Source organism: Diadema antillarum, unplaced genomic scaffold (assembly GCF_040938485.1).
Source record: "Diadema antillarum isolate AM-2024a unplaced genomic scaffold, OU_Dant_1.0 seq00000105_RagTag, whole genome shotgun sequence".
Lineage (NCBI taxonomy): Eukaryota > Metazoa > Echinodermata > Echinoidea > Diadematoida > Diadematidae > Diadema > Diadema antillarum.
This window is the reverse complement of record NW_027271191.1, coordinates 1-121657: the sequence shown is the minus strand read 5'-3', so window position 1 is coordinate 121657 and position 121657 is coordinate 1. Positions and strand designations below refer to the sequence as shown.

The following is a 121657-nucleotide window of genomic DNA, read 5'->3' as shown; positions in this document are numbered from 1 at the left end:
TAATCGGTCATTCTATGTTCTTGCTCTCTCAGCCAGATAGACTCAGGAAGGGTAGTGGTGTTTGTAAATTTTCAAAAGAACATTTAGACCATGGTGATTAAGTTTAGTATAATATAGCTTGCCGGGTGATCACTGTGGGAAGTGAAGGATCTAAGTGTGGGCACAAAGAGTGAAAGGAGACGTGGGTATTATCTTGTCTCTCTTTCTCTCTCTCTCTTTCTTTGTAACTATGTTGCTGTATAACTGTGTAAAATTCAAGAGGTTTTTTGTTTATTTTTGGTTGTCTTCATCAGTAGGGTTGTGTAACAAGGCTAAATTTTAGAACGTAAAGCATTTATGATATGCGTTCTGTATCGGGATCATTTTCCTGCTGCTGCTCCAACAGTTGCTGTAGGCACATTTTTTATCTATTTAAAAAAAAATCTTTTTGAGAGACGTTAGAGATGTATTCATTTCCTATGTAGATCATTGTTCTAAGCTCCTTTTAGTTTTACCCCAGTGTTTGTAACCTTTGGTTATGAACATGACAATGTTGTATTCTGTATAAGTATTTGGTTGTGTTTGTCCTGATTGACGTATAGGCGGAAGGCAAATGAAAAGAGCTTTGTGCTCAAGCAGACACTAGATTGTATCTCTCTCTTTTTAAAAAAGATAAATGTCGGATTTTCTGCGCTGTATGACAAATTATTTATGTGGATTACATATTCTCTGCGAGATGCAATGTACAGCTTATTGCTACCAGCCAATGGCATTGTTCCCTTGTGATAAGAATTGACTGCAGACACCTAGTATATTTATTATTCTCCTTTGTCCCATCACTCAGAGGAAATTTAAATATTTTTTAATGATTTCATATGTGGTGTGTCCTTTTAAAAAAAAAAAAAGAAGTAAGATATTCCTTTAACGTATATTCATGATTTGATATATTTATTTGCATTTTCACATTTTTGAAACTGTATCCATGAAGAGAAGTATCGATGCACTTAAATTATGAAAGCAACACATTGATGTTGAAAAAAAAAAGTGAAGAAATTCAATACTGTTTCCGATATTGTTTAAAGGTGCTCTTATCACCTGCGTGAAACTCTGCTCTCAAGCATCGAGACTTTAATATTAAATGAGAAACCTGTAATGGACACTCAAAGTTCCTATGGGTACGACCTCATGACATATGCTGACCTTGTATAACCTGTCATCACGTGATGTCTTGTGTTAGATTTGGTTCAGATAAAATTGGGGGTGGGCCCTGCACTAAAATATGCCAATCTTGAAATTTTGTTTCAGAATTGGAACAAGTATTTAATGGAGATGTGTTGTTTTTATTCACTAGCTGTCAGAAACCAAATGTTATTTAAAAGTTTCTATTCGAATGCCCATTTGCTTTGTGCTAGTAATGACAGATTTGTACATACGTAGATGGAGACTTTGTTCTCCTGAAAAGTTTTGTAAAAAATCAAAGTTTAAACTTAAAATAACCAGATGACAAGCTTGTACCACTGTAGATGTGGTGGAAAGATGTGTACCAGTTTTCCCTTGTCAACAACCCATTGTGCACTTCTGAATAATGAAACACATCTTGTAACCCTTTCTCTGCCAGTGAGTCACGTCAATTTGAGGCTGGCATCAATTTTTTTTTTTTTTTTTTTTTTTGTAAGTTATTATCACCGTGGTGACATCATTGGACATCAACAGTGATCGCAAATACATTTTAATTTTTCCCCCATTTGGAAGTATTTAGAAATCTTATCTCTCAGATTGTACCAGTGAGGTAATATGCAGTGAAGATTAAAGGACAACAATGTTTGTGATATACAGATGAAATGATGAAGCAACTGGTACAGCTGTCTTGTGGCAGCATGTGGTCCATAATCTCAAGGAAACATTGAAACACCTGATGTAATGGTTTCTGTTCAAAGGGGAATGGATGTGCTCATGCATATTTGAAGGAAAGAAAAGGGAAATGAATGTCCTACCCGTGGCTTCCTACTGAGCATTTTCATTTTTCTTTACCAAAATATGGAAAACTGTTGGCTCAAGGTAGGAAAAGCATTGAAATTAATATCTTCCTGGAAAAAAAAGGGGGGGAGGGGGCTCATATATAGTACCTTTTAAGGCCAAACAAGCTTGCATAATCATGCTTGGCAGAGTGAGGAAAAAAAAAATAATGATGCAATCTTTGTTTGAAGTGTGCTTTGTGCCTGTGCGTTTGCATTACAAGGAAACATGTATTAGTCTGAGTAATGTGTCTTATCTTATGAGATAGCAGTGTCCTTACTGAGTGGATTAGATAAGTTTTTTCTATTGAGTGCTCGCTGCATTTATTGTCTTGTTAAAATGTTTGCAGGCATTCTGTGATACTGTACTTCTATCATTACCACAGAGCATTCATCTCAATTAATGAAATAATGATTAAAATTATTGGACCACGGGGCGCAGCATTGCAGTGACAGTATACACAGTCAGTGGAGCATTTCGCAGGCAGTGCTTTCCTCTGTCATACATTGTATCTCAAAGACTGTTTGTCATTGTAAATATATACGTACACCTTGTACAGATAAAGCACAAAGAGACAATATCATTGTATAACTCTACCGTGACATGTACAGTTACAGGAAGCTCTGACTACAATGTGTGGGGTGTTTTTTTTTCCCCCCAGGTTCTTTCACACTTTTCGGGTACAGAAAGTCTAACCGTGATCTGTTCTGACCATAATGTAAACATCATCTGCTTTGCTATTTTGCGTACTGCTCAGATGTCATTTGGGGGGTTTTCCCCCAGAAGATCTCAAAGTGTACGTATCATATGAAAAGAGGAAGCAGCATTCAATTTTAATGGTCTGCATGAGGGAATACTGTGCAACCAGCAACATTGGCAGTATGTAACTTTTGCGAATTGGAGCTGACAACCTTTTTCCTGGAATGAAACTTTTGTGAATTACCAACCATGCAAAATAATATTACATGTTCTAGTAATACATGTACAGGGATTTTTGAAACACACACTTCTGATCTATATAAAACACAAATATACATGTACTACCAAGCATGTGTAGTTTAAAAAAAAAAGGAAACTAAACAAATGTGCATTACTAGTACATGCACTTTTGGTACTGTGCAGTGTACAGCATCATACTGGTACTAAGTGCATTGTATAATCAACATTTTTCACATTGCATTTTACCTTCACAAATGATCTCCTTACAAAATTTGCAAAAGTTTCATGCATGCAAAAAGTTTCTGGTTTTACAGTACACTTTAGTGTGTAGAATACCACGAGATCATTCCGGAACTGTACGTTCTTTCTTCTTGTGTGCCCGCATTCTGTTACAAGCAGGGAAATCTTGAGAGAAGAGTCGATAATATTTTCTCTCAGGTGAACTGTGCGGTATTCAAACTATCTATGAATGCGGGCATTTTTATGCAAGTTTTCAAGCTCCCATCTAGCACTCTCTGAGCCACGATGCTGCTTTGGCAATGCACATGCGTTTCCCAAGGCGTGTCTTGGCTGTTGAAGAATATGATACATGTTTTTTGTAGTGCCGATGTATTGGAAATGTAGTGAAAAAAAGAAGAAGAAAGAGCCAAGATTCCTGTCTAGAATGATATCAAGAAGGCCTGCTGTAAAGGAAGAACATGTAATTAATCTGCTGTTTCTGTGCAAAGCTGCGCTGCAAGGTTAGGTCACCACAAATGAGTTACATCAGTGAAATTAAGGAGTAAACAACTGATTTTATGTGTGTGTGTTAAGAAGAATGTTACACCTTGTTTCCACTGATGATTGGATTTTATTTATTTCTGGTCAGCTTGTAAGACTGGAAATGGAAATAAATGCATTTATTTGTACATGTGTAAATTGCAAAGCACTCGGTTGACTGGTTTCCTGTGTGTTTGATATCCTGTTCATTTTCTCTGTGTATAAGTTATGTGCATTAGTCAAGTCATAAAGTGGAGTTTCATACCATGTTTATAAAGTTGACCATAATATAATAAAATCGGAGAACAGGATGAAAGAAATAAATCAGACATGATATCAGATAGTTTCACATGTCTTCACAAAGAAGTGATATCAGTCACAACAATGCATGTGAGTGAACATCTTTATCTCCAGATCTCTTCCATTAGTTTATATGTGAATACATTCACACAGACACACACACACACACAAATGCAAAAAAAAAAAAATCAAATGTAATACATTAATGACTGTAAGAACACTACAATGATTGGTTGTAAAGGATATGGCTTATTCATGATTTTGCATTAAAAAATTTTTTTTTAAAAACCCACAAAACTAACATACTGTACTTCTGTTCATCTGATGTTACTTTACTTCTCTAAGCCACCAACTTGAACATGCTGCGGCACTGCACTTTAAAAGGACAGGTTCATCTTGGTATACAGTGCACTCCCGTTACAACGAAACACCGTTATAACGAAGTAACACTTCTGGTCCAAAATTTATCACCATTAAAGTCTATGGTACAAAATTCGCTTATAACGAACACGGTTATAGCGAAATTTTTGTTATAATGAAATTTTTGTTAAAACGAAGTCTTTTCTGAGTGCCACTGACAAAGAAAAACAAAAGAAATGTGCTCCGTTATAACGAAATGCTGATCGCTTCTGAAAATTCATAGCGGAACAAGCATTTATAGCGTCTCTGCCACTGTGGCGAAGGCTTCACATCACTGTGTGTGTGTTCGCTTCGTGTGTCACGCAGTTTCCGAGGGGAACTTGCGTTATTGTAATACAATAATCTGAAATTTAAAAAAAGGTTCCTTTTATTGTTGCGAAGGTTCGTTATTACAAAACACACATATTCTGATACACCTAAATGTCTGTTAGTTCAGAAATTAAATAGTGTTTGTTATTACGAACATTTTGGCGTTATTCCAAAGGTTCGTTAATCCGACAAAGAAATATGGCTCTTGTTACGACGGTTCGTTAGTCTGAAAATTCCAAACATTCATTTACTGGAACATCAAGAAAACATTTCGTTAATCCAATACAGAAAATGAGTCCACTAACAAAACTTAGGAATTGCAAACCTTATAATCGTCTGAAGATAATTGAATCTTCAAAATAACTAACCTTTCTCTTTTTTAAAATTAACGAACCTTCTTCGGAATAACCAACCTTATTTCATTTTCAGATTAAAGAACCTTCGGAACAACGAACTTCGGAATAATGATCCTTCCTCATTTCTTGATTTACAAACCTTTGGAATGACAGACCTCATTTCATTTTCCAATCACCGAACCTTTGGAAAACGAATAATATACAAGTGTATTTATATCTAAATTATGAACTTCCGGAATTCATAACGAATCTTCGGAAGAGTAGAGCTTCAAATGAACAAACCTTTGGAATCCCGGGAATGGCGAAACCTTCGGAATAAGGAGCCTTCGGAGTAACGAACATTAGTAAGAAACGAACTGTTGGAATAGCTGTAACTGTAACCGAATCCTAAACCATCATTTTCTATACATGCGTGACAATACAAAAACTTTATGTTCTCTTTAAAATGTAATATTCAAACGGAACTAAAAAGGTACCATCCCATTTCACATAGCTTTCCAGTGTATGAGTATTCAACAAACAGAATACAATATGATATATGCGTGGTTTCCTTATCATTATATATATATTGTATATGTTCAGTTATAACGAAATTTCGTTATAACGAAAGAAAACTGCCGGTCCCGAGCATTTCGTTATAACGGAAGTGCACTGTACACTATGATTGAGAAAATGCAGCAATATCAGTAGAACACATCAGCAAAAGTTTGAGGAAAATCAGACAATCCGTCAAGAGTTAAACATTTTTTAAGTACTGCCATCGCTGGATGAGGAGACTCCTACAACTTGTGATGTCACATGTGTACAACCATGTGAAGAAAATATAAAGAAAATCCAGCATATTTTCACTTTTCTCGCCTAACAACAGAGCACTTGACCTGCCTCATTCAGAAGACAGGTGGAATGATATTACCCTTAATATCGGGCCGACAGTCAACCTTGCTTGGTCGACCTCGCATAAGTCAAATAATCACCTATGTCGAAGGTCTTTTCAAGTCCTCTTCACTTTATAATCTATTGACTTAATCCCTCATAAGTCATAAGTCAAAGTTATTTTTTCAGTCCAAATAGATTCGACTTACAAGAGGTTGACTGTACTTCAGTGACAAGTTGAGGGAATGTGTATTTTTTTCAAAAAATTAAACTTTGTAGTATTCTCTCATTATATTCCTTATCATCCCATTGAGGACGAGTCCCGAGGATACTCCGGCAAGGGTCTATGGGAAATGTGTGTTGTAGCAAAATTAAACCGCCCTCCACGCACATTTGACATCATAAACTACAATAGTCTTCTCTACCAGCAGTAACTGCGCAGAAACCTTAAAAATTCATAACTTTTCGACAGATTGTCTGATTTTCTTTAAACTTTTACTGATGTTTTCTACTGATATTGCTGCATTCACTAAATCCTTTCAGCACGTTCAGGTGAACTTGTCCTTTAATGTTTTAAGGAGGTGTGCAAGTCATCATAGCAAATGGTTGGTGGTTTCTGTTTGATGAAGGGAACAGTTGTCACTCTGGTGTTGCTTCAACCACACAAGCTGTGAATGGCATTGCCAAATGTCATCTGACAAAATTTCACCTTGCAATGTACACATATCCTTGTATTCCTCTTTTTCTCACTACCCTCAACAACAACAACAAAAAGGCTGTGATTCCACAGCTTCAGCATTCCTTCTTATAAAATAAAATTCCCAGATTTATTGACATAACATTCGTGATATATGCAACTGAGAACAATTCACATGTCACAATCATACCAACATTACATTAGGCCTATCTTGTAGAAACCTGCGCTTTCAACTTGGGAAATAAATAAATCATTCCAGCTTTCAAATAAAACACCTTCAGTAAATGACCATGATGGATGACATAAACAAAGATTCTATGCAGTAGAATCTTTGATACAACTATTTCATTCATGCTAAAGTGGATCTTAATAGATCGCTTATCTTGTTATGAAAACCTACCCATAAAAATGAATAACTTGGCCAGCACTGTAAACGAACATCAATAAAGTTGAGTAACTCTTTGCCATTTATTTAACAAGGCTCTGTTTGTATAAATGCCGCATGATACTGGATTGCACCAAACCCGATTGTCCATTGTAGGCACAACAAACACAAGTAATCAACCCAAGTGTAATCTTAATTTACCCAGGTCACTGGCCAAGGGTAGACAGAGTTGCATGAGCACTAATCATGTCTTTAGAGAGCATATGGTCTACAATACGGCACAAATGAGCAAGTATATTTTGTTATCATATGGTAAATAAAAGTGTATCTATAGCACCAATTGCTTTGCATTTCAGAGAGAATTCTCTATAAATAAATTCTTGCTTGTAACGCATGACTGTGTGCTCACGAATACAGTGAATGTCCTGAAGTGACAGCCCAACAACTCACAAATAATGGTGTAAACGCACAATTCACTTTATAAAATAATTCCAGAATGGGCACACTAATATAACTTTAGTTTGAATGACTCCAACAACTTTCAAAGGGGATGACAACATACAATTAGCCTTCTTCTCCCAACCCTAATCAATTTGTGGGCAAGCTTTCATTCACTCTTGAACACAAGAGGGAGGAAACAAGCTCATGTCTGCTTTATGTATTTGATATCAGCAAATCAAAACTGTTTTTACCAATAGACCAAAATGGTACAGTACTACATGTTTATTTGTTATGCAAGTACCAGTAATATACTAGTAAGCTTCAGCTTAAAGGGTTGTTACACTTACAGTTTCGGCTAAGATGGGGCTTCAGGTTTCCAACTTCTTTCGATGATAATTTTTCACTTTTGAGATATAGAGAAACCTAGTGTTATGAAATACGATATTTGAGCGAATATTTCTAAGAAGAATTAAAAGTTCATTCGACGAAAATTGGTTTTGGAATGACTGAAATATCTAAAACAATGTGATCCTAATACATGTACATGTAAAAGGTGGGACCCACCTTTTATTAGGATTGCTTATTACTTCCACCAAGGGAGGAGGTTACCGGTATGTTTTCGTTACCATTGGTTTGTCTGTTTGTTTGTTTGTTTGTGAGTTAATTTGTTTGTTCTTGTGCAAAATAACTCAAAAAGTAGTTTACGGATTGGATGAAACTTACAGGAAAGGTTGAGAATGACACAAGTAACAAATGATTAAATTTTGGTAGTGATCCAGAAATTTGGGGGAATTTATGAAGGATTTTTGATAGTTTGACAGGTAGGGTCAATGAACTTGGGAGTTCAAGCTGCGCATTTTTGAGGTTTTGAAACGCACACTTAAGTGCGTGCTCCAGTTTCTGCAGCTGGGCGAGGCGCTGAGGGTTTATGACATAACAAAGGCTTCTATATTGGGAAAACGGGCGATTTTTCAGCATGTATACCTATGGGTGTGGAAATCACTGATCTCTATGGAAGAGCCCGAAGAGCTTTTCCCCAGTGGTGGAGAGGAGAAAAATCTCTTTGGGAAGAGCAAGATCATCGGTGGAAAGTATCTACTCGGCGGAGGTCTGCGCTCTCAGAGTGCTTTTGTAGTTTTACTTTGTTTTTCGATATCTAAGTCAAGCTGATTTTCATCAAGTAACAACTTTGAATTCCTCTTAGAATTGTATGCTCTTAAACATTTCATGAAGTGTCTCACAAAAAGTTAAAAGCTGGATCCTAACCTCAACCAATAATATACCACCCCTTTAAAATTGGATTATGTCTATAGTAATTGAGATATATGAATAAAAAATATATATATATTTTCATCAATTATTAAAGGACTAGCCAAATATCAAAAGTATGATCAAATCACTGGCGAGAATACATTGCTGATGCTAAAGGCAACATTTTTAAAATTGCTGTAAATCACAGAAAACTTCATTGAAGGATTGAGCAAATCCACACCACGCCCTACCTACCAAATACCCTGGCTCTCACATGGCTATTTTGAGCCTCATTTAAGTTCAATACCCAACCTCATACAAACTCAGACTGTGATCTGCATTGATATTCACTGCCAGCAAGATGTCATGAAAAATCACGCAAGCTATGTCCACAAAACAAAGGTGATGGCTACTTTCTGGCCTGACCGGTCCTACATCCGAGCAATGTGAGTGGAAGAGCTCCACATTAATATGATGTAATAAAAGGGGCATTCCAGACGATTTTCGTAATTTTGCAATCTGCAGTACATAAATCAACAGCTCCATGTATAGATTTGTGGAATTTATTGTGTTCCTCGAGCAGAAAAATCAATACTCTGAAAAAAACAAACAAAAAATTACACTGACCACAGATGATGACATAGGAGCCTCACATATTTCAGAAATGTAGCATTGCAGTTCCTTCACCTGTGTAGAATCTATGCAGGCTTTCTTCCTTTGCTTTGCTTCCTTAAGCCGCTACTCATGCATTCTTATGGTGAGGCTGCCATGTCATCATCCTTGTTCATTGTGATTTGTTATAAATTTTGAAAACACTCTTAATTCTCATCCCAATCACTACAAATTCTGAGACTCACTACCAAGTATAACCAATTTATAGTTGTCCACAAGTCAAAATCTGAAAATCATCCGGAGGTCTCCTTTATGAGTAACAGCAGTTCTTGTGGCATGTTCACACAACTTGAACCAATCAAATGTGCATTCCAGCGACATTTCTCAAAGCTGTCGTCCTGAATCAAAATTTCCCTTCAAGCCTTCTTGGAGTAAATTGTTGTGATAAAATGCAGTCAAACTCTGGTCCATTACAAATAAATATGTGAAGTTCTGTGAAAACCATAAAAAACAAAAATAACAATAAAATGGTGTCTCTAATCTTGTTGCAGCAAGGGTGAAGTTTTCTTCTGTCTTAAATCATTGCATTTAAAAAATGCTCAATGAAGCTCTGCCTCATTCATAACTTAATGTATCAGTTGCAAAACATAGAATGCAAAATGCCAGATAAACTTCTTGAAGCTTCATCCACAAGTGGAAGGGGAATATGACAGAAAAATGAACACACCCTGTAACATGTATGATTGTCATAGGTTCTTTTTTCATGGACAGTGATCTTGTACAAGTGTGACTACTGTAAAAGTGGAAATTTTTGCGGTGTTCAAATTTTCGCGCATTTCGCGCAACCAGAAACTAGCGCGAAAATAAAAGCACGCGAATATTTTTGCTTGCCATATGTGCCCGTGCGTGATGTCTTGATTCCGCGGAATTAAAAACACACGAAACTCTTCCAACCCGGCCAAGTGCGAAAAATTAGTCACGCGAAAATATCCACTTTTACAGTATTATGATTCATTTTTCATGTGGTGACTGGCAAGTAAGACACAAAGATAATTCATATGAAGAAAATTATAACTTAAAAAAAAAATACTGTTGGCTCAAAAGGGTACATACGCAGAATTTGATATTTTTAGGTAGTACTAGGGTAAGAACTTAATTTCTCAAATCTGTTCAGCTTCGATCAAGTAGTATCGGTACTGTTCCAAGGGCACAGAGAGAAGTCACAAGCATGATTTATGATCATCATGGCTGTGAAACGACAACAACAACACCTTCCATGCCGGGTATTTGTTGCCCTTGATCTGGGTTCGTGACCATGACTGGAATGGTCTGACCACTGAGGTCTCCTGAGGTGAGGTGGATGGCGTTTTGCATAAGGGAGTCTGATGACAAGCTGATGGTCACTCCCGTCTGGTTGGCTAGGGATGTTGCCAAACTCTCCCCAGAGGGGCTCTGGACTCTGTCCAGGTCATCAATATTCATGTGAACACCGGTGCTCGGCGGCAGGCTGTTCTGCGACAGAACGTTCTGGATTATGGCAAGGTCTTCCTCTATTGCAGCAATCGTTGGCGATTTTTCCACCATCATCGTCGGCGGCTGAATATTTGCCGCGCGCTTGAGTCTGTGTGGGGCTCTTGGTTTGCGCATGCGCTTGGGTTTGTTGAGAAAAGCACTGGTTCTCATTCTCACCTGTCTCGTTTTTGTGTGGATGATTTTCACAGGGACACTGTCCTCCTCCTCTTTCTCTTGTTGCAGCGCCTGAAAGGATTTCTTTTTCCTTCCCCTCTTCTTCTTTGTGTTGAGTTCCTTGGGTTTTATTTCATCCACCTCAATTTGCGTTGTATCAATGTTGCAGCCTGCATCAATGAGTCTTGAGGCAAGCTCCACACTAATGCTGGTCCCTTCGATTTCCGACAGGCGCTTTGGGCCTCTTTTGGCGTGGCACCTGTGCGACTTCAGGTACTTTTCCCGCGCGAAGCCCTTGTTGCAGCTCGTGCACCGAAAGGGGAAGTCGTTCGTGTGGAGCTTCATGTGCTCGGCAAGGTTGGGTTTACGGCTGAAAGTTTTCGAGCAGTGGAAGCATTTGTATGGCTTGATACCGCTGTGCGTGATGATGTGTGCCTTCAGCTTGTCGGCACGGTTGAATGCCATTTGGCAGCCTGCAACGGCGTGAAAGGGGCAGCGGAACTTCTTGGTCGGCTCGTGAATCAGCATGTGTCGTTTCAGCTTGTCCTTGCGATTGAAGTCGGTGGAGCAGACAACACAGGTGAAAGGCTTCTGCCCCGTATGGATCAACACGTGTGACCGCAAGTAGTGCTCGCTCTTGAACTTCTTGTTGCAAATATGGCACTCGTGCAAGGATTGGGTGCTGTGCGAGACAAGATGCCGACGCAAGTAGCGCTCACACGGGAACACCTTAGAGCATTCCGGACAGGGATAGGAGTGCGTGGAGGTATTTAGGTGATGGTCCAATGCTTCTGGAGACGAGTACTTGCTGTTGCATTTTTGGCATTTGAAATCTCTGAAAGACAAAAACGACAAAAATATAACATGCACAATGTTTCTTATCAGAGAATTGTAATCTTTGCTGCTCCTCCTGCAAATTCATAAGTTTCACGTGACAGTGATGCTCTTTGCAGTAAGTAAAGCACTATTCTCCTAATAGGTCTGCAGTACATCTTGACAGTGTGAGGTGACAAGTTTCACATGACTGGTAAAAATTGAAGTGACATGTTTATTAATTTTGTGGCACAACCCCAAATGTGTCAAGTGTTAATACATTCTTTGAACCAGATAGCATTTGGATGGATAAAGTGCTTCAGGGGGTAAGAATTCAAGAATTTGAGCATTTTCACTTGATCTCTGATCCATGCCCTTTTGACCCCACAGCCCACATTTTTCTTCAAATAATCCCTAACTGGTAATATCCCAATTTCATGACAATACTTTCAGTTACTTTCAAAACAAGGGAAAATAATAGTTTAACACTTTTACATTATCACTTTTGTTGTAACACTTGACCCCAAGGCCCACTTCCTACAGAATCAGTTTGTGTGGTAATGCATGAATATACCTAGCTTAACCCACTGGAAATGAGTTGCTTGTTGGAGGTCTGCGCTCTCTTGAGTACTTTTCTAGTTGCATTTTCTTGTTAATCTTGTTGAGAAAATTTCCCATCATACCGTCTAATGTATCTCCATACAATTTCTCTCTCCTCTTTTTTTTTTTTTGGGGGGGGGGGGGGGGGGGGAGGGGGGGAGACAAAAAGGAACTACTGGCTGGTAGAAACAGACTGCTTACTTCTGAATAAGCTTGGGCCCTTGATTTGGGTAGAGACTGTGGGAGTACTGGTGGACACCCAGCTCGTTGAGGGAGGAGAACTGTTTGTTGCACAGGTGGCAGCGGTAGGAGAGTTCCTTCTCGTGGGACCGGGTGTGCTCCAAGAACTCATCAAGATCCTTGAAGGTGCTTGCACATGACTTGAGGATACACTTGTACAGCTGGACAGGACAGCACAAGACAAGTGATAGGACACAATATTGACTTGCAAATAATATAACCTCAGAAAAAGCAAGAACAGGCCATTTGGAACTGATGACAGATTGGATTGCAGACTAACACAAATTACCACTTAATGTACGAGCTGAAATTTTCGCGTACAGATATTTTTGCGAATTGCCACTTGGAAGACATCTTCGCGTGTTGTTAATTTCGCGGTTGCAAGGGTCTAACTGAACTTAGTTATTTGCGCATTGTTATTTTCACGGTTCAAAAGCGATTTGTGAAATTCGTGAAAATAAAACCACCGCGAAAATTTCAACTCATACAGTACTATGTCTACTCAAGGAAGAAGCATATAATCTGGGTCATTTTGTTCCGTTTGTTTCAGCTTGAAAAGGAAGTAACATCAACTGGAGATGTGCTGTTTACTAAGATCACTGGTCTCCTGTAGTATGTAATGCATCTTCTTTTTTTATTGATTTCATCTCTACTATCAAATCTAATGCACCCCTTTTTTCCCTAATGCATCAAATTATCCAACCGATGTCTATGTCACAACTTTCCCTTTCACTTATACTCCAACAAAATGACAAAAGACTATCAAGACAATCTCTATTATCAACAGTTTTGAAGGAAGACAGCATCATACATGACATCTTAAGATTACCATCACTGCACTCATGTTTATATCTCGAGTGGTCATAATCAATTCTTCTTACATGAAAACTGAAGATTCATGAAAATAACCCAAACAAAGTGTGCTTCATACCTGCTCATCTTTGTGTTGTCTCATATGTGTTTTCAACTGGTAGTAGTTCTTGAACCGTTCGTTGCAAAAGTTGCACACATAAGAGTTGTCCACCAGCATTTCTTCTCTTGGTATTGGTTCCACTAGGTCCTGACTTCCGCCTATCAGATGACAAAATAACATAGTCATGATTGCACAGATTGTCTCAGCTGTAGCTCTACCTGAACCTCGATCTTGCTTCTTTACAATATGCACCAAGTTTTACAAGCTGAATGGTCGCAATGTTCGTCCTTCATAACAATGTCGTTTTTTTGGAGGGGATTGTTTTCACATTATACGACAATGAAATCACTTATTTTGCAACACACATTTTGAATGCCAAGTTTTATTAGGATACCTCTAACAGTTTTTTAGATACGCTGTCCACAAAATTGATTGTGGACGGAAGGACGGACGGACGGACAGACAACCCGAAAACATAATGCCTCCGGCGACACTTCGTGGCGGAGGCATAAAAATAAATAAATGTTAGAAACCTAAAGTTAGGTCTCAACTGAAACTATACAATCCCTTTAATACCGTAGTCACACTAACATTCCTATCTTTGGACACCATCATGCTTTATTACCTATTATCTGACCATCAATGCTGTGTAATCTCATCCCATCCTGTGACCACATCCCCTCCTCATCCCATGTCAATATATATGATCTCACACATCTGTGGAGTAAAAAACACTTGTCCCTTTGAGATAAACAAAGCAAGCTCTCATGAGCTAGTTTGTCAGGCATATGACAAGTAAAAGTGCCAAGTCTTGTTATCCAGATCGTTTAAATTACTGCTAGCTGTGCTTACTTTTATGTTTATCCACAGTGACACATTATGACAGGCAAGTTTGTAACTTATTTTTACATTTTGTCAATGACAACTCACCTGCATCGAGTCTGATTTTAGCATTCTTTGCAGAATTTTCCTCTCCGAGATTTGTGACCTTCAAAATGGGCTAATAATTGGAAAACAAAGAGAAAAGGTGCATGTTAACAAACAAATTGTCGTTAACTGTCCACACAAAAATTTCATAATATGCAATGTGTGCATCACTTATTCTCAGTTTGCAAAGTAACGGTACCCTTTGCTTTTACGCTTCCCTTTCAAAAACTACTTTTATTCACAGCAGAATAGGATTTTACTCAACACTATCACAGCCATGTATAACAGCTTTACTACAAGACGTTTATATCAGTCCACTAAACATCACAATAATTGTAAGAATATCACAATGACTGTAAGAACAATTGTTGCACATTTATTTAAAAGAAAAAAAGTATTCCCTGTTTAGATGTGAATTCAACAGGCTGAATGAGATTTGCGGACATGAAGAAGCCTGATGTCTGACCAATGGAAATATCCCGTCATCAGTTGCAACCACTGTCACTCAGTCATCTTGCATATGGCATGCAACTGGTGAACACATGTCTTGTTCTACATGTGGTAGTTCACTGCTGCCTGTGTCAACATCTAACAGCAAGGTATGCCTGCATGATACTATCACTGCACATTTCCTACATCCCAGCCGTGACAGTAACTGCTTGACAATATCGACATCCACAACCCCATCATGACCCAATTGCTGTCGTGCGAGTCCTGAGCCCAATCACAGACGTTAGCAAGTGTTATACAACACCTAATTAGAATGTAGCTATCCGATTGGTTGATTGCTCATCATGTGACATTTTTATAAAAGTTCCAACGCACGCTGTGGCCATCAGCCGTGCAATTTTGTTTGAGCAAAAATAGATAGCGCATGGCCGACGTCACCCATTTCCATTTACTCCCGTGTTAAACTCACGATTGACCCTCAAGTTTTTGTTCCATCGCACTGCTCTGATGTCACAATAAACAAACATTTGCCACGCGCACTCAACAATTACAAGCGCGCTTACAAGCGCGTACTTTTGTCACTCATTTTTGTAAACAACTTCGACCGACCGGCTTCAAGTACGTACACTTACATGTAATGGTGACTGTGCGGCTACTCATTCGTCTTTCACAGAGAATGGTTCCATTTCCGTGCTAAATTCAAAAATCTGTGTGGACCACATCTGTTGACGTTCAAGGTGTTGTATGAAACAAATAGTGTATGGTTCTTTACTCATGCAATGGAACAAGATTTCGCACTCGGTGAAAGATGATGCGCACTATTCAACTCAGCTTCGCTTCATTGAATAGAGCGCCTCTATCTTTCACCTCATGCGAAATCTTGTACCAACACACTCGTGACCATTTATACAAATGGTCACAAGTGTGTTGGTACGAGTGTGTTGGTACTCTTATAAGGGTTGAATGCACAATGTGTCACTCACTTTGCTGGGAAGTGTTGCTCCTTTGCCTTCTGGCCACACCTTGTGCGTCTGCATGTGTTTCTTGACATTGGACTTCTGGGCAAAGGCTCGCCCACAGACGATACACTGGAATGGCTTCTCCCCTGTGTGGCTCCTCAGGTGCTGTTGAAGGTCAAAGTTCTTGGCAAAAGTTCGTTCACAGTAGTTGCACCTGTTGTGATTCAGGGATACCACAGAATGGTACATTCTTGAGTGAAATCTACCCATGTCAAGGCCAATTCAATGCTACGATCAATAACAAAATTACAATTAAATATGGTTGTTGTTGTTGTTGTTGCTGTTGTTGTTATTTTATTTTATTTTTTTTGTAGTATCAATTTTAGTTATTACATCAGCAGTGCTTGTACAAATTGTTCCCTTTGGTCTTTTATGGTCTTGTGTCCATAAATTCACCTGCAAGGTACACAGTTTGAATACCGCTGTGCATAGACCTCTCCTATTAAGCAAATTTCATTCACTAAGGACCATCACACTGATAATTACTGTCCTACAAATAGTTATGTTTTCCCTTTTGAACATATACGACACAAAGAAAGGCAATATCTCATGTGTGATGTTGCACTGCACGCATGAGTTAGTGTACGACAGCTTGTATTACACTACTATAATGTTACAAGTGCATTTATCATTTTAGTGAAGTTCCCAACTAAACTGCACAATGAAGTATATACTGACTGACTACTACACACAGCACTGCATATATTTTGCAAGTCTTATCATTCACAATTCAGAACCTGTAACACAATTTCGTGAATCACGGGAACCAAATGACAAAATATCATTATTCCTTTTCAAGAGAAAAGTTAGCGAATTCCTACTTCGGAGTCTATATACAGTACATTTGTGATACAGGGGGCACTATTTTTGCAAGTTACTTTTAAAAACATCAGTCCACTTGCAAAATTCCACTAATATACGTTACAATCAGCACTCTCTAAACTTACAGTAGGACTTTCCTTTTCATACTTATATAACTGGAGAAGCTAACCTTAATTTGCCTGGTTTCTTGCTTCCCGTATCAGTTCGCCTCTGCCGTCGAGCTGTTAGACTGTAGATGTGATCGGGTCTGTTGAGTGACTCACCATCCGACCCCTGGCCTACCTGTACATTGGTCATGGGCGCAATGCGAGTGAGCTCCACAGTGGCGGCATCAGCAGAAGAAGAGCTCTGGGGGCGATGGGGCATGATGGTGGCCGGCTGTACCAGCGTCTGGTGTTGTTGCTGCTGCTGCTGTTGTGGTTGCTGCTGCTGCTGCTGCTGTTGTGGCTGCTGTGACTGCTGCTGTGGCGGCTGCGGTTGCTGGGCTTGCATCATGGGGGCCTGCTGGTCTTGGGGCTGTGAAGGGTTGGGCAGTGTCTGCTGGATGGTGATGTTGCCTGGCTGGACAATGTGTATATTGGTCACCTGCTTGGGGAACAATGAATCAAATTTTAAACGTAAGGTGGCATCTCAACTGCGATCTGATGATTGAAATAAGAATTAAAATCCAAATATCAAACTATTGCATAATGACCATATATTTTGGCTGTCATGATTCAAACACTAACAACATTCATCACCAGCTGTGTCAGTCCTTAATCAACATACCTCTGACGCACATCATGGCATCCTGTCACACTGTTTAGCACTTATACCAAATACCGGGATGTATATTCAGTCCAATTCGCTTATATGAAAAACAAAGGAGCAGAAAATTCAGTCTTATTCAACCTAGAAGAATGCATTATCTGCTATGCTACATGACCATAATCATGCCATGTGGCTATCTTCTGAATCACTATCACTGAATCAGTCAGTTATAATGTTTCCTTATATGAAAATTATTTAATGTTCAACGACATACATGCTTTAAAAAAAATAGGAACACTCTGCACTCAAAAGAAAACTTACAGCCAAAACTTCACTAGTTGCTAACAAAAATGTCTGTGACTGCACTACCTGTCCAATATTGAGAGCTTGCTGCATGGAGCTAGCAGAGCTGGTCGTCCCTGACGACACGGAGGTGGCTGACGTCAGCAGACGGGACCCTGCCTGTGAGGTGAGGAAGGGTGTGGTAGAGAGGGAGCCCCCATTCAGCAGTGTGTTCTGGAGCTGTTGCAGGTTCTGCTCCACGTTGGCATACTGGGAGATCAGCACCTCTTCTCCCAGCACCATGTTGGCCTGGAGCTGGGCCAGCGGAGACGGGGGCACCACGCCCACCCCTCCCAGGGACAGCCCCCTGCCCAGGGAGGACTGGGAGAGGGCAGAGAAGGCGCTGTTGGTGGTGGCCTGGATGGGCTGCGGGCGGGTGATCGTCCCGCCCGCCGAGTTCATGAGGCTCGTCTGAATGGTGGCCACACAGTGCTCCCGCTTGTGATTCATGAATGAGTTGAGGGATGAGAACTGCTTCTTACACTTCCCACACTGGAAGATGTCATCATCATCTGTAGCTGGATTTAAAAAAAAAAAAACAATTATAACACTCCTGTTACTTTGGGTGGACATATCTTCTTTCAGAATTAAATGTGGTAACCCATTAAAGACTAGTCCTGAGTATACTCAAGTAGGTGTCTATAAGAAATGCATTTTATAGCAAAATCAGCTAGTCTTCAATGAGTTAAGACGCTCTTCTCCCCCAGAGACTTTAAAAATGATAAAACCGCTTCAGTACTCAGTGATAACTGCAGAGAACCTACCGTTAGGTCAATTCTACATGTACTCATATAGCAATCAACTAGAGATCTCTACCATTCAAGTTTACCAAATTCCTGGCCTTAATTTTCAGGGAAACAAGACAGCTTATGAGAGAAGTTTATTCACATCATTCACATTTGAGCAAACTCTAAGTGTGGTTTGTGACACAATTCAAAAAGGTATTTGAAAAACTACAAGAATAATCATACTCAATCCAGAAAATGCCCTTTGTTAATACATCAACACTCTACAAAAGCCATCACTGTTTAAAATAGGGAGTTAAAATAGACAGTTCTAAGTAAAAGGCCCTTGTTTTGTTTGTCAGATTTGATAATGTGTTCGGCATTTTCAGTCAGTCAGTGTCATATCTCTACAGCTAGAGTGCCAGTGTCATATCTCTCCAGCTTAAGTGCCATGATTCATACATTGCTTTAGATCAAGGTAAACTCAAATATACCTGTAGTCCAATGAGCTTTGTGCTTTTGATTGAATTCTGTTACAATGCTATCGCATTCAGAGCATGAGAGATTAGAAACTGGGCCTCAATTTTTGTAACCACAACCGTTTACATATGGGCAGTTCCGTAAAGTCGGACGTACATTTCGGACACTTTGAAGGCCTGGATTTTTATTGTCAAAGGGGGCATCTATGTTTCTAAGTGTGCAAGATGTGTAAAGGTGGTAGTACTATAAACTCACTTATTATTATGGTGGTACCTCATTTCATTATGGAGTTATGTGTTAAAAATACCATGGTGTCGGACGTACGCGCACGAAATGACTTTTTCAACATTGAAGATTCGTGTTCAAAAGTCTGTGATGTGTGAGGGCTTACAGTAAAACTGATACTAGTTTTGATTGCACGAAGGATTGAGCTTTATAACATATACCAGCATTATATATAAATCTGTTCCAAAAGTTGTGTAAATCATCAAAGTATGTCGGTGTCGGACGTACATTTTACGGTGTTGGACGTACTCGTGTGAAATTTTCAGAGAGTACGTCCGACACCGCTTTGGCACTCCCTATTTTCAGAAGTACAAAGAATATTCAAGTAATGATTCATATTTCAGACACATAAGGTAATACTCCATGCAGACATATATATTGAACATTCACTGGAATTTACTATCTTCATTTCAACCAGTGCACAAAATTGAGAAAATCAGAAACGTACGTCCAACACCAGATTGTAATTTCTTATTTTGAAGAAAAAATGGTCAAATTTGCCTTGTATCAAAAGCATTTGTACTCATAACAAATGGAATTCATTCAAAAGCAATGATGAACTCTTTTATTTTTTGATTCTTACTTCTTTTTCCAAATGCACATTGATGTAAATTACCCCCCAAAAAGTTTGAAAAATCCACAATTTTGAAAATTTCTTTGCATTATCAAAGATTAACAATGGTCAAAACATAATAGAACAAGAGATCAGTCTAATTTGATATCAAGCCAATTTCAAAATCTTTGAAAAAAAAATCACAGCTCAACATTCAAAATAAAACTTGTGACCTTTGTGTTTTAAATGCCAAATTACAACAATCAAACTATTAGTTATTTGTGATCAATGTAACTGAACTTAATAGGCCTACTATGTACATAATGTACTATACATATTATACAGCCCTTGTAAAGACCCTAAATCATAAACTCCATGAACAGATAAATTCTACTTATCCATGCTTCAGAAAATGTTTTATATTATATACTGGATGCTAGAAAATGTAAATTCAACAAGTTGCAATGTAATACTCTCCAATGTATTTTGAGAGACACTGCATGATCAATGTAATGTTGCAATTTTAGTAGTTTTATACAAATTGTAGCTGCCTACATGTATGTAGCTGTAGGAGAGATTAACAAACACTTCCCTATCATTCCAGTAATTGATAAAACTCAGTTTATTTGAATTGCAACCATATCACTTAAGTGTGTGTAGATAGGTGCATCATTATGTACGCATAAGATTTCAAATGTTATATTTTTGACCAACCGTAAATGAATAACGCCTCAATATTTGTTCAAATTTAAGCATAGTAAAGCTAAAAGAATTTCCAAAATATCATATATGCAATTATTGCATTACACCTACAATTTGTATACTACTTAAGGTTACATGTGACTTACACAGAATATCATGAAGAATGATTTGAACAAGGCTGCTTTTAATACCCCATATGGCATATTGCATGCACATGTACCCAGATTCTACAGTGATTAAATATTAAAAAAAAGAGTGTCAATCTTTAACACATTGCACACATCCTTTTCTTTCCACCAATTCTGAAAAAAAAAAAAAAATATATATATATATATATATATAATATATATTATGATATACACCGTACTTAATAGTGGATCATGCCCCTTTCTTTCCTAACCAGCAACATTCATGTACATATGTGCTGAATTTCAAGAGAAGAAAGTTTAACAATACAACTTACTAACCTACTTTGTCAGTCTGTGTTTCTAGGGCACCAGTTAGGTTCGGCACTATCAAAAGGCAAGTTCACCTTCATGTGAATTGAGAAAATGTGGCAATATCAATAGAACACTGCAGTGAAAGTTTGAGGAAAATCGGACAATCTATTGAAAAGTTAGGAATTTTTGAAGTTTCAGTACTGCTACTGCTGGATGGGAAGACCACTACAGTTTATGATGTGTTAAACAAGAAAATATGAAGAAAATTGAACATGTTTTCATCTTTCTCGCATAATAAAAAAGAGCGCTTGACTTGTCTCTCTATTAAAAAGAAGGAAGAGGGAATAATATTACGCTTGAAGGGATGATATACACTTAGTTTTCGTTGAGATGAGGTTCAGGTTTCCAACTTTTTTGAGAGATAACGAGAAACCTTTAATGAAATATTAAATAGCATTCAATTCTACGAAGAATTAAAGTTTGTTTGATGGAAATTGGCTTTGAAATGGCAGAGATATCCAAAAACAAAAATGTCCTTTTGATAGTAAAAGGTGCATGGTCCCACCTTTTATTAGTCTGACTAATTTGCTTTTCTTGGTTTTTTGATATCTAAGCCATTTCAAAAAAAAACAATTTTCATCAAAAAAAATTGAATTTCTCTTAGAATTATTATATGCTCTTTAATATTTCATACACTGGAAGTGGTTTCTAATTATCTCACAAATAGTTGAAATCTGAATCCCCAATGTCAACCAAAACTATACCATCCCCTTCACATTCATCAGCACTGACAGGTTGGGAGAATGTGTACTGATAAAAAAAAAAAAAAAAAAAAAAAATTGAGAATTCTCTTTGTATTTTCTTTATATCCTTCTATGCATGTGACATCATAAAGTAGTCTTCTCATCCAGCAGTGACTGCATAGAAACTTCAAAAATCCATACATTTTGAACGGATTGTCCAATTTTCCTCAAACTTTCACTAATGCCCATGCATGGAGGTGAACTTGTCCTTTAAAGAACACAGCGATGCAATCAATAACTTTCAAATACGAAATGCTGGATTCAAGCAGGGAAGTGAGACTAAATTTTCTCTCACCTCCTGATTCAAGGGGCTAGCCATGCAGTAAAAATTTTTGTGTAAAATATTTTAAAGATTGTTTGTAAATACAGAAAAAAAAATCTTCAGCAGTTCAAGCTTTTCTGCTAATCAGGTGCTGAATTCTACTTTCTGTTGAATACTGGTACCCTTAATTGGGGTACAATTTAAAAAAGCAAAGTACCTAGTTCAGATTGATCTATTTTTAGTGACACAGACCCTTGTTGCCAGGCATGCTGTAACTGTATTGAACTGCATGCTCCAAATCTCTTTTATAACTTGACTGTTCAAAAATTCCTCATAAAATACGTATAGTGCGATTATTTGCTTTGATTTTACAATGAATTCATTTGCAGAATACTCTATAATGAAGAAAGGTGTAAACTTAGCTGTGCCATGTCTGATAAAATTGAAATTGTAGGAGTTACTGGAGTGACAACATGGTGTCGGACGTACACAGTGTCGGACGTACATTCAAAGTGTACGTCCAACACCATGATATCTCAGTTTTGACAAAGCATACAAGTGACCTTTGATGTTGGTTACACTGCCTATGACAAACTTACTTTGCATCCTAAGTGATATGTTTTATCTCGCTTCAGATTAATGTGAATATTAGAAAATGTATGTTCACGGTGTCGGACGTACATCAGCAAAGTGGTCAAACCTGGGAAAATTGTTACTAAAAAACAAAAAGACTTGGGGTTTTCTTTGATTTATAATTGAAAAGTGTACCTTTCAATCTTATTGGCAAGATATAAGAGTTGTGTAGTTTTGAATTCTTCAAGAGATAAATCAAAAGTATATTTTGGTTATTTTTTTTACTAAAAATGAGAGGAAAATTAGCCTCTGACTTCAATACCCATAATTCTTAAAATACACGTAACAAATTGAAATCAACAAAAGTCCATGAAAATATAATCTATGACGCTTGATATGGTATCTTACTTGCAGTGATTTGACGATTTTGAAATTTTGACGTTGAGGTTTACTATTTTACGGAATTGCCCATATATTAGAGTAAAATACATCTGAAGAGATGACGACTGTATTTGATTGAATAAAATTAAACACTCAGAATGGCTGCATAATCATTAAGATATTAGACAATAATATGACAGCTGGAACTCACGTGTTTTCATGAAAGATACTGTTTACAATTGGGAGCAGTGATTTAAAAAATGTTTGAGATATTACATTTGATGCATCATTTATATGTGTATGTCAGTTGTAGCACAAAACATTCTACCACATAAAGATTTCGTAATAAAGCTTAAAATATAAGAAGATATCACTATTTTCCCCACTAAACCATAACTGTAGACGGTTTAGTATAAAAACATTTTTACTATTACTATTGTTCACATTTTGTATTTAACAATACTTACCATTGATTATACTGATTCAAATTTTTATATTGATTGTTTCTATCCCTAATTCATGTTTCAGAACTATTTTGAAGCACTAAAGCTGGGTTTTTTGTTTCATGTGCACATGGTAAATGCCTTTAAATAGTGATATTGGTCACAAATGCATGTGAAAATTACAAGAGATACTGATGTCATTACCTATAAATAAACAAAGCTCCCTCTGACCAGCACACAAACTTTCTAGAAACTTCCTTTGTTTAGATGTAATGGAATGAAATGAATCATATCCAAAGCATCTAATGGCTGTATACTTGCCACTTTGACAACGATGACCTTTTCAGAAGAGGGCATAGAGGTTGATGAACTATTGACCAAAATCATAATCTTCATTTGTTTTAATATATAAATTTGTATAGTGAAACAACTTAATACACCCATCTAATTTACACTTCAATTGGTTATGATCAATAGGACTGTTTGGTGAAAACTAGTACAACTTTGGAACATTCACAACCCCTCTTACATTATTTCATTCAAATGGAACTTTCACTGCAAAGTTACTGTTATTGATCTTTTGTTACCTGCCAAGGTAAATTAAGATAATAAAAAAAAAACAGCTGCACACGCTGAGTCATGTCTCGTTAACCACACTGTAATAATCAACTCTGCGTGAACACCACAAATCAACTTGATATTTTGATCTTGACATCTGACACCATCTTTTCTGCTTTCAAGTGACCACAATGTCCCAGGAATATAGGCAACTGTAATTCTAGTCCCAAGAATATAATTCTACTCCCACAAGAATTTGGGATATTGCCTGATCTCGGATTTACCGGTTCTACTTGATGCAAACAAATTTACACAAATTTATATTCGTTCATAACTACTCTCTCCACTGTTCTTACAATGCAACTTGTCGTAATGGTAAAAAATCTAGGTTAAAACTCCAGTCTATGAGAGACATATACCCAGAACATTGTAAATGCTGCAAAGAGGTTGAATCAGCCAATTTTCAATAGATCATATTCTTCTTCTCCCTCCTTTCCTTAAAATTTTTCTGCTTCTTCTGATTCTCTTTAACCTTTTTTTCCGTCTTTTTCTTCTACTACGTCACCTTCTTTTTCTTTTCCTTCTGTACAGGAGCAGCTATAGTTAACAAGTAGGCACTGGTCAGCATTATTCACTCATTTTTCAAGAATGTCTGTCACACACTTTAGATGACACACCAGAAGTTGGCAAACCCAATATAGCAAATAAATGGCTAAAACAACACAAAACAAAAGCAAAAACAAACAAAACAAAATCAAAATCAAAAGGCAAGCTAAGAATAGGTCCCTTACCAGCAGTGGGGTCTTGGACTGCATTGGTGATGGTGCTGGTGGAAGTGGTTTCCAGGAGACTCTGCATCCCCAGGCCACTCCCATCAATGCCTGTCACAAAACAGTGAGGCGAGTAGAATACATTTAATGAAGGAAAGGCAATAGAATGACATTGTGCAAATTTGTAGATTAACATGATGTGGTTTGGACTTTAGGTTTTGCACTCTCTAGTATGATACTCACTCTATCAACTCGGCTTCCACTCAGAAGTCTGTGAAGTTAAATCTTTAAATTGATCTAACAAATACTCTTTCCATCGATTACAACCGGGAGTTATCGTGTTGAGCGACAGCACCACATATCAAGGCTGAAAATGATGCTATCAACAATCTCATGTGATTGAAGATCATGTAAGTGATGTATGCTATCATACATGTGGGATATATTTTGTGCCATTTTGACAAAGCTTGCTCAGACTGTACTGAAGATATTAGCTTGAACATGAAACTGCATGAACGTCCCACATTTGATGATAAAATCCCAACAAACTGGCAAATGTTCCCCCTTTTTCTCTTCTTTTTTTCTTTTTTGTACAAAGCTTTGCATGCATAAGTTGAGAGCTCCATTTCATATTTAGAAAATGGGCAACTTTACACTGGTCTTTCACACTGATGCCCATGAACCTTTGCTTGGCAGTAAAAAAGTAAGTACTAAAGGAAAAAGGTAGGTTTTCATGGCACTCAATTTCCACAGTACAGATTCTATATTGAATGTGAAGCACAATAGTACATGAGTCAAAAACCAGTACCAAGGACAAAGGTTCAGCCTCCCATACCAAAATTTGACCACGTGCAAAGGCCACCATTGATGTAGCCAGCGGTCATTTCGTTTATATGGTGAAATTATGGACAGCTTGCTTGCTTGCTTTACTTACCCGCAAGAGCATCAAAGAGTGCTTGCGTCATGGTGCACGGTGTGCTGATCGAGCGAGAGGATGGTTCCTGCAGATTTAACGATGCTGAAGGCAAAAAGAGAAGGAGCGGACTTTAAAGCGCACTGTGTTGTCGTGTCGATGGATGTACTGACTGGCTCATCAGTCTTCCTATCCTTATTATTTTAATATTAAATGGGGACAGACAGAGACTCCAACTCTCCCGTTTTCGACGGAGATATCCCGCCGAAAGCCCATTTTTGCAAAATCTCCCGTTCTCCCGTTTGAGATTTGATTTCTCCCGCCCTGGCTCTGTGTCTCCCGGTGGAAAGGATTTCTTACTTTTTGCTATCGTATGTTGAAAAAATAAGCCTTAGATAGCACCAGAGAACATCTAGAACCCTAGGAACTTCGCGCTTCGCACACATCAACTTGGAGTCTCCCGTTTACTAGGTGTTTCGGGTGGGAGAATCTCCAGATCAGAAGGTGCTGGGGTTGGAGTCTCTGGACAGATGCAGAGTAGACCTTAGGTAGGAAGCATGCAGAACTTAAATTCTTGTTCGTTGAAGATTTCGACCATGCAGGACAAACATTGCACATCGTAACATCCCACATCGTAACATCCCACATCGTCAGCTTGTTGAAAAGTTGGTGAATGAAGAATTCACACTGTCACTGACTGACTGGATTTCAGCTGGAGCCTTGTTCATCTAACAATAACATTCTACATCTCAGACACGTGCTTGCCTGGTCCAAATAAAGGAAGACAGACAGTCTACACCCTGAAGATGCTTCATAAAGTCAAGACTCTACGCTTATTCCCACATTCACGATTCTGTACTGTAGCTGTAATCTGTACAAATCTATAATGGCACTGCCCACTGGCACTGCACTGCAGAAGCTGCACAAGCCACCACACAGGCACTGCTCTGTCTCTATAATGGTATCTGTGCTGTGGAGACGACAAGACAGTAGGGCCTACAACGATTATCTCGACTGACTCTGTCTAACGTTAGATTCTCTAAACTAAAAGGGGTTCTTATCATGTTCACAAACGAAACAGGTCGCTATGTGTCCTCTTGCTGACTGTTTATGCACGGTCAGCAAGCTTAGAACTCAAATGAGGATTCCTATTACAGTCACTTACCGACAGAATATGAGTAACTTGTTTGTAATTCCGAGAGAGATTACCCTTGTCGTTGCAGAATCTTCCCGCTGAGGACAAGGCTACGCGTGCAACAAGGCGACCGACGAAGACAGCACCCTAGGAGAATCCAAATACACACACAACACACACACACCTGCAAGCCAATGCTAAGCTGCGTTTACACTGCGATACCAGTGCCGTATTATTTTTATGTGCCCGATACCCGTGCGGAACGCACCCATAACGAGCTGTTGGATTTTTGCAAGGCAGATGCAATGGTAGAGACCACGGAAGCATTTGGATTCTGGACAGCTCATTGGCCCGTACCGTTCACTCTCGCTGTAAACACGGCGTACCTTAGGGGCGCGGCGAAGAATGCGGTAAGATGGCGGCTGAATGACTTCAAACTGGTTGACCAATAAGATATCCAAATACATGTGTACTTCCATAGAGGTCAGTAGTTAGAGGCCCGTGGTGAACTGTGCGAAGATGGACAACGTATCAGAGATGGCGCTAAGCTACAATAACAAAATTCACAATATTGGGGGAATGACCTGAGAAAAGGTTCCAACTTCATGCCGATACAAGTGATGAAAGTGCTGACGATTTGGATTTTGTGTACTCAATATGTGGTTTGTGTTTCTATAGAGAAGTTCTATATCTTAGTTTTATTGAGAGCTTGGCGTGTTTTCCTCCTTACTTTTTTGTTTGTTCTTGAAGACTCAAGTTGAAATGTAGTGATATAGGCCTACATGTAGTTCAATCTAACATGCTTTGAAGCATCCGTAGGCCTATAGTCGCTTGATCTACTTCAAGTACTAGTACCATTCCTTGACATATAATATGTATTTTTTTATTCTTCCTTCAATTAAATCAAGCGAAAAGTGACGGAACAACATATCAGAAAGAAGTCCATCAGACTGACCTACTACATACATTAAAAAAAAAACATTCTTATGGTTGGCAAATCATATTTTTGCTGTGAATAACAAATCATAAATGGTAATGTTTTCCCCCCTTTACCACTATGTCACATGATTCCATCCATGTCACTGCGACCTTTGAGTGTATATCTTGGTGCAAAAAGAAAGGTTGAAGATATTCAAGATGCAACCATAATCACAATCTTTCTGTGTTAAAAATGTGCCAATGATACTGAAGCAAAATATAGAAATGGATATTGAATGAGACATTGGAGGTTCCAGGAAAATGTTAAGATTATTTTGCCTCCTTGTCCAATTCTCTGTTGAAGTCATAAAACCCAGACACATTTCTCAATCCAGGCCAATTAAATGACCCCAATAATTGTTTGTTGGTTGATCTACCCAGGGGGTCCTTAAAATATGAAGGTTATAAACTTCAGTAACTAGTGTTCTTTCATTCTGCCGTGCATGCTGTATTGAAAAAAAAAATAAAACAGGAAATGCTCACTTATCCAGTGTGTTTACAGTAAACGTTTGAAGTGTCTTCTGACTTGTATGATTGTGTACTTCCTCGCTGTTGATTATTGTATGTCAAGGGAGAATGGTTAGTCATTGTGTTATGGCATTGTCTATGCAACAATGTACTTCTGTGATATTATTCTCTCGTAATATATAGGCCTATAATTCTCTCTCTCCCCTCCCTTCTCTGTCTCTTGCTCACACACACTCTCTTTCTCTATCACTACCTTGTCTTTATCTTTATCTACAGACATATCTACCTACATACACACCAGTAAGCATCCGCTTATCTCAAAACAGCTTTTAAGGTTAAAATGTTTCTGAGGAAATCCATCCCCCCCCCCCCCAAAAAAAAAAAATGACTCCAAAAGAAAGAGAGAAAAAATCCCTACAGGACAATCTAAAAATGACAAAAATCAAATATGAAGGAATAAGGAAGATATGACATTTGGAAATTTCAAATGTTGTGCAGAAAACATTTCTTGACCAGTTCTTTTGAATATTCAAATGAGCGAGTTGATGATGTCATGCATGCTTTCACATTTTTTTTGGCATGTATGTTATACAATGTATATGAAATTTGAAAAAAAAAACACACAATATTTTAGCTAGTACAGGTAAAAGCCTATTTGCATACCCAGATATATCAGAGGTTAATATTTGTTCTTTTTATCTTGGGTAGTATTAACCCTATAAAGCGCAAGCTATTTTGACCCCTTCCAGACCCAAGGGGGGGGGGGGGGGGGGGGGGGGGCACATTCTTTATTATATGATGTATGACCGTCATATTTGGTACATGACTAGAGCAACCCATACTCTACATGGCGCAATATTTGAAATTTCTCAAGGTCATCCACTGAGGGCGCTATTCACCAAAATATAAAGAAATACATAGAAAATTCGCTAAAATCAGGTTTTTTCGTTATATTTCTTTATCCCCAGTATATATGCGGTTTTTTATATCATTTTCATATTTACCACAATGGAAAAGCAAGTCAACCTTCACTGTTTGTTATGGTTGAACTTTCTTAAGGTCAACATGTGGGGCGCTATTCATTGCAATATAAGGAAATATATGAAACCTCTATGATGTATTGCTTGGAATGGGTACATATATTGGTATCATGTGTCATATTTCCAAAATATTGAAATTTTGAGTTTGTAGATTGATGATATGATAAATAAATGATTTTACCGGCAAAGCTTGTGTGAAGATAACACAAAATAAAAGGGAAGTCTTTGGAAAATGCTATATTTTCGATTATTTCTATTATATCTATTGTTTGATGCCTATAATATATAAAAAATAAAGGAAATAATAAGAAGACCATTTCAGTGTAATTCACAACCATAATCACTTCATATTTTTGTCCTTCAGCAAATTACAGCCTAGAAAACCGCTCTTTCATCCATTATTATATTTGTTAACTGAAATTGGAACAGAAAATCATGCAAAATCTGATGAACATGGTTGTCAGTTAACGGTTGCCATGGCAACCAGCAATATCGTACATTGTTAAATTATATATCAAAATGTTTGCAATATGATTTTAGGAAAATTCACCAAATTTCGTTGAAATCGGGTAAAGGGTGTAGGAGTGGCAAATGAAAATATGGTATTGGTAGGGGGGGGGGGGGCACAATGTCCCCCCCCCCCCCCTTGGGCTTTAAAGTTTTATATTTATACAGCTGAAATATATTCTGTATAAAGATTATGAAATGGATTAAGAAATTGTGAGAGCATGACATCAACTGGCTGATTTGAATTTTCATAATGACTGGTCACAAAGTATTTATGAAAAAAAAAGTAAATTTCAGAATGTCACAGTTTCCTTATTCTTATCTGATTTTGATAGTTTTTGCATTGTTCTGCAGGGATTTCTTTTCTCTCTTATGAAATTGATAACATTTTGGGAGTGGAATTCTTCTGTATAAAAAGCTAAAAATTGGTGGGATACCAGTACAACACATTCCATTTATTATCTCATCTATGCACATTCTGCATAAACACATACACACACTAATAGGTGTATACATACACACAAATGGACACACAGACAACATACAAGAAAAACATGGACACATTCATTTAATGTCCTGATCTCTTTTTTATACTTTCGAACTGTAACAGTCAAACACTTTACAGGACACTGCAGACCTTACAAAATTTCAGCTGTATTGGCTGCTGTACATTTACACCAAGTACCTACCCAAGCAGTCTTTGTGAGGTATGTGACCTAACAGTGCACTCCCATTATAACGAACATGGTTATAATGAAATTCCGGTTACAATGAAATAGCAATTCAGGCCCAAGCATCATCTGCTCTATATTTTCTTATTGTTTATTTATTCGGATATAATGAAATTTCAATATAACGAAAGAAAACTGCCAGTCGCGAGGATTTTGTTATAATGAGAGTCCACTGTAGCTCCTATTTAGCATCTGGGGAAACCCCCAGATATTATGTGTCCAAGGTTAGATGGTGTGTGGTGTCTCCATTATGAGGCAACTTCATGCTTGTTGAAAGTATTGGGAAGACATGTACAAAGTTAGGAATACTGTATATGTAATAGAAGTTTCAGTGTCACCATTGCTGAATAAGAAGGCCACAACTGTTTGCAATGTCACTGTAGGACCATGCACTGTAAAATTATATATATGTATATATATATATATATATATATATATATATATATATATATATATATATTATATGAATTCCACAAAATTGAATTTTTAATAACTAGTACACATTCCTTTTACTTGTTACTGACACATTAACAGTAATACCATTCTCCGTCTTATGAAAAAGGGTGCCAAGTGCTCTTTTATCACGTGAGAAAAAGAAATTATGTTGGATTCTGTTATATCTTCTTCAAATCATTGTCCTACTGTGACATCACAATCGTAGTCTTTTTATCCAGCAACAATAGCACGTGGATGCAATCCAAATTCAACATTGCATAACTTTTGAAAAGACCGTTTGGTTTTCTCAAACTTCACTGATGTGTACATCTACTTACAGTGTAACAGGGTATCTGCATTGACTGAATCCACACATATTTAGGTAAAGTTGGTGTAAATTGCACTTCATACGACTAGCTCTCTACTAAACCTTCCAGCAGTCAAAACCATTTCAATGGGGTGTGTCGAAAAAGGTATCAACAGCATAATACAGCTTATAAAGACACACACACACACACACACACACACACACACACACACACACACACACACACACACACACACACACACACACACAAAGGCATTACAGCACCCATATGCAACATACTCTTGGAATAGCAAATGTTTGACTTGAGCAAAAAAGTCACGAATAATGTTTCTCGGGGGTTGATTACATTGTGACATTGCACTTTGAGTAATCTTTTATTTCATTTTCCATATGATGATACTTTTTGCAATACAACATTCATATACATCACTGTAAAAATGTTGATGGTGCATACGAACTGACTCCAGCATGAAAAAATAGCACTTGCAAGTATTCATTTATACAATCATTCAGGGCATGCTACTGCACATACCATACATAATCATCTCTTGTTGCAAGATATACTCTCTTTGATGAAATCTGGCATATGCTTGAATGTGATAAATATGAAATTAAATATTGATATCCCATGTGGTACATACAGACGTCGTAGTTATCATGTGTGTTTCATTTCCTTTGTTCTTTAATAATATGCTAACATGCTTAATTCAATTCATCCACTCCAATAGGAAACATGGTGAAATATTTACAGTCCGCTCCCATTATAATGAAACTCTTGTTTCAATGAATTGATAATTCAGCCGCTAAAATTATTATCTATATGTCTTTATATACTTGAATGTTCAGCTATGATGACATTTTCTATACAAAAGTACAATGAAAGAAAACTGCCAGTTGCAAGGACTTCATTATAATGGGAGTTTCCCGTACCACATTTCATTCAGTATGGTCTTTTTGGGTGAGTAGCCTTTAAGCAAGAATAAACATCATGTCAAGACTGTTTCGGATGATGTGAATTACTTTGGACCTGATGTGTTTCCTTGCTATCAACTCTGGAAACCAATGTAGTTCTTCCTTCAGACTTCAGACCGGTTTTGTACTTGCAGCAATCTCACAAAATCTACATTCACATTACGAAAAGGACATGTAATATGAAATATGACCCCATTCCCCTTCCCTTTTCCTATTTCTAAATACAATGTAACTTTAATAACTAGGTGAATATGTAGCCCTTTTCAATCATCCCAGAGTTCTCACACAATATACTGTACAGGATATCCTAATCTCTGTGACATGCTGACGTACCTGGGTATTTGACATATGAATGCACGATATAAACCTTGAAACTACCTCAATTTGAAATTTGTACACACAACCTAAGTCAGAGCTGTTTGTATACAGGTAGCTCATTTCATCAATATATAATTCTGATGTGCAGTGAATATAATATCTTCATTACACTCTCTGATGCCTCTATCGCATGAAAACAGTTTAGATTTATCTTTCAACATCAGAAATACTTAACCATACTCGTGGTGCACACACACCTGCATGATTTCATGTTAAGCTGAGGAAGGTCTAATGATCACAGGTAGGCATCCATTTTTTCCAGGCTGAACAAACATTTCACTCAGCTACAAATGGGGTTGCATTCACAGCCATGCAAACTTAACATTACAGAAGGGGTAATCTTGACATGTAAACAGCATGACACATTGGCCGAAGTTGAATATCGTAGCTATGGATTGTCACATCTTAAGGGGGAAAAAAAAGAACTTGGGGCCAGTAAAATGTTTTGCACACAACATTCACATTAGGAACTTCATTAGCCTCCAACTGACAACTAAATTTCTCTGATATGATGGCATTTTAACTTACCTGCAGTCATTTATTGATTTTGCAGAAAATAAGCAATCTGGTGCTTGTAAGGTGCCATTGCACATGGCAATGTCACATTTGGGGGACTGCTGTATGAAGACAGTCATGCATAAAATTCAAACAGTTATTAACAGCAGAAGAAACTAGGCAAATTAACACATTAACACACAATCATCCAGCTAAAGTTAAACACTTCATTTGGCACACCATAGCCCAGGGTAGTGTCATACCTCGAGTTATGGCATTATGTAGCACCATCTCTCAGTAGCCCAAGGTACAGCACTAAAAGAAATTAAACAATGCAAAAACAATTCAAACAATATGACAAAATTTAGTTGGAACCCCGTGGAACCAAACAATATACCAAAACACTTGTTCAAATCTGTGAAAGTTACAAATTGCTAACAACCAAGTAACATGCTGACAGATAATTTGCTTTGTCTGAAAAAAAGAATGTAGAATACTTATTCAAAGAACATTACAAAGGACATTAAAATGTGACTTCTCTCAATTATCCCTTTAATAATTCAAAAGCCAATCTCCATCACTAGCCAGTTTGTATTTCTTGCAATAGTCGATTGCAGGCTCTTTAAAATGCCACAAAAGCCTGACATATTATCAATTGGCAAAAAAAAAAAAATTATATATATACAACGTATATATATATATATATTCTTGATCCTTTTTTTTTTTGTGGGTGGGATACTGGGCTCATGAATTAATACTTATGTGCTAGTTAAACAACAACAACAACCCTATATTGAGGTCATCATGGCTGGTAGTTTTCGTATATCAAACCAAAACCCAGATGTTCTGGAATGCAGATGAGAGTACAAAAATTACACATTTTCATGCTACGCATGTGTCAACAGCTGAGTCAACACAGAATGTCAAAACAGATATGATTCTTTCTTCACTTTCATCAAAGTTATCATTATAATCAGCATCTTACCATTTTTTTTTTTCATTTGTAGACGGTTTTATTTTCTGTTTCAAAACATCACCTAATATAATTCAGCAACATCTCCAATCCACAGTTGGCACTCTGGATCTACATTTTGGATTGAATTACACAAACTTTTCATCTCTTTCAAAGTAGCTGATTCTATCAACATAAACAAATTAAAAGAGACAGTCATTTGTTGTCCCTTTATGCTTGAGTTGAGGCTAATCCTGAAGGGAAGAAATCCATCCATTTGTTATAGATCCCTCCAATAACCTTCTCAAGCCACGAGAATAGAGTATCCACACTATCCTGGAAAAAAAGGATGAGCAGGAAAACGAAAAATAACCCCTTGTCAAACAAATTTACAAAGGAGCTTCATCTCTTTCAAATGCACTGTGTCCTCAACACAATCATAATGTAATAACAAACCGTTTTAGACACAGAGGGGACAATGTTAGTAAAGATGACAGCATAATGATAACAATACTAATGATGATAACAAAATAGCATTACTGACATGAATGAAATAATAATCATCATTATCATCATTATGATACTACTTCAATTATCATTGAATAATAATGTGTACTACAGTTCATAATTCTATTTCTGATGTAGCTCTTTATAGAGAGCACTGTGGCATAGTGGACAAGACTCATGACTCCCAATCAGAGGATTTGAGTCTGAATCCAGTCCCATGCTAAAGTCCTTGGACAAGATGTTTCACCCACAATGTCCCTCTTCACCCAGGTGTATAAATGTGTACCTGGCAGCACTAGGGTAATAATAATGGCACGGCCCTCTGGGAGAACAGTACTAATACTATTGAGGCTAACCCTGGAAAGAAAGGTCATATGATTATCATCATCATATAATTCCATGGACATATGCACACAAAACAGTGAAAAAAACCCCAAAACAAACAAGCTTGATGATATATCAGAGGTTTTACTTCACAGGTGACATGTTACTTACAAACTTTGTGAAGACAATTACCAGATTTTTAGCACAGTTTAGCATGCTTTTCACATGGTATCATCAAGTTTGAATTCACGATAGTTTCCAGTATTCTGTCGTCTGAGTTCAGTGCTTGGAATATCCACACTAGTGGTTGGACAAACTTAGAAACAAATTCAATAGAAGAACATTTTCTCTTACCATGAAAGTGAAAGTATGTACAGCGTTTCTCAAAACCATCATGACTCCGATGAACCAGATCCATTACCTTTCTCCTCCTTTTTTTCATACTTTTTCGCAGTTTCCTTCAAAGTGCCAAACAAGTTTCCAACATCAGGAATCTGTGAGAAAAAAAAATACATGATAAAGAACTAAACTGAACTGAACTGAGCTAAACATGTTTAGCAAAATTAATACAGATATGGTTTGGTTTTATGGTCTATTTGAGAATCATGACTCATGCCAAGTAGGGCTGTATTGCTGATTACTTTGCAATAAATGGTGCAGTACATGGTGAAACTCAAGTAATTATGAATGTTTGCTAGGTACTGCATACGCTGAATATATCGCAAGTCGAATGCTATACGCAAATTTAAAAACATGCAAATGCATTAAGGTTGATCCTGAAATGAATGTGACATGCACACAGACACTCCCATGCTCAATACTCCACAATTGCTAATTTATCTGTTCGCAAAATTACCGGGAAATCCCAATTCGAGAAAAATCAGGCTCACTAAATATGTGGCGTATACAGTACTTTCAAACATCATGTGCCTACATTTTTGTTTGGAGACCTTTTTTGTCATAAGAAGTCAAAAATGACTTTACCACCTGCATGCAAACTCCATCTATGTACTTACTACTAGGAAGTACCGGTAACACAAAATAATTTGAGACATGCTTGTCTGTATTACAGCAAAATGGATGCATGGACACCAGATTGTTCTTACATTATAATGCTGTGAAAGATACACGCCAAACACAGTTCCTGATGCGAACCCAACCTGAAAGATTAAAGAAAAATCAAGAGAGAAAAGACAAATTGTCATATGTTATGCATTACAAGTAGACTAGAAAGGAAGAGAGCTAAATGTAGTTATAGAGAACATACAAAATGTAACTCAAAGCTGCTGCATATAGCATTTTTGTCACAACATAACACAAACATCCATACCAACTGAAGTTAAAGCACACAACTAGCAAACAGTTAGAGGATCTACGCTTGACACTCCCAGGTTACTTGCTATTACAATCTTGTAACTTTGGTGTGAATGTTGGTTAATTATCTGCTTATTCAACTTGAAAGAAATTGAAGATTGAGATATGATGAAACTATCAAAATTAGAAAAATGACAAAGTTTGTATATTAACTTTAAAGGCACATGGTCCCGGTGGTTTAGTCGAATGCGTACGTGGGCGCACGGCGCTAGATTCCTATAGAGACCGACACTATCGACTCCTTATTAGCGCTTACGCTGTGACCCATTTCCCCGAGTCTGAAGAAGTCTGATCCACTGTAACTGTTAGTCAGTGGTCCGATCACAGTTCACCTCATGATTCGGCTGAGGGGGATGACAGCAGTAGCAAACTTCTTTTGTGATGTCATATAAGTACATACGATGTATGCATGCACCCTGGCATTACTACAGACTGCATGATGCACAGAGAAGACAACGAAGGCAACGTTACCTAGCAACATCTACACGCTTTTACTATTGATGACAGCTCAACTTCGGCAATCTTCATATCAATGCTAATGGTGATCGGCAGTAACTACACTACCGGGACTGTGCGCCTTTCTAAGATCAGTGGCGGATCTAGGGGGTTTAGGGGTCCTCCCCCCCCCCCCCCCCTTGGGCTCTTTATTGTTTTGTTGTTCTTTGTTTTTATTTTGGGTGCATGGCCCAGGGGGCTTACCCCTCTCCACGACACAGACGCAATTTAAGCTCCGTGAGTGTGAGTGTGTATTACCGTTAGATTCTAACTTTTAAAGACAGAATAAACTGACCAGAAAGAATATATTTATTATTAGTGGAAAAATGAGCAATGAAAATGGGATTCCATCAGGATTCGAACTTGAGACCTCCGGAATGCTACCCCGGTGCTCTTCCGACTGAGCTATTGAAAGCCCTAGTTCAGTGTTCGTCCCAGAAACCCTTAATTCTCAATGCTCGGATGGTCAGAAGCTATAGCAGTGTGTTTGTGTGTGACACACACGTGCACACTTAAACCTGGCATAAACCCGAAGGATAATTCAACTTGGGGATAAATGCGAGGGATCACCGAAGTGATGCAGCTTTTTGAGTATGTAACAAATAAAGACAGAATAGAATTAACTTAAGGGTTTCTGGGACGAACACTGAACTAGGGCTTTCTATGACTATAGCTCAGTCTGTAGAACGCCGGGCTAGCATTCCGGAGGTCTCGGGTTCGAATACCGATGGAATCCCATTTTCTTTGCTCATTTTTCCACTAATAATCTAGATTCTAACTTTAACGTAAGATGCCATCAGATCAGGGTGGCATCACTATTACTACTGTACTTGTGTTGTGAGAATTGTAAATGTGAGACTGAGTTAAGAGCATACAAAAAGACATTGGGGGTAAGGGTATCAGTATTCAGTCAGCTACCGGTATTCGGTCACTTATCACTTGTCACCAGCCAGTGAGTAAGTTCAACTGTCTCAGCACACACAGATCACATCAATTCACATACTTGCACACCCATTCACAACAGGAAACTCCCTTAGCCCCTCCAAAAATCCATCCAAAATCCCAAATTTTACTGTCAAAAGTGCAGAATCAGCGCTACTTTCCAAATGCGCGCGCGAATTGAGCCCAGTTTTGATAGTACGGGTCGCCGAAAAAGCGCTCAAAATCGACAAAATACGCTGTTCTCTTGTGCGATTTTTTGCTTATCGCAAGCTTGGAGTGTGATGGTATCCTCACAAACGCAAAAGAAAAACAAAATTTTCGTACGTGCAGATACACAGTGTCTCAATGTAAAATTACAAGCTATTAAGGGTTGAATGCAATTGCTGATTCCCCAGTATTCAGTCACCAACGCAACAGGTGCCGTAACGTCACCGATGCAATTTTGCGCCAACGAGGTAGCGCGCAGCACATTTTTCAGCTGCCTAGAACACGCATTGACTTTGAACACGCATATGGAGTGACCGAATACTGGTTGCGGTGACCGTATTCGGGGGAATTTTCAAGGTGATAATCTGATATAATTGGGGATTTTGTGAAATTCTGTGTGATATTTAACAAAATGAAAATTGAGATTAAAGAAATTTGATATATTTCACATACATTGCTGTAGATATGATGTATGTATGAATTATTTTGATTTGAAAAATATTGCAAAAAAGCTCAAGACAAGTGACCGAATACTGCTGGGGTTGTTACACTGTAGTATACTTGGGTGACCCGCACCTCGTCATAGTTAATGCTTGTGCATGTTTGAATCACATTTCGCCACTGAAATTCTTTGAAATCCAACTTACATACAGGAAAAATGCTGAAAATTCCAATGGAATCACAAGTTCACTGATCGATATCGAAAATTTGCTGCAATTGTCGTCAAACGCGAACGATGCGAAAAAGTTGCGCGCTAAGGAAGGGGCCCGCAACTCGTCACCCGCGCTCCCATAGACAAAGCACGTAAAAGACATGTGCGGGTGACCGTGATGCTCCCATAGACATACATGTAAAAGATGCGTGCGGGGACAGTGGTGATACTTATAACACGTATTCCGATTAAATTTCAGATTTTCGCGAAAAACTGTTCGGTTTTCACCACAATTTGCTTGGTTGTGGTAGCCCTGCCAAGTTTCAAGTGTACTGAACACAGTCCCGGGCATAAATTTTTGTTTAGTGCGCTTAAAACAATTTTAAGCGGGGTGACGGTATTCGGGCCCCTGACGAGGTGCGGGCACTTCACTAGGCTGTAGCTGTACGTAAACAGCTGTAGCGTCGTATGCATAATGTAGCTTTCGGGATTAAATCTAGAGTAACTGCGTCAGTAAGCGGCCATGCAGCCGTTCGCGGCAGGTACAACATACACGGTAATATACCGCTAAACACAGCATTGCACTGTTACATGCACACTACACATACACTAACACACTAGCAATCAACAAAAACCAACCGATAAAATGGGCACGATCTCTGACGACAGTGAAATTTTCTCACCTAAATGACAACATATCGCATCCAAAATAAAATTTTCGGTACTTCTTAACATAACAATTAAAGGTGCATGGTCCCCGTGTTTTAGTCAAATGCGTACGCGGGCGCACGGCGCAAGTTTCCTATAGAGACCTACGCTATCGACTTCTCTTTGGCGCTTACGCTTTGGCCCACTTTCCCGAGTCCGAAGAAGTCCGATTCACTGTAGTCAGTGGTCCGATCACAGTTCGGCTCATGATTCGGCCGAGGGGGATGACAGCTTTAGCAAACTTCTTTTGTGATGTCATGATAACAAGCACACATGCACGCACCCTGGCATTACTACAGACTGCGCGATGCGCAGAGAAGACAACAAAGGCAACGTTACTTAGCAACACCTACGCACTTTACTCTTGATGACAGCTCTACTTCGGTAATCTTCGTATAAATGCTAACGGTGATCGGCAGTATCATCAACAGCGCCATCTACACTACCGGGACTATGCCCCTTTAAGAAATAATGGTCCAAGAAACTTGATTTTTTGTCGTTTTCCCGATGCTCATGGATATTGAAAACATATCCTCACATAAAATAGAACTTTCGCGAGCCGATGTGGGTCGCCATTTTTGTTCGGAAAGTGGATGTTACCATCGAAAAAATTCAGAAAAACACGAGAAAGACATCAACAACACCGCCAGAATTGCGATCTTGTTTGCGGCCAATGTATGTGCGCCCGCTATTTTCACGTGCTTTCGCGATGGGAATTGGCGCTTACGCAATGTTCGGGAGACATGTGAAAGCGTTCAGCTAAAGATCGCGGAGCACGCATGTATTGCATAGGGATTGTACATCGTGCCGCAAGCAGAAATACTACGTCGCATATTGCCCTTATCGGCGAAAATTGTGCTGGGTTTTGCCCTGGTAAATCATGAAAACTGCGTTGGTCAATGGTAAATTTCTTTTATGAAAACAATTGCGTTAATGAATAATCTTGTCTATGATATATGAAATGGTTGAAAATAATTTGCCTGATTTGTTTACAAGTTGGAAAAACCCTTAACAATGCTTAAAGGGGAAGGCTAGTAACTGATCAGTGGGAATCAGTGGAAATGCTGGGAGATGATTGTTCCAATCCTTATGGGATTCATTCAAGAGTTCATTGTATATCTATTGTTGTGTGAAAATGATTTGCTTCAGAATGGTCTCATATTCAAGTAATGTGCAGTTTAATGCTTCCAGGTAAGCGTCCCTGGTCAGTGACGGAGCATTAATCTGCACATTACTTGAATATGAGACCGTTCTGAAGCAAATCATTTTCACACAACAATAGATATACAATGAACTCTTGAATGAATCCCATAAGCACGATAAGGATTGGAACAATCATCTCCCAGCATTTCCACTGATTCCCACTGATCAGTTACTAGCCTTCCCCTTTAAAGGGGATGGCTACTGTAGTAACTGATCAGTGGGAATCAGTGGGAATGCTGGAGGATGATTGTTCCAATCCTTGTGGGATTCATTTAAGAGTACACTATATATCTATTCTTGTGTGAACATTATTTGCTTCAGAATGGTCTCATATTCAAGTAATGTGCAGTTTAATGTTTCCAGGTAAGCGTCCCTGGTCAGTGACGGGGCATTAATCTGCACATTACTTGAATATGAGACCGTTCTGAAGCAAACAATTTTCACACAACAGTAGATATATAATGTACTCTTAAATAAATCCCACAAGGATTGGAACAATCATCCCTCAGCATTCCCACTGCACTGATTCCCACTGATCGGTTACTAGCCACCCCCTCTAAACTGCCGCAAACGGGATATTTTACTCTACTCGTCTTTTATTTTCTCATTTTCTTTCAGTTAATTCCGAGTCGTGTATATGGTTTTCGTCCCCCAAATCCTCAAATAAGTGGAAATGTAGGCCTTCTCCCCGAGGGCCCTGCGCCCCGAGTACCAACCCCAAACGGCCCAATCAATCGACAATCCAGTCCCACACAATAATATTTGTGTTACTTATTTAAATTTACCATGTTGAACAGACTGTCTGTAGATGTGTTATGCAGGAATCTAGGACCTACTAGTACCGGTACGTATCTAGAAGAAGAGAAGAAGAGAAGACAGATATTACCAAAAACCCGAATGCCATGGCTGAACGTCACGATACAGAGAGTTGGTAGTGTATATTCTAGTTGTCCACGGTGCTTTCTGTCCTAAAATCCCCGCTGTTGTTCCAGATCCCTGGCTGTTGCATAATACCACCGCGTACAGTTTGTACGTACAAAGTGTGAACTAGGTGCGGTGAGCAGTGCACAACACAGACGAATGCGTGCGATCGTGATCTGTGTGGATTGTTGAACTTGCAGAATATTTTCTGGATATCAATCGTGGCATTGCCAATTTGATAAACAGAGTACATCATAGGTAACACTGAAAGTACTTAGTATTATGTAGATTATATTAGTATTATTGTGACTATCTCTGATATAGGGTGATAATTAATTTGACCACTTTCATTGACAGATCTCATCCATTCAGTGAGACATTCATCGCTCCTTCACGAAAACACTCAAACTTGGAAAATAAATCTCATTGTTCATGTGCTCAGTCATGCATGATATTTGTCAAAATAATTACGTATCGATTGAAAGAAGAAGAGTCCCCTTTCCTCACACAAGCAACATTGACAATTATGAAATAGTAGCCCTGCAAATACCTTTTTGATACACTCACAGAGACATCTCGACCTATCCCCCCCACCCCATTGCCCCCCCCCCCCCAATTCAGGTGGTTATCACTTGTGGCACATTATGCGCGTTCCTTTTTTTGTGGGGGGGGGGGGGGGAGGGGTATATGACACTCGGTATAGAAGGGGCTTCATTCGGGGGGATCCATATTTAGATTGGAGTCTACTAAGGATTTTTTTCCAAGATGTATTTTTGATTTTGGATAGTTTTAAAATGTTCCCCCAACAACCCAGTGTATGAATAGGGTCTTGAATAGGGTGAGTTACCCCCCCCCCCCGAAAAATCCCTAAATTGGGGTTGTGCCGCGGCTTACTATGCATTTTGCTGCAAAGCATGTCAGCTGGCCTTCTTTTCGTAGGGAAGTATTTTCTCTGGTATTATTCAGCACGAGAAAGTCCCTGAATAATATTCCTCTCCATATTCATGAGTGCTGACATTGTTTACAAAGTGACTTTTGCACCTTGGCACTCTTCCCTAGCTAATTTCAGGGGGTAATTTTGTTAGCTTCCAAAAACCTCTTCCAAAATCCTGCGATGTAAGGGGTTCAAAATCAACACATTGCCATCCTTAAAGGGGGTGTCTTAAGATAATGGAACAAGCATATCTATATGTGTATAGTAGTTAACCTCTTTCAATGGGGCTATATAACCATGATTAGTGTAATGTAGGAGTGTTGTTGCTACAAACCCGAGCTTCAACCACTACAGACTTGAGGGAAAACTCCTCAGTGCTATTCTCAGAATTTTGTCCAACCCGACTGGTCATCACATCCTGTGGTCAGTCCACACACCCTACCTCCCTAGGAGCCTAACCTCTCCCATAAACATTTCTGGATAACCTGTCTCCTCATTGTCTACCAGTGCTATAAAGTTCCCCCCCCCCCATCATCCCCATCATGTAATATGTGAGTCACTGGTGTCAGTGACCCATGGATTGACAGTGGTCATTATTAACTTACACCTTTGTTTTATTATAATCTGAATCCCTCTGTTTTGAATATTTTAATATTATCTAGATTAAGCCCCTCCTTCTAGTACACATTGTATTATAAAAGTGACCATGTGCTCTCTCTTTCACCCTCTTCGGGTAAAGACACATAGCGTTGGTCTCCCTTGTCATCCCTCTGTAGGGGCGAGTATGGCCGTTTGATGGGGAGCACCTATTACACTTATTACATCAAATACTGTATCTGTTAAATCTGGCATATTCCATCGTCGCCTAGGATATCATCACCGTTATCATAATTGCTGTCATATTCCGAAGCGAACATTTCTTCGAATAAATAAAGAGCCTGGATTGCACATGTACATGAAGTGGTCTCTTGGTCCTTTCTTTGGAGCGTCGAGAAAACTTAATACCAATGTAACACCGATTATACGGCATCGAATAACATCAACACTAAAACAAAGGTGTTACATTAGTATACGAGTTGTACTCAGTTATACCTATAGTATACTCATGTTATTAATACAACTGAAGGTATACCCACTTTGGTATAGCGATCGGGAACAGGCTTGTAATAGGGCCTATGACACTCCCGAGGGTGTTTGGATTGTTTTGAAGGTATCAAATGCGAGTGTTGGTAATTATAAATGCCTGAACAAAATAATGTGCATTATTTGTTTTTGTAAACTGATGAGCCAGATCCTTGTAGTTTGATAAGATTATATTATATAGCAGCAATTTTGCAAGTAACGAAACAGCAGGCCCAGTGTTATTCACTTGCAACGAAAAGTGCTATAAATGAACCATTATTATACTTTACTGTTATCTGTCAAGAACAATAATGTAAGCAATGAAAAGAATGTATTAGATATCAAAACTGGCCACATGATATATATATACACACACACACATATATAAATATATATATATATATATATATATATATATATATATATATATATATATATATGTATGTTAATGCATAAAGTCACACACTACTTCACAGTTGATAAAGTGTTTGGAAATTATTACTATCAGGCCTATGGCTACCACCAACAGTTACTAATATAGACAGAAAACTCTGTCTGTTCGATGGAGTCTTTTAACATTTTCTACTTTGATGGATGGATAGATCCCTGGAAGCCAGTTTTACAATCTTCGTGGGACAGAATTATCCTGGCGATAATGCAGACTGAAATTTCTTTCTGTCATTATTCATAGCCGTGGTATATAGGCTATATACCCATGGCCGGCGCAGCCGTGGGTGCCGTGGGGGCCCGGGCCCCCACACTTTTTGTGCACCATACAAAGGAATACGGTGTCACCACTTTGGGCCCCACACTTTTTTTAACCCGGAAGTAGGTAAGTGGCACTAAAATAGAAATAGGGGTCTTGAAGCATGGCGGCGGTATGTGTTTTCTCTGAAGACCTTTTTTTTTCTTTTTTCTTTTTTCTTTTTTTTTCTTTTTTGCTTGTTAGCTCATGAAACCCGGAAGTGGGCCCCCACACTTTTGAAAACCGCTGCGCCGCCCCTGAACTACTCAAAGGTGATAATGAATTTTACCATTCCAGTAGGTGCCAAAGATTGATCATAGGCCGACCTGCAACACTGTTACAGGTAATCATTCCAGGCAAAGAAACTGAAATAAAACACATAACACACAATCTCTGCCTTGAATGAATATAAATGATAACCTTGGCATCTGTATGGATTTTTGAAGTACATGTATAATGTTTATACTTGTTTGAAAAAAAATATAGTGAAGCTGAATCATATAGGCTCAATGTATGGGTTGATGAGATCAGGGCCCCGTATGAGATACTTTTATATCTCTTATGAAAAGGTTAGTCTTACATTTATGTATTTTCAAGTTAATCCCCAATGCCTTGTAAAGTGACTTGGGACAATGAGTATAATAATTAACACTATGACTATCTGTACGTCTATACATGGGAACCATTTATTGCGATCACTATAAACAGCAATGCGTTGTGTCTCATCAGTTTCTCCGCCTGGAGTTGTGCCGTTTACTTCAATCGTTCTCGCCGACAGGTCAGTTTTGTTTTCACACAGTGGATAGGCATTCATCAGTGTCGCCATACGGACCCTTGATAGTGTACGAGAAAAATATTGGATTGCGGTCCATAGCGACAGAACATGGCGACCAGTGCCCTTATTGAGGTGAATGCGACTTGATCCTTCTCCAACGTACGTGCCCTTCTCGAACCCCAGACGTAATATATGGGCAAGTATATGTCTGGTAAGTTTAATTTGCATTTAGGCTGATGAATTTATGCTTTACAGGAAGCAAGAAGATCTCATAAATGTGGTACAGTATCAACAAACGTTGCGTCTTCTATTCCAACTCAACAGAGACGAACGTTTGTATACGGCGCGGCGTGGCGGGCCCACTGCATTGCACTGCACCGCCATGAATAAGGCACTGCATCGATCTGCATCTGCACTCACTCCCCTGGCCCTGCACTGTCTGGCACTGATACTCTTCTTCTTCTTCTGATTAAGTCTGCCTCCTTCAATAGACTGAAGATTCTTGCAGACTGGTGCTATTTACATTATAATACAATTTATTTACAGATATTTACAAGCACATAGAAAATTTGACGAAAATACTAGCCACTGTGATCAACCGTTACTAGGCGTTAGACGGTTTCGAAATGATCCCACAGATGGCGCTGAAACAATTTCTGACGACAGGGAATTCCAGTTCCTTACAGTTCTTGGGAAGAACGAATGGCGATGCGATTCAGTTCTCGAATATGGTACCTGGTAGGAGTGTGGTTGCGAGGCTCTTGTTAACTGAGTAGCCTGTTTGATGATATAGTCCTGTGCTGAAAGAGGAGTGAGATTATTGTGTATTTTGTACATCATAATTAGCCTGTCATTTTCTCTGCGCTGTTCCAGAGTGGTCCAATTAAGTTCTTGTAGCATTTTGGTGACACTCGAGGTGTTATGGTAGCGATTTTTCGACACCCTAATAATGTTTTTCTATCAATAGATAGATTACTTTGTTGGCCAAATCGTGATATCGTTTCCCTCTCGTTCTTCGTCGTGTGCATCTCCACTATTAATGTTAGTTAATGACTGTGCAAAGACAAACTCGATGCCGGTCCATGGCATGGAGGTTGAAAGAAGTCCCCGGCTATCCCTATGACGAAATAAATGACGGTGAATGGAGTGGGGACCTATTTCGCGATAATGGCGATACTTAAGTTAGATATCTCACAATTTGCCTGAAATTTTACTCACATGTAAAGAAAATAGTTTCTAGGGCCTAGAATTCATAAATTAGCTCGCATTAAAAATGTGCTTTGCGGTAGAATACATAACGTTACATGCTTCAAGATAACAGCTTTGAAAAGAGGTGTCCACTGTCGAACGTGTGGGGTTTTTTTTTTATGCACTCAGCTCAGTTGCGCTGTAATTTTGAAACCAATGCCCCTACTCTGGATTGACAGTACGTGGGAAATGCACTTGATGCTTTTCCAATGAAATGGTGCATTTATAATCTACGATGGATTGTTGTTGATCTTGTTTACTGCTATCGGGTTTTTCAGTAAATATTTGGGCATCTTCAAATCCCCAGTGAAGAATGCAAAACCATCCCCATCGCCCATAGTGTCATGCGTGAAAGTTTGTTCTCTATGCCCAATGCTATATAGTGTCAAGAGCTGATATTAGAGGGGTGCCAGTTTCAATGCATACAGTTTCGATTATGTGCTGATATGTAGTCCAGTTGTATGATTTTCTATTTTACACAAATGTCGCTCAAACTTACACCAATCTTTTGGTTGTGTCTAGATCATATTGCAACTTTTTAATGGTTATCTTTCACCTCATAAATATTTCACTTTTCATTCTGATTACAACATGTTCAAAGATGTCTTAAAAAAAAAAAGAATTCTAAATTGGAATGTGCATGATTTGTATCTTTTCAGTTTCTTCCTGTATATGTGTTTACCTTACAGAGTTTCCCTGTGTGACGGCTTCAAAATGGACACAAAACTTTGGAGGGAAATCATAGAAATGAGATGCAAGCAGCTAGATGAGAAAATATCAAGCCTATAAGCTTCCTCCCAACATTTTCACATTCCAAAAGAGACAGTGACTGTTGTGATCTAAACAAGAGCAATGTCTGATGTTGTTGCGCGAATCCTGAAGGAGCGCCAGCGAAGGCCGGGCCAGCTGGAGACGGAGACAAAGGGCCAGTTCTTTTGGCGAGTTCTCCGCGAATCGATCCGTGACACCACCAAGTTAGTCAACAATGCAGACAACAAAAACATACACATAGGCCATGGAGTGCACCATACGCGGAAGATCAACCATCTGGAGCCGATCACGGATGTTATCTTCAATCCACAGACAGAGGTAATTCTGTTCTTCATCTCAACTCAATATGTGTGCTTTACAAGTTTACCTTGGACACAATTAATTTTTGTAAAAGTCTCCTAGAGATCTTGATTGATCTCTCAAAGATCTCAGCCTGGAGTATGTCAGATGATCGCTTAGTAGTCATGATTGGGCTCATTGGGAACATTCGGCAATCTCCAAAGTCCCACAGACGTTGATGAGAAATTTGCTGGAAAATTAATTTTTGGTCTTTCAATGATCTTTCAAATGTTTGTATTAGCCATTCCACATAGACACTATATTCATGTTGTCTCAGGGGTCTTGCTAATTTGTGGTCTCTTAGTGGTCTTTTAAAGGTCTCCATTATGTGGAATGGGGGCTATGTGGCATGTGATGGGTGATGAACACTGAGTGAAGGCCATGAGTGTCTTGAGGTAAACTGTGTCTGCATCAGCAGCTTACAGGTTTTCTAGGAATAGCCTAATGAGCATATACTAGACACTAGAAAAATTTTCTCTGCTTGTCATTGTTTATCAACTTTGTGAGCATAGAGGGTCAATGTCATTGCATTTGTTGTTGCTTTTTTTAATTGATGTTTTGAAAGGAGAAAGGTGTTTTTATTGATTGATCAACCAAACTTTTCTTCACTTGTATAAAATGCATGTTGATGTGACAATTTCTTATGACTTGATAGATCTACCACTCACTCATCAGACTCATATTTGAAGAGTCTTTAACCAAAAGGCACTAAATCCATTGAAAAACAATAGATTTAGCACCTTTTGCAAGCAAGCTCTTCATTTATTGGAATTAGTGATATATCATCTTTTTTCAAAGCTTGTAGGAGAATTCCTTTTTGTAGCCCCATTCCTTTGCCAAGTAATGTGACATGTGAATTTATGTTGATTCAGGAGTATCTGACTTTGACCACAAGAGGCATCAACATCTTCTATTCTGATGGGCGTTTCAAAGACCTGTTTGAACCAGAAGAGTACATTGAAAGGCTGTCTTACTGCAGAGGCTCCAAACGATATGTGGGCTGGACACCTTCAGATAAATTCATTAAGGTAAGTTGTGTCTTGGTGCAAGAATACAGAATCTAATTATTCTTTTAGGAAAAACAAAACAAAAGTTCTTGATTTAAGAAACAGCGTCATAAAAGCAATAGGTGACCAGTGATTTTACAGAAAGCATGTCGGTGATAAAGTAGAGGCAGTTTGACTATCTTGTTAAAAATGCTTTTTAAATGTTTGGAGCATTTTCTTCTTCTTTTTTCACACAGTAGGGTATTCATTCTGCAAGTGAACGATATGTCTTGGTTGTTCATTTGTGTTTTTGTTTGTTTGCTATCTTAACCTGGAAATATAGTCCAACCCAAATTACAATACTTTCCTGTCACTATCTGTGTACAGATCTTTGCACCTGATTATGAGCTGATCTCAGAAGCCAAGTCCCCTCACCCCATCACCTGTGTTCTCTACAACGAGCCACAAAATGAAGTCATCAGTGCAGGGGTGGGCCACATCATGGTAAGCTGGCCATCAGAAAATGGTCGTCAAAGCAAGTCGTGATATAGGTCCACCATCAGGGGAAGGGGTTTGAAGTGTGCAAAGATTTTTGAAATAAACTCCACACTGCACCTGTTTTTTTTTTTAATACTGTTCAGTGGTAGATGCCTATGTTGCGATGTGAAATAGCAAATGAAGTATCAGTCCAAAAAAAAAGGATGGTGTTGGGCATATTGAATGGTGCTTGAAGTGAACCTATCAGTGAAACATGTTGAGAGAAAATACTGTTTAGTCTTCATGCCTGTACTGTCAAAATTTTGAGTTTGCTACCCCTACTTGTATCAAAGTTTTCCAAGGTAACTTCTTTAAAAGAATGTCACATGAACTGTGCTAAAGCTTCTCCAGCTGTATGTAAAATTTCTAACATGTCAACTTTTGTACTCATGGAACCACACATAATCTGATGCAATGGAAAACTTGATGTCAAAGGTAGCATGGAACAACTCTTTTGAAAATTAAGATTTACGGTGTGCTGTTTTTGGTATCATGTCACTTGCAATCTGTTTTCTGTACCATTTTTTTTTTAAGGACACATCAGTGGATTGTGAAAAGAATCCAGTTTTCTGTAGAATAGAATCCTCTTGTGCAATGTTCTCTCTCTCAATCTGCTTCTTCAATAAGTCCTGGTGCTTCCGATATGGTGCAAAGCATCTTATCCCAAAGAAGACAGTCCAGGAACACCTGTTTGCTCAGGATACTTTCACCATGCTGGCCGTGGAGAACACCGCCAGCCGAGCTCAGCGCTGCTTTGCTGTCTGTGAATCCAACATTGCAGTGTTCAACCTGCACGAGGGCACCCTGGTCGAATACAAGCGCAACTTGCATGTCAGGAAAATCACAAGGTAGAATTGCAGCCCGTTGTGTTTCTCTTTAATCTTGGATCTAAAGAAATACATTATACGAGTGACTGAAGGTCATCATTTACTTCATGAGAAGTACCAACAATTTCTTTAAATGTCCTTTCCTGTACACAGTCTTAATTGTTAAAATTCATTTATGTGTCAAATATATTTGAAGATTATTTACAGAGATTTCCCTTAGGGATATCCAGTTATAAGCTCTTTCCATGCTGCTATGAAGAAATTTAGAATCGTATGTATCTCAGACAAATATTGGAAGCTCATTCTGCAGTATTAGTATGAGTGCTATCAAAGTCATGTGAATCACATCACCTTGTTAAACAAGTCATGGAGATACATTTGCCCAAATGTTTGTGGGATTAGAAGCAGAATTCATAGTTGCATTCTTTTTCTTTTCTTTAGTTTTATCAGGTTTTATGAAGCAATTTACTCTTGTATTTTGAATTTATCTTCTATTTCTAAAATGTCTTGTCCTCTGAAAACTTGACTGCATGTGAACTTCAGCACAGATTTTCTCAAGGCTTTGTTCATCTGGTGGCAAGAATTCCTTATTGTTTGCTTGATAGGTATTTAGAGAGGAAGTGGAACTAGCTTTATACAATGGAAAAGCCTAGAATCTGTGGAATTTAATTATACCTCAATCAGAAAGTCACTAATTTGTCATTTTATCAGACCTTCCTGGCAAAAAGTCACATTTTTAGGAATGGAATTAAGCTTGATGCAACATGTTCCCTTCTCCATTTCTTCCACATTTTGTCCCCTTCCAGCGTGCTGTTCTTCAACCCGCTGAAGTATCTGATCACAGGGGCACGAGATGGCTCTATCAAGGTGTGGGACAGTGACTGGCACCTCAAACTGGTGTTTGTGGGTCACCAGGGGTCAGTGACAGCCCTTAGCATCTACCCGTACGGACCCTACATCATGTCCGGCTCGGAGGACGCCACCATGCGGGTCTGGAGCCTCGAAACTTGCGATGAAGTGGACTTGTAAGTTGTTATTTGAGATCCATGTCTCTTTACTGTACTGCCGTCTTTTTCAACCCCAGTCAAGATGACTCTGTGGTGACTAATGATTATTCTTTTCTTCTTGTATTGACTTTCTAATATGAGCCAATTCCTGCGAGCTTAAATGCAATCTGTGTGCTGCTTCACAGTACCTGTTGCATCTTCAATTATGCTTGAAGTATAGATTATATTCAAATGTCGTCGGCTGAGAACCAGAAGGGCATTATCACAATTTTAGGGGATATTGAGTTAATGGTGTAACAGTGTAGAGCTTGATCTCCTCTATATTATGGTGTCACTTTTAAATTGTTCGTTTTCAGTAAAATGTTAAAAAATAAAACCACAAGGGCACTATTTTACCCAATATTTGGAACAGCGCTTATATATCTACCCTCTTTTGATTTTAACTAAACTTTTTATTACATGAAAATTTATTGTCTTGTTTTCATTTATGCTCAAATCTTAGAATATGATAGCGCCCTTCTGGTTCTCAGCTGATGATGTGTCAGGGGCTGGAACTGTTCAAAATTCTGCATTTGACCTCCCATCTGACAGTTGCTTTGAACGATTTTAGGATGTTTGATGTCATGTAGAATTCATTTTACAGGGGGACATATGTGGTCTGATGCACATATTACCAGAGTTACATTACCAGTCATAGTATTGAATGAATGCCAACATGTTGTAAATTACAATCAATATAAGAGAGTGGAGACTGGTGTAAACAAATTGGTTGATCGATCACTTGCATATCATGTAATGTTCTCATCAAAACAGAATAGAGACTGGTGTTCCAGTGGAGGGACTTGGGACCCAGCTGAGGAGTGATGACATCTTCTCCTTTGCCGGAACTACTGTTGACCTCTGGAAACTCCGCCACATACACAACCTCTTCACAACCATAGGGTGAGGATATTGACAAAGTCTATTGTGGCAAAAGCTTACCACATACAGTATTTTGTTCTGCAGTAGCTGGTGCTGTTTCAAGTTTAATACATATTTAAACTGTTCAAAACTTGTGTGGTAAGAAAGAATGTATACACTTGGCCTTGGTATTTGTCCTCTGGAATATTTTCATAGATTTGGCGTAAATATTTGTTGATGAAATGCTCTTTCTCCTGTTCTTTTCACGCTTGGTGAAGTAGATTTATAACACACATATTGTACAGTTCATCATTTTGCACAGAAGGAAAATTTACTGTGTTTACTTTCCATTAACGGTAGTTGCAGACAAGTGCATCGATGCTGTGCACATTCATGACTGAATAATCATATAAAAATGAATGTGATTTAGTCATTTTGTACCTGTTTTCTGTATTGATTCATTTCTATATTTGCTAATATTTACTTTAAAGCAGCGTATATGGAGATGCAGCGTACAGTTTAGTTAACAGTTCTGCTGATTTCCTCTTCAATCATTCCCTGATGCCTGACAGTAAGACTTTCATGTTGGTTGCTTATCTATCATGATAATCCTAATGTGTTTTGATTTCAGGAGTAAAGTCAACAAAATCCATTTGACAACACACCCAGATGTAAGTACAATGACTTTTCCTTTAGATCTCTGACACAATATCCATCACAGCTTAAATGACTCAAACTGTCAAGAATTTGAACCATAAATCAATGCAGCAAAAATGAACACTTTAGGATATGTTAAAGAGTAAGGGTGCATGAAATTATTGTACAGTTTACCAGTTAAAACCTCATAGCATCATGATTTTATTCATTTTACTGGTGATATGATTTATAAGTTAATTATATATGAATCCATACATGCTAGGCAACTTAAGAAATTATGTTAGAAGTGAAGTACAGTTGTCAAATCCAAAAAACTTTTACTGAAAATTCTGTTTGATTAGATTTATTGGTCTCTCTTTTTTCATGCAAGTATCACTTGCAAAGTGACCAAATGACAAGGAATTCCAGAATCAAATTTAAGTTCAGTCAGTTGACACTTGCTTGTTTGTGTGTATGTTGCATGATACAGGTGGTGTCACGTGCTATGTGCGTCTGTCGGGATGGCACTGTTCGGATCATCACGCCTGGTAGTGGAGATGTCCTGACAACGTTCTTGGCAGAGGATGCCCAGAACGGAGTTGTCGACGCGGCCTATGCTGGCAAGGAGAGTGAGTCGAAATATTTCACTTGTTTTTCAAAATTTGCCTGTATGTGGTTTTTATGACTTCGCTTCTAAGGGTGCCAAGAGCATTACATCTTTTGGTTGTCTGTTTGTTGGTCAGTCTGTCCATCCCACATATTATTGTGATTTAAGAAAAAATGCATTAAAACATGTAATGAAATTTCTTTGTACCTGGAACAGCTAAACTGCATGAGATGTGAATGCACTGATTGAAATATGGGGGCAAACTCCCTCCAGGTCAGAGGTCCACAGGTATTGTAATTTTAGCTAAAATTTACATTTTTAAGCTGAAACTTTATCTAGGAATGTGCAACGGTAAAGGTGGTAGGAAAGGTAAAAAGAAATAGACAATAGTTACCATGACATGATACCGACGAAAGGTCAAAGGTTGCTGTAGTCTTATTATGTGATTGTAGATGGAAAGAGTTGAACATACTAGAAAATCTCGTGTATGTCAAACATTTCCAGTGTGAAGTGTACAAGCAGTAAGTGTTTCCACTGCTCAATTTTCTGATCGGTTTAACATCTTTTGACTCAACAGATATCCTGTTTGCCATCCTGAAGTCTGGCAAGGTGATAAAGGCAGACACGTCCACCAATCCTTGCAAGATGATAAAAACCTGGAGCCCGCCCACGGCCAATCCTGCCGACCGGAACGGCCTGAACTGCATCTGTCTGTATGAATACGTCGTCCAGTCCACCATGCAGAACGACACGTGGAAGGGCATCCTGAAGTCGCTGACCGCCAGCAAGACCCTGGACGCGGACACACAGCTGAAGAGCACGGACCGCACGCTGCTCATCGGCGGACGGAAAGATGGGCACGTGGCTGTTCTGGATTGGAAGACCATGAAGGTGGTGTTCAAGACAGATGTAAGTCAAAATGCTTACTCTACTATTGTCAATTCCTGGATGTTAAAAGAGGGTTCATTGAACAGAAGTTTTGTTGATTTCATATTTTCTATCTAGGAGACTTTTCCTTTGTAACTCTGCTGTGATACAACAGGATTGCACATTTGAGATCCCTGCAAGCTAGGCACAGCATCAGACACTGTAACATACTAACATCCAAATAGGTGACAGTTTATCACGCTTGATTCAGGCTACTTAACAGTATTGATTCAATCACATGTGCAGACAAAAATGTACAAATTTGGAATGTACATTGTATCGTTAAACATTGCACCACTTTTGTGTTGTTTTACTCCACATACAAGAGCCACCTCACACAACAAATATTTGGTCAAGTGTCATGTACAATTTCAATGAATCATATAAAGAAATGGGCAAGCATCTTGTGTCACTGGAAGATGAGCATAATATATTGGTTACCGTACTCTCATTACTCTGAAGTTTTGTTTCAAAATCCAAGAGGGAAAGTGAATACTGAAAAAAGCTCACTGATTATCGTGATGTGCATTGTCTATTATATTCTCTAACTCCATGCTCTTGATACACCCCATCTCTGCTAGGCCCATGGCTACAAGGGTGTCCTAGGACTTGCAACCAATGCCAAGAATGATCAGCTTATAACAGCTGGACTAGGTAAGAGTGTGACCTTTGTTCAGTGTCTGTTGTATTAGCCCTTCTTAGCTTTTCATCTTACCTCTGTTCATACGTACGGAAGCCTAAACATGCAGCAAGAAGGCAGCTTGTTGAAACTCACCAAGGCCTCTACTGTAGGACTAGAAGATTAGAAGATGACTTGAAACAAGGTACCTTGATGAGTTTAAAGAAGTCCCTGGCCATGTTCATGCACTCAAAAGCAAACCAAAGCAAATCGTTCCAGTGCTACCATATCATACCATGCCAGATTTGGAGTGTTCAAGTGCTCTGTTGAGAAAGCGCAACTCATGGGTTATTTGGGTTACACATTTTGTAGCAACAGGGTCATTCACTTGGCAGGCTAAAGCTACTTACAGATGTCCCAAACAAAGGAATAAACTCTTTGCTTTATGACATATGTGTGTATTAAGTGCATTCTTCTCATACCAACTTCTGGTATGGTTATGGTACGATTTTGGAGCACATCAGAAAGTGGTCCACTTTTGGCTCGCTATAGTACGGTACGGTACACTTTGGGAGCGTTTGAGCGCTACTCTGGTGCAGGAACGGTACTCTTTAACAGAGCGCTCAAACTCACCCCCTGTTTTCACTTTCTCATCTAAACGGAGCATCTTGGCAGGTTTTAGCAAGATGCTCTCGATCTCTCAGCTTCGTGTTCTAAACAAGGCTTCTCAGTAAAGTTTTAACAAGTCACTCTCTGATCTTTTGGGCCTGAAGAATTTTTCATGCAAGTTTCATCAAATTGCCTGTTTTTGCTGCACATTTAAACTTCAGTACTGACTCTGCCCTTTAGACAGCTTTCTGACGTCAAAATAATCTTCTCATTTCTAAAGTAGATATTGATGTATTTTATAGTATGCTCTTGCAGAAAGTAGCTCAACACCCTTTATTAGTATTAGTGAAATAATCCAGTATGCTCTTTGTGATATATGTTGATCTTTTAAACTCACAAAAGATAAGTGTTTAGTTAGTCTAGTTTAGTATAGTAGTAGATTCAAAACTAACCCAAATTATAGTCCTGTCATCAAGACTGTAGGTTTTAAAGGGTGTGTACAGTTGTGGTTGAGGTGAGGATTTAGCTTTTAACGTTTTGCGAGATATTCAGAAACCACTCTATGATATGTCAAAGAGTATGCAATTCTCAGGGGTATGAAAAGTTTACTTGATGAAAATTGGTTTTGAAATGGCGGAGATATCCAAAAACAAGGCGAAGCAAAAAGATCCTAATAAAAGGCGTAGCCTGTCGCCTTTTATTATTGTCACTTTTTCGATATCTCAGCCATTCAAAAACCGATTTCCATCAAATAAATGTTGAATCCTTCTTAAAATTACATGCTCTTTCATATTTCATAAGAGGTTTCTCATTATCTCATGTTGGAATGTTCAAAACATGAATCCCCACCTCAACCACTACTGTACAGTCCCTTTAAATTAAGATTTCACACATTTGCAATAGCATCAAAATTAACATACCAAAATGATATGACCTTGCCTTGAGAGAGATTGGACAGTTATTAGCCAAGCAGTTTCCTAATGAAATTTTTTAAATGTTATTTCAGAAGTAAAGGATATGATGACTACTTATAGAAAATGGCAAAGTTGACATGTAGTCATAATTTGAAAGCTGTGTAATGATTCTATTAACTCACTGTGAACTCATGCCTGTCTTTAGATTGTGGAATGATCAAAGACGGTAAGTTGGAAGATTGCACCAGATGAAGTGCTTTGCTGTGATATTGACCAAAACAGTTGCTTTGAGTCCTCTAACTTTTGTTACACATGCCATGCGTCCTCTTTGTCATGAATTGATATTTGTTGTGGACGCAAATGGCATGATGCATCGTGTTTATTTTTGTTGTGGAAACAGATGGTTTAATATGCAGCATTATTATATTGATGTTTCAATGCATGAAATATTGTACTTGGATGTATTGCCAGTAAAGTGATGGCACGTATAAATACAAGTAAATGTGCACACAAACATGCACACTAGCCCTTAATAAGCTTGCGTGCTAAAGACTTTTCCCACTCTGCCAAACACAAACACAAAGTGTAATACACGGTAATCAGTTGTGTGATGTGTGAGACATCAGTCCAGATGTGCGTCCTTCCCTGTTCTACCCACAAACCCTTGTCACAATCTGCATAGCACAAAAATGAAAGCACCTGAAAATATTTGTCCTTTTTGGGCCCAAACCCCCCAAAATTAAGGAATCTGTAAAAATCTTCTTCTCTAGAACCAGAAGTGATAGAGCTAAGTTAATACTATGAGTTAGTACATTGATGACTGTAGTTTCAAGTTTGTTCATGGCAGAATCAGGGGTGCCCCCCTTGGGACCCAGGGGAGGGGGGTGGGGAAGGGTTCTAATGGGGCCTAAATTGTACATTTTCATCTTCTTCTTGAGAACTCCATGACCCATTTTCACCAAACTTGGCAGGTAGCATCCCTAGGGGGTTAGGAACTCCATTTGTTAAAATGGGCACCATGACCCACCCAGGGGGCCCCCAGGGGGCCCAAACCCCCCAAAATTAAGGAATCCGCAAAAATCTTCTTCTCTAGAACCAGAAGTGATAGAGCTAGGTTAATACTATGAGTTAGCACATTGATGACTGTAGTTTCAAGTTTGTTCATGGCAGAATCAGGGGTGCCCCCCTTGGGACCCAGGGGGGGGGGGGGGGGGTGAGGAGGGGTCCTAATGGGGCCTAAATTGTACATTTTTATCTTCTTCTTGAGAACCCCATGACCCATTTTCACCAAACTTGGCAGGTAGCATCCCTAGGGGGTTAGGATCTCAATTTGTTAAAATGGGCACCATGCCCCGCCCAGGGGGCCCCCAGGGGGCCCAAACCCCCCAAATGAAGGAATCTGTAAAAATCTTCTTCTCTAGAACCAGAAGTGATAGAGCTAAGTTAATACTATGAGTTAGTACATTGATGACTGTAGTTTCAAGTTTGTTCATGGCAGAATCAGGAGTGCCCCCCTTGGGACCCAGGGGAGGGGGGTGGGGAAGGGTTCTAATGGGGCCTAAATTGTACATTTTCATCTTCTTCTTGAGAACTCCATGACCCATTTTCACCAAACTTGGCAGGTAGCATCCCTAGGGGGTTAGGAACTCCATTTGTTAAAATGGGCACCATGACCCACCCAGGGGGCCCCCAGGGGGCCCAAACCCCCCAAAATTAAGGAATCCGCAAAAATCTTCTTCTCTAGAACCAGAAGTGATAGAGCTAGGTTAATACTATGAGTTAGCACATTGATGACTGTAGTTTCAAGTTTGTTCATGGCAGAATCAGGGGTGCCCCCCTTGGGACCCGGGGGGGGGGGGGGGGGGGGGGGGTGAGGAGGGGTCCTAATGGGGCCTAAATTGTACATTTTTATCTTCTTCTTGAGAACCCCATGACCCATTTTCACCAAACTTGGCAGGTAGCATCCCTAGGGGGTTAGGATCTCAATTTGTTAAAATGGGCACCATGCCCCAGGGGGCCCCCAGGGGGCCCAAACCCCCCAAATGAAGGAATCTTTAAAAATCTTCTCTAGAATCAGAAGTTATAGAGCTGAGATAATACTACTGTATGAGTGAGTACATTAATGACTGTAGTTTCAAGTTTGTTCATAGGAGATCCAGGGGTGCCCCTCTTGGGGGTAGGGGGGGGGGATGGTTGGAAGGGTCCAAATGGGGGCCTGAATTGTACATTTTCATCTTCTTCCTGAAAACCTCATGATGGATTTTTGTCAAACTTGGCAGGTAGCATCCCTAGGTGGTCAGGATCTCAATTTATCAAACTGGGCACCATGCCCCACCCAGAGGGCCCCAGGGGGCCCCAATTCCCCCAAATTAAGGAATCTTGAAAAAATTGGGCCCTTATTGTACATTTTCATCTTCCACTTGAGAATGCCTCATCAAATTTTGGTAGAGCTGTGAATAATTTAGATTAGTGACTGCGTGAAAGGTGAACTTGCGATACTCAGGTGAGCGCTAGACCCACGGGTCTCTTGTTTATGATATGTGCATCATCTAAGATCGAGGAACATGTGCTTCAATTGTTGGACAGAGCATGGAACTTTGTCTATTTGCTGGTAGTGCATTATGAACCACTAGGACTGTAAGGATGAATTTACCCTTGATTTATAGTGTGGGGTCAGCTACACAAAACGTCTCATATTAGAGAATCTCTACAATTTTATGTTTGCTGATTTGGGTTATGATTTATGTTATGATTTACTATCACTGCCACTGAAATATGCAGAGCAATTGATAGTGTTTATTCATCAGCAGGCCTTTAAGAAATGTCACAGTAGAATGGGTTTGCATATTCTCTCAGCAGTTGCTCAATTGCATGGGAGTAGACACATGTGTCCAAGCTTGATGCATTGTCATGTATTTCAAAACTTTAGTGCTCTAGGATGTGAGGACAGAAAATATGTCACTTAGGTGGATGTTTTATTTCATTTTTTTTATTTGCAAGAAGAATGTCTGCTCACTCGCAATTCAACCTCCCTTCCACTGCCAAATCCCTTTCCCAAGTCACCACCATCGCCACCACCAGAGCAATCTCACATTCCCAACCTACCCACTCATTTTACACCACCACTTCACCCGTTATAATCCTTGCTATATCAAATTAGAAAAAAAAAATAAGCAAACAGATGAATGGATCAATTGATGAATAGCTGGTACAATGCATATTTGTAATAATATTATATGATATCTAATATGATATGATATGATACGATATGGTATGATACGATGTATTATGATATAATGGTATAGAAAAATGGCTGAATAATTGAAATAAAGTATGCTAAAGCCTCAGAAACAAGAATTAGTTCTCACTCAACATTCACTTCATATACACCTTGAAACACATTCTTTGACACTGGCACTCCCAGTCATATTTGGAGTTGGCACTGCACATGACATGCAAAGTGTCCATATGTCTGGTTTTCACACCTCTATTCCTTCTTTCTGGCAAAGTTATGATTGGGTAAGAGGTTGAAAGCTTGGGTTGAATGCACATGTTGACATGCATTTCTTTAGTGGATATCTGTTGGGTAGGAGATGATTCCCAGGCATTCACAAGTCAAAATCTGCATTGCATATAATTGCTTGTACAGCTGTATATATATGAATGTATGTGTTTGTAATTTAAGTATATTCATGTATCATAATTGTTTAATTTTTGCTTGCAGTATTCAAAGTGATATTGAGGGAGTGTACTACAGAGTGTTAAATATATATGATGGTATATTGTGGTGTACGTTCCTCTGGGAGAGATGTACTGTAAGAGTGGAAGTTGTGCTTGCAGTATGGAATGTTTAATCTCTTTGATTTTGTGGAATTAAAAATATGTGAAATTTATTTTTTCTCGACTCGAGTGAAAAACTACTCACACAAAAGTTCTGCTTTTATGGTGTACTCTTGTATGCAGTGAGGTAGAAAAAATATTAAAGTCCATATTTTAGACATATGCAAAATCTTGCAAATATCAAAAAGGTTGTGCCTGTTGGAACATTCTTAGGTCATCTATTTTCTCTTTTAATGAAGACAGTTGTTACTATTGAGTTTGGAGGGCATGCAGTGTTCATTGTCCTACACCTTCTCCTTAAATGCTGCTTCTACATCTGAGTTTGACATTGCAGTTCTGATAGTGAATCCAAACACCAATCAGTTACCTCTCCACAATAATGACACATACAGACCTAATGACTTCTTATCATTTTAAAGGGCACTCTTGTCAATCCAGAATACATTCAAATTCAACTTTTGACATCTCACACAGACAACGTGATCAAGGTGTGGCGTGTCTTCCCATTTGCTGAGGAGGCGCTGACGCCACTCATGTCCATCTACTGCGCCCACACACCCCTCCACATGACGGTCATGAAGACGACGCTCTGCGTGGCATTCCAGGATCCTAACACGGCGACGTACAGTCTGGTGCACTACAACCTCGTCAACAAAAGTGAGCAAAGTGCTTTAGAGTCACAGCTGGCTAGAGATGATGATGATGTCTTTCATGTCTTGCAATGATAGTAGAGCCACACTGTTACACAGCTACTGAGTACCTCCACTAATTACTAACCCCTAGCTGTACTATAAGCAATGACTTACTGAAAGTATAAATCTGTAAATGATTACGCGGTTATTTCACAAGGGGTATGTGTGACCTTTGTTGGACTTGGGTTAATGGCTGGCTATTCATACCCCTGTGGGTAGCCACTTGTACCATTTGTATTTTAAGGCGGTTTACCAATTCCGTATGGGCAGTGATGGCCATCCATAGGTTGAATGTAATTCAAGTCTAACATGAATTTGAGTGTATTTTTGTGAAATACTCCCTGAGCTAATAGCCCATATCCAAAGGACCCTAGAATTGAGCCACCTTAACCTTTTTTTGGTGTTGTTGTGGAGCCTAATGATGCATAGCTATTTCAATTATCACTTCATAAAGGTTGAAAGTGATGCTTAGAGTATCTGAGAATCTAACCCACTATTTGAAAGTACACTCACACCTTTTACATTCTGCATCATTGACATACGGTACATTTAGGTACTGAGATTGTTGATGGAGTGATAAGACCACCAGGTACGATGTCTTCCTTTTTCCCTGTAATAATTTTCTTTGTTTTGTTTTTTCCATTGTGATAGGTCGTAATGATCACAGTCCTGATGAAGACCACATTGACAACATCACAGGGCTCGCGTGCAACTCCCGCATGAAGATCTTTGCATCCTCCAGCACAGATGGCACCATCAAAATATGGGATGACTACAATAGGCTCATCAGGTAAAAAATTTTTACTGTCACTATCTTCAGCACATTCAATTCTTACAAAGTGGGGAGGAGAGTAAGCAAACAAAGAATTGAGATATCAGGGGTGCAAGGGTTTGTGATTTTTCCGTCTTATGATAATAGACTCTTGAAAAGAAGATACAGGTGAATGCTGTAAGTGGTACGTAGTCAAATGATGATGTTGTAGAGTAATGTATATTTTAAACCCTTACATTGGGATCAGAAAATCCCTTGGAGGTAATGATAATTTCATTTATAACACCCAAATAGATCCTTGTCATTTGATTGGTCATTTGACATTGATCATTTGCCCCATTTTACGATTACATTATTATTTATGCAGTTGTTGCTCTATTTACTGTGCAATCTGGGATCCATACGATTTGCTCCATTGCACGCACGCCATGAGCCCGGCACACTACGTATGTAAAACACTTGCATTTGCAGTGTGCATGCGATATTGACGGACAGTGTGCTAGCGTATAGCACTCAGCACTCTCATGATCTCATATCTCGCACATTCTCTCTTGTTTCTAAATTCATCAAACATGAAATGACAAGGATCTATTTTTAGGTGTTATATACAACAAATAATAAATGTTTTTCATTCTTGCAATGGACAGAATATTTCAATCAGTGAAAGACTAAATTATTGATCCATTCAACGAGGTGCAGCGAAGTTGAATCGATCATTTCATCTTTCACCTCATGAAATATTCTGTCCATTGCACGTGCAAACATTCATTATTTGTACAATGTAAACAGCACAGACCTCACAATGTGAACTAAATGTCTCCTCTCTGTTTTTATGCCTCCGCCACGAAGTGGTGCCGGAGGCATTATGTTTTCGGGTTGCCCGTCCGTCCGTCCGTCCGTCCATCCGTCCGTCCGTCCCGAAAGGTCAAGGTCAAATACATGAAATTTTACTATTTCCACCATATCTATGCAATGCCAGAAGATATTTTCATGAAACTTATTGTATACATGTATTACCCAATTCAGATTCTCTGGTGAAAGTTTGGGTCATGAGGTCGAAGGTCAAAAGGTCAAGTAAAAATATTAAAACTTCTCCTTTTTTTTCCTGTACCTTGGAAATTGTTCAAAGTATCTTCATGGAACATAGTATATATACATGTACTGACTGGCAGTGATTATCCAGAGAATGTAGGATTCATGTGGTCAAAGGTCAGGGGTCAAAGGTCAAGGGCAACACTTCAAAATTTTATTATTTCCTTCATGTTTATGCAACACTTGGTGTATGCATGTATAACCTAATAGAGATTCTCTGGAAAGTTTTTTTTTTCTTTTGTTTCTGCCTCAAAGGTCAAAAGGTCAAAGATCAAGTGAAAGTGCTGAACTGATTTTTTCCTCCATATCTCGGAAGTGGCTCAAGTTATCTTGAAACGTACTACATCTATTGTATTTATGTTTGTTCTGCCTGACAGTGATTATCTTATGAATTTTAGGGTCAAAGGCCAGATGAAACTGGTAATAATTTACTATTCAATACAGAAATTGCACTTTTTGTCCATACCTTGAAAATTACTAAATGCATAAACATATGAATTTGTCAAAGTCAAGTTAAAGTCCTTAAATCCCAAATACATGCTCTCCTATTCATCCAATTAAACCTAGGTCAAGGAAGGTGAACATTCAACACATTTGTGACAAACTGGTCATTTTAATATTTTGCCAATTTTGTGAAAATGTAATCACACATTGTCCACATGTACTATCTAGACCTATTAGGAGAATCATGCATTATGGTGGAGGCATACCAGTCGCCATAGCGACATTTCTAGTTGTTTTTACTTCTCCTGTTACATTTGTAGGAGCATCAAGTTGAACGCTGAGCCACTTGGTATCGATTTCTGTAGTCAGCGGGGAGATCTTCTCGTTGGCATCGGCAACCACATCCACAAGATCAGCCATGACAGCTGTGAGTATCTTGATGGGCGTGGCTAGACTTAATGTGATGAAGCTGATGACAGCAAAACAAAGAGTGTTGTCCAATGACATTTCTCTGTATCCCTCTAGAAGCCACATAAAAATGTTAAAGAAGTTTCTGTACAAAAACCATCTAGGTTTGACGGTGTTTGTGCCACATTCAAGTGGAGTGCAAATTGTTTTGTAGTTAGAGTTAATCTATGTAATCCCCTTTTCCACTGCATAATTTTCTATAAAGACACAACAGCAGTCACTGGACTAGGACTTGCTTATCTATAGCACTGCTAAAATCATATGCTTGTTATCCAAGAATGATTGCCATTTATTGCATCCTCTTTAGTCTGTTGACCTTGAATATTTGATTGATCTTCACCAGTAACAACAATATTCATGTGTGTATGATGTGCTAAGCTATTACAAAAATTACATACATGTTGCAACTTTACAATGAGATGTAAATTTTGCCTGTTGATTTCAACCTGCAGACATGCCACGGGTCTACCTGCGCAAGATGGTGTCAATGGTCTTTCCTGAGGTCCCCACTGAGACCCCCCTGGCCTATGAAGAGGAAGGCCTGAGGGCCCTGTCGCCTCTCAGTCACAAGAGACTCAGAGCGGCTCACTCCTCGCTCTTCAAGTGAGTATGTGTTTCTACCTTTAGAGAATACAGTGATATAACATTCGCTGTAGAGAATAGACAGCCAAACAGCCATCACAAAGAGGGTCACTATTCAGAGGGTATGATGTTTAAAATCCAAAACATCACAGCTGCAAAGCTCATCTCTCATCATTTTTTAAATGCGTTTTTCTGAGAACTGCAAGTTTCACAAAGAAATGGCGTGAAATATCACTGCAACAACCAACAAAGAATGTTCCGAGTGTAATTTGTTTCACCTTCCAACAATATTTTTTGCTATTTTTTTCCTGCAGGTTTGAACGCTTCCTTGACACACTGACAGAGGAGGAGTCTGAGCAGATAACAAGGGAACGGGAAGAAAAAGAGGAGGTAAGCGAATTGTATCCTCTCAAAAACAAACAACAAGCAAGGGAGATCACTGAAGTTCTGTACCTGGTACACAATAGGGGAGGGGAGGAGGCGAACATGATTTCATTTTATAGTCAGGAGCTGCTGTTTAAGAGAACAATAACTATGCTAGCTGGATTAGTTTGTTGCACAAAATATAGAGGAGTGATAATTGCCGTGAGGCATAAGACCCTTAGGTGTACTATAAATTCTGTAAAAACAAATTTTTGCATGCATTAAACTTTTGTGAAGTGCACGTGAAGCTGAGATTCATGAAAATAAAACGCACGCAAAAGTTTTTGTCCACAAAATGCATTGAACACCAGTGGCCAATTTGCAAAAGAAAAGGTATTTCGGTTCCAATTTGCAAAAGTTTGATGCTGTGAATATTTCTGGCTTTACAAGTATAACATTTAAGTAAAGTACAGTTTGTGGGATGGCCACAACTCTATGTATATGTGTGTATGTGCAAGATCACACTCATTGCTTTGAGCGCTGTGTACACCTGGTATAAACATTTTGCATAAGTCATGTATTTGAACAGGGCAGATATTGAGGATCCATATCTGATCATCACAAAGTGCATATCATACTTTTACCCATTGTCATTGTTTTCTCCCCCCCCCCCCCCGCCCTCTGTCATCAGGCATATGCCTTGCTTGCAGCCAGAGAGGAGGAGCTACGCAAGCTGCGAGACGGTGAGTTTGAGTTCACCAAGCTCCACGCCATCCAGAAGGGCTCTTCTGCCGCCAACCGGGTGAAGGTCTCGGCGTTCCGCGGCTACTGGGACAAGGTCCACCTGGAGACGGAGAGGCCCAGCATTCCAGACTATGATGACTGGGATCTGGACCGGCCCGTGGTGGACTACGACCCCCAGAAAGTGTGGATGAAGGAGCGCGAGCCCGTCGGCTTCTTTCCAGATCCCAAGCTGGCCAGGAAGCCACACCGGCGGCACAGAGTGCTGGACCCACTCTACGTGAGATTATCTCAGATCCTCTTCCCCCCAATCTTCTCAGTCTCTCCTTCTTTTTCTCTTCTTGTTCTGGTCCCACTGCTTGTTTTAATCCTGAAGATTATTTCAGATTTTTATCATGACCCCCCTCTCCTCCTCCCTCCCCTCCTCTTCGCCCTCTCCCTTGCCCCTCCTCACATTTTCCTCCACCCTTCCGCCTCGTCCTCTCCCGTCCCTCTCCTTCTTCCCCTTCCATCCCTTCCATCTTTTCCATTGTGCTCCAGCACATGTAGAGAGAGGATGCACTTGGAAATACAGTTAGCTCTGCTTAAGTCAAATCTCTTTGGACTGAAGAAAAAAAAAAATTAACCTATAATAGAAAATTTCATTTATTCAGGATGAAAAATAAGAGGAAATAAAAGAATTGGTGCTGAAAAACCTGTTCGACTTTAATAGGAGATACTGTACTTCTGTGACTTCGACTTATACAGAGTCTACTGTATACGTGGTACAATTCCTGATGAAGTATGTTTGATGTTGGCTTATGCTTGCTAATGTTGTGTGTTGTAGTAAGCAACCTGCTTCATAGAAAAGAAAAGACAAGCTCGTAAATTTCAGCTGAAGGAGGTATTCAATAAAATGTATCATTAATTCCTTTTTCCTTTATATGATGAGCCACTAATGGAATATCATGGGAATATTGAATTATATGCTTAGTACAGGAAAATTCACATTGAGTGTTCATTCTGATATTAACTCCTGTGTCCAGAGTCAGTTTATAGACTGATTCTGTGACGCGCTATGTGTATTTTTGGCATGGGCAGCGACATTAACGAGGTGTCTCAGCCGAACCCCCCCCCTCTCTCCCCCACCCCCTTCTGCGCGCGGAATGAAAAACTGATGCATGGTTGCTTCAGCCAATGGGCGTCTCGTACTGAGTGCGCGAATGCTTGCTTAGTGCGCGAACCTTTGTTACATGTGCGCGATAAACATGTTGACCGTGGGGTGGGGGAGAGGAGGGGGGTCGGCTAAGACACCTCATGGCTGCGCCCAGTGCCACAAAATGTCTGCTGCCCTCAACGAACCCGAATCGGTCTATACAGATACTATGCATTTTGTAAGTTTTCAATATCATTTTCTTTTTAAGATCTATATTTACATTTACATCACTCAGATGGGCAAATTGGAAATGGGCACCAACACCATCGATGATGAAGGTGATGAAGATGAGACAAAGGATGAACGTGAGGAGAAGCCAGAGAAGGAGGCAGACAAAAAGCCAGCTGAAGTGGCCGAGGTGGATGGAGGTACAGGAGACCAAGGGGAAGTTAAAACAGATGGGGACAGCAAACTGGTCAGCGATGGACAAGACACTGAGGATGAGAAGGAAGAAGCGAAGAGGGAACAGAAGAGCAGAGTGCTGCCGGAGGACAAGGAATTCCCCCTGCCCATCCACCCCAGGGGCTTCATCCCCAACTCTGTCCTGGTCCGTCTCATCTGGCCCCCTGAGGAGACTGCCAAGATGACAGAGGACAGATACCGCCCCCCTCAGCTCGATGAAGACCAGCTGGCTCAGATTGAACTCCACAGACAGGTGAGATTCCTAGGTGTCGACTGCAGGGCAGTGGGGGCATTGTCCTTGTTGTGCTTCCATCAATTTTTATGTAGCTTGTAGGCTAGGAATTACACCCTGTGGAACAAGGGCTTCTATGAAGACTATGGAACACTAACATTTGGCTACATTTGTAAATTCTGTACAAAACTTCTCTCACATGTTCTGATAAAGAGCATGTTGTCCACTGAAAGCTGTATTAATTTTGTCTCTAAACAAATGATTGTGTACAACATGGTCACATGCAAACAGACTTTATTTATCCTCGTCAAGATTGTATTTTGTGCTATACTGTGTAAAAGAACATGCACAAAATGTAACCTCTAGAGTTTGTGATATTTCATGTACATATATTTTGGTTGTGTGTGGACTTGTCTTCAACAGTTTACCTTTTTCTTAATGTTTGTAATTTGTAAGTCTATAACACATTTAGACATGACATGAATTAGTAATGTGTACTTCTAAACATTAACAACAATGATTTTTTTTATATGCTTTACAACTAGCTCATTTAATCTGTATGATTTAAGTTTGCATAAGTTTGAAGTGATAGATTTACCAACTGATTGATTTCAGGGTATATGTGGCATTACAAGAATATGTTGTTTGATCCTTTGTGATCTTGACTGACAGGAGTAGTGTGATTTGTTATATAACCAACTCTTCCTATCTTGTCTTTGCCAAATGTCACTGTCGTTTCTTCAGATGACGATGGAATCCCCAGAGGTGAAAAAAACAACTGCACAAAAAACTGTTGCATCATTCTTGCAGTTTTAATTTCCACTGTTTCCCTGTCGTTCTGGCACGGTTTATGCATGCACATCACCTAAATCTGCATTTCTTTCTCTTTGCATTGAGCCTATTGTTGTTTTTTTCTGTTTTTTGTTTCTTTTGTTTGTCTTTTTTTAAAACATTTCCTTTGATTATGATGGTCTTGCATGGAAATCTGCACACTGACAGCATGGAGCTAGCCACCTACTTGTTTGTAGGCCACACATTCAATTTTGTCTGTACATAATTTGTAAATCAGGGCTTTGGTAAGAAGGTGAAATTGGGTCCAGTGAAGTGTCAAGTCAAGTAAACTTTTACTTCATTCTGTGTAAGTGGGATACAGTAATAACCTTTGGTAAGTCAGTAAAGAGGCAGAATCTGTACTTCCATTCTGCATTGAAAAGATAAACATTAACTTTTTCGCTGCATAGGCCTACCAGTTTGTTTTCACTTGAAGAGGAAGGTTTACACCGCTGTCATTTTATTTTATAGTAGGTACCCTTTGCACAGCCCCACACAAACTTGCATTTTCAATACCAATTCAGGCTAATGAAATTGTTTATTTTCAGTATGGTGCTCTGACAAGAAATTATATTTGATTTGACGAAAAGAATAAGAAAGCATATATTTTTTTTTTAAATGTTTCTAGGGCAAAGCAATGAAAACTTTTTTTTAAATTATGTATTTCAACATTAATACCAATATGAAATGCTGCAAGAAAATCATTTCCTTCAGGTGCAATTATATTTCAGTTGGTTTTCTTCTACCCGCTGCCTTTGAGAGTGCATGGGGCCCACAATCATGGCACTAAGTTTTCAGTCACTACAGAATACGCTTTGCAGTGGTTTGGCGGCACTCTTCCCTAGCTGCCTCTTCACACTCCTCCCTCTGTCTGTCTGTCTGTCTGTCTGTCTGTATTCAGAAGAAGCTCAGATCCAAAACCGCACTGCTTTTCAGCGCGAGATACGGGCTGAGAAAATATGAGAGGAGCGATCAGTACTCCCGGTTTTGGAGGGGATCTGCCCGTAACGTATGTTCAAAGTCGAACCAGAATTTGTGTACCATCGCCAACATGGTGTTCCACTCATGTATTCTCCATTGGTTTCATGCCATGACAATTAGGGTGATGATGTGCTTGCTCATGAATTATTCATCAACAGAAACCAGATCCAAGACTGTCAAATTCTATTGAGTCATTTATTTACAAAACAGAGACACAGTCTTTCCTTGTCAAAAGAAAGATCTCACTGAAACATCACATGTTCAGTGGTCGGGTCTCCCACAGCATGTTAATTTCACTTGATGTTGGATATTTCACAATATCATGATTTCTTATTTCAGGTATTTTACAAAAATCAAAATATCTGTCGACATGATCAAAACATTGACAAGAAAAACAAAAGAAGCAAAAGTACCTACAGTATGTCAAACAGAAATGTAATTCATCGATCAGATATGGATAGCAAGTGCAGAGTCTGGATGTATTTGATTTTGACTATTGCTCTTATTGATATTGAAAATCAAGATTTACCAGCGAAAGTTTCAGCAGCCTTATTTCTAATATTCTGTAAGTTCCATCACTGGATACATCTACTCACCTTTCAAACGATGCCATTAGAAAAAAAAAAGTGAAAATATTTTGAGCTGCATCACCGAGTCCTGTGTCACATCTTTCATCTGTGCAAGACATCATAAGAAGTATTGCTTGTGAAGATGTAAAAAAGTGGTAAAATGACTGTCCCATTGAGTGTTTCGTCCATCAGGCTTGATGTGAACATTGCACCTCACACACAGCACATGGGCACATCATCATGCACACTGCATGTTTCTCCCCCAAAGCACTCTTCCACAATCCCACACATACAATATGGTGTAATGGCTGATGTCTTTGTCACAAGTCCATCACCAAACAAAAAATAGAATGTGTGTTTGTCATGCACTGTCCTACAGTTATGCATACAGGGTGTGTTTTGTCATGTAAAATTTGAGTCGGAAATTTGGAAACTGCAGAGCTGTCATGTTTCATTTTCCAGCAGAGTTTCTGTGCAACTGAGCAGTCTGCAGTTAAAGGTTTTGTACATTCCATGATGTGTTGTGGATTCAGCAAGTGTGAGGATGATAATGAATCATATTTGTTTATGATTATTAAAAAGAGAAAAGAAAGAAAAAAATAAAATAAAATCAGCACTTGCAGTCCATGGAAAACTTTCCACCACCTCTTAGCAATCTTTCCATCTCAAAATTCACTTGTGCACCTGGGGCATTTGACTAAGAATACAGCATTTCTCATAAGAGTTTCAGGCAAGAGTGCCAGCATTGAGGGGTGAACCAGATTAAGTTGAATGCTTCTACACCAAGGATGCCATAGTGCCTTTATCTTTCCTTCATTGTTGTTGTTTTTTTTTTAGCTTCTGAGAAGTTGAGAACTTATGTCTTTTAAATCCAGTATGTTGCAACTACAATGAGATATAGTTCTTTCAGAGCTCTCTTGTGATAACATGAAAACTATCAAAGTTGCCCCAAGGATGAGGTTTATTACAAAAGTACTTGCATAATCTGTACAGACAACGTTAGGTATAAATCACTTATTCTCAAATGCCCAATGTGGATCCTGGAAATCTCGAAAGATTTGTATCCCCCCCACCCCCTCTATTTCCTATTTCTTAAAATGAATGATATTTCTCTACAAAGCATGCATCTTTTGGGTGACTTTGGTGCGGTATCTCTTTCTGATGTTGTTCTCATCCTTTCATAATACTTTACGTACACTGTATATTGGAGGTTGTCTTTCTCTGAAGAGGTCATATGTAACATTTTCTCTAACTTTTGATCCAACATTTTGCGTCAATTGATGCTACATTGCAAATCCCAGATTTCGTCTGGATATTAGTACTTCTTAACAAAAACCTGAAGTAGATCAATGTGAAATATGAAGAAAGCCAAGAAGTTTCATTTGAAATTTTTTATTGCCAAATTCCTTATTACAAGGGGAAAAAGACGTGGAAATGATTATTTTATCCCACTTTATTAAGAGGTTCACTCAAAGATAGTAGAATAATACAGAGGGTGGGCAACTGTGTTTGTTTTGTTTGTTTGTTGGCTTGTTTTCTGGTGACATCACTTTTTGGACCAAGCAAGTCGAAATAAGAAACACTAGTTTTTTGTTTTTTGTTTGTTTCTGTTTACCGCTTCCGATTACTTCACAAATATGCCATGGTACCAAAATGTAGGTTTGATTTATCCAATTTATTCCAAAATTGATAGTGCTGTCAATCTTCATATTCATCACTGCAAAAACTGCTCTGTTTGTTTGTTTTTTCATCAAAACATTACAATGTTATTGTTTATTGCATGTTATTTTGTCAAGATGTCAGGTCAGTTACTAAAAGCACATACCCAATTCACCGTGAATGCTGAGTGCATATCTGTTGGTGGGAATACAGCATCTGATTAGAGTTCATAATCCAGTCTATTGAGTGATGTCACAAACTGAAAAATGTACAGACTCTTCCAGTCCGTGGAGAGTGAATGTTTCCACCCTCAATCACTTTTTTTTTTTGTCTCTCCTTAATCCCATTGTGTCATCCAATTTGTAAATATGTGTGATTGTATTCAGTTAAATCCCGCTCATCCTGTTTGTATATCCATGCAAACAAGTGGTGAAGTGAGAATAAGTTCAGCCGCAGTGTGATGCTGCTTTCATACTGTGCATTTACTGTGTAGAATCTGCTCATTACGTTTTTCTTCCTCCATTTTTTTTTTCCTCTTACTTTTTCACAAAATTGCTTTCATTGGATCAGCGAGTCATTGTCTGGTCTGAAGAAGATGAGGTATACTGTTTTGAATTTTTGATTCTCCTGATTTTTAGATGATAACGTCTCTGCCCTCTATGATTTGTAAATGATGATTGAATATTTCAGTTGTGCCCTACAGCTGTAACGCAAGGTTGCATGCTGCTCGACTAATATACATATCTCTGAATACAAAATTGATCATCACATTTAAAATCTGAGATGAAATAGAGCTAGAGACTGGTGATAGGAGATTGAAGGAACACTACTGTTATGTAAATGAATACATGCATGCAATATTTAATGAATATATATGTAATGCTTTGTAGTCATACTTAAACGCAAATATTTGGCAGTTTTCTTCAGATGAATAATAAGTAAAATGATTATTATCCTCAGTTTGCATAATATAAACTGTGCTTTGTTTGATCTTTGGACTTTAGAGGACAAATGGCTATAATTTGATAGTTGTGTTAATGGAATTTGTACTGACTCAACAGCTTGGCTGTATGATGTCTCAATGCAAATCCACTTTCTGCAGTGGGTTTGATGTTAATTCTTTTATCTGATTCTTTAATTGACCAAGCATTTGCAAATGATTTGTGACGATAATTGACATTTGATAGAGTCTAGAGTGCCTGGCTATTTTTAATGAGCTAATATTTTGCTTAATTTATAGCATAAAATAGCAGATTAATTATTAATGCTTGTTCTTACCTTTGGAGTGTTTTAACATGTCCTAACACAATCCTAATTACAGGTACTTTAATGTAGATATTAAACATGTTGAGAAATTGTGATAAATGAAACCATATTTCATTTAGGTCATAAATGTTCAGCTGATTTCCATGGTAAACAAAATCACATGCACACAATTCAAAGAATGGCACATACACAATAGTGTTTGAGTGTGTGTACACATACTTTGTGTATTCATGTAGCATGCATGTATGTCAATTTTGACCTTTCCCACCTCATGTGAGTAAAAAAAAGAATTGTCAAAAGTCAGGATTTTCTTCTCCAGCAGAAGACGAAAATTGTGAGCAGAGAGGGCAAATTTCGCGTAAGTCAAAGAGCTTTGGTTCGGTGGTCCCAATGGTTTGGACTTACATGGGAGTTTACTGTCTGGGAAAAGAAGAAATCAACTTCCTTCAAATACTTTTCAGAGGGTTATCTATGCTAATGAGGGACAGGTGCTCTTTGCTCGTGTTTGGTGAGGGTCTTTGTATTTTTCTTGCTTCAAACAGATTTTCCAGTAATGGATGTTTAATTCTGACAAGTAAAAAGTTTTTTTTTTTCTTGTTTCAGAGGATAAGTCGATAATTGTGCAGGTCATCCATTATCATCAAAGTAGAAATCCAGTAATGACCTACTAAATGTCTTTAGGAAAGTCTAGTGCAGTGGATTTGATTTAAAATGGCTGTCTCAGTACACCAAGGTTTTGCATTGTGGTGTGTTAACCTGTTGAAAAAAAAAAAAAAAAATTTTTAATGACACACTTTTGCCGTAGAACCCTAGCACGAGTACACTAAGCTCTAAATTGGTTGGAATTAACTTACAAATGAGATTTTAATTAATCAACTTGATTGAAATCAATGTAGTTCTAATCATTAAATTCTTTTTTTTAGTACAAGTCAGAGTGAGACAAATAATAGTTTCTACTCTTAAACTGAACTGAATCACCCTTTCCTCGTCAGTTTGAAATGTGTCACCCACACAGTTTCCAGTGTCCTTCAAACCTGCACTTTTTCCTCGCCTAGTCAAATGTTAACTGATATATAACACCTCTTTCTTTTTTTAACTTCCTCACTTCCACATCCTACCCCCCCCCCCCCAGTATAACAGCTGCTAAGTTCCACTTTTCTTGTGTGCATGAGCATGAAGAATGCAATCTCTAAAAATCGTTTTGCCTGATGAGCTCACATACACAATAACCGTTAAGCGGTAATGGCATGGCGTGAATAGCACGCAGGCATGAATTATACTGACACCAGTGTTACTTTATTGGTTTATTGGCCGCTACTCTGAGATCATAGTTTTGGATTTTTCCGATGTCCTTGTATGCAACCAGGATTTGCCCACGGCCGATGGTGATCAGGCAGAGGTAAAATATATAACTCACCGGTTGAAAAATTTGTCTTTCCATGTACAGCACTAAACTATATTGTCACTCACAGATGAACACAATCCTACTTGCATGGAGAGCATTGTAATACTGAAAAGAACACTTAGCTTTATAGTCTTGATAACTGTCTGCACAGCTTTGCTGCTTAGTATTGATCTTTTTATTTGTGAAGCATGAAGAAAGCCCAAGATGTGCCCTCTATCAAAAGCCATGCTTGTGACCCACAGTGTAAGTCATTTATTCATGCTTCACCCACATCAGGAAAGATTGGGAATTGGTTCGTTTAAATCTTGTTTATCACCTCAAGGCAGTTAAAAAAAATCAACAAACTTATTTCTCGGAAATTGACTTTTGTAAGGTTTTAATACAATGAGTAATTATAATACAAGGTTGATTTTGCTGAAGTGCATTAATGCTGAAGTGCCACGTCAACTCAATTTTTCTATAAATCATTCAAATCTATAGATCGACTTCATAAGAAGTACATCTGTATACATGGTTTAATGAACTGACATTCTTCAGAGACAATATACTTGAATGTTTGATATTCATCTTGACAACCCGATAATCACCCAGTATTGGATGCTTTCTATCAAAATCCACTTTTACACATTACAGACAACTGATATCTCATGTGATTAAGTGTCCAGCAGGCAAACAAATTCCATTTTTTTCTATTAAATTGAAATGTAAATAACATTTGAATGCTCTATGAGTGTGGCATATTCCAAGAGATACTATTGTGAAGTCATGTGTTGCTGCAGTAACCTGTAGGCCTACTAAAGAAAATATTGCATGGAATTCAATCTGAATACATGAGAACGACAATGAGTCAACTTTGTATGACATTCGAGGTGAAGTCGAATTTGTTAAATGGCTAAATATTACCTATCATCAAGTTCATAGTTACACAATATTGCTATAAGTTATATTCCTAACATATTACTCCTCGCTGCTGCTTTTTATACGTGCATGTTCTAAAATCTCAGTTATTACCAAAGAGGTACCTGTACCCCCTTGCTATAACCAGTTAGATAACAGAGATATATGTATACACCTGCACAAGATTGATAAATTCCAGTAACTGAAGGTTGTGTTACAAGGTTCATGACCCTATTGTGTAATTAACAGTTTACCGATGTTAATGAAAACAAAAATCAATGTACATGCATGTATATCTCTTAATTTTTTCCTTCCACCACTATACTGCTTTAGACAGAGCCATCAGTACTAAATATGTGACACTGTGCGCTTCTTTTCGAAGATTGACTTGCCATGGATTTTACATTTAGGAGAAGCCCTTAAAAAAAGTCTATTATTCTCAGAGCAAGGGAGCAAGGGTAGAGATATGCTAGATTATCTCAACAGTTAGAGATGTTTGGTATGATCAAAATTGTGATTCAAGATTAGAATGCTAATGATCCTATTTTATATCTAAACTAGCAAATTATTAGAATTCAATCTCATTGCTGAGAAAGAAAAACTCCTGTAGAAATTCAGAGCAGCAAGTTCTCAATCATCATTATAAAAAAAGAAAGAAATCTGTCAATAAAATGTTGTAGGCATGTATTCCCATGACTAGAAAAAATAAACTGACTAGATTTGTGTCCTAAAGTCACCAAAGATCATTATGAGAAATAACTGCAAAGAAATTTATTTCTCAGTTAGTTTCATTCCATAATGAACAAGTGTTTAGAAAAAAAACACCAAATTTACAGCTCATTTAATATGTGTATTTTTTTTTTTTTTTTTTTTTTGGGGGGGGGGGGGAATAAAACATCTGAGGTATGAAACATCATTTGTTTCAAATTATAGATCTGTAAACCTTTGTCCTGAATGAATGTGGTAAATTTTATGTGGTCTTGTCTTTTGAGTGACAATTCTTGTGTTATTTGTTTGAATTGCTCATTCTTGCAAAGTGCCCATGAACATGCCTGTGTACAGAGTGGTTTTCTGTCTTCATTTGTGTTTTGTCAATTTCCAAATCCACTTGCTCCATTGTTCATGGAATATGCGCATCCCAGGTATAATCTGATGTTGTACAATAATCAGTCAAGCCACTGAGTGTGCCATGTTCATGGAATTCACCAATGTATACCAATGAAAGTGAAATAATTTTAATGATGTGATTATCTTTGATAAATTGAATCCTTTCCCTTACCAACATGGAATCATGTACAGATTACCGGTGTGCCTTTGGGAGCACAAGGGAAAATGTTTGTACAATGACTATTTGATTAGGCCAGTGATAAGGTCTGGAAAAAAAAATATCTGTAAAGATCAGCTGCCATCATGAGAAATACTTTCTTGATGATTCACCAAAGTGTCTGCATAGAACAAACCGTAAAACTTTGCGGTTAGTTTGTGCTAATCCAAAGATGCTGAAATTCTGAAAGACAGTGATTATTTCATCAATTTAGGTGTTTTCTTATTTTTTTCCCCTCATTATTTCATTTATTTTTACAGTCAAAACTAAAGACGCAATCATTGTATGTCATAATGACATAACGCTTTCCATTGTTTTGGGAAGTACAGACGGGATGTAGTTTACCCATGATAATTTCACTTACTAATTCATTCAGATGTGATATATCCACATGAAATGCACTCTCTCAGTGTTTGTGATTTCTTCGATTATGACAAAGAAAATATGAGGTAGAAAGAACCAGATTTTGTATTTCCTCTCCCTTCCCATATTCAACTGAAATACAAGGATGTCCTAATATGCTCACATATGGACTCGCATTCAAATTGCATAGATTTCTTCCAAGCAGTGACATATAATTGGAGTGTGTTATGCAGCGCAATGAAACTGATTCATGCTGTTTGCCCTTGGCACTTTATTTCAAAGGAATTGGAGAAGAGGAAGAAATCTGTGGAGGAGCTGGAGTTTGGGCCTCCATCCACATCCCACCTCGCCAAGAGGCTAGGCATCAACATCGAGAAGCCGACCTCGCCCAAGGAGATCGAGGTGGAGGAGAAGGACCCCACCCCGACACCGCCCCCTACTCCTCCACCAGAGGAGCCCAAGGAGGAGCCGAAGGCCCCGCCCAAGGTGGCCACCAAGATGAAGGTGGAGAAGCTGATCACCAAGCCGAAGCCGCCTCCCCCCAAGGAGAAGACCCCGACCCCGCCCCCCTTGCCCACCCCCTCCCCGCCCCGCCCGCCGACACCCCTGCCACAGTTCATCACCCAGTTCAAGGGAACTGAGTGGTTTGAGCAGTACTTTCCCAATGCCACCAACAGGGTGAGCGGCCAATTGATATCAGGCAAATTTTCTCACTCACATAAATTCTGATCTCTCAGAGCTGATGACAAGGAACCATTCAGCACTTGTTTACTCTACCAATTTGATTTTTTAGCATCTGGATCGTATGGCGTATTTCTAGAGCAATTTTTGCTGTCATGGTTTACTTCTTATAAGAATTCAGTTTAATTTTGGTTGGGTTTTGACAAGGACTAAAACCAACCAATCATTAGTAATCACATTGACTTGTCAGCTTGGATTGATATCTTAACAGACAGAAGTATCTCAAGCCTTGTTCAGTGCTCTTTCCCCCTTCCCCCATGTAAACTTACCTTGCTCCCTCCCCCTCCCCCCTCTAGACTTTCCCCAAGCCGTGGACGGTGACGGCCTTTGTGACCATGCTCCTGCGACTGATCAAGATCGCTGACTACGGTATGAAGACGCCCATCCTGTACTCCATCATCACTCTCCACCAGCAGGACCCCATCGCCAACGCCGACAGCGTCCTGGACATCATTCTCGCCATCCTCAACAAGAACAACGGACCCACATGCCACGACGAGGACCAGAAGGTTAGACTATTTACGTCATGATAACCTTGGAAACCAAAGTTAACAAACTAGTGGCTAAGGAAGCTATATCAAGAAATTACTAGCCAGAGCTCAAAGTTTACCATTCATTGCTTCTTATAATGTCATTGTGTGAGGTTTTTTTTTTTCTTTGTGCTCTCTTCTTCCTTTCCTTTTTTTTTCAACATTTACCTATTTCTCAAATGCAAGCAAGTGCAATGAACTTTATAGGTAGCTGGAGTTGGAGAGTTAGAAAGTTTTGTCAAGTGGGTTGAAATAAATTTAGCTGCCGTTTGGGTACATGCACTGGTGGTATTTTTCCATCAAGATGACCTTAAAGTTCCTATTAAACCTGCCTCTTGTCTTAAAGTTTAGCCTTATTACCTATGTTATATACCTATGTTAGTAATATCTCTATTGATTTCTTTAATTTTATTTGATTATGCAATCAACAATGTATACTGTAATTACCAAAGTACATGATAAGGTAGGTATGCTATTTGTATGATTTCATTTGTCAGTGTATAATGAAAATGCCATGTTTTCTGGGAAGGATGTGCTAAATGCATGTTGTACACATGTATATGCATGAATGTATTGTATGTACATATGATACTCGGCAACAGTATCCAGAAAAATGCAAGCCAGAATTTACTTGCTATACAAAAGCAAAATTCAGTTTGTTGTGACAGAAAATGAAGGTCCAACATGACTGTGGTCAATAATGTGATTCATGACGTATTCATTATCTCTACCTCCCTCTTACTCAGGATTTCATTGTTGCATGCCTCCATTTCATCAAAGCGTATGGAGTCTTCAACAAGAAAGTTGTCATAGAGATCATGGTGGAGTTTGTTGATGGTGATAAAATGGTCAGGTATGTATTTCAGTACCAAAGCTGAAAGAAGGGCAGTTATCAAATTCCCATACTTAAGTTATCTTGATGGTTTCCTCTGGCATGATGACTTGATGAATGTTATATTTCAATGAAATTTGGGAAGATATTTGAGGTTGTGTTGTGTTGTTTATTTTTGTTTCTGTTTTTTTTTTTCCAGGGGCTTTAAAGGGACTCTGTTAATTGCAGCATTTAGTCATTATGATATGTTTTTGGGATCCCTTTTTTTTTCAATTTTCAGACGTAATCTTTTCAAATATTCTCAGATAATGCCAGCAAACTTGACCCAATGACAAAATAAAATCATTGTCTGTCTAATGGTAAAAAATGTGCAGTAATTATTGTTAAGATATCATTTTCTGGTAGCTACTATACAAATGCCATAAATTCTTATCCGGGGTAATATTAAAAAAATGATAATAATATCATAAAAAGTGTTTGCCATTTAAAATCATATTTCCTTAAAGATCTGTGTCTCTTCTGCAAATGAAAGATGAACAGAATTCAGACAAAGTGATGATGTCTTTCATTTTTGAGACTGAGAGCAACTTGAGCCACAGAAATAAATGTCATATGACAGTACGAAATTTTTAATAACCAATGACGTAGATTGACAGAGAAAAGTTGCATCCTCTACAGGGAGATGGCCCACGACCTTTTCCTCCACATGGGACTGGAGGACGTCCACAACTACTTCTTTAAGGAGCTAGACAGCTGGGATGTGTGGAGCATGGAGGAGGAGAGCCGTAAGAAGGAGGTCAAGGAGATGGCCCAGATGTGGCTGGACCAGTGGATGGCCCTCTTCAAGGTATGTTTAATATTAAACCCTTAATGCTACTTCCCACCCCCAAGAAAGTGTGCACCTTCTTCCCGCCTTGCCTTGTTATAAAATAGTCTTCTTTACATCAGGGCTTAATGACAGGCAAGTTCCATTATGAGAGCCAAGAGACATCACGCATTCCTTAACCTGTTGAAGATTAGTCCCAAGTATACCCGTTACTCAAGCGGGTGTGTGTGGGTAAAGTGTGTTAAGTGAAATCAACTCGTCGTCAATGGTCATCAAAGTGTTTCTCGCCTGGAAGCTGGAAGTGTTACAGTACAACAATGTGTATATCTAAGCGTAGGGTTTCAAACATACACACTGCACCTGTCATGCCTTATATGGCTCTTGTTTTGAATATGTCCATGCATCAATGAGCACTGGGCAAATTTCTTTTTTGAAAAAAAAAAAAAGTTGAAAAAAAAAAACTTACAAGGAACAATGGACCTTTATAAACACTTCGTGACAGCTAAAGGTTAAAAGCCAAAATTACAATTTTTATTGAAACAGTTATTCAATAGGGACACTACTGCACATTTACATTTATTCCTCGGCCATAATCGAGCCCGACAATGGGCCACCAGAGAAAAGACTAAAACTCTTTTTGCACTCACTTTCCTTTACCCTCTCCCAGGGCCACCTGAAGCGCTCCATCGAGCAGCTACAGAAGGGGAAACTGACAGGCAAAATCTCCAGGAAGAAGAGCATTGACAAGGGCAGCAAGGCCACTGGCTCCCCCACCAAGAGGATTCTCAAACCATCTGGGGAGGTGAGATTGATTTCGCTTCTCCAATGTCTCGATCATCATCCAATAGTGTCACATACGTATGAATAATTTTATCACAAAAATAGCTAACTCCATTCTTGTTCATTTAAGATATTTGCTATTCAAAATGCTAAAAAAAAACAAAACATGAAAATACAGGATATCTTTCATCATAACTTCAAGAATATTCCTTGTTATGTTACAACTGAGGTACACTGTACCACTGGAAAGGTTTTATTTTACTCTATCTGATGATGGACTTTTTTCAAGATGATTTCATATGGCACTTCACCTGTGTGTGATCAAACTCTTCATACAATTTGCCTACAGAATGCCACAGTAAGCTACAATGCCATGATAGTCTACTGTAATCACATCCAAACACAACATGATTTCACCGGGATATCAAATGCAGAACCGTGTGTTTAGAAATGACAGCATTTGGAGAAGTAATGAAAGATGACCAAAGGAAAGCAGATGTTTGTTAAACGATTCAAGTGGTTATCTGGCATTTAACAACAGCTTGAGTACTGCACCTGCAGAGTGAATGATTTAACTCTTTGATTGCCAAGCCACCATCTTTAATCTGTCTGTTCTTTCTTCCTTGCCATGCATCAGAGTTCATTGCCCTCCATCTCTGAGCCAGGTTCCTCCTCCCATGAGTCAGACAAGCACTCCGAGGGCGGGGTGTCCGAGACCAAGACAACATCAGCCACCTCTCCTGACCATGCCCCCGAGGAGACCTCCTCACTGCAGCCACAACCTCCCCAGCAACAGAAGTCCCTCACAGGTATTCATATAGGTATCCAGTTGGATGCCTATATATTCACAATATTTAGTGTGTCCAGGAATTTGTTGTTTTTTATTTTTAAATGAAACTGTTTCTGAAATTTTGTTAAGAATGCCTCATGTGTCTTCAAGATTAGAAATGACTGTGGGCAAAGTTTTGAGGATAGTCTTTGCAGATGCAAGGAATGTATAACTGACAAATTGAGTGTGATTTACATATGAATTAACAAATATAAAACTTAATTATCAAATACTAGTTATACATACAATAGGTCGATATGATTGTATGACAAATTTATTGAGACTCATGGTTGACTTTTGCAATGTTTTTGTTTGTAAATTGAGGCTTACTTCATTTTTTTTTCGTTGAACTGTACTCCACTTTTGCGAATTTAACCACTTGCAAAGTTGTTGAGAAGTCCCAATTCTCGAAAAATTAGACTTGCTAAATATATAGCCCATACAGTATATAGTTTAGTGAATCCAGAACTCTCCGCCATGTCTTCACACCACCACAGTGACCTTCAATGTCCCGCCGGACATGTCGGCCCTGGACAACATCCAGCCGATCGAGGCCATCAACTACTTTGTGGAGATGGAGGTGGAGCGGCACCTAGAGCGCCTCAAGATGGCCGCCGTCAAGGAGCAGCGGCAGAAGGAGGAGGAGAAGAAGAACACTGTCCTTGTTCTGCCAAAGATCAGGAGGTGGGTCTTTACTTTGTTGAGAAAACAAATGACTAAACAAAAGAAGAACACTGTCCTCGTCCTGCCAAAGATCAGGAGGTGGGTGTTTACTTTGTTGACAAGAAAACAAATGAATAAACAAAAGAAGAACACTGTCCTTGTCCTACCAAACATCAGGAGTTGGATGTTTACTTTGGTGATGAGAAAGCAAACAAACAAGAGAAAAATACGTCTGAAGAAGCTTTACAGTTTGCCAGTGATGATTGTTTGCGTGGCTGTGTGGGTAAGTCTGCTGTTTTATAAATGCACAGAAACTCCTCTTTTGAAGTTACCAGGAGGGTCTGTGGATGTGCATCTATGCATCAGTATGTCTCTGATTGTGTCCATAATGAATGTATGGCATGTATGTGTTGCGTGTCAAATCATGTGTATGTCATGACACAGCAATGTTTATAGATGCCTGGAATGTACATTTCTCCTTTCTTGTTTCAGCTATTGTCAAGGATTACCTATAATGAAATGTGTACTATACATCTCTACCTCTGCTGCCTCTATGTCTATGTGCAGCTTACATGCTCTGTATGCCAGTATCAAAGGCTGATTTTATCCCCCTCTCCCAGTGAGGCTCATCATCCCAAGTAATTAACAGCCATTTTTTACTCTCCAAAATGCTGTCAATCTCAGCGGATCAGGATCAACGGTGGTAGGAAGGTAAACTAAGAGTCCCCAGTCATAAGAGGGACCCCAAGCTTGCTGTGCCGGAGAACTTTTATATGAAATATTATACAGTGAAATACATTTTAGTTTGTTCTTTTTTATATATAAATTGGTAAATGTCTCTACAAAAAAAAAGAGACACAAAAATACAAGAGTACTTTAAAACTGCAATACATCTTCGTTATCATGTTTTTCTTATGTATGTAGGGTGATGGAAGGAGAAGAAGACAAGTCATACATGTGATGTAGATGGAATAGAAAAATAAAGCATTGACACAGATTTACTGTTCCGTCCATCACACCTGCTGATTTTAGTTTACAAATGAAACGAAGCTTTGTAAATAACATGCACTAATTGGCACAATGATTGATAAAGCTTTGATTATGCAACTTGGCTTTGGGACTATGCACCAGATGGGCATAAATTGGGCAAAAATTTGAAATATTGCATGGCTCACTTTAAAAGAGAAAGGAGGAGCATATCCTAAGACAATCGCAACAAGACATTGAGGCTTTCTAAACTATATGAACTTTTACTGGGAGAGTCCAGTATGCTTCGTCCTTCCATCCTCCAATTCGCTTTAAAGTTGAACAATTTTCAGCTGTGAAATGCAGGTTCAATGATATTCTAAGTATAAAACAGTAATAAGTTTGAAAAAATAAAACTGTGTGTTTGAAAATGCCATAATATGCGTGCAGTGTGATTTGCAGTGATATCTCACAGTGAGTGTTATGCACCAATCGTTAACCTTTGCTGGAGCTGACTCCACACAAGTCAAAAGCATCACCAAGTTGAAAATCATTTTGATCATTCTAATGGATTTCCTCTTCCTTCCTTGGAAGACAAATGAAGAATAATTTATATGGAGGCTGAATTTGTGTGAAGTAGATATTCTATCTCCAGTGTCACTGAGTTCAACTTGTGTGAGGTTGGCTGCCATTCACCAAGTATGCAACTTGACTCTTTGTACATATCAAGCAGAAGCTATATCATCTCAGCTATTATTTGCAAAATTGAAAGGATTACCATATTTCTGCTACTTTCTCTCAAATTACAGCATGCAATTCCTTTATGAATTATAAAGAAACTGTCCATTTTCCGACAGTTTTGATACAAAAGAGCAACAACAACAAAAAATGTTTAGTGTGCTCACATTTGCTGTTTCACTCTCTCTTGCCAAATGCTTGTGTTTTGTTAGTTTCTTTAAATTCTGTATATCTTACTATTTCACAATTAAAATACCTGTTGCAAAGAAGGGCATGTTTTGGGATTCAGAATCTTGTCTCTATTTGGGCATCTCCACCTGACACACATTCGTGTGTGGCGGCATTTTACTATGATACAAGTATGGGCTTTCCCAGTTAAGTCTTCTTCTTTAAAATGGTTTGTTGTGCACATTTTCCAACTGCTGCTAAGCACTGCTTTTAAGAGCACAGAGGTTTACGCACATTCAGAGAGAGAGAGAGAGAGTGTGTGTGTGTGTGTGTGTGTGCAGTGGATTAGAATGAAAAGTAAACTGAACTTCAAAGCATCCACAGACGAAATTTTGATAAGGTGCATTGGTCCCCCCCCCCCCCCCTTGTCATGAGTAACAGTGGTTTGCTTCTTTTACTAATGACTGAGCAACATAATTGTATGAAGGTGATTTAAGCATGTCCTTTTTTTGCGTGTTCATTTGTGCAATCAACTGAAGGGAGGAGTCCGATGAAGATGACTTCATGTCAAGGTTTGTTCATGTTTTTGCCAGTAATGAGTTATCATCCTATCAAAGAACCATGACAGCTGTTGTTTATCATAATTTTAGGGATTTGCCTTTGGAGGGGTTATTTGTTTGCTGCAGAACTGATGAGATTCTATGAAATATATATTGTAGGGTTTATTCATCATGTGATTGCCTTAAAAAGTCATCACTTCAACTTCATGCTCCTTCCATGAGAAAGGCACAGTAATATGTGGAAATATAAAAATTGTACATTTCTCTGTTAGGTATGTACTCCTGTTTTAAGAATATGAAATGCCCTTAAAATTGCACATGATCAATTTAATCAGTATCGCATTCTCACTATGAGATGCCCAAGGGTTGTTAAAAAAAAAATAGTTTATATTTCCTCCTACTTCAATATGCCATTCGTTATGCTCATGTCACAGCCATAGGCACTTGCATTGCCTATTTTGGTGTTCTGAATTACTTTGTTTGAGAGGTTGTCGTCAACCATTTTTGTTTTTGGTCACTTTCTTTTTTATGCCTCCGCCACGAAGTGGTGCCGGAGGCATTATGTTTTCGGGTTGTCCGTCCGTCCGTCCGTCCGTCCGTCCGTCCGTCCGTCCGTCCGTCCGTCCGTCCGTCCGTCTTTCCGTCCATCCGTCCGTCCTTCCGTCCGTCCGTCCGTCCTTCCGTCCGTCCGTAATGAATTTTGTGGACAGGGTAACTACCAAAACCTTTTGAGGTATCCTAATGAAACTTGGCATGTATGTGTATTAGGGGGTGAAGTTGTGCCTATCAACTTTTGGGTGCACATGCTCAAGGTCAAAGGTCAAAAGGTCAAGGTCAAATGCTTAAAATTTTACTATTTCCCCCATATCTATGCAATGCCTGAAGATATTTTCTGGAAACTTAGTGTATACATGTACTGCCCAATTAAGATTCTCTGGTGAAAGTTTGGGGTCATGAGGTCAAAAGGTCAAAGGTCAAAAGGTCAAATAAAATGTTAAATTTTCACTTTTTTCTCTGTATCTTGGAAATTGTTCAAGGTATCTTCATGGAACATAGTATATATATGCATCTACTGACTGGCAGTGGTTATCTAGGGAATTTAGGGTTCATGGGGTCAAAGGTCAGGGGTCAAAGGTCAAGGGCAATACTTCAAAATTTTACTATTTTCCTTATGTTTATGCAATGCCAGCAGGGCTTTTTTTTTTTAAAACTTGATGTATGCATGTATAACCCAATAGAGATTCTCTGGGATTTTTTTTTTGCCAAGAAGGTCAAAGGTCAAAAGGTCAAAGATCAAGTGAAAGTGCTGAACTTAATTCTTTCTCCATATCTCGGAAGTGGCTCAAGTTATCTTGAAACTTAGAACATGCTGAATTTATGTACATGTTCTGCCTGACAGTGATTCTCTTATAAATCAAAGGCCAGATGAAAATGATAACAATTTACTGTTCAATACAGAAATTGCGCTTTTTCTCCATACCTTGAAAATTACTCAGTGCATAAACTTATGAAATGGTCAAAGTCAAGTTAAAGTTCTTAAATCCCCAAATACATGCTCTCCTATTCATCCAATAAACATCTAGGTCAAGGAAGGTAAACATTCAATACATTTGTGACAAACATGTCATTTTAATATTTTGCCAATTTTGTGAAAATGTAATTACACATTGTCCACATGTACTATAGACCTATTAGGAGAATCATGCATTATGGCGGAGGCATACCAGTCGCCATAGCGACATTTCTAGTTCTGTAACGTTTTGAGGTCAGCATCAAGTAGCCTGTGTGCTGAATCTACACTCAATATCAAATTTGATAAAGTTATCGTATAATTGGTTTGCTACAGAAGGCAAATAACATGTAACTCCTGGTTGTTGAATGGCTTTTACTGACCTGTGTTGCTCTTGATTTCCTTTGCAAATATCATAGAGATTTCTCTGATGAAGAGCTGCGAAAGAGGTAAAGACGTATCACTGAATGTTTGACTGCAGTGCTAATACTCGGGTGTATTGGAGTGTAGTATTGCTTCTTTACGAAATCTTTCTCACAAGGCTTAATCATTTGTTTATGTAGAGTGTTTTTATCTCGAGAACACAAGATATGTTGCTTCAAACAAGTACCAGTGCTGTTTTTGACTGAACTTGACCGCTGTGAATGATCATATGTTACAGTGATACTCTTATCCCACAATGTCAATCAATCAATTACTCAAGTCGGGTAGTACTCCCAAGATCCATGGATATTAAAAAGTTAATTCCAGCGGACTTAGTCTTTCATGATCTCAGCAATGTCTTGCATCTTTTGAGACCAAGTGTCCATCCTTAATGTACATACTAGAGCCAACAGAGCTTCAATCAGTTACTTACCATCAAAACTCATGCAGGAGCAGAAGTCTCCTTGCTGTCTCTAATTTTATATACCAGTATATATACTGTATACGCTGAATATTTCGCGAGGTTTTTATTTTCGGAAATTTCGTGAGTCGCGTGCTATTCCCGAATTTAAAGACACACGAAGATATGTATTGACTCTGATCCTGATATGAATGTGATGTGCACGTATACATTTCTCCATTCACTACTGTACTCCACGATCATGAATTTAACCACTCGTGAAATCATCGGGAAGCCCCGATTAGCGGAAATTTACTAAATATGATGTATGGCTTATACAGTATCTAAGCTCATGAAGATGCCCACTCTATGCTTTTCTGTAGCAGAATTGTGTCTTCATGTATTTGTTTATTGAGGCAATGTAGAGATAGATTTTACCAATTGACAACTACTGTAGCAAATTAAAGCATAGTGTCTCATAAGGATTTGGCATGATCTAATCAAGGTATAGAGAGACAATATATTCAGCCGTGGATAAGTTTAAGGTATGCCATCATTATGAGCAGTTGGCTCTTTACATACATACATATATTAAGCTACACTTGTTCCTATCCTTACTGGCCAAATTTGACAGAAATCCATCTCGCCATTGCCATCTTTTTTCTTCTTTTTTGTTCTGTCCTTGTAAAGGCTTGGGATCTTGTCAGTCTGGATGTTACTAACATAAACTGTGTGTGACAATGTCATTGAATTTGAAATTTATGCGATTAGAGCAAGTGAGGATTGTATAATGTGTGTGTTTGATGTGAGTACCACCATTTTGTGAACATATAGCACAGAAGCTGCACCTAGTTTGTGTTTGTTGCACAACTGAAGTCTACTGCCCAGATGGCTACCAGTAGCACATAGCAAAGAGCCTGCATACAAGTCAATGCTCTCTGCAAGGAACCTTATAGGCAAGAGAGACTTCTTTCACAGACAGTTTGACTTGTTGGTGTTATAGACAGAATTCTTCAATGTGGGATATTATGCAGCCTCATACTGCATTGTGTGGTATTGCTGTGGTGATTAAGTTACCTTGTGTTAATAGTTAAGTAGATAGGTCATACATTCACAATTCTAAGTGCTGTAATGTGTCATCTGAGCTGCTAGTGAGAACAAACAATATTTTGTACGGAAATGAGTGAGTATTATTTTGTATGAGTTTTCAGACAGTACCATATAAAGAAACATAAATGTCAGTTTTTCCTTACATGCAGCTGTGGATGTAATGAAATGATACAAATGTGATAGCATTTTTTATATATTCCATACGATTTTTTGTGTTTTTTCTAATGTTTAGAGGTCATGATGTCATGCATACAAGTAATTTGATTTGGGGCTCAAGTCCAACTGTGGAGCTGTAAGAAACAAAATATTTATACCCCCGCCAAACGAAGTTTGAAGGGGGTATATAGGAATCAGCGGACGGTCGGGCGGTCGGGCGGTCGGTCGGGCGGTCGGGCTGTCGGGCGGGCGGTCGGGCGGGCGGTCCGTTGCAAATCTTGCGTCGCGAACTACTTCCTCAGTTTTCAACCGATTCCCATAAAACTTGGCACAGATGTGTGCCTTGGGTTGTAGATGTGCAAGACGTATTTTTTGACAGTACCCAAAAGTACGTTGCCATGGTAACGGCATATTATGGGCAAAAATGGGTACAAATCTTGCGTCGCGAACTCCTCCCACAGTTTTTGATCAATTTTTATGAAATTAGGTACAGATGTTCATCTGAATATGTTAATGTGCAAGACACATATTTCCGCAGTGGCAAAAAGTGCGTTGCCATGGTAACGGCATGTTATTGGTAAAATGTAGGGCAAAATGCTTCATGGCAAAACTGCTTCATCAGTGTTCTTCCAATTCTCATGGAATTCATATTGAGTGTTTGTCTTAGGATATAGGTCAGCATGACACATTTCTTGACAGTGACAAAAAGTATGTTGCCATGGTAACAGCTCACATATTATGAGCCAAAATGATGGAAAATTTTGTGTTGCAAACTACTTCCTCAGTTTTTGCCCAATTTCCATGAAACTTGGTACAGATGTGTGCCTTTGGTTGTAGATGTGCAAGACGCATTTTTTGACAGTACCCGAAAGTACGTTGCCATGGTAACGGCATATTAATGGCAGAAGATCAAGGAAAGATCTTGCGGATTTAACTACTTCCTCAGTTTTTTGACCAAAGCTTATGAAATGTGGCACACACCTTGATCTTGGTGGGAAGATGTGGAAGACATATTTTTCGGACGTGTCGGAAGCTGCGTTGCCATGGTAACGGCATATAAATGGCAGAAGATCAAGGAAAGATCTTGCCGATTGAACTACTTCCTCTGTATTCGACTGAAGCTCATGAAATGTGGCACACACATTTGTCTTGGTGGGAAGATGTGCAAGACATATTTTTTGGACGTGTCGGAAGCTGCGTTGCCATGGTAACGGCATATTAATGGCGGAAGATCAAGGAAAGATCTTGTGGATTGAACTACTTCCTCAGTTTTTGACAAAAGCTTATGAAATGTGGCACACACAATAGTCTTGGTGGGAAGATGTGCAAGACATATTTTTCGGACGTGTTGGAAGCTGCGTTGCCATGGTAACGGCATTTAAATGGCAGAAGATCAAGGAAAGATCATTCCTTGGGTAAGACTGTCGTCACGGGGTGGGGGTATTAATCACCTTCAGTGATATTTCTAGTCATGGTGTGCATTGCTCAGCCACTAGCAGTTTTGATAATCTAGCGTAATTTCATTAGTCAGCAGTCGGCACTGCTCTCCATGAAAATTTTAACTCTGAAAAGCAATTGTAGTACCATTATTTTATATACTCTCTAAGGTATTAACTCATGATGCATTGCACTGTGATTAGATTCTTGAAAGATTGGTTTGAATGATATGTCATTTTATTGACAGTCACCAGCATATATATTATATCTCTTAGTCAATGCCTTACCTTGGCTTGGAAATATTGACTTCTTTTTTTTATTTTTTTTTATTTTTTTGGTAAAAACTTGTCTTCACAATTAGTAAAATGTTATTATTACAACAATCATGATATACCTTTCTACCCACAATGCTAATAACATTCAGTGAAGGAGGTTCATCAACTGACTTCAAAGCAGCAAGGTAAATAAACATTCACAAGTTTTTGCTGTCTAATCACAGTTGCTTTAAAAAAAAATGAGGAATGTGCCTTAAGTTTATTTGCAAGGTTAAGCATCTTATGCTTAAATTTGATATGTGCAATTTGATAGTACAATAATCAGACATGACATTTACTGTATTTTTTTTATCTATGTGGATAAGGAGTCTGCAGAAAGTATGTGATTATGGATTATTTCCCCCAGTTACTCATGTTAATGAGATCAGCACTTTTGTGATATAATTTATAACAAGTCATGCAATATGAGATGGAATATTAAATCGAAATGCATTCATTAATGTAATATTTTCACAAGTCGGTACATGTACATACATTGTATCATATGTACAGTAAATAGAGATAGAGAGAAAGAAAGAAGAGGGAGAGAAGGAAGAGAGAGAGAGAGAGATGGTAAAAAATATGTATAAGATGTTGAACATGACATTACTTTGCTTGGATTGCAAATTGGTGTGCATATGCATAAGCACATAGGTTACATATATTGAAAGAAGACCTGCACATGTTTACGGATTGCAATTCAATAGATGCTCAAATTAAAGTTTTTTCCATCCTCGGCAATAGTACCAGTTTCCCTAATCTTTGATCCATTGTTGATACGTAAGATCATAGATTTATTTATTGGCTGTGTGTAAGGTAATTGGTAGTACCTTGTTCAAAGAGCATTGTCTATTGAGTGAAGTAGAATTACATGAAAACAGAGTCCTTTCATAGACCAGTGAAATCACTTTGTTATATCAAAAGTTTGTTATAGCAGTGTTTGAAAAACAATGTGACATACAAGGAACACTGAAATCTGGGACAAGAGAACTTACTATTAGAGTCTGTTGTAATCATTTTTCTTTATAATTAGAGTTCACTGTACTATATATGATTTTATTGACAATCGTCCATGATATCTTTCCGTGTTTACTTTTTGCATTATTTTTTGTTGTTGTTCATGCTTCCATGTTGGTGGTTTTTTTTTGTGATGTCCTCTTATAGAGAATGGTGGGAAGAGATGAAGAGGTATGACATGTCTTTCTCGTCATTTCTATTTCAAGAGAAGCATTTTAAGATCAAATAATATAACTTTCGAAATCAGTGTAAAGATCCTAAACATTCATTTCTTTTCTTTTATAATGCAGCTGAGATAGTTTCAACTCAGAATCACTGTTTATGTATTCTTCAGTGCTACAAGCTGTGCTTTATGAACCATGAAAATGGTCTAGCAGATCAATTTTGAAATTCTTTAAAGCTAAGTGTACTAAGTAATTCGACCAAAATTATAAACTGAAATGTTCAGCAAGTTTCTGATTTGCAAATAATTTGGTTCGTTATGCACAAGATATTTCAGTAGAACACCGTGAGAGAAACCAGTCTCTACCCTGAGGGGTGAATATACTGAAACACATTCATTTTTTTTAAATGTGTTTTTTCGTTTTGATCAGAAATTTTGAAGAAATCAACATGACATTATGTGTTGTTAATCATATTCCTGTATGTATCAAGGTTCTGCTTTAGTTAGTACAGAAACATTTGTGAGGTTCAACAGAATTATATCTACAATGTGTGCCAAATAAAACAACAACAATACAACTTTCTGTGTTCTCATAGGGTAATAGTTCAAGTAAAACTTAGAACTTAAAACTTCAGACTTCAAGAAACGGTCAGTATGCAATTGTTGTTATTAGATGGTACAGCTCTCGCTTGCATCTTTGAAATAAATCTTATCATCTAAATTCTAAATTCTATGTCTATGATGTTGGAATTTTGAAATCACCTTTTTCTGTTATAACTTACTATTATATGTGTATTCCACTGATGACATGCAATCATTAGAGCGAAAAAGAAAAAGAAGAAGCAGAAAGAAGAGAGGTATTGTGTGACGTGTCTTAGCACATCAATAACATCGTTTTCTTCATTTTCACCTTGCACTCTGTTTTCTATTAAACAGAATTGCTAATTTTGTAACTTGTTGAGGGTGTTGACCAGAAATTGATGATTTGTAGAACTTTTGAATGATGACCAAGAAGGTGAATATAGGTGTACCATAGTACAAGATCCTTCTGGTGGTCATAGTTCAAACTGTTTTGTAGAAAATGAATATCAAATGGTTTGTGTGTGTGTCCCTTGACAATCTGACCTTGGAGTATTACGTTAAAAAAAAAAAAAAGTTTAAGGGATATTCTTCTTTCTCACTAGTGTATTCATTTATCATTTTTACTGACCCGAGGCATGTTTTTTCTTTCAGCAAATGCCATCTTCAAATAAATTTGATATGATAATGAGAGTTTATGAAAGAAGGGTTTCCTTCAATATTTATGGAATCTCTGAATCACACCAATAAGAGCTAAGAACTTGGTGAATGATTGTTGTCAACAAGGTGAGATTGAGAACATGTTAGTTATAGTTTTCCCTAATTTTAAATCCATTAGTCATTGAATTCAAGATAGAAATCATGCCAATCCTGGTCAGTTGTGAAATTAATAAATAGTGCCATTGAAGAGAATGGAATTAGGAGAGTAAGATGCTGAATTCTATGTGTTAAAAGGGAAATGCTGTGCAGAGAGAAGAAAGATTATGGATAATTGTGCAGGTACTAATATTTCTGTCACGTTCTTGACATAATAATCTCCTTGAATTATGATTCGTACATGTCATTCATGAATGATTGTTGTCATATCTATTGTGTGTGTGTGTGTGTGTGTGTGTGGATGTGTTTGTGTGTGTGTGTGTGTGTGTGTGTTTAATTCCTTATGCTTTTTTAATTCTTTTTCTTATGCACTAAGAGCAAGAAAGTAGACCTTACATTTGCACCAGATCACATTCTATTCACAAAGTGTGATTTAACCATTTATTCGTCTTGCAAAAATATATACATATATTTTTGAAGTGAAAGGGGCACTCATCTGCAGTGTTGCATACTTGTTACGATGGTGTGCTATGTTCTCATGCACAGAAATTTAGGGATGAAAAAGCAGTCTTATAACCAAGTCTGCAAGAGATATCTGTCAATGAGTCATGTTCGTGAGTTATGTTCACATTTGCATTGTCATAAATTGTCTGTCCTAGTTGGAACAATATCACTACAGGTTGACCTAGTAGAACTTTGTAACAATTGTCTAACAAAGTCACGAATGTTATCACTTTGATTAATTTCATTTGCGTTCATGTATTACAGTAATGTGACATGCTTTGTGAGAAGTTTATAATTGATTGAACATGCAATATATTTACATTGAGAGCAGCTGTATAAAAAAAAAAGTTGTTTTCTGACTGCATATTGGAGGGCACAGTGTGAGTATTCACTGTTACTTACTTTTGCTGTGTGCACCATACATTTCAATGATGGATGGAGGTAAGGAATGAAATAGACCAGTTGATTATGTATTCAGATATTGATCATGTCTAATTCATATCTCTGTCAATCAATGTAACACCACAAATCTGATTGTGATCTGCCTGAGGCTTGTGTATTCTCAAAAACAACATTTAAAAAAAAATATCAGCTATTGAAATAGAACTTAGAGAAAGCACATGAAGTGAATATAGAGCTTGTCATTTTCTATCTAATTAAAAAAAGGTCAGAAAAAAGTGGGAAGGGTGATATTATGACTGCATTGGTTAACTGGTCTATTTGTTCAAACCTTGGATCTCCTATATGGTTCCCTGTTGCATTCTCTCCTATCCCATGCCATCATATTCTAGGACAAGGAAAAGGTAATTGAACTGCTGGAAGGGCAGTGTGTGATGCAAAAGCAGTAAACTGAATGTGATGGTAGTGTGTGAATGAGGACTGTATAGTAAGTGAATGAAGAAATAGGTGGCCAGATGTGAGTTGTCTAATGTTGAATTTGCCGGAATTGTTGTGGACGCTATCAGTTTAAGGTTTCACATCTGTTGAATTCTGATCACCTTCGTTTACCGGTACAGTGCACTCCTGTTATAATGAACATGGTTATAACAAAATTTCAGTTACAGTGAAATAAAAATTCTGGAGGATACATTATCCGGTTAGAAAAAAATTTCGATATAACGCAAGAAAGGTGCCGGTCTCAAGGACTTCGTTATAACAGGGGTCCACTGTATAGTTGATTTACTGTAAAACTTTGAACAGCATGTACTATGCAATACTCAGAGTGGGTACATGCTTGCAATACTCAAAGTAGGTGCATGCTTGTACAGGGGTTACACATGGTCAAATCTTTGTCCAAGCTGTTAATGTCTTTATCCAAGAATGCTGATGGAGGGCCTGATTTAATTTCCTCCTTTGTGTGTGTGTGTGTGTGTGTGTGTGCACGGATCTGTCGAATGGTTCAGATGAGAGCAACTATAACTTTTTGTCCTTCCTGCTTTTATTTGAATTTTATTTAGACATGAATATATCTATTATACGACAGCAAAGTGTAAAATCTTATTCACGGTAACTTGCTTCCTACTTTTGTGGATGAAACAAGAACTGATATACAGTGATTTTTTTTTTTTTCATTTCCTCACAATGACTGCATCAAAGTTAAAACTCATGCTGTTATATAAAGTTATTGTTGTTTTGGTTTTTCTTTTTGTCAGTGCTCAGTAAATTTAGCTAGTGATCTATTGCTATATGTTTCTTAAGATGACATATCCTAATATTTATCAATCAAAGAAATGAAGAAATTTGCCCATGCAGTTGACCTTACTTCATCCCCAAAAAAAAAAAAAAAAAAAAGGACAAAGTTGATGTGTGTATTAGCATTGACACATCTTTCACTCCAGCCATGGTGGCAGTGAATGAAAGGATGGCATTCCCGCATTTAGATTCTACTAGAGGCTTCTGCTCGATATGCTTTGCAAGACATTTTATGTTGTTAACTCAAATCAGACAAAACACAACAATATGATTAGTTCTGTTATGTCACATTTCTATTTCCTTTTGTCTTTATGTGTGTTGTGTGTGTAATCCACAGTAAGCCCAGTCTAGTTCGTCTCGGTGAAACCCACACCAGTACCTGCAAGGACAAGCGAGAGACAGTTTTCCAAACAGGTTAGTGTCAGTAATCTCTTTAAAAAAAATATATATATATATTCTGTTTTCAGATACACCCTGCAGTTCAACTGGCATGAGTATTCAGAGTGCTGGAGGAGCTTACATATTATTCATTGTTTACGAAATCTTCAAGAATTTGTCATGTTTTGTTCAATTCTTTATGCATTGATATGAAAATTATTACTCATATTCATGTCACAGAAACATCTTCTATATTTTAAAGTACTAGATGCCAAACTGTATTTTGACATTAGGAATTGACTTTAAGATTGAATAGATGATACAGCAGATAAAAAATACTGAAAACATTTAAACTGACCTAAAAGAGCTGTCTAATTACACTGAGCAGCCTTGTTACACTCAGCAAATCAGTGGATACCATTTTTGAATTGACACATTAAAAGATTCATCAGGGAAATCATTTATCTAGAACTGTAAGTACATTTTCATTGCTTCCAAAAGGCATGTAAAAAAAAAAAAGATCCCTGGATCCTTTTTCCTGCAGAAGATAATGCGGTGAAACTCAAGAGATAAAAGCAAACCTGCAGTAATAATGTTAAGAGGATTGGGGTAAACAAACAAACTCTTGTAATGATGCATTCTGGTTGCGAATGAGAAGAGGTTCTGACAGATACTCTCAAATGAAAGAATACTGTCCGAAAGTACAGACAGAAAAAGTAGTCAGATCCATGTTGTAACAACCAACAGTTTAAAGGGCAACAAAGCCATCTGTCGCCTTGCTGATGACTTCCCCCACCCCTTCCCCCCATACAGAGTTGAGGTTACCGCCCCTCCCACACCAGCTGCGCAAGAAGATGGAGGCAGATGGCTTGTACAGCTTCACCAGCAAGATAGACTTCCCTCTGAAGACCTATGTGCTGAACCCGTTCCCATCACCAATCGACCTGTACGACCAGCTACACCAACCAATTCTCCTCACGCTGCGGTCCTCCCAGAAGTACTTTGTTCCCGGCCAGTCGGTGGTGCCATCAGAGAACTACAGATGATTTTGAGATGCGGACGAGATCGAAGGGGTAGCGCTCGATGGCATCAGTCATTGCTGCTGATTTGTCTATGGGATATCTGCTTGTGGCACCCTTTTGATGAGCACTTGCTATGAACATTATAAGAGTATTTATTTAGCTTTATTGTACATATTACATCAGTTGTAATATATTCGACCCCCTCACAATGTAGAGGCCATCAGTGATCAATCATTTAGATTATGGATCAAATTTTCAAAATGACAACTGCCAAATGATGTGTAGTCAATCTTTGGTAATTTCAGAGCTGCCAGAGCGGGAAAAAAAGAGATATGAGATACTGCGGATATATATGTTGCGACCTTTTCTAAAAGGTTTGATGCTAATGACGTAAGTACGAGTGGTCTTTGAATAGTGCAAATTTGGTATCAATAATTCAAGTTTAAGCATTGTCACAAAATTAATAATTTCCATGCCACTGCAAATGGCAATCTTCAAAAGGGATAAAGTGGTGGGGAAGAAATGTTTGAGTTACTCTTTTTTTTTTTTTTTTTTTTGGGGGGGGGGGGTATCTTAAGGTTGCTTGTTGGTTGGTTTTTGTGTTTGCAGTTTTCTTGATTCTCTGACAAATGGCCTGACTCTTGCCTCTAATGTGTAGAGGTCTCTCGGTCCATTTATATTCTGACCATGAACCAGCGTAATTCTCCATTTGACATACTGTAGTAGTCATAGCAAATCTTCCCATAAGGACATCTTTGTTTTGTGAAGGAAAGAAAGAAGTGTATGACCTTTGTTTGATGAAAAAGGGGGCATGACAAAATGCATTGTCCTATGCATGGACTTCTGTAGACGTGTATGAATTGCATTCTCCTCATCTTCATAATTTTTTTTTTGATAGTTTGTGTCCGCCAGACCATGCTAAAGTTTACACTTCCGCACAATCAACCACTGAGAGCCAATTAAAGACCTTTATTTTAACAGTATACTACTACTGTGCTTTTCCACTGAATTTCTGCAGTGATTTTGAATATAAGATATCTATCTTATGATATATCTTTATATCAGAGATGTAAAATCGACAGGATTTTTTCCTTTTTTTTATGACTGCAAGAACAAGAAGAATACATCTGAAATATTGTGAAATACAGCATTCCAAGGTTTGCACCAATAATTTCAAAATATATATACCTTGAGCATGAAACACATTATTTGACATCAGTGATCTTTTGCAGTGATTATATGTGGATACCAAAGCATTTCTGCCAAAAAAAAAAACAAAAAAAAGTTATGTTTACGTTCCTGACATTATTGTTAAATAAAGGGAAAACCTAACCACAGGTCAGCAGATATTGTGCGATGCTATGTGTGTGTTTTGCAGCAGAAATGTCATTATGCAATGAAATAATAGCATTTTCCTCATGATAGTTGTAACTACAGTATGCACTCACCCCTACAAATGACCATTAAAAAATGCCAGCTAAAGATTTCTTTCATGCAAGTTATGGAACAGCTTGACTTTCGTTTGGCAACTAGAAAATTCACCATGCCACTCATGCATCAAGTTCTCTCCAGTATGCGTGTCTGCTGATATCACTGCATGGAAGTGTGACACAAGATATTTGTGCAACTTACAGTAATGCTGTGCTCAGAGTTTGTTTGTGTCATAGTGTGTCTTATTTTGATGCCTTTTTATATCTTCATGTCACATATTTATGATTCTACCCTCGGCATACAGCATCATTACCCAGTATTCATGTATGTACACCCAGGCAGAAAGTATGTCAGCTCAGCAATTGGTGTGTTTGGGGGTTTGTGTCCTGCCAACAGCCTGTTGATTCCAAGGTCTTTCTATCTCAAGAGTCTCAGAAATTGTATGTGGCTATCAATCACACTCAATTCTCATGCCCATGTTCAGTATGAAGTGGAGAATTGCAAAAGTGAAGAAACTCTAGCTAAACTCTAGCCAGCTATCTATGCATTTCCTGAGAATGCAAAAGAAATGTATCACATAAAGTTTGGGAATATGTGATTATCCAGTGAAAGTAGGTTTTTGTTTAGCGTGGTACTTGGTTTTTTTTCTTCGGAATTGATCAGTTATTTCATTCCCCCCCCCCCCTCTCATTTACATCATACTCTGTGATGTCACAAATGAGCAGATTCTTATGTAGTATGCACTTCACTTTTTATCTGTCAAGTGATATCGAGTAAAAGCAATATCGTCATTCGTTTTTACCAAGCAGTGTTACAGCATAAGAGATTCAAGGTGCATTTCTGCAAAAATCATGTTCCCTTGTCCAGAGTAAAAGAATATAAGAATTCTAAGAAAATTATAATCTTTATTCAAAGTCAGTGAAGACATACTCTTATCTTGAAAGCATTCCGTGAACAAGCCGTCCATGACTAATCTTGATGACACATGAACTGTAACGCAAGATCATCATTTGGAGAGAAATTAGTCAAACTTCATACCAGGTTGAATGTGCGGCAGAAAGTACATGTATTCATAGGAACCCAAAGTATCAGTAACATAAAGGTACCAATTGCCTTTTTCTACTCATGTTTGAGATATACATAGTGCTCCCTGCTGCCTTACAGAAAATCTTTTTAAAAGTAGGATCACATATTAATTTTGCTTTGTTTGTTTTTGGCAAAATATTATTTTCATTCTTTTGTTGTTGTGTGTTTGTTTGTTTATTTTGGTCACAAGAGTAACTCATTCCAACTGCAGTCCTTCAGTGCGACATGTAGGGGCATTTCCAGTCTATTTGTTTCATATTGGAAAATTGTGTATGTGATGTTTTGATGATAATGTATACATGATGATGGTGGTGGTGGTGGTGATGATGGTGATGATGATGATGATGATGATGATGATGATGATGATGATTATGATTATTATTATTATTATTATTATTATTATTATTATGATAATTGTGATCAATTATGAAGCATCTGTGGTGTCAAACTTCTGTCCGTTGCTGCACAAAAGTATTATGAGCTGATGCAACTTGTACCTGTACAAAATGTATTAAATGAAATATACCTTTGGCCTTTGCTACTAAAGTGGCCTTTTGAAAATCTACCCGTCCATTCTATGATCCACCCCATATCCGTCCAATGGAAGAAATCCACCTATATCTGTATTCATATTTTGTATCACACTTTGCTATGTGTATATATTATTGTACAGTATTAAAAAATGCCTTCAGTATAATAATGAAGAACAATGTGTGAAGTCTGATTGTATATACTTTGCAAGCAGGTTGTCATATATATATCCATAGGCTGAGTGTTGTAGAGTGTAGAGAGAGAGAGGACCTGGTGTACTGTCCAGAGAAACAGTGCAATATATGGTTTTCATATATTAGGAGTGCTTTACTTTGGCTTGGTAGTACGTCATTACCTTGAGATGAACAGGTTTGATTGGGATAACGAAGCTTGACATGGAAATCAGGATCAGTTTTTAAAATATCTTTTGGTTTCAAAGAATTTTCAGTCATTGCAACTGTCACCTAGATTTATAAAGCTTCTTCATGCTGTGCTTTGAAAAGTTACCATAAACATTACCCTTATCATTTCCAAAGAGTTCTCTATTTACCACCCTTTTATATGTATATGTATGTATATATATATATATATATATATATATATATATATATATATATATATATAAAGATAAGTAACAAAGCTGCAAGAAAAGTTCATGCTGTATTCACCAACGGTTTATTTCTTCACACAAATTTTCGAGCGTCTCGCCGCCCTTTCTCAAGCGTATCAACACTTGAGAAAGGGCAGCGAGACGCTCGAAAATTTGTGTGAAGAAATAAACCGTTGGTGAATACAGCATGAACTTTTCTTGCAGCTTTGTTACTTATCTTTTTATCTTGCCAACACGTGGACTACCTTATCAACATATATATATATATATATATATATATATATATATATATATATATATATATCCCAAGTGCGAGAGATCGTTCCCTTCCCAAACGTGCGTGGTGCCTCAATGTTGGTTGCATATATACTGAAAGAAATTAGACTGAATTATACAGAAAGAATATATATATATATATATATATATATATATATTTTTTTTTTTTAATGTATATTTATATCATCATCATCATCCTTGTTTAATGTCCATTTTTCTTATCACTGGGTTGGACAGGTCATTTCCTTAATGGCTCCAGTCTATCAGGTTAATATGGGTGATTTCGACACCTTTTGTCCTCTTTGATGGTTTCTTCCCATGTCTTCTGGGGTCTCCCATGTGGCTTTCTCCCAGCAACTGGGAAAGTGTAATACAGTAGATTATGCCAGGATCAAGCAAGCAAGCAAGCTAAATAATGTATCTAGTTAAAGAAAATGTTTATCCAAGCATGTGTTTGTAATTCATAGTACATCACTGTTTTTGAAATAGGGCCTTATATTTGTACACTATAGCACTCCCAGATTTATTCCAGAAAATAAAGATCAAAGACAAAGAATTTGAACCGCAAGTGACAAACTTGATGATCTTCAATAGATTTTAATTTCCTTATTCTCCTCATCAGTATAGTGGGGGAGGTAGAAGTAGTTTTGTATGGTGTACATACAATATTACTAAATGGAAATGTTATATGCTTAATTGTTGATGCTGTCCCAAGATATGAAGAGTTTGTTCGCAAAAACCGATAAGTCCATATTTGCCAAATGGAGATATTTACGATTAAAGGTCAAGAAAAATAAAGTGAATAATAAGAAAATTTTTGCTTCTTTTGACCATGACTTCAAAAATGTACCTTTATATGTAGTGACCAATATTTCATTTAAAAGGTATTATTTTGTACTTTATGACAGAGACCATTACTTCAAAATCTTCAAAAATGGACTTATCGCTTTTTGCGAACAAACTCTTCATATATAAATAAGATAAAGATTTGACTTTTCTTGTGTGACATATCTTTACAGAAATCTGCTCAAAATGAGTGAATGTACACTTGAAGAGTTTGTTTGCAAAAACCGATAAGTCCATTTTTGAAGATTTTGAAGTACGGTCTCTGTCATAAAGTACAAAATAATATCTTTTAAATGATATATTGGTCACTACATATAAAGGTATATTTTTGAAGTTACTGTAAAACGAGGAATTTTCGCGTGCATTTTAATTTCGCGAATTTCGCGAGCGCCAAAATTTGCGAAATTAAAATGCACGCGAAAGTTTTTGTCTACACTGCATGCATTGAACGTCAGTGGCAATTCATGAAAATTTCATGCTATGAAAAAGGCTGTCGGCTCCAATTCGCGAAAATTTCATGCCACGAATTTATCATGTTTTACAGTATGGTCAAAAGAAGCAAAAATTTTCTTACTATTCTCTTTATTTTTCGTGACCTTTAATCGCAGATATCTCCATTTGAAAAATATGGACTTATTGGTTTTTGCAAACAAACTCTTCACTTCCTTCCAGTCACATTACGTGAAAGATTTTGAAGAATAAATAATACATGAGAATAACACAAATGGTGAGTAGACTTACACCTGCTCTTTTTTGACAACACCATATGATCAGAGTAGAGAAATATAGAGGCAATTAAAACAGGAAGTTATCATGCCTGATGATTACAGATTCTAAATTTGAATGTGAATTCAGAATCTTGATACCCACAATAGGTTTATAATCACATCATTACAAATAAAGCATAACCATTGAGCTCATGGTTATTATATTTCTTTTACTCATTATAGGCCGGGTCTTTTCTAGCTACCAGGTAGGCCCTATGTTAGTCTAGTTGTTATACTTTTTCCTCCGATTTTTTTTTTTCAATCACTAGTCTTCTGCTGTTCATCATACAGAGCTAATAAGGTATTTTGTGCAGGTCACTTGGATCTTGATTTGTATTCCTTTTTTTCTCTCTTCTTATTCTTGTTCTTTTGTGTTTCCTTTCTTTTAGGTGGGAAGAAAAGTTACGATAAACGAGGAACGAAAATAAAAGGCCAATCAATAGAGGGCGCCGTCTGAATTCATGTTATTCAATAGTTGTACCCTTTTCGTAAACCATCGAATCAAAAGGAAATTACCCATGAGCCTCATTTGCGTAACTTTCGTACTGGCTTTTCTACACGTTTGAGTCTTAAAGATAAGATATATTTATATGTCTGGTATTTGCACATGATTCTATTCATTTTAAATAATATATATATAAAAAATAATTATTTAATATGATTTGATTTATTTCAGAATGAATTGTTCTAAACTATACATATTATTTATGACTGTAACTGAGGCATATCAGAATCGGGTTCAGGTCACGTACTTCCGTGCAATGAAATCGTGGTAACAGCTAGAATCGCAGTGCATACATGTGTAGAACTTTACCTTGTACTCGACTGTACTTTAGTCTCGTCGGACGTTACGAAAATCATGGCTGCAGCTCTCAGGAAAACAGCGGGTCTCTTGCGGGTAAAATCGGGGCTTCTTAGTCCCAAGGCAAGTATCATTTTTTTCTGAAATTACGATTACGCTGAAGGGCAATATCCGCAATATCGACTCGTTTAAATTATACTAAACCAGGCCAGGAGAGCAACTTGATACCAATTCACTGTCACTCACTGCGGCAGTGTCAGGAGTGAGGAGCAGAGGAGTCGTTGAGTTTTATCATTTTTTACTTTATCGGCTCTCCTCTGCGGTAGACAGAGTCACAGTTCAGAAACGTGCCGGTAGATGTGTCGTGTCCGGACACGGCAACTTAACTGATTAGTTGAGTTTACGAGGCGATCATGGCTCCTAAATAGTCTATATCTGCTACAGTTATCTAAATTTTTATCTGATTTATGGTATGGAGTAATTTATGGTAGGAATACAAATGCCGGCCGGCGTTCCTGTGATGACCGGCGAGTTTGCAGCTAACAATCCAAACATGGTAGGCCCTACTGAATTTCGAATACCACTATGGTTGGTCCTACTAAGTACTAGTACTACAGCCATGGACAACCTAATTTTTATCTGCCTGATAAGAATATTTAAGACTGAAATTCACATAAAATCTTGACTTACGTGATTGAGAAAATCCAGCACTATCAAATGCTGTTGTCCCCTTTTCAATTCGAAGTTTCAGTGCAAAAATATCGCCGTCGAACTTGAGTGCCCTCTTTTCAGCTCCCGCGGTGTCACTCCTTTGTTAGATCGACCACTTTATTTGTGTTGACAAAGCACACAAACCGAGTTGTACTGAACGCCGTGTTGTACGAAGCTTTTTAGAATGCGTTGACATTACATTACAATTCAGTTAAAATATTCTTTTGAAATTTTGTCCTCGATTTACACCGTTAATGAACAGTGAATTTTTGTTTTCCCGCACAAACTCATTGACAGGCAAAGCCAATACATTTTATGTGCTCTGAGCGCAGTGCAGTGCACAGTAAGCGTTCTGTGCACCAAAATTAGTTGGTCGGTTTCAAAAAGGGTGGTCGATGTGTAGTAGAGTTACCATACTGCTCTGCACACTCACAAGTAGACTCCACACTAGAGTAAACCACCAGCTTTTGGACACTTAAGCTTTTCTGCAATATTTGTTCAACTCAAATAATACATACAAGATTATATCTAACAATGTATGCTAGATATATCGAACTACTTCTTTTCGATATTGATTTTGTTAAATACATCAAAAAATTTCACAAAATCCCCAAATATTATCACCTTGTCAATCCCTCAGAATTTGGACGGCCTCTCCAGAATTCGGGCACGTGCTATGCAAGTTCAATGTCAATATGCATACAAGGCTGCTGAAAAATGAGCACGCGCCATACCTTGTTGGCGCAAGGTTGCATCGGGGACGTTGCGGCGCCTGTTCATGTCCGAATTCTGGTCACTCGGTAGCTCGGCACTTGCATTCAGCCCCTGTAGTAAGCTGTACATTTATTCACTGTAATCACCACGTACAGAGATTTTGTTTTTCTTTTTTGTTTTTGAGGATACCATCACACTCTGAACTTGCGAAAATCTTATAAGTGAAATATCTCGCAACAGAACGGCATAATTTTTCAATTTTTAGCGCTTTTTCGGCAATCCTGACTCTCAACACGGGACCTAATTCGCGCGTGCTTTGGAAAAGTTGCGCTTATTCTACATATTTGACAGCGAAATTTGGGATTTTAGATGGATTTTTGGAGGTGTCTCGGGCACTTTCCTGTGATGAACGAGTGTGCCAGTATGTGAAACGATGTGATAACTGATATGCGTGTGTTGTGACAGTAGAATTTGCTGGCTTGTGATAAGTGTCTGGATTCTGGACGCTGGCCGAAAACTGAGGGTTTTACTCAAGCTAGACAAACAGCTTGATTCATCTCTAATTTTATTATGGTATTCAATAATTGCTTTTTTCTTCAATCTTTCTTTTTTTATGCCTCCGCCACGAAGTGTCGCCGGAGGCATTATGTTTTCGGGTTGTCCGTCCTTCGGTCCTTCCGTCCGTCTGTCCGTCCGTCTGTAATGAATTTGTGGACAGCGTAACTAAAAAACCGTTTGAGGTATCCTAATGAGACTTGGCATGTATATGCATGAGTGGACGAAGTTGTGCCTATTAACTTATGGGTGCTCATGCTCGAGGTCAAAGGTCAAAAGGTCGAGGTCAAATGCTAAAAATTTCACTATTTTCCCCGTATCTTTACAACGCCTGAAGATTTTTTCTTGAAACTTGGTGTATACATGTAATACCAAATAAAGATTCTCCAGAGAAAGTTTCGAGTCATGAGGATAAAGGTCAAAGGTCAGAGGTCAAGTTAAAATTTTAAAATTGCACTTTTTTCTCCATATCTTGGAAATAATACAAGGTATTTTTCATGGAACTTAGTACATATGCATATACTGACTAACAGTGATTATCTAGGGAATGTAGGGATCATGGGTCAAAGGTCATGGGTCAAAGGTCGAGGTCAACTCCTCAAAATGCCATTTTTCCCTCATATTTCTGCAGTACTTGCCAGATTTGTCTTGAAACTTGATATACAGTATACATGTATTACCCAATGGAGATTCTCTGGGAAGTTTGTTGCCCAAAGGTCAAAGATCAAGTGAAAGTGATAAATTTCCCTTCTTTTTTCCATATCTTGAAAGTGACTCAAGGTATCATCATGAGACTTAGTACAGCCATGTATTTATGCATGTTCTACCTGACAGTGATTCTCTTGGGAATTTTAGGGTCATTAGATCAAAGGTCCAGGGTCAAAGGCCAAGTTAAAATGCAATTATTTTACTATTTGATACTGAAATTACACTTTTTCTCCATACCTTGAAAGTTACCCAATGCATCATAGACTTATAAAAGGGTCAAAAGTCAAGTAAAGATCGTCAAATCCCCAAATACCTGCGCTCTTAGGCAGTATACCCATCCATCCAATTAAACCGATTTCAAGGAAAGTGAATATTCAACACATTTGTGGCAAACCTGTCATTCTAATACTTTGCCAATTAAGCCTATGTGAAAGTGTCATCACACATTGTCAAGACATTGTACTATAGACCTATTAGGAGAACCATGCATTATGGCGGAGGCATACCAGTCGTCATAGCAACATTTCTAATTCTTTTTTATTTTCTTTTTCCAATTTTGAAATTTTTTTGTTTTATTTTTCCCAGGTTAGCCTTTTTAGTATCTTTTCATTCATTTCCCACTTTCAGCTGATAAGCCACTCTTAACAGCCACTCTAGCTCTTACTCTCTCACTTCAACTCAAATTGACCTCCAAAACAGAATATATTCATTTTAAATTGATAGAAATTTAGATATGTCCACATGCCGTATTTTTCCCTATTGGTACCTTGCAAATTTGCCTGCTTGAGAGGCTCCCTGTGGAATTTCCAGTTATTTTTCAGCTAAAGAGTGTCGAATGTGCCCGAGTCCCACTTACAAAGAACAAAAGCAGGAGTTACTTGCACGTGTTATTGGAAGTGAGAGTACTCTCGCACCTGATTAGGCAGTTTCATCAATGAATGAAACTACCCCTGTTCCAAATAGGCACCTGCTTCAAGCCTAGATAAATGGTTGTGATCTATGTGACCATGTAAAACACTATTTACACTTATTCAAGTCCATTCTTTTTGTACCTTTCACATTTAGTGGCCAAGGCGAGGATTTTTGCAAGACAGTGTAGTTATGGTAGTGCACTTGGCTTACAAACTGTAGCAAAACAGAAGTTTACATGGTTTTCTTTTTCTATACATGTATCTACCCCAGAGGATTTCAATTTTACAAATGAATGACCTAATCAACTGTGGATACTTGCTGGAGCAAAGGAATGTATAAAATGAAATATTAGGATAACAGCATCATCTCAAACTTCATCCTTGTCTATCTTAATTCCAGGCCCAGCTGAGTGGATTTTCACATATGTCAAGGACTAAAAGAGTGGTAAGTTGATGTGTATCATTTGCATTTTGATAGTAAAAGAGTATCACCAACTTTGCTTTAAATGATGAAATTGCCCCTAATTTTTATATTTTCGTGTGTTATTAACTTTGCAGCCCAACCGTAAACCACCAAATTGTGAAAATTATAATCATCCTGAAAATAACAGCATTTAAAGCAATAACGATGCACTTATTATCAGTGTGCCAATATACTTTTTGATGTGCATCAATCTTGTTTTCTGTTATTTGATTTTCAAACTATGTGTAATGCTCTTATTTATATGCTTGGAAATCAGTTTTTATACTTAGGCATGACAATAAATTATTGAATTGAATTGAATTGAATTGAATTGATTTGAATTGAATTGAATTGAACTGGATGAATGAGTGTGTTATGTTTTATATCTCCCTGACACCCTGTCAACCAGGCTCTTGCAACACTCGGCACACTAGCAGCTTACATTGGCCCCACAATGGCATCTTCAGCACCTTTGACCATGCAAGGTAAAACAGTCAGGATGACACACTAGCATCAATTTTTTTTTCCGCTTAAACTCTCCATTTTCTGTACTGTTCATTTAATGCTGCTGTTGTGGTTGGTTAGTTTTGTATGCTGCCTGTTCTTGATCAAATTTGTGGATGATGTAATGCAAGAACCATTAGAGGTATCCAAGTGTACCTTAGCATATGTTTGTATTAGTAGACAAAACTGCTCCTTTCAAGTTGTGAGCATGCATGCTCGAGGTCAAAGGTCATAGGTCAAGTTCAGAAAATGGTTCAAAGAATGCTATAATTACTTAACACATTTGGGGGTAGTGCCATCAAACTTTCAAACATATCATTTCAATATCTTGCCAATCATGTGAAACTGTTGTCTTACATTGTCAAGATGTACTGTAGACCTATTATCAGAATAATGCAATATGGCAGAGGCATACTACTTCCCATAGCAATGTTTCTATTTTTTCTGTTCAAAGAAAATGATTATATGGCTGCATGCATTGATGGAAAGAAAGGTGAATACAGTCTTCATGATTTCAATTTTTTGTAATTTTTGTTTCCATTATTCTTCTTTCAGTTTGAGACGAGGCTACCAGGTGTATAAGGAAGTGTGCTCAGCCTGCCACAGCATGCAATATCTGGCTTTCCGCAACCTAGTTGGTGTCACCCACACAGAGGCAGAGGCCAAGGCAATAGCTGAAGAGGTGAAGCAGTGAAATACATTTTTTTTTTCTTTTTGGAGGGGGGGGGGGGGGTTCATGCCCGAAGCCTTGATGGAAACCTCAGCCATGTGAATTTTGTGGCTTCACAGCTCTATATTAGTGTGAGGAACAAGTAGAAATTCAAATCACAAATGGTCCTGATAAGGCAGTGTAAGAATCGTGGTCACTTGGTAGATATATTTGTAAAGTTTAGAGTCAGAATACTGCCAAGCATGGATATCTATGAGGATGTCTCTATTCATGTTTTACTTTTGCTTGGGCTTCCCTTCTCCCCTTCCCTTCTCTTTGATATATATATTCTTCTCTGAGTTAGTGCAAGGTTGGACACTCCTAACCCTTTTTTATTTGTTATTTGCATCCTCGCCAGTGCATAGTTTTCTTGTCCTCTGTGTAGCACACAATGTGTTCAAAGAAAGATGATAAGAAGACGTAGTAAATGTTATAGAAATTAAGGATGGTAGGAAGAGAAAAACAAGTTAACATGAAAAGAAAAAGAAAATAAGAGAGGTGTAAAAGGAAGAATGGCTTTATAGTCCCATGCAGTCCAGTAGTTCACTTTCAAATGCAGCTTGAAAAAGATGGGTATGAAGATAAGGAAAGTGCTTGAATTAGTAGAAGGTAAAATGTAGAAAATGGTATTGAATCGTGCTCCTTGTGATATTCTTTTTGATAGTACCAAATTGTGGATGGACCTGATGAAGAAGGAGAGATGTTTGAGAGGCCAGGAAAGCTCTCGGACTACTTCCCCAATCCATACCCCAATGACGAGGCTGCCCGTGCCGCAAATGCTGGTATGTGCCATTATGACAGACTGTTGTGTGTACTGGATTTAAATCTTTGGCAATGATGTTCCACAATGTCATAATTTCAAATGTCAAGTCAAGTTATTTTGTTTAGCCTAGTTGATTTCTGTGCAAAAACTTGGTGAAATATGCATGGTTTGGGTGTTTAATCATAGGGTTTAAACATAGAGAGGAGTATTTATCTTAATTCTTGCTACATTGTTTATGATTCATCCAGTTATTGAATTGTTAAATCAAAGTATGTTCGAGACTGAACCTGACCAAGTTATTAACCTCAAGCGTGACATCACCAGGTGTGATACAATATTGTTCGGTATGTACAAGACCCTATATAGAGCATGATAAAGTTTTTTTTCTTTCTGAATCAGCTGTTCTTATTCATTCATTGACACTCGGGTCATTACAGTCAATAGAAATATGGTTAAACCATACCAAATTCTGATTGTTCTTTATCATAGTATATCTCTTTTGATTACCAAACTAATCGTAAAGCGATGCCTGCAACACCCTTCTATGTTTACAGGTGCACTTCCGCCTGACATGAGCTACGTCTGCCTCGCTCGCCATGGCAACGAAGACTACATCTTTGCCCTCTTGACTGGCTACTGTGATCCACCTGCCGGTGTAGAGATCAGGGAGGGGCTCTACTTCAACCCCTACTTCCCTGGCCAGGCCATTGGCATGGCCCCACCCATCTACAATGAAATCATTGAATATGAGGACGGTAAGTGATGAAATAGCCAGCTCTGCATTGTACATTTGCACCTTCCCTCAGTGTTGGGTGATTGTATGACTGTTATCATTGAAATCATCTGTCCTTCTGTCTTTTAATGGGCTCTTGCTTATTTGAATAAAGTTTGATCCTTTGCAGTTCACAGAATACTCTTCGAGGGCATGTATAATAAATTTATGAGTGGATCTTGAAGCAAAATTAGTGATTGGTCAGTAGAATGCGGTCAGAAGAAGAATAAACATATGAAGCAAGCCTAGTTTCGTGTAGTGTCATCCGATAGCATTTTCTGTGTTTGATGTTTATGATGATATAACAAGATGTATGTTTATGGAGATAGATGGCTCAATGAACTCTTGTATTGAGGGATACTGAATGTATATCTTTGGACAACAAAGCTGATTGCATTATGCGTTGTCTTCATTTCGTGTGTATGGTCTCTGTAGGCACACCAGCATCAATGGGACAGATTGCTAAGGATGTGAGCACCTTCCTTCGCTGGGCCTCTGAACCGGAACATGACCAGCGCAAGAGAATGGGACTGAAGGTATGTTGTCACTAATTCTTTGTAAGCTATGGGATATTCTCCAGAATTTGGATTGCTTGTCTTACACACACACACACTCTCTCTCTCCCATTTTTTTTCCTCTATTTTTTTCTGCTGATTTTGCACAGTTTGTGAGGAAGTGGCCAGGAGAATCATATCAGATTTATATGTCTGCATAATGTGAAGCAAGTTTAGGGAAATGAAGAATACACAGAATGTATGGGGTTGTGTGCATGTACTATTTACGACTCAAGCAAGGTTTTCTCGTATAAGACTTTTAAGGATGACCTGCATTGGTTTTAAGGATGACCTGTTTTGGTTTTAAGGATGACAAGTTTTAAGGATGACCTGCATTGGTTACCAAACTGCCGCCTCTGATGTTAAATAGAAGTAAGGATATAAGTGATTAACTACGTATAAAACCAGTTGAAAATTTCAAAGAAGATACTGACTGTAGAGATCTAAGCTGCATTTTGTTTTTTATCATCACTTCATAAGACTTTTCATATTAGTTATATTTCATTATGAATGATAGAAAAGTTTGACTCATGCACAAGGTATATTTCATGAATTGTGTAATGATAAGGCATCAAGCTTAAAGAGGAAATGCTGTAAGCTAAAGGCAAAATTGCTGTGCATTTTCTTATGTAACACCTGTAGAATGTAATGCATAGAACTTATAAAGAGAAGTTTGTGTGAATATTGACCGATTCTGTGAGGTGGTTTGTGTATTATCGGCATGGGCAGCGCCATTACTGCTGTGTCCCGGCCGACCCCCCTCCCACTCCCCCACCCCTCTCCCTACATTAGCACGCGCACGGAGTGAAAAACTGATGCATGGTTGTTTTAGCCAATAGGCACCTCGTACTGAGTGCACGAATGCTTGCTTAATGCGCGAACCTTTGTAACAAGTGTGCGTACTCCTGCTACAAGTGCGCGATAAACATGTTGCCTGGGGGGTGGGGGAGAGGAGGGGGGGTCGGCTGGGACACCGCAATTTGAGCTAATGGCTGCGCCCAGTGCTACAAATTGTCTGCTGCCCTCAACGAACCCGAATCGGTCAATACGTGTAGTATGATGCAGACCATTCATGAACATTGTGAGGATGAAAAGATGAAATCTAAGCTGTGGTTGAGCTGCAGTGAGAGAGCAAGAGAGAGATAATGTAGAGTGACATGTAGGAGCACTTCTATTCATGTGTGTATTTCTTCTCTTTCTCTGAACACCTCCAGGCTCTCTTGATCCTCAGCTTGCTACTTGGCGTCTCCTACTACACCAAGAGACACAAGTGGTCTGTTCTCAAGTCAAGGAAGCTTGCATATCGCCCGCCGACAGCGTGATTGGTCTCTGGCTTTCATCCTTACATCATTCTTGAAAGTTGAAAGATCCTTCCAGTCTTTATAGGATATCCAGACCCAAAAAACAAATCAGGAAGAGCAGACTGTACCAATACTCAACCTACCCCTCTCCACAGAGCTTTTAAAAGGAAAATGGGAACACCAAATGCTCTCAGTATATTTATATATATATATATATGTCCATGGATAGGTGTGTGAACATCATTTTAAACAGCTACTTAACCAAATTTGGTCAAGCATGGTTTAGTGCAAAAGGATGTCGACCTATAACATGAGCTATTCCTGCCAAGCATTTAAAGTTTGTGCTCTGTACTGTAATAGTATGCTTGTCTAAATATATGACATTGACCTTCAAATAGGCTCACTCGCAGACTCTGTTGTTAACATTGCATTAACACGTTGATGGATACAGAATTGAGCAATATGCAAGGGAGAAGACTGTAATTAGAGTTATTTGACCCTTTTTATGGAGTAAATTCTGCTGTAGAATATTCCTCTCAACTTTGTGAATCGCTGAGTGAGTGTAATTATGGCATCACTGAATATTTGTAAATACTGATGTATGCTCCCTAACATAGAAGTAGGAATAACTGACTTTGATTATGACATAACAGACACTCACCCCATACAGTAAATTAAGCTTGACATTTTGTTGGAAGGTGAAATGTTTGCTGATATTGTGCTAGAAGAGGTAAATGGATGACAAATGCAATGTGTTATTATTCTGTCAATGGAAAACATATCTGTTGATGACAAAATCAAGTTCTTGCACACACTCTGATGCAGGGATTTCCAACTTACCAGCATTTTTACCCCCTTGAAGCACACTTGCATTGTACATAAAATGAATTTATTTAAATCATCCAGATACCTCTATCCTATAGATTTGCACATCTTTTTACAGTTGATGTTGGGATCACATATTCCTTGTTCTGTTAAAGAGTGGAAGTTGAATTGAAGGAGTGAACTGTTCCACTTTGGGTGGAAACTTGGGCAGGAGCTCTTTTTCCTGTTGTGGACTTGCTAGTATAATAAATGAGTATGTTCATTGACATATTTGTATGAAATCTGGCCTTTCATTTGACTGTATCTTTGTCTTATCATTTTTCCTTCAGTTTCCTATTACACGTGTATTTGAACATGTACTTGAGTTGTTGCTGAATTTGAAAGTTTACTAATTGTAGCCAAAATTTTTGCAATTACATGTATGATGCATGCATTTGTTGCAGAACATGAATACCCAGTGTTTTATTTCAGTACATCACTCGTAGCATGTCTGCTTCATGAGAAAAAGAGAGAAGAAAGGGGGCGGGGCGGCGGAGGAGATTGAAAGAGAAAAAATAATAGTATTCTTTGTACTTGTACTTTCTACCCTTTGGCTGTGGAGGGTGTCCAGTGCCTTGGCATTTAGCAATACATTTTGATAAGGTAACCTGTACTATGTATTGTTAATACTATAAATTGAGTGCAAAGATACTTAAGTGTGTAACAAAAATAACAGCTACAGTACACACCTCCATGAAAGTGGAATACTAGTAGCTTGGAATAGAAATAAAGGCTTTGACACCTAGATATTCAGCTTGTTCCAAAAGAGATACACCTTCACCATAACAAAATTGAACTACACTAGACAAAACAAGCAGGATGTTCAAGACAAAGTGTAGTGAAAATTATTCCTTGCTCTTTCCAAATGTAAATTTTGAACTCTTAATCAGCTGCACTATCAACATGAACAAAAGAGCAGACCCATTTTATGTCAATTTGCTGATTGCGTGTTGTGTTCTGAATTCATCTTTGTACAGCATAGCTTACGAATTTTAGGTATCATGTACCTAAATGTAATACAGTGTACCGGTAAATACCAGTTTAACACTGCACACAAGGTTGAGAGTAGAGGGGTTTAGAGCTCGGCTGATTCCTCAAATATGCATGCGGGAGAAATCAGAATGCAGTTGATTCACCCTTAGGCAATTTAATTCACAAGTTTGTGGTAGATTGACAAAGTTGGATACATTATCACAACTATATCAACACAATCTGAGAAATGATGTTGCCACATGCATGATATTTATTGCAATGTGATTCACATGAATAATAAGAAAAATTGAACAGACTTCATTGTCACACCTTGATGGAAATAAAGATATTGTAATTTATATAGCAGCGGCGGATCCAGAGGATGTCATGCTCCCCTCTTAATTTTTGGTTAAAACAAAAGAAATAAAAAGAAAAAAGTGTGGGAGGGGTGCGTGCATCCCCTCTAATTTTGCAAAGGCACCTCCCCTTTACGGAATTCCTGGATCCACCCCTGTATAGGTAGCTTCAACAGAAGTCCACTACACATACACCATGGCCGCCAATCTTCAAGTAGGGCCCTGGCCAGCCAATATTCCTTTTTTTTTTTTTTTTTTTTTTTTTTTTTTTTTTTTTTTTGGGGGGGGGGGGTAATTTGTTGTTGTTGTTTGTTTTGTTTTCTTTTTGTTTTTTTTCAGAGGGAAATTTTATTCAAACAAAAATATTCAGACACAAATAGAAGCCATTCTACATGATATAGCACAAAACATACAAGATGACTGATAATCACAAATGCTTTAGATTTGAATTAGATTTCAGCTGATAAATGGGATTAAAAAAAAAAAAAACCTTCAGGTTTTTCCTGACATGTATTCGTCCATCTTTTTTTTGTGTGTGTGTGTGATTTTGTAATTGACAAATTGAGGAAGAGTGTAATTTTGTTGTTATGGCAGAAAATATGAAATATTTTGCTTACCAAAAAAAAAAAAAAGAACACACACACACAAAAAAAGGACAATGTGCCATTTCTTATTTTCTATGGAGCCATATATGAACATACTTTTAGTAATTTTAATCATATTCTATAATATAATTTCGTGTTTATGAGGAAAAAAAAACATCCATGTAACATTACATTCCCAAAACAAACGAGAAATTGTTTCTATATATGAATTGTCAGGGATGCCCATAGTAAAAAGTACTTTATTAATCCTGGCAATTCCATGTAAGATTTGAAAGTGAGAATAACAGTCTTGTTATCAGAGAAGATTTATAGGGAATACTGTATATTTTTCACTAGTCTAAACTTTAATTAGATATTTCTACCCATATTCAGATTTAGGTGGTTGAAATATCTTTGCCCTTAGTTTTTTATTCATATATCAACATACTTTTGGTGATTTTTAACAAATTAGCTATTGCATCTTTATTTCATTATCAGTCACTGTTTTGTTTCTTGTTTGTTTGTTTTGTTTTTTTTCAATTTGCCTTTTCCACCCAGAGGGGACTGCATGAATGACAGAAAAATATTATGAAGATTACAACAGGCACCATTTGGCTCTAAGTTGTTCAAAAACTTATGATGCTCCTCCATGCTCCTTAGAATATAATTTAACTTCAAAATGCTCTTTTCCAGACATTACCTTTAAAAAAAAATCTCATTCACACGAATCAATACATTGAACTAAATTTGATACATGTACCATGGGCCTATGCACATCACGATGATCGAGAAAAAGTGAGCTCGCACGTACACAGAGCGCAGCTAGCTAGCTAGCTAGCTCACCAAGAGTTCTGTGAGCTAGCTAGCTAGATATAGAGAGACCATGACCGCGCATGCGCATTTCGCAATTTCGGCGCTGAATATGAATTTGACATGAAGCGTTACATCGGCTACCGCGACTGAAAACAAAACGTTTTGCCAGTGTTTGCGAAGGTTAGTAATTCGATTTTTAGTCGCATTTTTGGTTGAATTTAATTCTGTAACTACTTTTAGTCCGTAATCAAGCTTTATGCTTCTCCTTGATGTCGGTATCGGTATTTTTTGATGGCATTATTCTGTAACCTGCGGTGCATGTTAATAGTAGTCTAGACCCTACGAGAACGTTGTTACAGTCCCAGACATGAGATTTCATGATGGGAATTGATAATATGATGCAAACGTCGTGCGAAGCTTCTATTTATACAGCGACTGGGCTGTGTATCTATAGTAAATACGCATAACACATGACACACCCCACCCCCTGTGGGCATGGCCGTGGTGATTTGTGGATGTCTAGGGTCTAGTTTACTTTAAATATAGAACCCACATTAAATTAATTTACTGCGGATTCTTCTTCTACCACCCCAGTCCACGGATCGGATCCACTATCTGTGCAGTAAAATTAATTCTGTCTTGTTGTTGATGCTGGTATGGCGTATAGCAGAATTTTGCATGTGAGGCGAGGGTTGTAACTTGTATTTGTACAGAATAATATTTCTAATTTAATTATTCTTGGAGGCACGTACTGTGCTGTGGGAAATCTACTTTTTTTTTCACTTGACAGGAAAAGGCAAATTTCCTATTTGAAAGTAAATTGCAGAGCAAATGGGGTGCGCTCATGTATGACATCTCAATCTTTGCAAATTTATGTTTGATTGATCACAACTTCCAAAAAAAAAAAAAAATCGTAACTTTCTCAGTTTTCACTGGAATTTGCTCAAACTCTCCCTGTCCTGTTCCTCCAACGTTATATTTCGTGCTTTTAGTCACTCAAAGTCAAACTAACTTTCATTACAGGTGGCATATCTAACAATTAAGTATACACCCACTCTCTCTCACACGTGCAGAGACTCCAACTCTCCCGTTTTCGACAGGGAGATCTCCCGCCGAAAGCCCATTTTTGCAAAATCTCCCGTTCTCCCGCTAGAGATTTTATTTCTCCCGCCCTGGCTCTGTGTCTCCCGGTGGAAGGGATTTCTTCCTTATTGCTATCGTATGTTGGAAAAATAAGCCTTAGATAGCACCAGAGAACGTCTAGAACCCTAGGAACTTCGCGTTTCGCACACATCAACTTGGAGTCTCCCGTTTGCTAGGGGTTTCAGGCGGGAGAATCTCCAGATCAGAAGGTGCTTGGGGTTGGAGTCTCTGCACGTGTATAACCGGTCAACACATGAATACATTGCTTTGCCTTTGTTAACAAATCAGATGTACAACTTTTGACTGCACATGTTCATCTCAAACATAAATGAAAAAGGGTAGAATTGCATAATTTTTTTTTTCAGTTTGAAACTGTATTTAATACTCACTTGAAACATTTGATTGCGTGCATCTAATTTCTTGATGCTCTTATTCCGATTCAGGCCCTTGAATGATTAAAGTGAGACCATCATCATCATGGCAGCATATCTCTTTCCCGTGCTCAGTTCAGCTGAGCTGGTGGCATGTCTCCATGACATTATGGGAGAATCGTTTTCTGATGAAGATTTCAAGAGTCCTCAGGTTAGTCTTTGAATTTGAATTCACAGCCATTAGTTAGATGGATACAGTATACTCTGTAAATGTGGCATAGTGGAATTCAATCTTTCTAATTAGACAGAACACAGTAGTGATGAAATTCCGGTAAATTTGGTAATGTTTTCAAGTTAGCTTTGAGTAATTTATAATCAAATATGACTTGACAGCTTTGATGGTAAATGACAAAGACATACATTTGTAGTATTTTTCTTTAATGTGCACTGAAAAAGCATGCATTCCATCAAAAGAAATTGGTGGGAGAAGGTGCTGTTTTCAGGCTTACTGGACATCAGCCTAGTCAGGGCTGCACACTCACCCTGGTGCGACCTATCTGTCGGACCAGTAGGTACCCAGTTTTTCCATCTTTTACTGAAGTCCTTTCTTGAAAAAGTTACTGGTCCAACAGTGATTTTTACTGTTCAGGGACCGTCGGACCAGTGCCAGTGTGTGGCGTTGGCCTAGGGATTATGTCTGGTCCATTTCTACAATACATTGCCCTCCCATTATAATGAAGTCTTCGAGACCTGCAGTTTTCTTTTGTCATATCAAAATTTTGTTATAGCAGTAAATTACATGAAAATGTATAGATGGTAATTTTGGGACCTGAATTTCTACTTCATTGTAAAGATTATTTTGTTTTGTCTGTGTTCATTAGAATTGGAGTGCACTGTATCATCTTCTTCTTTTTTTTCTATAGTGGAACAGAATACTTTTACCCAGCTTACTTCTGAAATGGAAAAAAAAAGATGCATACACTAGGCTGTATATCATTTCTTGAAAAAAAAAAAATACGGTGCTAGGAAGAAGATGTGCATGTGTTTGAGTTCACTTTTCTGTGGTATCCCAAGATGACCGCAAGGATTACAAGGACATGTTGTTGCTACTAGTGTTCCTATCATTTACCATGACCGATAACCAGCCAACCAGAATACAGAATCTGTATGCTGCCTTCCTGGAGACCATTGTCAACACACAGCTGGACAGAATCAACCAGCCGCAGTGGACGGCATCCCAGGTTGTCATGCACCCAGAGCTCTACGACGGCATTTTTCCCATCATGAACCTCGCTATTGCCATGTGAGTAGCAGTCCCGGAGATTGCATGTAACAGTAGGAAATTTGTCCCTGGTTAAAGTGGACTTCTTGATAAATAGAATCAAATCAAGCAAACAAAACTGTGAAAGTTATCCATGAAGGAAGCCTCAGGTTACCAAAATGAGAATTTCACCTTTCACCACAAAGGAATATCAGCTACTATATCTTTGCAAATTTGATGAGGTCATGGATGATGTCATCCCATCACTGATGTCCCTTTCACTGGTACACAAATCTTAACTAGGTTACCCTTTTTCCTCAAAATTAGACAAAATACAACATATCTTCTGAATCAAATTATTCCTGAGGTTGAAAGATAATGTATAAACAAAGTTTTCAGTGTACTTCAAGGTTGACATGAAAGGAGTGCAAAGAAAAAAAAAAAAGATCAGCAATACAAGTCAATCATAAAATGAAAAATTGTATTTTTCTTAAGCAAAATTCAAAAAATTATTCTTTTCACTTTCAGTCACTGGTCTTATTGCATTTTCAACATCAATTATTTTTGTCTCCTATTTGTATCATACAGGCAACGGTTAATGGTAGCGTGTCAAGTGACAGACTTTAAACTGACTGATCTTCTCAATCCAAGTAAGTCAATAAAGGTTCCAACATTGTTAATAACATTTTTGCATAACAAGAATCTTTTCTTCTGGTTAAAGTATGTGTAGTAAACCCAAAATTTGACCATGCATGCTTGCATGACCAAAATGGATTATTCCACCAGTAGCGTTTAGGTAAAATTTAGATGCCATGGTAGTTTAAACAGAGTTTGTTTGTCTGTTTCTTCTTTCTTGTAAGGGCATCCTTTTTCCTTTTTGATATAATTATCATCCAACAAGTTCTTTTGTGGTGTAATTAATATGTATTTTTTAATCTTTTGGTTGCTTTTTTTTTTTAGATGCAGAAGTTTTGTAGTCCTTTACTATTGTGTTTATTCTCATTTACAAGTAGAAAGGAACATACACACTTGACTGGGGAGTGTGAAATACAATGAGAATGATTGGGATTTTACTGAGTGATGTTGTATAGTAGTTATTTTTCTAATGCTGCTCTGGCCCATTTCATGTCTTATGCAGAGCCCAAGAGGACAAGACGCTTTGTGAGTGCCTTGATCAACTTCTGGAGGTTCAGCGTGGAGAGAGAGGAGGCATACAACAATATTCGTCAGGAAATTGTATGTCCCTTCTTACAAAGTCAACTTGCATTTCTAATCCGTAACATGACTAGGTGACAATGGTTTTGCCGTTGTTTTTGTTAGGATCGAAGATTCAAGTTTCGAGTTCATTATCATTTTTTGTCTGTTGTATTCACAGAATTTGGGATATATATCACTGAATATATTATGTTCATTCAATACCCATGTGTTTCTAAATGTTGCACCTGACTTTGCACATGGTAAGACAGGGTTTACATACATCAGGCTTGATTTTCCACTGCCAATATTTTCTTGTACCCATTCTACTGAAAATGCATCGCCAACTTTTTATATTTTCCATGATGCATAGAGGTGTGCCACTGATATGGGAAACCTAACCATACTTTCCTTTCTGAATTCACACATACTTTGGGGTCTGTCAGAACTTTACCTATCTTCTGCTCTGACATGATGCATAATATTTCTCACATTACAGCAAGGGTCCATTGCAGAGCGAAATCAGCTGAAGGAGAAAATCAACGAACTGAAGGAGAAGATCAATTTGATGAAGATGACACGGGCAGAGGAGGAGGTGAAAGTCAATCAGGTAATCAGACTTGGGTTAGTTTGCATGCTAGTATATTACACTGTGTAATCATTTACCCCATTCCTTCAGTGAGGTACAAGTCAAATACATAGGACTATTATTCATTTAAATCTCAGACAATGTGTGGATTCTGTCATTCAGCCATGCTTTCTTTTTCCTTTAAGCTGGAGGCTGTCAAATAATTGTAGCAGTACAATCAGAGCTACTGAAGCATCTATGCCAGTTTTGAAGGCTCATTTATTTACAAAGTACAATTACATACAATGCACACATAGCCATGTGCATTGTTATCATTTCTGTAGCGATGTCTGCTTCTAGGTAGTTTTGTCCCCTTTGAAGGATAAAACATAAATTCTTTAGCCCTTGCAGGTTTCTAATCCTCCATACTGAACGATGAAAATATCATTTCAAATTATCAAATTCCCCCCCCCCCAAAAAAAAAAAAACAACAACAACAACACATACTAAATAACACATGATGTACAGTTCCTTACCTAATCTTTACAACACTTTGGCAATTTAGCTTCCCATAGTGAGATATCGCTTGTAAATGTTGAATACTTGACTGACCTGTCTCTGTCCGACTCTTAGCTCCTGGGCATCATTGACGAGCTGGACGGCAAGATGATGCCACAGCAGCAGGAGCAGGCGTCCATCCAGAGGGAACTGACCAGGCTCAAGGCTGCCCTGGCAGAGAAGGTCGCTCTCCTGGTGAGTGGCTTCATAAACCCCCTCCTCTCACCCTGATCTATTCACTGACCAGACAAGAACCTCTTTTAACGTCCACTGCTGTGATGACTGGACATGTATGCTTCAACAGCTACATTGCTTTGCTATTCTTATTGAACTGCAGTTATTAAGAGGCAAATTGCGTATTGCACATTGCCCTGTGATATGGGCCATGAAAAGCAATATTAAATTTCCTTGCAAGTAATCTCAAATGATTTGAAGAAGCTTTATAGCATTACACAATTTCTAGTTACATCAAATGAGTTTATTTTTCTGTGATGTCTGCCGTGTGCAATTTAGTTTATTTTCAGCAATGCACATGTGTGTAATGTGAAATTCAAATGAAATGCAAAATGTGTCCGAAAGACTATTGCAAAGGCATTCATTGTCTTGAATTTAAAGGACTAGTTATAGGTATTCTGTTCTGTTAATGATCGTGTCAGGTAAGAAAATACTTTCAAAGCAACCATTTTTTTTTTTTCATCAGTAGTAAAATCATGAAGACTTAACAGAAGATTGAGGACTTATGAAAGGAACATAAGTGTAATTAGGTTTTTTAGATTTTTTTTCATGTATTCATAGCCTATTGATGTAATATATATCTTAATTTTGCTTACGTTAGCGTTAAGAACTTTTAAAGAATGATAAAGTCACAATTACTCTTTACAGTGTAATCCATAACAGTCATACCATTTTTGTGTCTGGTTTGTTTGTTTGTTTGTTTGTTTTTTTTTCCTACCTTACAAAATTATCTGCTGAGTCATTCCTGAATTACCATCTTACAAATTATCGCTGTCTATACTTTTCAGTGATCTATCCACTTATCATTATGTGTATTGTTTTGGTCTTTTTTTTATCACCATTTTTTTGTTGTTGTTGATTTGAATGTATCGCAATGATTGTGGAAAGTCAATTCAATTTAATGATTCAGTTCCATTGACCCCACTTTGCCAGGAAAAACACAAGCTGTCGATTCTCGACAAGCAGGAATCAGTGAGGAAGCTTCAGGCCCAGGTGGTCCAGTCGCCTGAGCGGATGAAGGCCGACATCTCGCGGATGCACAGCGTCCTGGCCTCGCGCAAGGAGGCCAAGAACCAGAAGGGGCAGCGGCTCCAGGAGCTGCGAGGACAGAACGAGAACTGCCAAGTGCTGCTCCACTCCAGTGAGCAGGGGGCCGCCATGATAGCAGGCATCGACAGCGAGCTGGAGAAACTCAGGTGAGCATGCCAGATTACTTCTGTCTCGATGAAGTATTAATCAACTCTGGCTTTGGTGTTTTTCTTTGAATACCTTAAAGGTGCTGTTTACCTTTGGGAGCAGTGATTTATAAAATTTTCGAGTTATCACATTTGATGCATATGTGTAGGTCAGTTTTATCACAAAACATCCTACCATATAAAAAATTTACAATAAAGCCTAAAATATAGGGAGATATCACTATTTTTTTAAATAAACCATGACTGTAGATGGTTTATTCTAGAACCAATATTAATGTAACTATTGTTCACATTTTGTATATTTAATTAATATTAATTGTATTGATTAACAATTTTACATTTTACATTGGCTATTTCTATCCCTAACTCACATTTTCGAACTATTTTGAAGCACTAAAGCTGGGTTTTTGTTTCCTCTGCATCACGTATGTGGGGTCGTCATAGGCGCTTCATCACCGTATGTAGAGCGCGGCCATTGTGCAATCCGTCGAGAGAGGGCTCACTTCAGCATTTACATTAAAAATACTTCGATTCGGTCTCCGTTCGAAACTACTCACTATCGGAAGATGATGACTCAATATCTGACGTCATTAAAAAAAGTTCAGAGTGGTTATCAAACATATTAAAACTAAAATCCAAAGGAGCAACACATACACAATCTCTCACAAAAAATCAGAACGTTCCTAGCTGGACATTCACTTCACAATGCTCGATATTTCAACCATGTGTCGCTATCATGCATGAGTCGGTCCCATGGGACACACAGACAGGATCGTAATTAGCATCAGATTTCAACACATTTTCTTGACTTTTTCATATTTTAAGTTGCAATTTTCTGTGAAATGTGATAGTCTTTTTGACATCATTTAGGACATTTCTGACAATTATCTGTGGTTTCTGTTCATCCTACAGTTTTTTTGTGAATCATTTATGCCCCTTGCATTTGACCTTGTGTTACTGCTCAGGGCTATTCGATTCACGCTTACGGCAAATCAAGTAGATGGTTACCGCGCGCGGGTTGTGCAGATATCATGCGGGCCCGCGGGGTAGCGGAGCGGGGCGCCGGGCGCGGGTAGGCAGAGGGAGGATGGATCAAAGGAGTGTGTCAATATTCATTACACTACTTCCTGTTTTGTGCTGCTGCCGTCATAAGCTTACAATCAATCAAACTTCCTTCAATTAAAAAAGACTGGATTGCACATGGCACTATACAAG

At 38.3% G+C, this 121657-nt stretch overlaps 4 protein-coding genes and 1 long non-coding RNA gene across 5 annotated transcripts; 3 read left to right on the top strand and 2 right to left on the bottom strand.

Annotated features, from left to right (window-relative positions):
- Positions 1–10368: 10368 nt before the first annotated feature.
- Positions 10369–27061, bottom strand: LOC139726927 (zinc finger protein 341-like). Its single transcript, XM_071637914.1, has 11 exons — positions 26953–27061; positions 25809–25892; positions 24896–24985; positions 17927–18417; positions 17309–17392; positions 16977–17218; positions 15950–16139; positions 14520–14589; positions 13608–13747; positions 12638–12837; positions 10369–11858 (listed from the first exon to the last, which is right to left on the bottom strand). Exons 2-11 carry the CDS (start codon positions 25837–25839, stop codon positions 10580–10582), a joined length of 2817 nt encoding a protein of 938 aa, XP_071494015.1. The 5' UTR covers positions 25840–25892; positions 26953–27061; the 3' UTR covers positions 10369–10579.
- A 6915-nt stretch (positions 27062–33976) lies between these two features.
- On the bottom strand, positions 33977–41589 carry LOC139726926 (uncharacterized). The gene is made up of 4 exons (XR_011710722.1): positions 41505–41589; positions 36144–36197; positions 35392–35531; positions 33977–34542 (listed from the first exon to the last, which is right to left on the bottom strand). It is a non-coding gene; the product is annotated as an uncharacterized lncRNA (long non-coding RNA).
- A 5626-nt stretch (positions 41590–47215) lies between these two features.
- LOC139726925 (uncharacterized) lies at positions 47216–95338 on the top strand. The gene is made up of 36 exons (XM_071637913.1): positions 47216–47452; positions 48346–48501; positions 48847–48963; positions 49624–49844; positions 50630–50848; positions 51644–51772; positions 52362–52401; positions 52857–52995; positions 53551–53882; positions 54482–54554; positions 56248–56268; positions 60357–60539; positions 61226–61364; positions 63203–63309; positions 63803–63953; positions 64247–64322; positions 64987–65300; positions 66640–66886; positions 67610–67630; positions 71476–71505; positions 76443–76838; positions 77198–77410; positions 78178–78284; positions 78942–79110; positions 79757–79891; positions 80507–80678; positions 81196–81382; positions 82046–82072; positions 83773–83805; positions 85723–85752; positions 89254–89289; positions 90308–90331; positions 91145–91180; positions 93014–93025; positions 94252–94328; positions 95106–95338. Exons 1-36 carry the CDS (start codon positions 47216–47218, stop codon positions 95336–95338), a joined length of 4839 nt encoding a protein of 1612 aa, XP_071494014.1.
- Positions 95339–101709: 6371 nt separating this feature from the next.
- LOC139726912 (cytochrome c1, heme protein, mitochondrial-like) lies at positions 101710–111320 on the top strand. The gene is made up of 9 exons (XM_071637901.1): positions 101710–101786; positions 105663–105707; positions 105821–105827; positions 106135–106210; positions 106785–106911; positions 107603–107720; positions 108256–108456; positions 108909–109009; positions 110242–111320. The coding sequence occupies exons 1-9, from the start codon at positions 101721–101723 to the stop codon at positions 110347–110349; spliced, it is 849 nt and encodes a 282-aa protein (XP_071494002.1). The 5' UTR covers positions 101710–101720; the 3' UTR covers positions 110350–111320.
- Positions 111321–115534: 4214 nt separating this feature from the next.
- On the top strand, positions 115535–120442 carry LOC139726955 (kinetochore protein Nuf2-A-like; the record flags this gene model as incomplete). Its single annotated transcript, XM_071637943.1, has 7 exons — positions 115535–115642; positions 116577–116734; positions 117281–117342; positions 117831–117928; positions 118386–118496; positions 119088–119207; positions 120180–120442. Coding segments are annotated over exons 1-7 (917 nt in total), but the record flags the coding sequence as incomplete, so codon positions are not given.
- Positions 120443–121657: the final 1215 nt, after the last annotated feature.

Coding starts and splice junctions, on each gene's coding strand:
- LOC139726927 (XM_071637914.1), bottom strand. CDS start 25,839: ATGACGCAAGCACTCTTTGATGCTCTTGCGG. Junction 13,748..14,519: donor TAAAATCAGACTCGATGCAG/GTGAGTTGTCAT, acceptor GTCATCTGATAG/GCGGAAGTCAGGACCTAGTG. Junction 11,859..12,637: donor GGGCCCAAGCTTATTCAGAA/GTAAGCAGTCTG, acceptor TTTGTCTTTCAG/AGATTTCAAATGCCAAAAAT.
- LOC139726925 (XM_071637913.1), top strand. CDS start 47,216: ATGTCTGATGTTGTTGCGCGAATCCTGAAGGAGCGCCAGCGAAGGCCG. Junction 53,883..54,481: donor AGGTGGTGTTCAAGACAGAT/GTAAGTCAAAAT, acceptor CATCTCTGCTAG/GCCCATGGCTACAAGGGTGT. Junction 63,310..63,802: donor CAAGATCAGCCATGACAGCT/GTGAGTATCTTG, acceptor TTCAACCTGCAG/ACATGCCACGGGTCTACCTG.
- LOC139726912 (XM_071637901.1), top strand. CDS start 101,721: ATGGCTGCAGCTCTCAGGAAAACAGCGGGTCTCTTGCGGGTAAAATCG. Junction 106,211..106,784: donor AGCACCTTTGACCATGCAAG/GTAAAACAGTCA, acceptor TTCTTCTTTCAG/TTTGAGACGAGGCTACCAGG. Junction 109,010..110,241: donor GCAAGAGAATGGGACTGAAG/GTATGTTGTCAC, acceptor GAACACCTCCAG/GCTCTCTTGATCCTCAGCTT.